This window comes from Tachypleus tridentatus, chromosome 2 (assembly GCF_004210375.1).
Source record: "Tachypleus tridentatus isolate NWPU-2018 chromosome 2, ASM421037v1, whole genome shotgun sequence".
NCBI lineage: Eukaryota > Metazoa > Arthropoda > Merostomata > Xiphosura > Limulidae > Tachypleus > Tachypleus tridentatus.
This window is the reverse complement of record NC_134826.1, coordinates 24,922,167-25,066,345: the sequence shown is the minus strand read 5'-3', so window position 1 is coordinate 25,066,345 and position 144,179 is coordinate 24,922,167. Positions and strand designations below refer to the sequence as shown.

The 144,179-nt window shown below is 33.1% G+C and overlaps 2 protein-coding genes across 8 annotated transcripts; one reads left to right on the top strand and one right to left on the bottom strand.

Annotated features, from left to right (window-relative positions):
• Positions 1 to 26,496: 26,496 nt before the first annotated feature.
• On the top strand, positions 26,497 to 91,136 carry cactin (cactin, spliceosome C complex subunit). The gene is given in 22 exon segments (XM_076481084.1): positions 26,497 to 26,530; positions 29,189 to 29,285; positions 32,923 to 33,027; positions 39,399 to 39,485; positions 42,736 to 42,805; positions 44,659 to 44,712; positions 48,321 to 48,467; positions 48,934 to 49,005; positions 53,283 to 53,345; positions 59,767 to 59,821; positions 65,039 to 65,127; positions 66,169 to 66,322; positions 73,250 to 73,399; positions 74,879 to 74,988; positions 75,164 to 75,357; positions 78,202 to 78,370; positions 79,081 to 79,242; positions 79,468 to 79,551; positions 90,312 to 90,362; positions 90,623 to 90,685; positions 90,935 to 90,994; positions 90,996 to 91,136. Coding segments are annotated over 21 exon segments (2,100 nt in total). The 5' UTR covers positions 26,497 to 26,530; positions 29,189 to 29,202; the 3' UTR covers positions 91,074 to 91,136.
• lin (protein lines homolog) lies at positions 90,356 to 138,019 on the bottom strand. Of its 7 annotated transcripts, XM_076481118.1 has the most exons (10): positions 129,574 to 129,712; positions 127,366 to 127,445; positions 125,629 to 125,842; positions 113,919 to 114,052; positions 112,339 to 112,636; positions 105,811 to 106,091; positions 95,648 to 95,799; positions 93,358 to 93,458; positions 92,710 to 92,902; positions 90,356 to 91,812 (listed from the first exon to the last, which is right to left on the bottom strand). In XM_076481118.1, the coding sequence occupies exons 3-10, from the start codon at positions 125,783 to 125,785 to the stop codon at positions 91,128 to 91,130; spliced, it is 2,001 nt and encodes a 666-aa protein (XP_076337233.1). In that variant the 5' UTR covers positions 125,786 to 125,842; positions 127,366 to 127,445; positions 129,574 to 129,712; the 3' UTR covers positions 90,356 to 91,127. The 7 variants fall into 7 exon arrangements, with proteins under 7 accessions (XP_076337233.1, XP_076337256.1, XP_076337264.1 ...); XM_076481141.1 differs by lacking the exons at positions 127,366 to 127,445; positions 129,574 to 129,712 and adding an exon at positions 137,882 to 138,019; XM_076481149.1 differs by lacking the exons at positions 127,366 to 127,445; positions 129,574 to 129,712 and adding an exon at positions 137,833 to 137,970.
• Between the last annotated feature and the right edge of the window lie 6,160 nt (positions 138,020 to 144,179).

Here is a 144,179-nt window from a genome sequence, read left to right as displayed (position 1 = left end):
ACACTAGAGGGAAGGTAGCTTGTCATCACCACCCACCGCCAACTCTTGGGCTACTCTTTTACCAACGAATAGTGGGATTGACCGTCACATTATAACGCCTCCACGGTTGAACGGGCGAGCATGTTTGGCGCGACGGGGGTGCGAACACGCGACCATCATATTACGAATCACACGCCTTAACCCACCTGGCCATGCCGGGCCCTGTCATTTGGTACATGGTTGTTTATCTTGTGCTTGAGATCAGCGACAGTCTTCCTTCTGTTCCAAAATCTGCAGATACTCAACATCAGTATCATTAAGTTTATGTGTTCTGCCTCTTTCTTTCCTATTTTCAAATTTACCTGTCTCAGTGTCCAGGTGTACTTGACAATGTTTGGGGAGCATTTCAAATCGGCAGCAATTTGTTGGAGAGTCCAACCAGCATAACGTAAAATTTTTATGTGAAGTGAAATCTCCACTGATAATTCTCTACGCATTTTGGGCCGTAGCACGAGAAAACGTAATGTAATGTTAAATACTCTGTTTTTTTCCATTGTTGAAATTTACATTCTGTAATGACATAAGATGGAAAGAATGACAAAATATTCCTTTGTTCTGAGACGTTTACGCAGCAATTATATTTTTTCATAATTAATTGAATAACTAAGTAAATATATGAAATGAAAATCACTCACGAAAACTGAGTGTTCTGTGTGAGATGCCACGCTTTACCGAAATAAAATTATTTGATTTTGTTTTACATCTTTTATTTACTGTTTGTGTGAAGTTTTGCTTAACTGATGGATATCTGTGCTCTGCTCACAACAGGTTTCAAACGTTGTAGGTCCGCAGACATGCTGCTGTGTCATCTGGGGAGGGGGACTTCAGTTATTACTCATGCACAAAGGAAAATAAATATACCTATAAGTGCTGTGAGTGTTATTATAATAAGCCTCAAGTTAAAATGAAATGAGGGATCACCTAGCCTAGATCCAAATGTATAAACTTCAAAGTACAAATATCGATTCAAATTTAAACTTTCCATTTCTGAATTAACCTATTTGTTCTTTAATCAATGTAAAATATAAATTGAGAATAAAATAATTTTAAGTTTTGTTGTCTATACATCATTTTATACTTTCAGTACCCAGACTGACAACAACATCAGGTTATATTTTTGTTGAGCAGCATGACACAAGTCATTGTTATGACTAGTGTCACCAGAACGCACTGGTTTTTCTTTATATTAGAAGTTGTTAATCTGACTTTTACCAATAATTACTTTATGAATACGCCACGAACTAATTTCACAAATGAAATTTTGATTGTCTCACAAAGGAATTTACCGACGTTTGACAATCTCAACTGACCGAACGCCCGGTTAGTAGGGAGGGGGGGGGGGTGACCACCTGGGAATACCGGATGATGATGACATTTTTAATGCGCTCGACTCGTAATCCGAGGGTCGCGGGTTCGCATCCTCGTTACACCAAACATGATCGCCCTTTCAGCCGTGGGGGCGTTATAATGTGACGATCAGTCCCACTATTCGTTGGTAAAAGAGTAGCCCAAGAGTTGGCGGTGGGTGGTGATGACTGGCTGCCTTCCCTCTAGTTTTGCATGCAAAATTAGGGATGGCTAGCGCAGATGGCCCTCGAGTAGCTTTGCACACAATTAAAGAAAAGCAAAAACATAGTTTGTTTGTTTGTTTCTTAATGTTTCTAAAAGCTCAAAAATAAGGCAAATTGCCCCGGGTAGATTTACGCTAAGTTCAAAACAAACTCAACAAAACAATCCCACAGAGTCGTTCAAATGACTAGAAACAGCTATCTTGTTGGTACCTCACCGAGTCTTATATTCATAATCTATTCTGTGAGTTTATTTGAGAATCAGACGTCAAAATCTTTAAATGTTTAGGTGTACATAAAACTTTTCGATCGTAATGTCAGTGTTTATACACACATGATATTAATTAAAAGAAATATACCTATGACAGGAAACGACTTTCCTCGAGAGGAAGGTTAAAATGGGCTTGAACGATGAATGTTAGTCAATGACTGAAAGTTTTGCTATTTCAGGAACTTGTTTTTTCTTGTGTTTTTATGGTAATAAATTGTTAGTAGCCTTATATAAAACTATTTGTAAACACGTGGGATCAATCAAGTTTCTCTATATTTTTTTAAATGTACTGAAAGTCAATTTTTGATTAACTGCATAAGTTGGCACAAGACAACTTGTGTCCAGTTGGAATGTCAGACAATGTCCTTCATTTTACTGCTTAAAGTTGTTGAAAGGTACAATTTTTATACCAGAGAATTACATGCCGTCACAGTCAAGAGTTTGCTTGTTTGTTTCTTGGAATTTCGCGCAAACCTATACGAGGGTTATCTGCGCTAGTCGTCCCTAATTTTGCAGTGTAAGACGAGAGGGAAGATAGCTAGTCATCACCACCTACCACAAACTCTTGGCTACTCTTTTAACAACGAATAGTGGGATTGAACGTCACATTATAACGCTCCTACGGCTGAAGGGCGAGTATGTTTGGTGCGGCGGGGATTCGAACTCGCGACCCACAGTCAAGAGAATTAAGACACCTAGGAACTGGAAAGCCAGTAAGTAGGGTTTAATTGCACTGGAGATAGTAAACAATGTATTCCGATACACAGGTGTAATGTCCTCTAACATGGAAAATTGGAACAATGGCCAATTATTATAGATTGCTTGTACTTTTTGAACAGGTATAACTATTTTTTCTATAGCATTGGCGAGTTTTAGTCGCGGAAAGATTTTTGTCTTGTTGCTCCAAGGCCTTTAAGTATTTTTAAGGTTGTTTGTAACTATCTCATTAAATAAATCTTTGTAAAAAAAAGGGAGAAATATATTTAATCACACGACCACCAGTTCCCATATAGAATGTATTTTACAGTACATTAGGAATATATCACAACTTCAAAAACATACTTACTACCCACTAATATTTTCAGTTATCACTCGACCACAAAGGTTTCACTCAAGTTGAGATAATTCTACCACTTTTTTCAACAAAGCGTTTAGGCATGAACTTCTCTGCACAAGTTTGTTTGTTTGTTTTGAATTTCGCACAAAGCTACTCGAGGGCTATCCTAATTTAGTAGTGTAAGACTAGAGGTGTGTTTGTGTTTTTCTTATAGCAAAGCCACATCGGGCTATCTGCTCAGCCCACCGAGGGAAATCGAACCCCTGATTTTAGGGTTGTAAATCCGGAAACATTCCGCTGTACTAGCGGGGAGCATAAGACTAGATGGAAGGCAGCTAGTCATCACCACCAACCGCCAACTCTTGGGCTACTCTTTTACCAACGAATAGTGGTAAAACATACTCGCCCTTTCAGCCGTGGGGGCGTTATAATGTGATGGTCAGTCCCATTATTCGTTGGTAAAAGAATAGCCCAAGAGTTGGTGGTGGGTGGTGATGACTAGCTGCCTTCCTCTAGTCTTACAATGCTAAATTAGGGACGGCTAGCGCAGACAGCCCTTGAGTAACTTTGTGGGAAATTCAAACAAACAATTTATTCTTGAGTAGCAATAACTAGTAAATTTATTAGACTTTAGTAAAGGCTGTACTTCCAATTTACTTTTAAAACTTGTGTTAGAAATACAACTGTTATTGCTGCAGTAAAAGAACTTGAGTAATTTTTGTTGCCTTTGAAAATATGTAGTGCATACTGAAAGGATTTTACACATTTTTTGAAGAAAGTTGAGAGAAAACGATCTTTACTCTCCAGATAAAATTAAAAATTATGTATTTTCATTTAAACCCACATTTCACCTTTGCGGCCTTTTCGGTGTTACTGTACATAACTTTTTGACATGAGAACATTCGTTAAATTATACACTAATTAATTGTCTATTAACCCTGAAAAAACGGCAAAGGTAAAACGTTGTTTTAAATAAAAATGTATTGTTTTATATTTATCTGGAGAGTAAAGGTCGTTTTCTCTTAACTAGAGTATTTCTTATTGTTTGACAGTTTTAGCAGATAGCCCTGAAGTAGCTTTGCGCGAAATTCAAAAACAAACAAATAAACAAACAAGCAATTACTAGTAGTTATTACAAATGACGGTTTATACACAACTGTTTTACAAACTTACACACAACACTGCGTTTTATATCCAGACAAGAATTAAATATTTTATTTACGATACAAGAACACACCAAGCAAATTCATTGTCAGTTGATATTGTTGCACTGAGCTAACAACATCTTTCTTGGATAGCCTCACACCAGGTAGAAGTTCACTTCTTATCAGAAGAAGATATTTAACGTCGTCGTAGAAACAATAATGTCCGATCTAATTCACTGAAGTTGAATGGTTTGTAATGTACCTGGTCAAATTCTGTAGTTTTCTGACTGACGGACGTTAATCACAGTAATAGCTTCCTAGACCTATAACACACTGACTGTAGCTGTCCAACAACATAACCACTTCCGTTTCTCCGCTGGTTGCTTTTTATACAAATCACGTGAAACTCTAGAACCTTCACCAAAACGGGATAATGTTGTCAATCACTAAAAGTATATACACGCATAGTGCATTATTAATCGTTACTCAAGAACGTTCTATAACTTTCGAGAATAAGCGGGACTTATGCAATACATAGTCAAGAATATACGTCACATACAAAAAAAAAGAAAACTATACAGAAACAACCATAGGTATTATAATAAATGTATAACGATAAATCCGTTACACTTGTCAGATTCTACTCTTACTCTTATTGTATGCTGTTGAAATTTACTGGGTAGAAATACCCAGGTTTGGTTTGTTTAAATTTTGCGCAAAGCTACACGAGGGCTGTCTGCGCTAGCCGTCCCTAATTTTACAGTGTAAGACTAGAGGGAACGCAGCTAGTCATCACCACCTACCGCCAACTCTTGGGCTAGTCTTTTACTAATGAATAGTGGGATTGATCGTTACATTATAACGCCCCCACGGCTGAAAGGGCGAGCATGTTTGGTGCGACGGGGATTCGAACCCGCGATCTTCAGATTACGAGTCGAATGCCTTAAACACCTGGCCATGCCGGGCCTGTGCGTCCCAGAAGCGTTAGAATCAAGAACTGACGTCAACGGTTTGCTTTTTTTCCTTGTTGTGCTTGACTGACAGACTTTTTTTTGTATTTTGCTAGAAGTCACTCTGTGGATACTCAGAAAAGATTCCATCCTTAGTTTCAAGGCACCTCTGCTCAGGCAGAGTGTCTCCAACAACACTGGTAGCTTCTCTATGTGGATGGTATCTGTAGGAGTGATGTTACGATTGAAAAACACATGATATTCCTTTACCACAGATCAATGGCTTCAGGGGCGGTTACTCTGTTATCTTCAACTTCATTATCCTCCCACTCGAGCCTAGCATGGATAAGGTCATGGTTGCGATCCTTGTCCCACCAAATGTGCTCGCCCTTTCGGCCATGGGGATATTATTATGTGATGGTCAATCCCACTAGTTGTTGAAAAAGGTAACCCAAGAATTGGCAATAATGGTGATGACTAGCTGCTTTCTCTCTAGTCTCACACCCCTAAATTAGGGACAACTAGTGCAAATATTCCTCATTTAACTGTCTAAAATTCACAACAAATCGCACCTCTAAAACCTGTGGTATTTCACCCCAACATATCTATAGAAAGTAGATATTCGTTCCAAGGCTACCAAGAGTTACTGGTGAAGGAGCGGTAGGATCAATCCTGTTATTCCAGATTTTTAATCAAGTTTATTTCTTGTGCCTAAGAAAATGTAAGACTGGCACCCGATCGTCGATTTTTCTCGTCTTAACCAATGTTTTGATCCCCCTAGGTTCACGATGGTATCTTTTTCTCAATCTACATGATCATTCACCACGTTTCATATTGTTGCCTTTGTATTGTGGGCCTATGCACTCTCCATTATGTGAATGACTGGGTACTTCTACTATCATCTTGTCAATCAGCAGAACAATATACCCAGATTTTTGGCTGACATTTGTATCAAAATCAAGAAGTATATTCTCTTGATGAATTAAAATATTATCTATTTACATCTTTCATTCAAAGTGATTTAAGCTGGACTCTCATTGAATTATATGGTTCTATTTTGGGGATATAAGTATCCATCAAATTGCTGATTCGTTCAGGATGACCACAAATGCAGTCTCTTTATTGGTCACTGTACAAACAATGGATTAAGAATTTCCATACATTGGATCAGTCGATCAGTGTCTTTTATCAGGAAGTCTCAAGTGGTGGTTAGATTGGATCAACGCTACCATCAGTATTCCTATACTGCACCCTTGTCTTGAGTTTCATCTTTTCACAGATGTCTTGCTTCAGGGACAGGGTACATACATTGAAAGTCAGAAATTTCGGGTTATACCAATGGAAGAGAAATTTTTCTTCCATATCAATAATTTCGAACACTTTGCTGTCCAATAAGCAATGGTTCAAGTCTAAATCTATTGTATAGGAGAATCACCATGATTCATTCCACGAATTGCACATTAGTCTCTTCAATTTTCTTTCATGAGGGCATACTTTGTTTTGACCTCATTTTTCAAACTCTTCATATTTCTTTAATGGGTTCATCCCCATCATATCAGTTTTCTAGCTTGCCATGTTACAGGGAAGAATATTTAAGTAGCAGACTATCTGTCTTGGCCTAATTAAATGGATGCTACTCAGAATTGTGGCTATGATTCGTTCCTATGCTTGATATTGGTAAGCCCAACTATGGTTTCCTCTTTTACAATATCTTCAGAACTGTCCACCTCTGCTTCTTTCACTATCCAAGGTAACCTTGATCCAACATTCTACATTCATACTTCCTCAAGTTTAAACTTCATGTATGGAATAATTTAACTTCTAATGTTACCCTGTATGTGTTTTAGTTTGTAAACCCACAATGGCCATTTTTCAACAAAAATGGCAAACTTATAGCCAATGACGTCTCACGAGAAGAATAAACTCACTTCACCAAAAGATGCCCACCTTAACAGTAGATTCATCTACTGTTGCTTTATATGCGGCAGTTTTATCCACTACTTGTTATTCTAAACATCAGGAAGTTTTGACTTCCTAATAATTATTAGTCTTCTTCAATCATCTAGTCCTTCTTCCCAAACAGCTTTCTCAATTACCTAACTGTGATATTAAAAATGTATTACTTTTAGCCTCATGTATCTTGTATCACCATTCCCTTAATGCTCTTTTGTCACTGTTGATACGTGGATGTCATAGATTGGAACTGTTTGCACTACAGGTGCACATGATAATTACTCCACTTCAGTCCTGCTATAACCTGATAGGTTCTTTCCTTTTCGGATTGGCAGGCAAGGAAGAGAATAAATCGTTTTTGGAAATTATTTTTCCAGCTACTCATCATTCCTATGTCTGATCATTTATGTCCTGTCAGAGCCCTGAAACATTATGCGGCTCACACTACCTCCTTTGAAGGTGATGAAACTACTATTTATTTATTAGGATCCTTCAGTTTCTTAAGAATTATCCCCAATTAATTACTATGACGTGGCTTTGCAAACATCTATAATTACTTATTCTGAACTTTCTCTACAGTCGAGAACTTCTAAGTCACATCTCACATTCGACAAATCTTTTGCTGCCAGTTTGAATTACCTGCTAAAAAACACTATACAGTCTTGTATGTGAACTTCTCCCAATACTTCTCTCGCATCCTTTACATTATCTGGCAGTTTCTTTTGCTAAAAGTTTTAGAGTACCTCCTATGGTTGTTTCCTAATTTGCTAGATTATAAACAGCAGTGAGTACTTTTGTCTCTTTACTTTCTAAGATCTCTTATTTTTTCACTCTATCCCTCTCTGTGGTACATGTTACCCATACAGTTGTTTGCTTTTTCAATTCGATTCTGCACTAGCAACCAACGTAATTACTATTACTATCAGTTACAATAGGCTCTGTAGAAATGTAGTGTTCCATAAGACCGTTTAGTATATCACCAAATGATATTTACCTTATTACTGGACTGCCACTCGTGGACTATTATGAGTAAAGCTAAAGGGCATCCTGACTGTCCCTGCCAATCACTAAATTGAATAAATTGATGTCATTTAGCTTTTAAAAGTTATGGAACTTTATTCGCTTATTGCAATATTTCTAGAGCACTGTTACCCAGGACTCCTTACCTTGCATCTCCCCCAAATTCTACTAGTAGAGCTATGGAGTTTTTACCACATCTAGTTTCCAATTATTGGGTTTGTAAAATGGCTCTTTCTTCAGATGGTTAGAATATTTTTATTCATTCTTGAAGATGGTTCATTGAAAGCCTTCTTATCCAGGTTTCTGGATGTTTTTACACAATGTTAGTAGAAGCACCACCAGTCTCCGTGGAAGCCTACTAATAATACCAATTCAAATTTGATGCTAAGCTATCCAGTTGAAGTGTGCAAGGCCCTTCGTTTTGACCAACATCAGTTTCGTATAATGTTCATGGAATGAGGTCCACTATCTCCTCGTAATTCCAAATAAGGAGTGGTTCCATCCTGGGCTTTTGATTGAACACTCATGTTCTCTCAATAATGTCAGGGACAATTGAAATGCTCCTTGCCCACTTGGATAAATATAAATATTTCCAAACCAGCTGAGTTCTGTTCCTTTGGTTGAATAAGGCATACTAAATCCCGTCATTCCAAGCTTTGGGTATTGGCTTTCAAACCTCTTTAAGTGTAAGAAAGTTTTCATTTCAGGTTGCTTGCTTTCTCGTCGTGATTTCATTGGTTTGGAACACATTACTGACTGAGATTCAATCAAAAGTATACCTATATATAACGTTGTGGTCCAATTTTTCAAGCCACCAACATGGAATATAAGGACCAAGACCCCTTAATTGCAACCCACAATTTTGGAAACCTTTGCTATACGATTGGAGCTGGCCTATAATAATTACTCATTTTCTATTTCACCTTGTACAGGAATTAATTTCAAGATGAAGAGCAGACTTGTTCTGAATATAGTGCAATTCACCCTCGTTGGTACCACTTATATTGGCACACTATACACCACTGACCTATGCAGACACTTTCTGTATGGATAATGCCTTCATTGACCTCTCCACCTCTTCAATGTGGGATTCTAACAATAAGTGTCACTAAATTATATGTACATTTTGGAAGTAACATTTTCAGTAATTGAAAATGTACTTCCAACAATACTTCACCCTTTCTCCACACTAAGAGTTGGTATCAGAGACTGAGATGGTTTCAGACATGAAAACGTGATAAAACTAGCTGAATGACGTGCTTATACACAGTACCAGGATAGAAGGCCCATTGACGTAGGTGGAGAGAATACTGCCAAAGAAAACTGAGTTGAGTTTAAAAGACTAAATTAAAGAAAGGGAAAAAATCAATCAGTGCATAGATGGGCAAAGAATACAATCCTGGAGGTCGAATGATAGCTACAAGTATCAATGGAGGTAATTGTTATTGTAAATGCATTTTCAGTTTAGGAAAAATGTTTACGTCAATATAATTTTCAAGGATCCAAACTGTACATACTTTCCCTTACCTTGATACCATCAGAACAACAAACAATCCTGTGACTAACTATAGAAATGAATAAATTGCCAAAACAATAAAACTAGTTAGATTAAAAAATATTAACACCACATGAAACTATTCGGCAATTCAGCACGTGATTTATATTCCAAAGAAAACCATTTACGTGTGGAATTATCAGATCCATATGTAAAGAATTTCAATTTGAATAAAGGAGATGTATGCTGTAATGGCGTTAACCTGAAGTAATATTTTCATGTAAGACATTTGTTACTAACTGCTCGGTGGGTAGCATGTCAAGAGATTCTGTCAATCTGAGTTTTGTTTTTCAGTTTAATGACGTTAGTGTGTAATAGTGTGTGTGTGTTAGTTTGCACTTTTGCAATTAAGTCAACATCATTTTCTGTTCTAGAAGTATTTACAATTAGATTTTTAGCATTATGGGTATTCTTAATGCCACTTATAATGGAATTTTACAACGCCCCATTTTTGGATTTATAAATAACTACCCCATTGAATAAATCTTTGTAAATAACAAAAAAAAAAAAAAAACTTTGATCGCAAAGTCCTCTATCTCTATTCCTAATATATCTTAGATTGCTCTCGGAATATACGGAGAGAGCATGAGGTTAGAATAATTTCCAAAAGTCACAATATCTCCCAAATTTACATACCCTCTTCAATACCATTACAACCACAAGCAATCCTGCGACCGTAGAAATGAATAAATTGGCAAAACAAAACTAGTTAAAGTAGAAAATTAAGATTATCAATACCACAATTAAACTCTACAACATCGGCAGTTCAGCAGTTGCTGTTGCCAAAGAAAATCATCAAAGTGTGGCATTATCAGAATTATATGTGAATAATCACAGTTCGAAATGAAAGCTAAATACGTTCCTACATCCCCATAGTTAACATATTTCAAGTGTATCAAATATTGATATTAGCAGAAACCTGTTAACCACTGCTAGAAAAAAGATAAAATCCAACATTCGTAGAAGCTGGGGGACAACAGCCTCATACTCTTGCTTTCTGTTTGTGAGACCTTTGGTTCAGATCGCACTAATATACTTTCTCACTATGCCACACCTGAAAACACCTGTTGATTAGCAGTAGAAACATAAGTTAAAATTAGATTAGTTAGAAAGTAATTGCAATAAATATTAATCTTGTTTGTTTTTGAATTTCACGCAAAGCTACACGAGGGCTATCTGTGCTAGCCGTCCCTAATATAGTAGTGTAAGACTAAAGGGAAGGCAGCTAGTCATCACCACCCACCGCTAACTCTTGGGCTACTCTTTTACCAACGAAAAATGGGATTAACCGTCACATTATAACGCCCCCACGACTGGGAGGGCGAGCATGTTTGGTGCGACCAGGATTCGAACCCGCAAGCCTAGGATTACGAGTCGAACGCCTTAACCCCCTGGCCATGCCGGGTCTAAATAATTTTGAAAAGAGGCTACTAGTATTTTGTTAATCGATTACAAACAAGTTACTGTTACCATCTTAAACTAGATTTAATTGGTACACTATATTTTATCTTCTTGTTTGAAAATATTAAACCTTGATACACTGGCCTTGTAAGAATGAGGTATGTTTCCAATTCAGAAACAAAGAAATTAATATAGTTAAATATATATATATATATTTATATATAATGTGAAACCTTCTTAACTCTAAATTGTCTTCTGGTGGTTTTGACTTACAGGATCAGAGAAATGATGTCCAGTTTTATAATAAAGTGAACTGTATGAGTATTAGACATAAAATTGACTTTAGTGCTTCTCCTTGGAGCTCAGCAGTAAGATTAAAATTAAAGCTGCAATCAGGAGTTTGATCCCTGCAGATGGCGCAGTAAACGTAACTCCTCGAGCACCTTTTTTTGCTGAACCAAAGAAACACAAACGTTAGTAGACTGAATGTACGAACCAAACAAAATTTTTTAAGCATAAGACTATCTGCTCTGCCATCACAGGAAATGGAATCTCGGAGCTGAGCGTTGTGGCTCGGTAAATTTGTAGTTGTCCCACAGCGGGACATATCTGAGTGGAAGTTGTGAATCATGTGTTGGCTTTCATTACATTAAACAGCAATTAGAGCGTGTATTGCGAACTCTGTTTTCTCAAACCAGATAAATTGAATTTCTAAAATATTACAATATATATTTTTAGTACTTTTACATATAACTACATCATTGAAATGTGCAGCACAAAGAATTCAGCTTATCAACTGTTAAGTCATATGGCATCCGGCAGGTCAAAAGTTCGATAACTAACACAGCAAAGCTTGTGCATACAGCAAGTACTGAGTACAAAAATGGATAGCGAAGAGTAGAGAGGAGCTTTTTTGTCGTATTAAGTTACTCAGTTTTGTTTCACAATGTGATACAAATATTTATTATATGTTGTATTTGGAACTGTGATTAATTGAAACATTTCCTTCTTGGAAACTTATTAAAACTAAAGTTATTGATCTACGCGTGCTTTTTTCCTTGAAGTGTTTTCACCACAACGTTTTGATCGATTACAATTGAAAACAGTTTTACAATCACTTTATACTGCTATTAAAATGACAAGTATGCATGCTTGTTTGTTTGTTTTTAATTTCGCGCAAAGCTACACAAGGGCTATCTGCACTAGTTGTACATAATTTAGCAGTGTAAGACTAGAGGGAAGGCAGCTAGTCATCACCACCCACCGCCAACTCTTGGGCTACTTTTTTACCAATGAATAGTGGGATTGACAGTAACATTATAACGCCTCCACGGCTGAAAGGGCGAACATGTTTGGTGCGACGAGGATTTGAACCCGCAACCCTCAGGTTACGAGTCGAATGCTTTAACCACCTGACCATGCGGGGCCTGCGCGCATGTGTACAGGCGTGTCATCTGTACGAATTTTGACATTCTTTCATCACACTAAATTATTGACTTTGTAGCTTACATCCGCTATATTTGCGAACTTTTCCCAAATCCATTGGTTTGAGAGAACTTGAAATAATTTGCCGGGTATTCGATAAAGTTTGATTCAAGTATATTTATTTTAGACAAGTCCAGCGTCACTGATTAGAAATATCAGTCGAAACTGACCTAACACCTGAGAAGCTGAAACAAATCTTGTTAAAATCTTTCAGCACATTTTACAGAACAAATAACAGGATAAGAAACCACAACAAACATTAACTTGTTTTGTTTTGAATTTCGCACAAAGCTACTCGAGGGCTATCCGCGCTACTCGTCCCTAATTTAGCAGTGGAAGACTAGAGGGAAGGCAGCTAGTCATCACCACCCACCGCCAACTCTTGGGCTACTTTTTTACCAACGAATAGTAGGATTGACCGTCACATTATAACACGCTCATGGCTGAAAGGACGAGCATGTTTGGTGCGACCGGGATTAGAACCCGCGACCCTCGTATTACGAGTCGAACGCCTGAGCACACTTGGTCATGCCGGGCTCAAACATTAGCAACAGATTTGTAGAAACTGCTTATAGCTATGAGGAAAGTACATTCAAATTATCGCTTGCAGAAATATACGTTTGACTTTAATCTTATAGAACCAGAACAGCCGTAATTATTCAAATGATAATTTTATTTCTATATTTGTTATTAATATCTTTTTTAAAACCTGACGAATAAAGATACGCCTTTCAAAAGCGCTCCGGTTACAGAGAATTTAGCGTTTCATATAAAGACTTATTTAACCTTCTTCTGTTTTTCTGTTTTGTTTGTTTGTTTTTTGGAATTTCGCACAAGGCTACTCGAGGGCTATCTGTGCTTGCCGTCCCTAATTTAGCAGTGTAAGACTAGACTAGTCATCACCACCCACCGCCAACTCTTGGGCTACTCTTTTACCAACGAATAGTGGGGATTGATGGTAACATTATACGCCCCCACGGCTGGGAGGGCGAGTATGTTTAGCGCGACGCGGGCGCGAACCCGCGACCCTCGGATTACGAGTCGCACGCCGCTTGGCCATGCCAGGCCCGCGTTTTTTTGACACCATTTGTGTTTTAGACACCATTAACTAGATTTCGCAACTTGCACAATTGTATATAAAGTATGATTGTCGCTACAAAGTATATAACACTTTGCATAGTTTATCACGTTATTATTGTGGATCTCACACTCATCAGGAATGCCAGACAAATTAATGTTTTGCCTGAATAATTTTATATTTAACATATTTTTGATGCTATATTTGGTCCCTAGAGGCTCAGCAGCAAGTCTGGAAGCTCACATCGTTAAAAACCGGTTTTCGATACTCGTGGTAGGCACAACACGGAAAGCGCATTATACAACTTTGTGTTTGAAACATTCCAAATTTTTAACGACAATTTAAAAGGAAGTTTTATCAATTCGAAAAATAGTTTTCCTAACAATATAGGAGCATTTATTTATTCGTTTTAAAAAGCAAACGATGTTTTTCTCTGTTACTGCTCTTGGATAGTTATGAAAACGTATTATAGCATTAAATGTAGGCTTACTGTTAGTGCTTTGTTTTGGGGAAGATACACGCATACAAAAATTCTAGAAAAATCATAAAATATAGCTTTTATTTAAGTTATTCTCAGTATACGAGAGAAAGAAGGTGAAAATATCATATTACTTGTATATACTCATAGGTGTGTGTGTGTGATAAATGAATTATTACCAAACTATATGCATTACACTTGAAGCAGAAATTCCAAATTATTGAACTCAGTGAGTTATTGGTTCCACACGCGATACATTAGTATATAACACGTTTGCTTGCTTGCTTTTACTATTGTAAAATTTAAGTTAGAAAGTCAGCACTAAGTTAACATCAGTAAGTTACAAATAAAGAAATTGGGGAAATTTGTGTCCGATTTTGTTATAAAATGTAATATACTTTATACAGAAATCAACGAACATTTTAGACACCGATTTAGTTGTATGGTAATATTTGTATGTCAATATTTATCTACGCACGAGCATATCATTTAATGGAAAGGTTTTGTCAAACCTTTAACAGGTAAAATAATATTTTTTTGAAATGAAATACTTTGAAACCTTACATTAGTTTATACATACCTTTTAAATTCCTCGGCCTGAGTTGAACTAATTACGAAGAGGGAAACGAAAACAACGTATTTAATGTCCATTTTCCCAGCAAGACGATTATTCCAGGCACTAATTATATTTTGTTGAAAAACCTTTAGGTTTACGTGTGTATTTCACTTCGGATACACCACCTACCCGGATGCATTCAAATAAAACATAGTAAGTAACAAATAAACATTGACTATCCTTCTTTTCAGAATCACAACTTCGCAAATAAGACTAGTACATGTAAATATACAGCTGTGTTGGAATTTTCAAGAACTCAGATGTTGTGTATCCTAGTGCACTTCAAGCCTAGTTACTCTAGCACGCCTGTTGGGATCAAATTTCAGTGAGTTGAATCAGTCATCTGGAAATCATCACTCACTTGCCCCGTCTCACAAAGTGTTCATGTGAACAAGACAGGCACACAAACGGGAAGTCCGTTGTATAGAAGGGCACGACCCTTGTTAAGGAAGTAAAGAGAATATATTTTAATATATTGGATCGTGGGAAACAACAAACCATGATTCGGTTTATCACAAACTGTTTTTATGTATATTTTAATAACCTGTTTGTTTATTATAAATTAATTATTTCATATTTAAAACAAAAAATTACTACACGTATGTACATAATATTAGATATGGTATTATCACTTATCGCACGAAATGGGTAAAGCACCAAAAGTTAATTTGCAAACGATAAAAAATGTTAAGCAACCTTGAATGACATCTTACGTACACGTATAGCATGAAGCAATCCTCCAGGCATGTAGACCAGACCAGTAAATCCGGAAGGTGACCATGAAGTATCCGTGGAGTTTGATTGTGTGGAATAAGTGCGATGACCCTCGAAACTTTCAGGTCCTCAGGCTTACATTAAAGGTCACATCTATCTATAAAGTAGAATTTCAAAAGCTTATAGTTTCATCCATTTGTCCTCCTTTAACACACATTACCATGAAGGTAAACGGTTTCAATTATTAATATAGTAAAAGGTTACGTAAAAAATTATTTTTAATAGCATAAAACCATTCACGAACGTTCTAACATTTTTTTTAAACACGAAATGATTATGAATAAAGTTCCCACTTTATAATATACGAAATATTCGAACAAAAATAATTTAGTTAGAATATATTATTTTTATTACAATTACATTGTTTGCACAGGGGGTAAATTATTTCTCTTTATCTGCACTTCTATGTATACCACATTTTCTTTTAACTTTTCCTTTATGACCCGGCATGGCCAGGTGGGTTAAGGCGTTTAACTCGTAATCCGAGGGTCGCAGGTTCGAATCCCCATCGCACCGAACATGCTCGCTCTTTCAGCCGTGGGGGCGTTATAATGTTACGATCAATCCCACTATTCGTTGGTAAAAGAGTAGCCCAATAGGTGGCGGTGGGTGGTGATGACTAGCTGCCTACCCTCTAGTCTTACACTGCAAAATTAGGGACGGCTAGCGCAGATAGCCCTCGTGTAGCTTTACCCGAAATTCAAAAACAAGCAAACTTTTTCTTACAGGCTTAGTAGTCGCGGTGACTTCACTTTTTCTGTCTGCGTGCATGTGTGTGTGTGTGTGTGTGAATGAGTGCATACTTATGAGTGTCAATAAAAGTAAACACTTTGAGTTTTCCCAGGTTAAAAAAGCTACATCACTTTTCATAAGGTAACACTAACTGTTCGTTTAACGCAAAAACTGGTTTTAATTCCTGTTGGCTATTGTGATTCATTTTCGGCGGAAGATGAACTAGTGTGATAATTGTTATCGAGTTAGAAAAAATTTCCAAATCACTTCCTACGATCAAATTAGTTCTGGGAAGCTGCCACCTCACGTCTTCTTTTCTGGATCACCTTTTTCCAAAAAAACCAACAAAAAAACAACTTTCTAGCATGAAGTTTTATAGCACTAATAATACATGGTTTCCTAGATAAAAACTAAATTTAGGATTTTTAAAAGTGGAAGGTGTGTCTCATCAAGCAAGATTTTAACCAGACAGTTTTTAGTGAAATGTACATGTGCTTTCCTACCTCTACAAGCTAGTTCAGATTTAAACATAATGTGTCCTGAAAAATAGTTTTTCGATTAACAAAGTGTCTGTAGTTGTGATTTTTTTCTTATATATAAGTACATACAATATACACTTCAGGGCTTTCAGAGTTCACAGCAGTTTCAGGCGCGTCGGTTGTTATCGAAAAGATCGTGGCCTTAGACTACACGAAACAGTTGCTGCTCAAAACGTTATTGTTACGTTATTTATTACTGTTTACATAAGATTGACGCAGAGCATTGTAGGATACATCTGGGCACGACTTCTTTGAGCCAACGCTCAGCGATTCCCATTGGTTAACATCAGTTTATTTAAATATGTTTGTGTTTTCTTATAGCAAAGTCACATCAGGCTATCTGCTGAGTCCACAGAGTGGAATCTAACCCCTGATTTTAATGATGCAAATCCGTAGACTTACCGCTGACCCAGCGGAGAGCATTTAATTATGATACTTTAAAAGTTGTTTGAAGGCCATGGCAGTCTATCCATCATATAGTTAAATCAGTTGTATTAAAAAACACACACAAATGATCAGGAATATCCTTACTGGCCAAAACTGAGAAACAATAAAAAATACTCTAGTTAAGAGAAAACGACCTTTACACTCCAGATAAATATAAAAATAAAAAATAATATATTTTCATTCAAATCAACATTTTACCTTTGCGGCCTTTTCGGTGTTACTGTACTTAAAAAGAAGGAATTACAATTAAGTGTTTCAAAGGGAATCAAGAGGGAAAAGTGTGATTTCAAGCAGGTAGTTGGGATTCTCTTTCACAACCAATACATCTGATTTACCTGTCACCTTCAATCCAGATTTTTGCTAGTTATGATTGAATTTTTTACCCTTCTGGCTATCTTGTTCTTCAAATAGCCGCTGCTTTAAATCTCATTTCAGCAAACCTGTCCCCCTGTTTTCAATGCACCATGAAGAAAGATGTATATAACAAGAACCAATATGATCAGGACTTTCTCTTTTGAAAGGTTCTGACTTATGCAACTGACTGTTGTGATGGTCTGATGTTAAACAATGTAGATAAATTTGATTAAGACAAATTACTAACCAATGTATCTGACGTTTAGGCCCTCGCTGAGTTCTTTTTTGGTTTAACTTTAAAGTCTCTTGGGGTTAAAAATAGAAGACTAGCTGGTAAATATAACCCTGTGTGTTCCAACAACAGCAGCTGCTACGCCTGTAGACCCAAAAACGGTAATGAAAATTGAGCTTTCAAGTAGCTCAAAGGCCAAAGATGCCTCCACATACATACCCCAAATTCAGTAAAGAAAGGTTCAAGATAATCTTCACAATAGGATTCATATAGTAAATGTTCCAGTAATTGGTACCTAACAGCCTTGAAGAGGCCTCATCAAATATACACTCAAGTTTGACAGAGCCATTGTATTCCAAACCCTTGAGAATGTTCCTGGACCTATAGTATTCTCAGTATTTTCTTTGACATCATGACAGTATTTCAAAACTAAGAGACAGAGACCAACGTACAGTCATGAAGTTTGTTTGTTTTTTATCACCACCAACATTACAAGTAGTGTGATGACTCACAGCACAAAAAATAGTAACGTACCACTAACCTACCCTGACATCAACATTGATAGTAACCAGCAAATTTTAGGTGAAGAAGGCAACCCCCACTTCAGTATCTGCTAGATCACTGCTCCTCAGAAAGTCCATTAACTATCACATTGGCAGCTGAGGGTCAATTCAACACGATTACACATACCACGATTATATAGCTCCCCTTAATGCGAAGTTGGACCATAGTGTGAGTCTTATACGACGATGAGGAGGATTAGTTGCACTGAGGAGACATCCCACCCTCCCGATTGGAACTTGTACAGATCAGAAAATCCTTGGCTGGGACAAAAATTTCATCTTTGTCACTGTCACAGACAGTCGTCGAATAACTACAATGGCGAGGAAATTTGGGCTTCGTGGTTGCTATGACGTAAATTTGCATATCTTTTATATGTTCTTTCTTTATACTTTGATTTGTAACTCTGCAGTTTACTTTTACTTTCTTCATTCTAAGAGAACCCGGCATGGCCAGGTGGTTAAGGCAATACACTCGTAATGCAAGAGGCGCGAGTTCGAATCCCCGTCACACCAAACAAGCTCGCCCTTTTAGCCGTGAGGACATTACAATGTCACGGTTTATCCCATTATTCGTTGGACAAAGAGTAGCCAACAGTTGGTGGGTGGGTGGTGATGACTAGCTGCTTTCCTTCTAGTTTTACACTGCGAAAGTAGGAATGACTAGCGCAAATAGCCCTCGTGTAGCTTTGCGCAAAATACACAAACAAAGAAACGATCACTCGAAGGGCGTTTTGCATTTATATATTATTATCACTGTACCTAAGTCAACCAGCGTACTTTCATTCTAAAAGTATTTCCCTTTTGCGTAAGTTTAAGTATGTTTACTTTGTTCTTGTATTAATGATTTATGTATCAGTTTCAGTAGTTTTCATTACGTTTAATTTTTCTGTAATATTCGTTTGAAAGGTATATTCAATTATATCTTAATTTTTTAAAGATTATTTTGTGTTCTTTATTAATGTAATTTCAAGATGTTTATTTTCTCATGTATTGTATGTAGATTTTAGTATGCTTAAGATAACGTTAATTTTCAGTTTAGTGTCATTAATATATTGTACATTTTAATTTAGTATGAAAAGAATTATTTTACTATTTCTATTTCGTATTCTGGCCCGGCATGGCCAAGTGTGTTAAGGCGTTCGATTCCTAATTCGAGGGGCGCGGGTTCGAATCCTGGTCGCACTAAACATGCTCATACTCTCAGCTGCAAGGGTGTTATAATGTTACAGTTAATCCCACTATTCGTTGGTAAAAGAGTAACCCAAGAGTTCGTGGTGGGTTGTGATGACTAGCTGTCTTCTTTCTAGTTTTACACTGCTAAATTAGGGATGGCTAGCGCAGATAGCCCTCGCGTAGCTTTGACGCGAAAATTCAAACCAAACAAACTATTTTGTATTAAGTTATAGTCTTACTTAGAGTATCTGTGTTAGATGGTTACATTTTGCAGTACATTGTGATTTCTCTGAAATGGTTCGTTTTATTTTCTGCTTTGTCAATTCATTTAATTTTGCATTGTAAAAACTGTTTCGTTGTTAAACTGTATGTTATTGTGAAAGGGTTTAGTATGTGTTGTATTTGTTGCATATAAGGCTTAACACGGCAGGAGAAAATTACAGTGCACTTTACCCAAGCCACCTGTACACATTTTAATGAAGTAACGAAGAGAAATAAAGTGAGATACGTAGACGTACGTTTCGTTTTCTACCTTGCTGTTTTAGAATATAACTGTTGAGCGTTTGCCAATTATCCTACATATGTGCAATAAGGATGTTATTAAGTTGTATTCATTCTATCTGCCTTTATCATTTGGTATCCCAAGGAACAGGCTGTGATAAGCCTATGCTCTGTGCGTGAACGAAGGAAAGTACCATGTAATGGTAACTCAGATGATGTTTGTGTGTGTGTTTTTTTCTTACAGCAAAGCCACATTGGCTGTCTGCTGAGCCCACCGAGGGGAATCGAACCCCTGATTTTAGTGTTGTAAATCTATAGACTTATCGCTGTACTAGCGAGGGGCAGATGATGTCAAAAACTACACAAAAGCAACACAATGGACCATCTGTGCTCTGCCTATCACAGGTATCGAAACCCGGATTTTAGCATTGTAAGTCCGCAGACATACCGCTGAGCCACTGGGGGGGGGCACTTATGTTTGAACAGTAGCGAATTCTCGCTGGTGGCTTTGGTTTATCGTGTATATATATATATTGTGTGTGTGTTTGTATATTCCCAACGCAATGTGGGTCCTACTTCTTCAGTCACCTCTAAATCTTAGGTTCATTTTATACCCCACATTATAGCTTGTACCATAGTTCTTAGTAATTTGTACAGCATTTTCTATTTATTATTTTTAAATTTATTTTTACTTCGGCTTGTTTTTAGGTTATAACAAACTAATATAATTAGTTAAAGGTTTGGATTTACCGTTTTTAACGAAGTCTTTCTCTTTTTAATTTTGTTTGCGTAATATTTAGTTGACAGCTAAAAATAAATTAAGGTCATTTATCATTTACTACCCTCCTTTGCCCCACACTCATGAACGATACACTTCGTGGCTACATCTCGAGTAAGTAACATCTTATTACTGCAGTAATAATACACATGTACTGGTAATTAATTAGGTTTAAACATTTTTACACTGACTAAAACACTATTTTTTAAAATTCTCCAAAGGCTGGTTTACCGCTGTTGAATGATCCTGGGGGGATGGGGGTATACATCCCCCTTCATTTTAGGTGGGGGTATGGTGCATACAATCATCCTCCCCTACAGTTTGGTCTGTTGAATTATTTTATTGCATCACAGACCTACAAATTGTGTGTTTGTTCTTGTGATTCTCGTGTTCTTACCAATCGAATTACATAATTAGGCCTAGATGTAGGCTTTTCAGTAGTCGAAATGTACATCTTTAATATAGGCGTGCTTCTAAGCTTTTCGATCTAAGCGATATTTCGTAAGTATCAGTCAGTGGGCCTAAGTATACATGCAAGTATCGTGGCAACAAGATTACTCTGTGACTGCATGTTTACAGCTTTCAGGTTCACGTAATTAGATATTACCAATTTGCAAATTAAACAGTCCACATAAGTGGTTGCAAAAATCATCCCCCCCCATCGGGTGTAAAAAATCTACGCCCCTGATGACCAGTCACAGTCAAGTGAGAAGAATTGAGTCATTCTGAGTAAATCTGTGATTAACTTAAGGTTTTATTGAGTATGGAATAGGATCTCAACCAAAGCGGTTTGAAGAAACTGTAGTTTTGATCCAGAAAGAAAAACTATCTGACCTATAAAGCACCTACGTACAGATACACTGTGTTTATGTTTGTAAATAGTATTGTATTTTTGGGTTTTGGGTTTACTCTCTTTATTTGAGTCACACAGAAAACTAAGTTCTTCTTTCAGAATATTTTGTTTAAATCTTCCATTATGCTGACTAGCAAAAACACAGTAATATTTCATATGTTAAACGTACTACCCTAGACTGAAAATATAAAACTTTTTAAGAATTTCAATTTTACATGAATAAAGATACAATCAATCTCAATATAGTTGCAATTAAAGTCGTGTTGTTATTGTAAGGAGATTACTTTTATTTAAAATCATTTTATTTTATAAAAAAATTATTGTTGCTCATTCCATAATTATTTTTCTAACTGGCTAAATTTTTAACACTCAAATTGTGGAATTCATTTCATGGATTTTTGTTTTTGTCACCATTCTACAGATGGCGAGATACATTTCATAAATCTGAATCACCACTTCTAGTATTGAAATACTGTTCTACTTCAGCACAACAGAAAGCATTATTGTATTTATTATTTCGGTCACATTAATAGATAGATATACGGATGGTCACCCTATTACTCCATTATAGTAAGACGACGTATTTTGCCCCTTTAAGAGAAATCAAATTGACTGAAAAACACCTTACCAATTCATTTTGCAGAACATTTGATTTGCAAACAGTTAACATTGGAAATATTACTTTGAGTTAAAATATACCCCAGTTTACACCTCCAGGTTCTACATATGTATTTTAAAGTGGCATAACAAATTTTAGTATCCATATCAGAATTTACTTGCTATTGGCAAACGAAGAAGCGTAATTATTTGCAATATATACATATATACTTTTACAAGGTAGAGTACGTTATGTTAAAACTATTTTGAATAGCCAAATTGACAAGCCACATGACTGTCCCAGATGATATAAAGTCGTGATGGAATGATAGGCATCAGAAATACGTTATGACAATGTTTATAATTTGGTGCTATCAAAAATTACTCACTCTAAGGAAAGGTGTGTAACAACCATTTTCACTACAAGATATTCACATACTTAAATCATAAAAATGTGTTCAGCTCAGTGATTTCAAATTACCAAGAGAGATTTGCTCTTTGTACTTAAAGGGATCAGATAATAAAGAAATATGGACAAACTTAAAACACTGCGAGAATCAAGAAAGAGACCTATATGAAGTCATACTCCAGCTGTGACAAACAAAGTGTGACATCTTGTAACAGGTGAGAACATGGAGGTCAGTGGCAAAAACTGTCCGCATGGCATAGAGAACATTATGCAACAGAATCAAGACAGTTTTAGATCTGGAAATAAAGCCAATAATACTTGTTTACAAAGATAAAGCTGGGATGAGTATTCATGCTATCACATGTAAATGCATACTGCTCAAATTTCTGAACAACACATTAACTTTATATTCGCGCAGATAGCCCTCGTGTAGCTTTGACGAAATTCCAAAAAACAAACCCTTTATATTCCCATATAATCAAACTGTTAAAACAGATAATGAGAAACAGTTGTCCTTATATAGTACATAGATTATGGAAAGCAATTTGTGAAAAGTGGTGTGCTTTGGTCTTATCAGCATCACAACAGTTTTTGTTTTTTGTTGTTGTTATAGAAATTACACTGCATTGCTACTGTTAAATGAACGGTCGTCAGAAAAACATGAGTGGATGTTGTCACATTGGTTGTAATGATGTGTTGAGGCTTGTAAATATTTTTACTATGATGTATTCAACAATAACATAATATTTACAATATATACAATCGTACAGTTGTTCAAAGCCATGGTTTCAATCACAACATATATTTTGACGTAAGTAAAATGTGACATAAAATTTATCATGTACTGTCCTTGTTCTCCAAGATAATTTATTCAAATTTTTCGAGGATGCTTGCTTAGTTATTTCAACTCTTCCAATATACTCCTGGAAGATTGTTTGTTTTGGAATTACGCTAACTAGATGGATTGGCCTCACAGCGCTGACTGTTACCAATGGTGATATTTAACGTCCTCGTAGAAATTCTGACATTCGAAGTAATTCACTGAAGTTGAAAGGTTTGTAATGTTCGAAACACGTAAACGTTCCTGGTTAAACTTTTCCGAAGTATTTTTCCGAATTATAGGCGTTATATGAACTGAGATTTGTTATAATCCAATAATGCATAATTATTTTTTATATACGTTTGGGCTGAGCCTTATTTTGTTCTGTAGTGACTTACCCATCGAACAGTGAAATTCAATGTTTGAATGATGTTTGAAAACGAGAGGAACAAGTTGATAACTTTAAGCCTGGTAATATTACCAGCAAATCTTTTAGCCGTTGGCTTGAACAGATACAAAAAATAACGAAAGCACTTTTAAGTGCTAGTCAAATATAACAAGTGTCACAGAACAACAAGGAATTTTTATTGTAGTTCATGATGAGTTATAGAAAGAGAAGGTATTACTCAAATCTATAATGTATTTGGCAACATAGTCACAGTGGTGACATCAACTTCCCCAATTGTTGTGGCTGGGTGTGAAAGTTAGCTTTCAATAGTTAAAGGAAGGTTAAGGTATTATCACTTGAAATTGAATTGTGATGACCCTTAGTTTCCAAGCTGTCTGTTGTAATTTCATGATCAAACACTTACATAGTTTTGTGCACTATTCAGTTTTATGTATAGAAATATTGCACTGCGATCGCTGTCTTGTAAGTAGCTAAAGGTAACAGGAATGCCTAGTACGTTATGTTCATTGTTTAATATGTAATTTTTACTATTTTTTGTTACTGAACATAACATGAACACTGTGGTATAGGCAATATTTCATGAAGATTTATGATTTTGCACAATAAGCACCTAAATGTGTTCTGAATAATTACACTGGCATTTGGTTGTGCTCATGCAATAAAGATGAGGTTGATGAAAGGTTTATTTTATAACGTTGAAGCTTCCATGAAAGAAAATGGCATAATATTAAAAATGTATATGTGTAGAGAAAGAATACTATAATATATTTTACATATTCCATGGTTATACTATGCATTAATTGTGATTTATTCCAGAAAGAAATAGAGAATGGTAGTAGATTTTTCAATTTCATCTTTTTGAAAATTACTAGCATGCTAAATAGTTAACTTTTACTTTTTATCAGTAGGTTTGATATTCATTTGTAGACCGTTAACTATATGATTCCAACTGTCTATTATTTTCCTTTTAGTGTCTTTTTTTTTCAGTCAGCTATAGTGGTTTGTGCATTTCTCAAAGCATTAAGCCAAAAGGGAAACTTGTGCTCAACCAGAACACATCAGGACACATGTCAATGGAATAGTTTTGGTTTATTATGGTATAGGCATCTGTTGAGACTGCTACTACAGAAAACAATTCTATTTACATAGTATGTGCTTGCACAATTTCATATTTGGCTTTATATTGATATTCTAAGAAAACATTAGTATATAATTAGGATAAAGATTTCACCAGTTAACATCCTATACTGAAGTCTGGTTGGCAGGTACTTACATTCCTGGTTTTTTAAATTTTCACTTAACATAGTACAACTGTTAAAAAGATTGCTCATACACTGACCAGTGTTCGATGTAGACATCTAAACTATTTTTTCGTTATAAATTGTTTAAAGATTTATTTCTCTTTGGAGGTGATATGAGCCTCGATATTAAACTACCATTGAAGTAAAAAAACATAAGAATTATTCCATTAACAATTTAAATTCATTGTTGCAGATGATATTTCGATTCCCATGTCAGCGGAAGTGACAACCCCCTTTTGGTCTTCATTTTCTGGTCAATTAGCACTTTTAGAGTCCAAATTTTGACTTTTTTTCAGTTTTGATAAGTAATGTAATCTTGGTGCGTTGCCTTTATACAAATCACGCGAGTTTCTCGACATTTCTTACTCTCAAAAACCTTCTACAACTTTCGAGAACAGGCTGGACTAGCGCAATGCACAATCAACAATATACGTCACAGGAAAAAGAAAACGACACTGAAACAAACGTAGGCACTAAAATGAATGTGCAAAGTAAATCTGTTACAATGGGCACAGTAATATGCTTTGCCTACTGAGCTGATATACACTAAATAATATAACTGAACAGCTCTACAAAAGAACAAAAGTTACAAGATGATGCTATTGACTGAGTAAAGAAAATGAGTTTATCAGTAGATTGGTTTGTTTAGTTTGTTTGAATTTCGCGCAAAGCTACTCGAGGGCTATCTGCGCTAACCGTCCCTAATTTAGCAGTGTAAGACTAGAGGGAAGGCAGCTAGTCATCACCACCCAAGGCCAACTCTTGGGCGACTCTTTTAACAACGAATAGTGGGAGTGACTGTCACATTATAACTCCCCTACAGCTGAAAGAGCGAGCATGTTTGGTGTGACACAGATTCAAACGCGCGACCTCGGATTACGAGTCAATCGCCTTAACTACCTGGCCATGCCAGGCCCATTATCAGTAGAACTCGGACACGAAGGTGTTGATAAGAAAATGAGTGGTATTCCATTCTAGTCCCACGTGGACTATACAGCGCCGTTGAGTGTAGGATGGCACAACACTCAGAATTAGCATTTTTAGAGGCCAAATTTTGACTTTTTTTTTCAGTTTAGATAGGTAATGTAACAAGTTCGTGAGGGTATTGCTAAGAAACCAAGTAACCAGTCACCATAGTTGCGCTTGGGTTATATAGAACTACGGCAGGGCTATCCACCGCCATAAACTGTAAAGTGTCGCAGCACAAAGACTTTGCACAATTAGAGACGAAAATTTGAGTTTAGGTGGATGGTGTAACACGTTTGCGAGGTTGATGATCTGCGGTTGCAGATATTATTCGTGTAGCTTTGCGAAAAATTTATAACTAACACACCAAATATCTTTTTATATCTGTCTGAAATAAAATTAATACTAAAATAATGTTTTTGTATATTCACACTAGATGTCTCAGCTGTAGCTTGGATTTTGTATGGTAAGTGGGTTATGTTATGTTGAAATAAACATTTTAATTTTAAACAAAACGTGAAGAAGTTAGATTAGTATCATTTATGAATCGCACCCTCGTGATTATTTTCTTTGTTATTGTCGTTAAAAAAGAATTTTTGCAGGCTATTCAATATGCTGTGAACAGCAGTATTAGTATTTCTAAAACTTAGTGCCAACCAAATTTTCAGGGCTCTGTTTAAAATAGAAAAACTATGACATAATGGGAATTAGTGAAATTTGACTTGATTTAGAGAAAATTTATAAAAGATATTACTTTAGACTAAATAACTGTGTGTTACATGTATAAATATTGACAGAAAAGGAGTCATCTTCAGCGAAGACCATGTTTCTAACAGTAACACTAATACATTGTTTAACTTTGAAACGAGTTCGACTTCAATCAGTTCAAGTGTGATGGATGTAGTAAATGTTTCACAGTTAATTCAGTGATAAGGACTGAGTGTGAGTTTTGCCTTTATATATTAACTTTATTATTATTTTCGAGTGTTGTTGGTTGTGAAGAGCAAGTTGCAACTTTACACAAGGATTTAGATTGGTTGGTGAGTTGAAGTAATAAGTATATATTCTGAACCTGTAAGATGTAAACAAGTCAATCTGCCAGGATTACCTTAAACCAGAACTGTCATAAAGAAACTACTTTATACTGGGACAAATTGTCAATGTAACTTCAACAGTCAGCTAGTTGAATTCATAATGTTATGTTTGTGACAAGTTATTACAGACCAAGCAGTAGACATCAGTAAAGCTAACTTTAGGAATTTAAAGTTCATGAACTAAAACATCTTCCTTTTTGTTAAGTAAACTTGATCTTGCATTATTTTTAAACAAAAGAAATACACCTCAACAAGAAAAATTGCTACAATATTTTTGAGTGCGTTTTTTGGGGGTGGTGGCAGATGCAACACATAATTTCAGTTATGACAAAATTTAAACTAAGAACAGATCTACTGGCTGGTTTTGTTTTTCTTGGGACACCTAAATGATTAAAATACTTATGTCTTTCCATAATTGTGGTCAGAAGAACTGCCGTTGTGTATGAAACACTTTGATATCCGTAAATCCTCACATCATGTATAATCTTAAGTATCTCTTGCTTGCATTTTTCAAAGTTTGAAGTACTTCTTGCTCTAAAACACTTTGGACCACTAGTTACATCACATGATGAACCACATATATGTGTTTAATGTATATGATTAGTTTATGCAGTGTTACACTTCACTCTTTCCTTCATCTCTGACAACATTAGCACAGATAACCCATTGTGTTGCTTTGTGCTTAACAAACCAACTGACAACACTACTCTGATTGTATTATCACTAACATTAGTGTCCAGAATGAATGGACAGTCTTGTTGAAGGTGAGCTAACACTGGAGTTTCAACCAAAGCACCTAAACAACTGAAATGCCTATTTACAGCTCTTTTTTTATGTGAGGTGTATACAAACATTAATCAAAGTATACTAATATCACTGCACTCTGTTATATTAATCTGTTCTTTGTCACCTAGTCTATTTCAACAAGGACAACACTACACGTATATTGTTCCAAAGAAGCCTACACTGAAGTTGTTTTATCATATGTGTAAACGCCATCTGGTTTTAGGTAACCTTATGACAAATTCTACCAGCAACTCATTGATATCATACTGACAGTTTGAATTCAGATTGTCTGCACAGTTCTCTGCCAGTTTATGATGACCTCAGAAGTTATGAAAGTCATGCACTTGTTTGTAGATGTTGTGCAGTTGAGATTGTACAAAAGAACATGAAACTTTTTCCTTCCTGAAGTTTAACTTAACTAGGACACATTTTTTTTATATTTGAACTTTATTATTCTTCACTAAATAATGATGAAAGTTTAAATCTTGTTAACTTCTTACATTAGATTGTTTGTTCTACAGTTGCCTAACTTTTACTCTAAATGTAATTACTATTACAGGTTTATGATTATTTTAATTATGCCAGTTTATTAAATGTTTGAAAATAAACATTTTTTGTTACTATAAGTGCAGTTTAGTGTTATCAAATTAACAGCAGTTGTCACCAAGTGATACAGTGACACATGCTACAGTTGATTAAAATGTGTCAAACATTTAAGCTGATACTTTCATGCTTCCTCTGTTTTAAAAATGACTATTTTTCTTAACTATCAAGACTAAAAAAAAAGGTTGGTAAAGGTATGTAAACACATTTAAAGTAGAAGAACATACACTGGGCAGTAAATCAATAATTATGGATGCTTGTTATTAGAAGTAGGTTTTGTGGCAAGCTTCTTTATTGTTATATGTTACTTGCTATATGGTTATTAGTAATTAGCATTTTTATTTTTAATTTGCAGTGCACAGTTATTGATTACATAGTCCAAGAAAATTTTTTTCAGTATTTGACATTTTTTGATGTAGCTTGTGACCATATGAGTTTGAGTCATTTGTTTTATTATCCCTACAAACACTGAGTAAATAATTAGAAAACATTATTTACTTCATGTTACTGTTTGGTTAAACCAGATTTTTAGAAACATGTAGCATATAATGGTAAACATATTTTGCATTTATACATTATATAGTTTGTAGTTTTTTACCCTGCAGTCATGTAGTAAAATGTGATTTCTTTTACATTTTTAGTCTATATAAACGTTATGGGGCACAAAAAACATAAAGAAAGATCACAGTCAAGAGAGAGAAGAAAGAAGATAAAAGAAAAACATTCTCGTAGAGAAAGGCAAGTTATAAAAAAATACTTGTACTTTATCTGCATTGCTAGGATAACAGAAATCTCTCCAAGACAATTTTCAACCAATTATAGATTTGTGTTAGGAATATGTTTTAAAACAGTTCATATATTTTTATAAAAAATATTTATGGTAAAACAAATGGTTAATTCAAAATGTACCACTTTAACTGAAAAATTAGAACATAAAATTCGTAAACCCAGGCTAGGCCTATATGGTTATAGGTATAAGATATAAACAAGACCTAGTAGCATTGAGATCCAGAAATGCTACTGAATGTTTTGCTTGAAAAAGAGCTATTTATTACCTTGAGTGCATTGTTGTGTAAATTTGTACACATGCTTTAAGCCTTTAACAAAACTACCCCCGTAGATATTGTTTACACACTTTTGTTTGTTGTCCACTCTTCCAGATGTGATTCATGTAGTTCCATATTCATCCTTCACTGCTTGCATTCCACAGGTGTCTTTTGTCTTTCTGTTACTCCAGTAATGTTTTGCTGAATTTTGGGCTTCCTTATTGCATGAATCTCCTTCAGTTGAGTCTTTCATTCAATTTAGGGATCTCTTCTTTCTCATTACATTTTATTTCTCTCAATCTACTTTCCTGGTTTGTTCATGTTTCACCTTCATAGGGTGTCTATCCATCATGACTCTGTTAGTTTTACTGGAACAACTCGCACACACCTGATTTCATTTTGATCTGTTTTTTCCTATTTTGCTTCAGTTATTTTTTGTATCTGGGGTGTATTTTTCAGGTTATCTTACTTTCTGACTTATTCAATCTCTTCTCCAGGACCTCTTTCTTGCACCTTTTCTTTATGACGGAGATTTTGGGGGGGAGTATTTTGTATACTTTTTTGAAATCTTGAAATAATGCTACTCTAGCAGTTATTTCTTTTCACTTTTGTTTCTTGTCCTTAGAATCAATGAATCCTATCAGCTTGTTCATTGTAAATGGTCTCTTAGAGTTTCTCCTTTTCTATTCCTTGTTCTCTTCTTACTCTCCATGGTCTCCCTTCTTTGGGGATCTGGCTGTAACAGGTCTTGGAGGTAATTAATTTGTAGAACCACCTCTTATCTCCAGTCCTGTGGGAGTTCTGCTTTCTCACTTTGTCCACTGGTGTGTTCCTGTTGAGTTTCTCAGTGTTTGTTCTGTAGTTTTACAGATATATATCATATATATCTTGTTTGTATAATGCCGGTTGTTCAACTCTATTCCAGGATTTTACTCTGGTTTTCTTATTTCCATGAACACAGGAGGTTGTTGACCAGTTATCATTCTGTCAGACTTAACTATAGTTTGATCTATCTTTAGTTCTGGGTGGAAAGGTTTCACACTCTCCAGTGAATATCTCACAGTAGTGGATGACCTGATGTGGAATATCAGACACTATCCATATTTTAATTTGCCTGCTCACCTTTCATTTCCTTCAATTTGTTAATAATAGTTAAACATTCTCATTCTTACCATTTGCATTGGCTGTGACTCCCATATTTTTTTTGCTGTATCTGTTGGGCTTTTACTCATAGATTACATTCTGAAGGTTTGTTGTTCCATTACTTTATTATTCTCTTAGCCTGTGGATACTGAAGGTTGGATGTGTTTGCCATTGACCTTTCATATACTTTTATTAACATACTTGACTGCCACCTGTGCAAATCATTTCTTTTCCTCAAAGACCTTGGCATCTTGGAAAGCTATTCCTCCTTTATATCCTTTGTCCATTTCTTCTATTACCCATCTATACCCTAGGCTGGATGCAGATAAGCTTCTGTGTCCAGTCCTCTGGCAATTCTTTTACCTTTATGATCTTTCAACTTCTAACTTTACCAGTTGGGTTTACATTTTGGAATGACTGGTCTGTTCCTTTTTGTAGTGATCCTCTCATTGGTTCTGACACCTTACTTTTTCCCTTGCTTCTCATCATGATTGTTTAGTAGAGGAGATTGTGTAATCTGGCACATGGACCATTCCCAGTACCTTCATCTCTTATCTTTATAATGTGATTTCTTCTCTGCTGAGGTTCTATCTAACATCTGTGGCCAATCTTCAGATAATGGTGTGACTCTTACTGGTAAAATTTTATTCATATTTCCTTTCATTCAGGGGCCTTTATCTACTTTTTATCACGTGGATCCTTTTCCATGGAGAGCAAGGCATGACCAGGTTTTCTTTAATGCTACATCTGCACTGTACAGCCATATTTCATTACACTTTTTCTTCTTTTGTTTCACAGTGCTCACTGTGGAGATAGGGTGTTCCACAAGATTGCTTGAAGGTGAATAACTTTGCTTTATTTTGTCTCATAAACATGCTCATCCTGGACCACCTATGTACTGCATGTGTAAATAGAAGGTGATTAATGACCAGTTCTGCCATGCCTAGAGAGAATAACCCAGTTTTTCTGGTCACTCATTGCACTGCCTCCAGTGGTAATGGTCTTTGTAACTCTCCAACACATTGTCACCCTCCTTCCTTTGAGTGGGAGTCTTTACCACCTTCCAGCTTCAAGCTGCTGAGATGGTTGAACATGGAGGCACCCTGCTGAACGAGTTTCACAGAATAACCACTCAGTTACAGAGTATGGTGGTGGTGTTCCGTAAATGCAGATTATACAATATCCTTCAATTTGTGGGAGATATCAGAATGGAGCTCACCCCTTTAATTGAGAGCCCTCATTCTATCATTGCATGGATATTGGTACCTTACTGGCAGGTTTTGGTTTTATAGTGAACCAACATACACAGGTTTTGTTGTGGCTTGTGGGTTACAGTGGGTGTACATTGAATTGTTCCAGTTCTATCCTTAGCTATCCTCATCATTTCTTTTTACGAGGATGCTATTGCCACTTAAATGGTCTCAGTTTCACAGTTAGGAGAGTTGATTGCATGTGATATACATTCTTTCAGTATCAGGTTTGAAGTTCTCAGATTGATAGCTCTGAGTTTATCTTTGTGTCATATAATTGAATGTAAGTGCTTCTAAATCCCTTGGTTCTTAAGTTTGAGGTGAAGAGGGTATGATAATCATTTTGTAATCAATACCCTGTGAGGAGGTTCTAGCTGTAATTGACTTACCAAGTGTGGTCTGTTGTGTCCTATCCACTCTAAACTTAAAGTTGCATCCGTGATTACCCACTTTTCTCATTGTAGGATTGAGTTACAATATCTTTCTGTGGTTAAGATCACTTTCTCACAAGATTCACTCCAACTTGGATGTAATTGTTGTACTTTCTTCTTGTATATCTTCTACATTTCACAATAGATCTGAATTTCTCCTTTCAGGGGTATTTTATGGACACTTTTTTGGGGGGTACTTCTGTTGTTGTTTTACACTGGTCCCTCATCCTTCTCAATGTGGGATTCTAGGGGGGAAGTGGAGGGTTTGTGGCATGCATAAAGAAAAAGTTCACAAATGTAGGGCAGCACTGACCAAGAATAGCTAATCTTTTGAAGACAGGCAAGCTCTTATTGTAAATACATTTTTAGTATGAGAAGATTATAACCTGTGTAACAAAGGGGATGTGTATAAAGTTACGGTAAAAAGTATTTTGAAAATTTATTCTTAATAAAAGTTATTTAAGATTCATAATTGATTGATAAGTAATTACTTTTTGAAATACAGCACGTCATCAGATTCTGATAATGAGGAGAAAAGGAAGAAAAGTATTTTATCTTCTGGTAGAAATACTTCAAAGTCTATCCCAGAAAAAAAGAACAGAAAACCAAGGTAAACACCTAAAGTTTTGAAATCTAGGAATATTTAACATCTGCCACATGAACCAACTGGGCATTTTTTAGTTTGTAGCCCATGGTGGTTAACAGGGTCATTCTTTAAACTGGCAATTTAGTGTTATTTCGATAGATCTCAGTCAGTGAAGCTTGACAATTTCTAAAATGAAAAACACCAACAAAAACAACTAAATAAAAGTATGACAGGATTACACTATGATGGTATCATACTGGGTACCATATACCTTCTTATATTTACTCTTTGTTGCAAAAAATGGCAATTTTGACTTGAGAATCATTAGTTAAATCAACTTGTAATGCATAGTGCATCTGTTTCAACTTCTACTCTGCATCTGTGGACTTTACTATGCCATTAGTTTGACATATTATTGAAAATAATGATTCCTTGTATATGATTTCAGTCCATCTTTTTGAAGATAATGATAGTATTGTGCCCCTTGTGTTATGTTTCTTGTCAATGCAATTAATAATTGATGAATCTTTGATTCAGCTGGTATTGTCAAATTGATTGAGGTATCTTAAAATAAGTTCTTTCTCTATCCTGCTGGACCCAATATGTAGCTTAATTGCTTCACTTAAATCAGTACATTCGAAACCACATTTAGAACATTTCAAGCTTGTTTCATTGCAACATCATTTTACTATACATGTTTACTTCTCCATGTTGGCTCTCATGGTTTTAGGTCAGGTAATTGGTCTGGTCCAGTGACCTAAACCACAAAAATAGTACTAAATGTCTTTGTTTTCATTCAACCAAAATGACTCTGGTTTCTTTGGTTCAGTTTGTATGTCAGGCATTAAAAATAGCTACAATGCATTTCAGGTGAGATTTTTTTGTTAATGTCCAAAAGAATTTCAACAACAGTACAAACATAATTTTTTGACAGTGGACTTGTTATGTAGGTCTACAAATAAATTTGCAGAATTTCTTTGATAGCACTCATACTTAAGTGTCACTACTAATACTGAACTGAACCACACATCGAATACACGATAATTTATTATTGATTACCTTTCTTGTTTTAGGCTCCGTTGATTTGACTAAGTTTGTGAGGAAATGATTGAAAGAGCTTACATACTGTAACTTCTTATATGTTTTATGTATCTTCATGAAATTTTTGCAAGGTTTCAGAAAACATTTTAAGTCTTTTGTAGACAAAAATTACGAATTTTTTAACCCTCTCCACATCAGAAGTCATAGGCTGTGTCATCATATTTGTTGATGTACATTCAAAACTTTATATGAACTACTGTTTTATGGATTTATTTCAGTAAGCTTGGGATCAAACTGTAGGTTATAATTCAAGTTTATTATTATACATTATTTAATTTCTTAATTTAAAAGTATGTATTAAAAAAACACCAAAACATTAGTATTTGTGTGTCTTTTGGTATGCTGAATGCAGCACTGGTTAAAATAGATATTCATGATGCCCAAGTACCATGTCTATAGTTTCTTACAAATTAGGAACCCAAATTACTGATTGATAAGATAGAATATACAATATACAATGGGTGTTTTAATTCTGCACTCTAACATTTGGTCTCGCATCTGTTATGTAGCCAAAGCCTTTGCCTATCATGTTTATTAATATTTACAATCTGGTAATACAGTTTCATTATTACATGGAAGACAGGATCTTTGCATTCCTTTCCATCAAGCTTCTTGCAACCACTCTCTTATTCTCTTTTAGGTAACTTGTTTTGGGGTGACTTGTCAAACATGAAAAGTCATGTTACTTCCACTTACGATCTTCTTTATCTGAGGATGCTTTTTATCTCCTACCTCAGCAGAGCCCAACCTTCTCCTCTATGTTTGATCAACTTGGAGCATTTGGTGTCTAAAGGCAAGATCCTTTTCCTATGCATGAGGTTTTTCTGTCTTTTGATGACCTTGGCTTTTATGGAATACCATTTCTCTTCCTTCTATCCTCGAAATTTACTTTTTCTGATGTATTGGTAGAGACAACACCTGATATTCCTCTTTCTCCTCCTTTTCCAAATCTTTATATCCTTACAGATGTATCTGATAGGATGTGAGCATATTAGGATTTTCAATCTTTAGCCAGTGGTCGAAACTACCTAACACATCAACCTTTTGGAATTTGAAACTGTTTATTGGAAATTGAATCATTTTCTTCCTGTGGTGTGGAGGCATCTGGTCGTGATCCATTCTAACAGTTTAATTATCATCTCTTTTGCCATAAATCAAGGGGACATTGGTCTTGTTCACTTTATTTTTTAATACTGGATTTCCTTTTTTGGTCTACTCTGTTTATTTTCCTTCTGTATTTCATTTCCACCCTCATCCCAATCCAGATAGATGTCTGTATCTGTTTCATACCCTTCGTTGTTGTATTACTCGCATGGCTTTCTTTCATGATACTTCTTCCTGGCTCTTTATCCTTCTGCAATCTTCTTCTGTACATCATCTTTCCCTTTTTGTTCTCATCATTTGGGTTTGATGTTTCATTCAGTTGGCTCACTCTTACTTGTCTTCTATATGTTGGAATATTTTCTGGGTGTCTTCTCATTAGATTTATGCTTCACCTTTTTTGTCATTTCTCATCTTTGTTAGTAATTGGAGGAAATCCGACTGTCAAGGTTAGTATTTGTACCGTATTGCAGTTTCTTCTTTATCGAGTTTTCATCTTCCACCTCTCTGTGTCCATTCTTGAAGTACAAAACCATTTTGGTGCAACTGTGACTGGGTAAGTTTGTATTCATAATTTCATTTTTTTTCAGGGACCCTTACTTCATTTATTATTTGCTCTGTTGTGAGTAATCTGAACTATACAGACATGTTGGCTCATACTTTAACTTCCATGCCTTTGCAGTGCTCATCATTGTGTTGTACTTGCTTCACAAATTTGCTAGTTCCATACTATACTAGTCATGGAGTGCTTTGGTAAAGCAGAAGGGTATAGTTGCCCATCTTTGCCATGCCTTGAATAAATCTGTATAGTCTGCTTTTCAAAAGAGGATTTCATGGTCACCCATTATGCTGTTTCAGGTGATGACATTCCTTCAGACTTTCCAGTGTGTTCTCACCCCCCTTTTTGTTCTTTTAGAGTGCAGATTTCTTACCACTTTCCAGTTCCAAGTTGTTGGGATGGTTGGCCACTGAGGCACTCCTCCTGAATGGGTTCCACACCAGGATGGCTATGATCAGTAAGTTTAGGATAGGGCATTAGTGTTCTGCAAGTGTAGATGACATATCCTCCAGTATGCACTATACAATAACAAAAGAGTGAGACATTAAATTGCAGTTCACACTTCATTTGGGAGTCCTGATCTTTCCTCTGTGTGGTTATTGGTACCCCACAACTGCATGTTATATTTTAAGTAGAACTAGTCAACATAAATCCTCACACATATTTATAATTGTCTGTCTACCTTCTATGATCATACTCCATCTGTATTGTTGATTACAGTAAAGTTAAGGAGGATTGTTCTGGTTCTGTTTGCCATCCTTCATTGAATCTTATGCCAATGATGCAGTGCAGATAGCTCTCGTGTAGCTTTGTGCAAAATTCAAAACAAATCAAACCAAAACCATGGATGCTATTGTGTTTCAGACAGTTCTGGTCAATTTTGTTGATGGGTAGTTTATTTTTATTATAAAGCCATCCTTTTGATACCATATTTCAGGTCCCTAGATTAATAGATCTAAGATATCATGTGTCATGATCAGGAATTGGGGGGGATGTCTTGTTTTCTTCCAGTCTCTTGATCTTTGGATCTGATTCTTTATCATTTCCAGAGGTAACCTTCAGGTAACTTGACTGGTCATGCCTCCTATTCAATGTGAGACTCTATCTAATCTTGTGAAAGAAGGTAAGTATCATATTGGAAATTATAATTTTCCTATACTCAAAATGTATTCCAGTATGTACCATACCTTTTCTCACCCTTTGTACCTACTTTCCTCTATGCTTACTTCTACCAAATGTTTATATTCCCAATCTGATCTTGATTGTGTTTTTTTTTGTTTCATGTGAGCTCTTACTTGTTTTCTATCAAGTTTGTTAGTGACATATATTGAGAGTTATGTGCATCATGCATGTCACACTGCTATTGGTGGAGAAGTGACACAGAGTGATTTGCGTGAGAGACATATTGGAATTATTTGATTATTCCAATAGGGTGAGTAGGAGGCTTGTGTTGTGTGCAAAGAAAAAAGTTTATATAAAGGGCAGCACAGTATGAGAATAACTAATATTGTGAGACTAGGTGCATACCTATCAGAAATACATTTTCAGTGTAAGTAAATTATAACTTTCCCACTTCTACTGTATCTTTTTTTCTCATTCTGTAACACCTGTTTCCTTCCTTTCACCAACTTCTTTGTCCTCATCTAGTTGGTCTACCAGGTTGGAATTTCAATTTTGTCCTTTATGGCTTTACCCTTTTCCCCTTTGAACATCTTGCTTTATGTTCAAGACTTATATTTTTACTTCTCTTTACGTGAGTATGTTGTTGGTCAAAGGTTTTTGCTATTGATATTTCCTATATTATTTTATCTTCATTCATGTGTTTTCTTTTATCTCAATAATATTTTTTCCCCTAAAACATCAGTGGTGCATGAAGGAGACAGCATGTTCACATTTGTGCATCTATATTCATAATATCATCTTGATTGGTTTCCTTGTTTCATGTGAGCTCTTACTTGTTTTAATGGCTTACGTTCCTGTCTTTATATCCTCAGGAACACATCCTCTATCCAGAATTTCTCACTTGGCTTTGTTAACTTATTCATCTGACTTGTGCATAATTAGCTGAATATACTCCTCATGTCTTCCAAGTATCCTCTCACCAAACCTGTCATCTTCCCCTTTCCTTGGCTGCTCACTTTGTTGTCCATTAGAAGAAATCATGTAGGCTAATATGTGGACTACACCTTCCATGTTCATTGTATATTACTTGCATCATGTGGCCATCTCTCCCTCATTGGGCTATTGCTTATCACCATCCTCTGTAACCCACTAAATTTCTGAATGGGTAAGTTCTTATTTCTTTATCTCTTACCTTTACTACTTAAAATGTCAGATGTATTACCACATGTTCCATGAGTTAGGAAAATTCTTAACTTTAGCATTTTCTATCTTCAGTATTATAATACCAGTTGTATAGATGTATGTCTAGACAGTAAGACATTTATTGAACATATTGACACAAAAATTTCAAAGTTCTCTTGATGTATGTAGTTGAAACAAATAATAAATTTGGTGATCCTCTGAGTGATGCCATGCCCATCTTCAATAGATATGTTTTAGCTTTGCAGCCTGAGTGTAGATATTACATATGCATGTATATAATCATTATAAAGAGCTCATTTTACACTGTAATCCAACAGTGGTCCTCATGTGTGATTGGTAAGGATGATACTGTTACTACAGACCAGATGAAAAATTCTTGACATTACTTGGTTTTGGACTGGAATTGATTGACCCACCATATATGCTGCTCAAATTAGTGATGCATATCATTACGATGATTGAAGAGTATATGCGATATTGGTGAGATACTATCACCCACAGGTGTGACACTATATATTGGGCTTTCACACTTCATGGGGCTCTCTTCAGGCACCTTCCAAAGAGTACACATGTATTTAGTGTTTGCAACAGGCCCTTTGCCATTTCAAAAGTATTTTTAATCTTAACACGAAAATCACTGTGCATCTGAGTAGTCAATACTTTGACTCTATATATTCATGAAAAAAGTTATTGTAAAAACACTTCATTAAAAATTTTAATCTTTTTGTCAACAAAAGAGTTGTAATGTTTACTGGAAGCTTGTAAAATTTCCTGAAGATATACAAACACAACATATTAATCCACAAAGTCAGTCAAATCAACTGAGCCAGAAAAAGATTTAAATTAGCAAAAGTCTTCTTTTAACCTCTTTTCTGTTATACTACCATAAACGTTTTGTTCACACAGCTTGAAATTCAAGTCAACTATAATAATACTTAATGACTGGGACTCTCTCCTACAGCTATGAACTTGTCACTTTTAATTGTACTTCACTCAACTTTTTTTTTCAACTTGTCAAGTTTAAATTACATGATATTACCTGAAAAAGTTTGAACATCCTGAACAATTTCACTTGATGAAAATCTGGGCTAATATCTCAAAACTTCATCTGAAATTCTCTAGATAGATTAAGTACACTAGCAATGCCTTTAAGTATACTGCCCTCTCTTTAAACCTTCTTTCAAGAAAACATGTTTCTGTTATTTTTAAAACCCATTTTATTGCTGGAATGTACATTTTAAGAACTTTGTTAATATATGACGTTAAAATTGTGTAAATTGAAGCAACATATTCTTATTTTCATCTGCAGTTCAAGTTCAAGTTCTTCTGAAGACGAAGGACTAGACCAAGTGAAAAAGTTGGAGCAACAACGTCTGAAGTTGAAAGAACAACGGAAGTAAGTTGATAGTTTTATCATTTGTAGTATGTCACATATAAAAAGGTGTAGGAAAATGTCTGCTTTATATATACATATATATATAACATCAAAAGCATGAAATTGTTTCTGGAAAACAATTGATTTTTGAATACTGTTCACCACTAAAATATTGAAAAGCATAGCATTCTTATCTTCATATACATTGTGTTTTAAAATACTGATTTTAGGAAACTTTAAACTTCCTACATGTTAGAATATTATAAAATAAAATACTTTATTCTTTCATTTTTAATGGTATTAATAAAAGACATTTTTATTTAAAAACTTTAAATATGTTACATTGGAAAAGTACTTATTTGAAATAAAATTTTCTTTATTATTTCAAGTAATTATTATTAAATTTCCGTAATATTTATTTACCAAGTTCTAATAAAACAAAAGTAATCTTCATAAGTGTAGTAAGACACAAAAAACCAACCTTACGGGTGAAACTATTTCAAAACAAGCTTTTCAAAGAATGTTATAGTAAGTTGATACAATGAGGATGGAGAATTATATTTCTATAGCATTTCATTCGTGGGTCTCTTAAGGACTGCATCATTTTTAAATGACAAAAACAGCTTTGAAATTACATGAAATTTTCAGTATTATTGAAATAAAGCATGATAATAAGAATGTTTTCAAATGATTGTTGCTTAGAAATTTTATAGCAGGTGTTTGTTTGTTGTTTGCTCATTTTTTTTTTATGCCTTGTACATATATGTATTTTTTATATCATTTGAAATAGAATCGTGATTTTTCTTTTTTATGCTTAAGTACTAAATGTTTGCAGGCATTTGAAAAATCTGCAGCTCTAAGATAAGGACTAACTCTTGACCTCTTTGGATTAATACAGCATAGTTCATTTTACACACACATAGAATGTGAAATATATTTAAAAGCATGTGCAAGAACATCAGGAACAGTGCACTTGTAATAGCAGAATTAGCATTATACTTATAAAAATATTGTGGTAATAACTGGTTATTGAAATTAATATTTAGGATGAAAAATATTACATTACTTTACGTTTACTACAGTTTCGTCTTGTTATTAATATAAAATTACTTTGATACAAAAAAAATCTTACTAGGGTAGTTTGAAATATTTTTTTCATTTTATATAAAAGAAATCACTGTAGTAGGTGTTATAATATACAAGTAGTTTTGTGAACCAAAATATGTGAGTTTTTAATTTTCTCAGTGTGCTGAGTCGAAGTGCCTATGTTGTGAGTTGTTACAGTCAAATTCAACTTATTCAAACAATTAAATTATTAATGTACATCAATAAACTTGGCAGCTAAAAACAGTTAATTCTTATATTATCCAGAATATAATTTCTTAATTTTGAAAGAAAGTATAAAAAAATTCTCAGTCTTCATTTCTCTGTTTCACATTTTTACCCTTTATTATATTTTTATCTTCAGTAATACACATTTTGGAGAGTCTAAACAATTAGAAACACAATCTATGAATAATTTCAAGTCAAAATATAAAATTTAAATTTCTTATCTCCTCTAGTTTGCTGAGATGTCAATACTTTTATCAAACCTACTAGAAAGGCCTCTTCCAGTCACCCCAGTCTTTCAAAACAAGAACATATAAGCATCATGTGCATGTATATTAGATACACATCTGAAAGACTTCTTAAGTTTAAAATTTTCTGTCTATTGTTGTTTATTTATAGATGTAAAAATTTTTAATATTTTGTGACAGTGAGGCTTAAACGAATACGTTTAGAATGAATGCTAGTCAACAGTATCAAATGAGGCAGTTTGCAATATTTTAGTGTTTAACAGTACAGCTCTGTTAATTATTTTAAACATTTATATGATTATACAAACTTCCTGTAGCTTTTTTCAAAATTTTAGACAATATTAATTGATCATTGTTTTTATATTGGGAACTTTTTTTGGTTTTTTTTTTTTTTTTTCAAAACCTTAATTCATAATCATATGCATTACTATGTTTAGTTTGGTAAAGTTTATTCTCTAATACCAGATATTTCAAAACAAAGTAAATTGTTTTCAAAAGTGGTTTCTTAACCCTTCAAGATTTCTGAAAGCTATTTTTGGGTGAAGATTTTATTTCCCCAGACTCCCTTATCAGGATTATTCCCTGGACCTGAAAGGGGTACTAGGCAGTCTTCTTACCCCCACCTCCATCATTTTAATCTCTGCAAACTTTACATGAGTCTCTTTATACTATTAAGGCTAAAAGAAGTATTTGCTGGATAAAAGCTTGGCTACAAAAAATTATGGTTCACTCATCTTCTCATGGATATGTTTATAATCAATTGAAAGAGCATGTTCTCCTCTATATATATATCTTATTACTCGTTCTTTTGACTTTTGTGTCTAGACCCATAATCCATGGAATTTTTTAGCTGTGCATGAGGCCTAGTTTGTATTATGAGTGTTTAAGGAATTTTTCTAACCTGTTTAAAATTTGTTTAGAAAGTCAAATGAATTATAGTAGTTATGTGGCATTCTCTTTTAGTGACTGTTGCATTTTTGTGTTCCAAAATTCCCATTTGAAATTATTGTTTGGACAATCAAATTAATGAGAAAAACATAACCTTACTGAAGTCACAGCTTCTGAAAGCAAAAGGCCACAAACAAGAACTTAGTGCTGGGTTTCTTTGGTTTTAAGATATTTTTAATTTATTGTTATACATAAGTCAGTCTTTAATACAAAAAATAGTTCAGACAATTAAATTACAACTGATTATCTGATAAAACAGATTATAAAGTAGTACTTACAAGGTCCTTAGGAAGATCAGTTACATCATCCAATTCTGGACTGTAAAACTTGAATTGTCTTTTAATAATATCTCTCAACATAATCATCTGTTTACAATGCCAAAATGGGAGGAAGCCAACGAGGGCTGAGGTTGATTTCACTGTTTATGAAAGAATTTTGTTGCAATGAAATTTGTGATGTGATCAATAGTTCCAAGTTATTGCCTTCAGATTTAACTTGGATGTTTGTAGTTGGTTTAAGGGCAGTGCAGAACCTACAGCATCTTTGTTAGTAACTGTGAATAACCATCGGTAAAGTTAGTTTGTTTAATAACTGAGGGTTGAAAAGGTAATCTAAGAATATTATTTATAGTAATGTACTTGTGCTCAATAACGTATTGTGCATCAACGGTGAGGAGGGTTGTTGTTTTTTACAGAAATGTTTTTCTTTTACAGCTAATTAAATATAAACTTTACACTTTACTATAGGTATGAAAAAGAACATATGAAAGCTTTAGAAACACCAGAACAGAAGAGGTTACGACGTCTTGCAAAAAAGGTATATGTCTCGTTAATACTTACACTTTTGAGTAATTAGTTTTATGATATTATGACAAAAATATATTTTAAAACAAGTATTTTGAATTGAAATATATATATATCAGGCTGTTGCATGTGAAATGTCAAATTTTCGTGTGCAAATTGGAAACTATTTCTAGTGACTGAAGAGAAGCATAATCATAAATTTATCTGAATAATATACTATATTGTCTGATTTATTTCAAGCTCAGATTATTTTTCTTATTACAGAAACTAAATCATCTTTCTATTGTTTTTTGCTACCATTGATAAAATCAATATTCATATAATTTTCTCTTGTGAGTCCAAGCTTGGTTACAGTTGGGGGACAAGCAGCTCATCAATTATGCATTTAGTGATGGTATAGTTGATGAGTGCATAGCAGAGCATTGGTTTGTAGATTTCTTTCTGGTGTCACAAGCCTTGAAAATGAGCCTCAGGGCCACCATCAGACAGCCATTAATGAGAACGAATTGAAGGACTGATTTGAATCAGGTATTTGCCAAACTGTGAGAAAACTTGCCAATAAACTTAATGTTCATTATTTGACAGTTTCCCGACATCTTGAAGCAATTGGTAAGGTAAAAAAGCTAAATAAATGGGTACCTTGTAAATTGACTGAAAACCATTAAATAAGACAAGTTGAATGAAAAATGGGTTCTTTGCAACAATCTAGAATGATCCAGACAGTGGTCTAACTATGAAGAAGCACTAATGCATACATTAAAACCAGCTTTTAACCCTAAGAAGCTTATTGTCAGTGTTTGGTGGTCATCAGCAGGTTGGATCCATTATTCATTCTTAAACCCAGGAGAGACAATCACAGCAGAGAAATAATGTTGTGAACTTGAAATTATGTATCATAAAAACATCCAAGAATAATCAGTCACAGTGGATCCATATTACTTCATGACAATGCTCAACCTCATGCCTCATGCACTACTGTCCAAAAACCAAACAAACTTCAGTATGAAACTTTACCTCATCCATCATATTCACTACATCTTTCCCCCTACAGATGATCATTTTTTTAAACATTTTGGACTTTTTTTTTTTTTAAAGGAAAAAATGTTTGGAAACCAAAGTCAATTGAAAATGCCTTTCAAAACTTCATTGCATCGAAGTGGGTGGAGGAGAAAGAGGTACAATGCATAAAAACTGTGAACAATTCTCCTACCCAGAGGCATGGAAGTTATTGTCCCCACTCCATCTCGGACATATGCTGCTGCACTTCATTCTGCTACAGTGGAAGTGCAGACAGATTTCTCCATGTCTCTGACAGAGTCATTTTCAAACCATTTGAAGTCTTTTGCCCTCCATGGTTAAGAAAGTTGATGATTCAGTGTCAACACCCATCTCTGTCCCTACCATTCCTTCAAGCAGATCCCCAGATCCACTTCTTTTAGTTCTGGGTTAGGGCATTTCTTTGGGTTCATCTTGTTCTCCAGTCCTAAGATAAAACAATCATTTATTCATGCCCTCAGTCGCTGGATCTTCTTCCAATAAGAAAGACCTGCCCACTTGATCCGGGGCAGGATGCATAGCAATGGTGATACTGTCCACCTTACAAACATCTTAACTTTTTAATGACCATTAGCCTTTTTAACTTTATTTACGTTTTTATCTGATATTGGATCACTGTTTATTTACTTTTAGGATTTATAATAATTTCACCATTATTTTAATTTTACCATTTGTTTGGTGCAGATAGCCTAGTTGCTTTATGCCATAAAATGCCAACCAACTGTTTGAAGTAGTAGTATTTATATATGTATTTTTTATTTTACTAAGTAATCTTTTTATTTTCTAATGAGACATTCCTAATATTTTCAGGAAGCTAAAGAAAGAAAAAGAAAAGAACAAATGGGCTGGGATGAAGAATATATGGTACGTTTGTTGTAAATGTTGTCTTTAATTAATTTTGAACATTTCTTAATGAAACACTTAAGAAGTATATGAATTTAAACTTTGATTTATAAAAGTATCTGTTGCATAAGATTCCTGGCACAGTGAAAATAATGTATTGACAATACTATTTGTTGTTCACCCGGCATGGCCAAGCGTGTTAAGGCTTGCGACTCATAATCTGAAGGTCGCGGGTTTGCATCCCCTTCACGCCAAACATGCTCACCCTCCCAGCCGTGGGGGCATTATAATGTGATGGTCAATCCCACTATTTGTTGGTGAAAGAGTAGCCCAAGAGTTGGCGGTGGGTAGTGATGACTAGTTGTCTTCCTACTAGTCTTACACTGCTAAATTAGGGAAGGCTAGCACAGATAGCCCTCGAGTAGCTTTGTGCGAAATTAAAAAAAACAAAACAAACAAGCTATTTGTTGTTATATGAAAGTAATAACTTAAAAATTGTTTCACTGTCACCTGCATCTCAAGTTGACATATATAGTTTGAAATAGAGATTTAAAACATTTGAAATCATGGATATTTTGGAAAATGTAAATGACTGTCTAGCCTTAGAATAGAAATACCAAAAAGCCTAAATGTTTGTTAAGTGTAGGTAACTGTACTTTTGAAACATTAGCAGTAGTAATTCTTTTGTGTCTGCTCAAGATTTATGAATAAAAGATACAAAGTGAAATATGAACTACATTATCACTTCACACTAATATTAAAGTTGGATTGTGTTCTTCATAATTTAATTGCAGTTACTCAGTTGTAATGTGGATTTTGGGAGAGGCATGATGACCCATGTTAAAAGACCTCCTATGGCAGGAGTTCCCAACCTTTTGGCACTCGCGACTTGAAAATGTAATTGATGGAATAAAATTAATGTTATCCCAAGCTACTTCTAACAATGCTATGTGACTCCCCTGCCAAGGCTTCGCGACTTCCCTGCCAAGGCTTTGCGACACCCCTGCCAAGGCTTCGCGACCCACAGGTTGGGAACCCCTGTCTATGGTATAACCGAGGAAATAGTTGTTTTATGCTGTGTAATGTATACAAACAACAATTTATAATTTTTAATTGCTTTAAGCAACTTATTCAGTTGAACAATTTCTTTAAAGTGTTCTAGAGTTTTATCCAACTTGTCTTAGAATGAAAGGAACCTTCCTTCTACTATCCATCTGTAGGTTGTACCATTTAGGGTACCCACTTCCCTTTTAATTTGTGATTTTGAAACCTGATTTTTTACTTCTTCTTAATTGTTAGTTTTCCCTTAATGGTGTATGAATTTACTTACATTTGTCATTATTCTTAAACAAAATCTAATATAATAATATGGAACAATTCTACATCTGTAAACCTCACACAGTACTCATGACACTAAGATGGCATTAAAGACTGAACTAGTGTAAGTTTCCTCACTGGGAGAGTCCAGTGTAGAATGTAGGTGGGGAAAAGATATGCAGTATAAGTGATTGCATTTTAACCATGGACAACTGTAATTATTTTTAGTAATTAAAGTTCATTAGCTAATATAAAGTTTAAGCACAATAAACAACCTTTTGGCTGATATAGTAGTTGAATTATATGTTAAATGTAACTCTTAAATAAGGACTGATTTTTGCCTTTTAAATTTTCATTTATTTTAGTAAATGTGACAGGCTGGATGATGTTATACAAGTTTTTATTTCTAAATTTCAAAAGAAAATATTTAATTGGGTTCCCAGTCACCCCTTATCTAACTACCAAAATGTTTATTTGGTTTGAATGGTCCTGTTTGTTATTTTTCTTCTTTTGTCATCTTTTTTTTATATTCTGTATTTATCTAAAATTACTTATTATAGTATAAAAATTACTAAGACTTAATCATATTTTTATAGCTTTTGTCCTTCTTAGTTTACATCGGTATGAATCACAAGATCAAATCCTCTTGCCACACCTTTGTATCACATTATTTTACAAATTGCCAATAATTCTCTCTGATGTTTGCTGTTACATCACTTATAACCAATATAAAGACAAAGCATTCTGTGGATGATATACAATGCTACCTTGTTTTGAGTAAATATTTTGATTATTTCTCCTATAGATAGACATTTATTATTGCTTAGTTAAAATTGAAAAAGAGTTATTTTAAGGCACTTATGCCTTAGTTAGAAAACCAGTTAAATTGTAATAGTTTTAGGACACTGTTTACTTTATGAATATTGTTATTTAGTATTTATAAGAGTACATTTGAAATGGATAAAAATTATCTGATGTACTAGTGCCATCATTACATAAAAAAGCTCATAGCAGAAAAGCAAGAAGTAAATACTGAATTTCTTATTTTCTATGTATATATTTATTTATTAAAAAATAACTAAAATATAAAAATTAGAAACTTGTTAGGTTAGAATATGTTAGATAATAAAAACAATTAATAACAAATTGCTCCGTGAGATATACTTACAAGTAGCGTGTGACTTACATCATGAAATACTGTAACTTGAGTTGTGCATTTTCATTGTGATTTACAAATTGTGTCACAGGATTATTAGCTAGACATGGTTCAAAGAGCAATAAAATAGTAATATTAGATACAAATAGATATAAATTTTGTGTGACTTGAGCTATGTAGATTAAGTAATTATTATTTTCTGTTGCAATCTGCAGTCATTCTAAAAAGAAAAATATGGTAATTTAAATTTTTTTCTCTGTTAATGATGGTAACAGTATCAGTCAAATCAATCATGATTATATTGTGTTATGGTAGAGAAAACAACAGATAAAATATAAATTTTCACAGGAAATTTTTTTTAATATTCATTTAAGAGGTTTTATAAGCTATATGAACTAAATCTGTAAACTGCAGATGAGTAACAGTATATTAAATCTTCACATAAAAATCTTCACTCAGACTGATTACAGTGTGAGACACACTCTAATTCTGTATATTCGTGAAGCCTTTAGTTAAAAACTCTTAATTAAAAAAACTGACATTTATAAAAATACTTTTTATGGTTACCTGGTTATTACAAGGTCAGTCAAAGGGACTCAGTCTGTATAGACAAAGTTAATCTTTCTGAAGTTTATTACGTACACCATATCTGAAGGTAACTGATTCCAAAGGCCAACTACACTATTAGAAATATGAAAATTCTTTTGCTGAAGATGACTTGTCCTACCATTCTTTCCATTAACTACCAAAAAAATTGTCTATACCATATTGTAATGTATTAAAAATTGGCAAATATATTTCAGTGTTAACACATTTTGAGTATAATTTAGTATATCAAAATAAATCTCATTATAGTTTAAAGGGAAAAGAAACTGCACTGTTAAATTAGAGAAAAGTTATAATTTTTCATAATAGCATAGTTTGAAATTTTTATGAAAGCTATATAAATATTGCATATTAACATTTTAAAGATTACAAAAGGAAAATTTTAAATGACAATTATAAACATGAAAGAAATGCATGATAGGTACAGTTTTTGTTTTTGCGATCATTTAAAACACAATTCATGTTGTCCTGTTAATTTATGATGCATTTTGATGTTTTTAAACTTTATTGAAATATTTCCAAAGTGAAATAATTATTGTGTCTTTCACAGGGCTATACAAACACAGATAATCCATTTGGTGATGCTACACTTCTTAAGACCTTTGTGTGGAATAAAAAGTTGGAAAAAGAAGGCTTAGTAAAGCTTACTCCTGAAGAGATTGAATTTAGAAACAAAATAAAGCTTGATGAAAGCAAGGTAAAACTTGTGATCATGAATTTAAGTGTTAAAAGTCACAAATAAAGCATATGTAAAGATGGTTTTACTTGTGGTATGTCAGATTTGAGTTTCCATAAAAAATTCAAATCATTACATGTGAATTGTTCAGGATGGAATCATTGAGCTTTACATTTAAGCTTTCATGGTTTATATTGATTTTCTAGTTCTTGATACCAACTATACCAGATTTTTTTTAATCATAATATCCAAGAGTGTGATCTTTCAATAAACTTAAAGATTAAATTAAACAAATTAAATAACCTTGCTTGTCAAATTATAACAAAAACTACAACTTTAATAAAAAAAATTATCCATATTTTAAAATTAAGTGTGGAATATATTTAATTATATTTATGTGTTTCAAGCTTTAAATTCTTTGGTTTGTATAAAAAATATGATATATACGTGTGCCTGTTTCTAATTCACGTTTAAAAAATTTTAATAGAGAGAGCTTGAAAAAGTGAAACAGAGGAGACTTGAAAGGGAACGTGAACGTGAAACCAGAGAAGATGAAATGGTGATGGGTGTATTACATTCTGAACCATATTGTTGTGAAATTCTTGTATCTGTTTATTTTAACTGCTTTTGAAGGTTTTGTTTTCAATATTTATATGTACATATAAGTTATATTAGCCTAGTTATTATGTTTGATGGTTAACAAATAGGTTTTTTATTGCTATGCTTATTGAATCTCAAAATGTTTTGGTAAGTATTTTTTATTGTGTAAATGTTTGAAATTTTAAGTTGTAGAGAATTATTAGTTTTAGCTTTACACAATAACAGAGAAATGAAGTTCCATTTCAATTAGATTATAACCATTCCTAATACAATTGCATTATGTTTTGTAAATATAAATTGTAGATATTTTTAGAGATGCAGAAATGAATCTTAGAATGTTGTGAAACATTTCTGCATGTCTTCTCTTCATTTCTCCATTGTGAATTCCTGTATGTGATTTAAAAGAAAAGTTATGCTATTGCAGCTTACTGTTAGATCCAAACACTTTCGTGTATGCTTTTCATACATGGTGACCCATGAAGGGCAGAAGAGGATTTTTGCAGTTGAGACACACCATTTTGGTTTTGCATTTCTACAAACAAGTGCCCCTGAGGTATAAATTATTACTGGTATTGATGTTTGGTGTTTTTGCATGGCTCTCAGTGTGTTGAGCTTTAGACAGTTCAGCATATTCTCTTTTAGGATTTGTGGCAAGTGGATCTTTTCCTTATAGATTTTGAAAAACGAAAACAACTGTAAAAACAAGGCAACTCTGCACTGATGATTCTGCAGTTGTGCAGTCACTATCTTCAGTACCAGTCCTTTGATTCTGATTCTCCATTCTTTATCAGAAACATGTCTTTCTAAAATGTTTCTTTTCTTAATTCAAGAAGCCTTGCATGGCCAGGTGGTAGTTTGAATCTCCATCCCACAAAGTATACTCACTCTTTCAGCCATGGGGATATTGTAAGGTGACAATCTCACTATTCATTGGTAAAATAGTTGCTCAAGTTGTGGTGGGTGGTGATGACTAGTTTCCTTCCCTCTAGTCTGTCACTGTTAAATTTGGGATGGCTAGCACAGATAGCCCTCCTGTAATTTTGCACAAAATTCATACCAAATTTTCATTCAAAACAGAACTTAGAGGGACTTGCCAGCTCTCCAAAGTTAATAAAAAAGTTAATATCTGGGGACTTGTTGGTCAAAACATGAAGACTGCTACACAATGGACTGTAGAGTGCAAAGACTGCCAGGAGAGTTCTTTGAAGCCCTCAAGAGTTGTAATAAGTGAGAGGAGTTACCTTAACATCTTAAACTCAGAGCATCAAATGACAGATCAAATGCAGTGCAAAGCTTAGCTTTTAGTGTTTTTTCATTATTTTAAAACTGGGTGTATTATTGTCCTATTCTTGATAGTTTATAGAGTCACTTCAGTTTCCAGTCTGGCAAGAAGAGAAAAGGTAATACAGTAAATTTTCAAAATTTTAATACAGTAAGTACATGCAATTGTTAAACTATTTTAAAATTTGAGATTGACATGTAAGATGAAATGTTGTAGACTGCTCAACTGGAAATGTATAATTACTTAACATGTACTCAACATACATCCATAAAATGGTAGTTCAATAAAATTTCTAAATGAGAGTCAACAAATGAGATACGAGATGTTCTTTGACCCATGACACGTTGTTATAGGGTTAGTAATCTTCAGTGATTTTCTAATACCGTTTAATCTTCCAACTTTCATGTTAATTCAATTACTTGCATCAGATGCAAAACATTTTAATTTTGTAAATGAAATACGTTCTTTATTAAAGGTAATAATAAATGAAAGATTTTATACATTTTTCCAACTTAATAGAATCCCAGACTGGCCTTCATCCACAAATTTCACATAAATTGTAATGTTTTTGTAAATTGAAACATTTATATTCTCATCAACCATAAAACCAGTTTCTGGACTACATTCAGTAAATTTTTGTATTTGCTCTTTACTTAAAACATCATTGTACCTTCTGTGTTTTAAAATGAACCAGAATACTTCAGTGCTCTTGTTTTCAGACTTTCCATCCATTTTCAGTCTGAAAGTAAAATGATAGTGAAAATTCTAAATTTATAGTAAAATTTGCTCTCAAAATTGCTTATAATTGCTCATGGTTGCTTGTAAAATGTAAATAAAATGTCTTGATTTGTAAGTAAAAATGAAAATAATATTAGATGCTTTTAAAAATACATTTTAAATAGTAATATATTCTAAGTGGATCAGTAAAGGAAATATACTACGGTAACTATAAGTATTCACTATTTTTCAATTACCGTCACTTATCTACAGATTATAAATAAAAAGAATAACTCTTATAAGTTCGTATCGCGAGACAGAAAGATGACATTGCAACAAATGGACTTGTTTATAAAATGCAAATTACCTGTAAATTAATCAGACTTTCAAACTTTCTCTTGGGGATCTCCTGGTCCACCATGGATTCAGAATTGTGATTGTTTAATCCAATAATATTTTCATAACTTTTACTTGTGTTTATTAAAACTGAAGTACAATAACATTGCCATTTTGACTTGATGTACAAATTTGTGCTGGAATCTCTTATTTTGCAATACTTTCTGCTTGATGATAAAAATGGTCATATCCTCCTCTTTTGCATGAAGTATTTTTAGTTGTTGGAAATCTCATTCTTAATGGCTGAAATAAATAAAACATTTGCATTTTGTACTTGAAAAAACTATTTGATCACAAGAAATTTATTGTGTAGTAAGATCTCTGTCACATGACTCTGTTGTCTTATAAGGACGTGCTTAAGATATGCATGTGTGCATTTTCAGTGGATTTTAACATTCCAAGATATGGAGTCTTTAATCTTTGTATTTTGCAGTAGCAAAAACAGTGAAATCTTTAAGTGTCACAGTGGTCTGCTCAGTGTTAAATACACTGGTTCCAGCCCTTATCTTCTCGATCATGTCCAGTTGTGACTGATATGCAGGACAAATTTGGTTGCAGCTTCTCTGTGACATCTTAATCATCTGGTGGAGGACTTGTTTTTTTAATCCTGGAGAGGTTGTTGGTTTGATTAAAATGGAAGGAGCAGTTGAGGATTGGTATCTTTGTATGGATCTCTTCAGCAGCCAGTCAGGGGTTAGCCATGTTGATCAAGTTGTGTTGTTGAGGTTTTTGTGGTGGCTTGGGTATAATTCAGGCAATTAATGGTTCATGTCATCTTATGTGTAACTCTTCGTGGTTGCTCAGCAGTTTTTACTGCTTGAAGAGAGCAGGTTCTATGGCTAAGTGACATTGCTGATTAACTGGTGTGCTTGCTTCATGAATTTAGCACTTGTATCTATGAAGGCTATTGATGTCCTTGTCTCAATTAGTTGTGCCATCATACTACGTTTTCTCAGCTTTTCTCTAGGATAACTTATCAGTTACAAGGGTCTTGTTGAGCATATATATATATATCTCTTGTTGTACAGAGATGCTTAGGTAAGAGCAGTCTACTCTGCAAGTTAAGGATGTTGGTGGAAGGAGTTGGTCTGTGGAATATTGCTCTCAGTTTCAACTTTTCTCTCTCTAATCCTCTGTTTGACCTACAGAATACCATGTGCAAATACATTGTTGAGATGTATGCAATCTCTCTTGCAATGTATTACACAGAGGCTATCAGAGTAGAGGTTATTTTAACAGGTTGTCACATTAGCCACAGTTTTGTAACACATTATTTTCTGTAAAGGAGCAACCTACTTATTATGTGGGAAGTATGATGTTTGAATTACAGTTTCTCAGATATTGCTTTTGTGATATTCCTTTGGAATCTGTGCCAGAGACAGTAGTGATGTTGTTTGGATTGATCATGTTTTCTATAGGTGTGGGTTTTTTGAACACTGTTTCATGTGTAAATAATTATAGAAATAACATCTTTTTACTTCTTAATAATTTATGCTATTCTATGAAAATACAATATAACCAATTTTGGGCAGATATCTTGGCTTTGCACCAAAATATCAAGAAAAAAAACAACTAATTTTTTTATTATAGTAGTTTGTGATATATTCTAAAATTTTCTGATTTTTTATTTTCTAAAATTTTTGTTGGTTTTCAGGTCCAAATCTATTAGACAGCACCTCCACAATAATTGCTGTGTAGTTAAATATTAAAGATGGAAGTAATGCTATAATGTCTGTACTTTAATAATTCATTTATGATAAAAACTTACAATATTAAATAGTTTTGAAATAGAAAAATGCTCTACTGTTTTGTAATTTCCTAAATATTTTGTTTACTTTCAGACGAAACTTCAAAGAGAGAAAGAAGCTGCTCAGTTTAAAGAATGGGAAAAACAAGAAGATATAGTAAGTTGTTATTAAGCTTTTAACGATCTCTTTATCTTATTTTGAAGAATGTCTTTATTGGAATTTATTTATCATAGGCTTTAGTGGCTAGCTTACTGTAGATTAATACACGTGTATTAAAATAAAACTGAAAAACCTACAACACTTATGAGTCTGAAAAATTTATATTAGGATGAGAAGAACATAAAGTTTCATTTACATTTTTCTCAAATGACAGCTCGACATAGATATTTTTCTAATGTCTTCATCACTTTTTGTTACTCATTTTGAAAACTGTGTAAAGGAAAGGTAAGTTTAAAATTGTAATTCCATCTTTCATAAATGATGAAAGAGAGATTTGTTTGAAGTGAGACTGTTGAAAACAAGTCATTATTGTTGTGGTTTGTAGTTTATGTAATTATAAAATTATTAAATAATTTATTTATTTTTATTAGTAAATATTAATTACTTCTTAGTAAATCTTACATCTTGACTAATAACCTACAGCTGTGTTTAAGGGGCTCCTAGGAAAGATTTTAAGTGATAAGGCAGAATATAATTTGGCCTAGCATCTTGTTTAAGAGGTTAGTTTACTGTGCATTTATATGAAATCTCATTTCACTCTTTCCAGGAACTGACCTTGTAACCATTTTGTACTTGTTTTAGTTTTTATTTTATAACTTTTAATACATTAAATGTCTCATCACAAAAATTGGCATATTATCATTAAATGTTATAGGGCTTTTGTTTGCAAAATAAAATACTTTTTTATATTAAGTTTTAAGATTATGTAATGTCTTCTTCATGCATCTTTTTCTTTTCAAATGTTGACTATCCAACATGCAGAGCAATTTTCATTTTAAGACTAAAAATACTTTCATGCATCACAATGTTTTTAAATTTTACATACAAAATAGTTTTAACTTTCAAATTGATAAATGTTTTATAAAAGCATGTTATTTTGTTATTTTCACTATTTCGTCTCTGTAGGTTTCATCAATTTGACCAACATTATACATCTACGAGGACTGTTCAAAAAATACGTGGACTGACGTCATAAAACAAAATGTACTTTATTTAGAAGTTACAGGTCTGGGACCCCTTCAAAGTACTCTCCTCCCCAACACACACACTTATCCCAACGGTGTTGCCACTTGTTGAAACAGTCCTGGTACGTTTCTTTTGTAAAGTCCTCCAGCTCCTTCGTCACATTTGCCTTAATCTCAGGAATCGTCTCAAATCTTTTTTCTTTCAAGGGTCTTTTGAGTTTGGGGAACAAGAAAAAATCGCAAGGAGCAAGGTCAGGTGAGTAGGAGGGTTGGGGAAGAACAGTGATTGAGTGTTTGGCCAAAAACTCACGAGTTCTGAGGGCTGAATTTCGCAGCAACGCGGTGCATCTTCAATTATTCGGTCAAAATCTCGTAACAAGATCCAACTGATATCCCACACTCTTCAGCAAACTCCCTGACAGTCAGACGCCGATTTGCCCGCATCAGGGTGTTGATTTTGTCGACGTGTGGGTCGTCAGTTGACGTGGAAGGACGTCCAGGACGCTCATCATCTTCAATGGACTGTCAACCATCCTTAAAACGTTCATTCCACTTGAAACATGCCATACGCTTCATAGCAACATCACTGTAAGCTGTGTTAAGCATAGCAAAAGTTTCAGTCGCAGATTTTCCAAGTTTAACACAAAATTTCACAGCAAGTCGTTGCTCCTTCAGGTCATTCATTCTGAAATCCGCCAAACGAAAATATCGCACTTCACTTAAAACCACGTAGCTAATACACAAATGAAGATATCTGAAATCGGGAAATGGCGTCGTAATCAGCTGATCTGTGCAAACCTAGCGACACCAAGCGGATTCCCCTGGAACCAACTGGAGCTGCGCAGTTCAAACAGTCCGTGTATTTTTTGAACAGACCTCGTACACATATTTATTATTTTTATTATATTGGTCTTTTAGCTGTGACTGACTAACATTACAGAAGTTGCAATAATGCAGCATGTGTCTCGTTACCATATCTAATAATGTTATGGCTGTGTTCTAATGGACCAGTATTTTATATCAGTTGCATTTCAGTTATAATATGTTACATATATGTATACATTATTACAATTTTCAAATAAGTTCTTAAATTTCTTTTATTATTAAAACATAGAACAGTAAATAAAGAAGTATATAAAACAATTATATCTTCTAGTTATGAACTTTGTACCAGTTGCTTATCCAAGTACACATAGAACAGTAAATAAAGAAGTATATAAAACAATTATATCTTCTAGTTATGAACTTTGTACCAGTTGCTTATCCAAGTACACATAGAACAGTAAATAAAGAAGTATATAAAACAATTATATCTTCTAGTTATGAACTTTGTACCAGTTGCTTATCCAAGTACACATAGAACAGTAAATAAAGAAGTATATAAAACAATTATATCTTCTAGTTATGAATTTTGTACCAGTTGCTTATCCAAGTACACAAGTGGAGGATGTACAAAAAAAATTTTCAGCTTTACATACACTCCAGTTCCAGTTACTTAGTCTGCTGTGGGTCTAAGCAATTAGTGGATGCATAGCTGATTGGCCATATTACCAGGTGTCACTGTATGGGGTCAACTCGGGAATCAGACTGAGGCCTCAAATAGCAGTGGTAAATTGAAATATGTGCACAGTGTGGCTGAGAAAGCAGAACTGTGTTTATTGCAAAATGGAGATAGAGGTGACAATCCTCTGTTCATTGCAAATTGGAGAGAAAGATGACAAAACTTGAATGTGTGAAAAAGCAAATAATTTGTTTACAAAAAGACCAAAAAACACTGAACTAAAAGTGTTACAAATGACAAAGTTTAAGGGAGAGTGAAAACACTGTTTGTTTAAGTAATTGTGTAATCATTAGTGCATTATGAGGTGTCAAGCATCATGTAGGATTAGTGTGCCATCAATAGGAAGCATGATGATCATCTGGTCTGTAACAAGTACAAGACTTCGCTACCATCAGTTGATGTACAGTACTGATCTCACTTTAACTGACAGGTCCCAACTGGATAGCAGGAGGTGAGAACCTGCTTGGGTGGCTCTAATACTAAGTTCAAAGAGACCACTTGGGACTGGGAAAAAGAGAATCGCAAGCCATGCTCACGACAATACAAATGCCCATAATAGTAGACATTTTACAAACATAAAATAGAAGGAAATATGTAGGACTGAGCCAGAATGGCTGAAATTAATTGTTGAGTGCTATATTGTATTGACTATACAGGTCTTAGATGAATACATTTTGAAATAACAAAAAAATCATAAATTACTATACTAGTACTACAGAATTTCACAATAATTTGCTAGGTTTAATAACAAATCTGTATTTGGGGCTAAAGAGAATATTTTTTGAGCTGCATCATGTCTTACCTTACATTTTGAATTCTACCATTAAAAAAAAAACAAGTAAATACTTCACAAAGGTTGAGAAAACCATGTAGAGGATACTCTGAGTTTTCAGTTGTTTATACTTAATTTAATCAATATTGGTAATAAAGTAATACTAGGATCAACAATTCAATAAGAGACTTTCCTGTATTAAAGGGGTTTTTCTTCAAGTGCTTGTGGCATGGTTTTGACCACTAGATATCTATATTGCCATGGTTATCATCTGATATGGTCACAAAGTCTAACTGTTAACCAGCTATTTTCTTTTAGTTTTCAAAATATTTATTACTAATTAGTTTATACCCAACATTTTGACAACCAATCTACTATTGTCTTCTTGGAAATTCTGAGAAAAAACATATATAATGGCAGAAGCCAGGATTCAATATTAAGTCAGCTTTCAAAGTTTGTAGCATATAATGGAATTATCCCTATAAACTCTGAAGAAGCCACAAAGACAAAACATTGGTTTAAATAACAGTATATTATTTTATATTTACCTGATATGTAAAGATCATTTTTATTAACTTTTATTAAACTGTGTCATCTTGAAGAAAACGCTGGTGTGCTATCCACCAGTTTGGTGTTTCCCTCATTAGCAGTTTAACTATCTGAATACTTGCAAAAACAGTATCTAGGTTGTGTTATCAGTTAGGTGGATTTAAAACGCTTCTTTTATCTTTCTTTCCTTATGTGTGGTTCATATCTATTAGTTTAGCATTCGTTTATTTAATATTATGGTCTTCTTTGATACAATGTGCTTTGTACACAGAGTGGTATTACAAGCTCTCCCTTTTATATTTAGGTAGTTTGGTATAGACATATACATAACTTCAGGAATGTTGTTCTGACTTCATGTTGCTTATATATCAGTACATGAGTCCTAACAACAAATGTCAGATTGTACTGAATCACTTCAAGAACAGTCTAAAATTAACTATAAAATAATGTACCTCTACTCATTTTAATCTTTTAATGAAAACTAACAAGAAAATGGCAAATATTTAAAACAATAAGTTAATGAAACAGAAGCTAAAATTAAAAACAATATTTAAAAAAATAGCTTGACTGAAGAACTATAGTCTCTTTTAAAGATGTTTATCAATATTTCATCTGCTGTTACTATCACAAAACTAATCAGCTCAAAAACTTTGCTGTAGATGTGTGCTACAAGGGTGAACATAATAATAAAACCAGCATGCTTCTGGTGTAACAGAGAACAAATCAGAAGTATACACAGTATTAATTTGCCATTTGCCTTGCAGAGAGAGTACTTAATGTTCCATTGTTTCATTCTCAGGCAGAAAAAAACAAACAAAAAAGAAAATATTTTTAGTTATTGTCAACAAAATTTCAAAAAAGTACTGAAACAGTGGTTTCTGTGCATGATGCCATAGTATGAGTTCATTTGTATCTTTTCAGTGACTTTTTTACATCAATAAAACATGGCTATATGTTTGTAACTTTCACCTAGTTGAAGGTGACCACTAAAGTTAAGTTTAACCCAGTAGACAACAAAGAAAATGATTAATGAACTCCTCAAAAAATAGTAAAACAAGTTTTGAACAGTAACAGCCAAGCAAATAATAGCACATTACAGTATCATCCCATACATCTGTGATCAACCTCAAACAACTAACCATGGCTACTCTCTCTCTGTCTAATACCTCACTGCAGATTATCCATGCCACCTCTCAGTTAGAGGCAACATTGCCATCAAATTGTAAAACATTTCACACATTAAGAGCTCAGTGCACTTTGTGTTATCAAACCATTCACAATAACTAGCCTCAGAAGAATGACTAATTCTTACATTTCCAATCTTTTATTAAAGATATACAAACATTGAAACACTACAGGTATTGTGCTAGCAGTTTGATAATTATAGCTTCTTAACACAGTAATAACAATTGAAACTTACTTATTAACATGACTTACTTCCAATACAAACATAAATAATAAGAAACAAAGTACTCAGAAACAATACGTGGAATATTTCAAAGATGATGCCATTGAAACACCCACTCTGAGATCACTGATTTGTCTGAGATAAGTTGAAAATAGATCTGTGAACTGTGTGCAGGGAATATTATTATATCCTGGCAAATAGGTTTTGAATGTTCAGTTTGTTTATAAACCAAGTGGGAAGTTAAAAAGGGTTAACTATGTCAGAACCTTCCCAATAGTATATTTGTGCAATTTGTAAAAATATTGGTTATGCTTTCCAAGCAAAATATAGTATATCCCAAAAGAGAAGATTCTCTCACCTTATTTAATACCAAGCACTTTGTTGTATAATGTTTAACTGTTGATGGAATGAATCAGTATGATCATATAACACATTACTTGAAAATGATTATTTAATAATTCAGTTTCTGTTTTACATCAGTTCCTGCATCAGAAGTTAATTTCACTTGATTTTATTTCACTTTAGCTTTTATTTGTTGTAAAACTAACTTGACCCATAGTAGTGAAACTCAAGAACTTTTATGATCTTATTACAAAATCATCAATGAAAAATTTCATAAGGCAATTTAGTTCTAATAAAATCACTAATTCATGAAGTGTATCAATCTCATGGAAGACAATGCTAATGTGAGTTAGTTAGGTTTTTAAATAAACAAAAACAGGTTATATAAAGAATTTCAGTGATTTTTTTTATATTGCTTAAACATTTTATTTGTATCTTGCTGTTTTTTTAATAGGTAGTATCCATTACTGAACACCAGTGTTTTTGCAGTGGTATTTCATTTCTTAAATTTGCAATAAAATATTATTTTATTTAAAATTTTACAATGGTCAGGTCTTTTTTTTTTTTAATTAAAAGTTACTTTCAGATTATGATCTTTTCAGACCAAAATTATATTTTCCTTTGAAATCTGTGTAAATTGTGTATAGATACAAGATAAAAGTATACAATGGAACCTTTTTGGTCAAGTTATGAATAGAAATACTTTTAGAATTACACTGATGGTTGCAATTAACATTTATTTTTCAATATCTTTCAAATAGTTCCATTTACAGCAAGCTAAACTACGTTCAAAGATTAGAATTCAGGATGGAAGAGGTAAGAAAATTTCTTTATAAAATGTTTGTAAATGTTGTCTGTTGAATGTATTTGTGTTTCGCAGTTTTGTGCAAAGTATTAACCATTACTTCATTAATTAAACTCAAGTGAGAAATTAATATTTAAAGTAAAATTTTGCAAGAAATGCCACTGAAAATCAAGAACTTCAACTAAGAAACTAAACATCTAATATATTTGAATGATGCTTTAAACCTTTTTATTTTCAGTTAACAAAAAATTTCTAAATGTACCTTTTACTTTCTTGTTACATTAATTTTCCTTTAGATTTTCATAACATTTAATATAATATCATTTTAGAAAAGTTTTACATTGTTATGAAAGAAAGAAATGTAGTAGACTTTATTTTTGTGAAGCATTACTCAAAAACTTTACTATGGGTGGGTGGATTCCACCCAGCCTGTACCCACAAAGTAACTATAAATCAGTTATACTGTAACCTTTGAGAATTTAATTTTATCTTTTTGTTAATTTTGCACATTATCAGTAATCATTACAAGGCTTTTTTAACACAAAATGTAGGTTTTAATTCATGAATTGCTTATGCATTTTTTAAAAAATCTTGAATATGGAACTTGCAGTGTAACTTTTATGTAGCAGAAAATTGTCATATTTCACATGTAAAGTTTCTATATTCTCCAGATAATTATTAAACTTTGTTTTTAGAAAACAAAATTATATTTGCTGTTTTGTCTATTATATATTTTTATTGGTTTGGTCAAATTGACCCACCTTGTGACCACTATACAAATAAAGAAATAGATATAAATTATGCTTTTCTCATTTTAGAATGACTAGAAGATTATAAAACAAAACACACATTTATTTTAAATAGCTTAAATCTCATAACATTATGCACTTACATGTATATGTATTTATTATTTTTATCTCATTGGCCTTTCAACTGTGTTACAGAAGTTTCAGTGAAGTAGCACAGTTGCACTCATATTATTGTGTCAAAGAATATAACTCTGGCCTTTACAGTGTCTTAACATTGCTGTGTAATGTTAATAAATAAATGTTTGTTTATTGTTATTATATATAAATAAATTCTTAAATTTTAGTTCTGATGATCTCTTCCAGTTATGAAGTTTGTACTTGATTGCTATATTTTGCTAAGCCTGGTCAAATTTTGGACATGGAGGATGTAAAACAAAATTATTGCTTCCATTTTTGTATATGTATTATATAATAAAAAATCAAATTACTGTATCAACACTACAGAATTCTACTATAATTAATCAGGCTTAGTGACTAAGCTGTACTTGAATCATGAAGAATATGATATTTCTGCTTCATTATTACTTACTTATCTGCTTTGATTCTACCATGAAAAGGAAGCTGTTCCTATATAAACACTTTGTAAAGGCTGAGAAAACCAATTAGGAACATTTTGAGCATGTGATTGGTTATAAAAACATCATAAAGTGAAGTAGGTGTATGTTGGTTAGTATTTCCAAAAATGGAAGATTTAGGTCAGTTCCCTAAATATAAAAAATATTTCTGAAAATTACTGATATTGATAAGCTCAAATATCAGTAATTCGAGTTTCCAATTAATAACAAACTATAGATTTTGTAATTGGACATAAGAAATGTCTAATTTGAACCAAAGCAGCATTCAGCATACCATGTGACATACAAAAATTGATATTAAGAAATTTTGTTACAATATTTCCTTGTTAATTAAGAAATTCACTGATGTATAATAATAAATTTTGAATTGCAAAGTTACTGACACATATTCATAAAATATAGTTCAGTAAACTTCTGAATATAATTATACAAACATGATCACATATCCTCTGACCCCTGCTCATAGCAAAAGGGGTTAAATAAAGTTTTGGAATATTTATAAAAAAAAGAAACATTTTGTCGGCTTATAACCATGTAACAGGTTTGTATTGAAGTAAAAGATTTTGAACTGTTTGTTTCTTTGTTTTTGAATTTACCACAAAGCTACACAAGGGCTATCTGCACTAGCCATTCCTAATTTAGCATTGTAAGATTAGAGGAAAGGCAGATAGTTATCACCACTCTTGGGCTACTCTTTTAACAACAAATATTGGGATTGATCATCACATTATAATGCCCCCATGGCTGAAATGGCGAGCATTTTTGATATGATGGGGATTCGAACCTGCAACCCTCAGATTACGAGTCGAACGCCTTAACCCACCTAGCCATGCTGGGCCTTTTTGAACTGTTTGAAAAGATATCAGAAGCTTTGAGTTAAATGAAATATTATTATATGATAAAATGTGAATTAAACATATTTTTATTATAATTATTAAAAACAACATTTCTAATACTCATATTCATGTGTCAAGTTCTTGAAAATAAGTGTCATCTTAGGTTTGTGCTGCACTTTAAGTTCTCTCTCACCACAGGCTTGTCCAAATTTACTGACCTTGTAACCATTTGTACTTTTTATAGTTTCCATACCATCACTTTTAATACAGTATGTGTACCTTCACAAAATTTTACAGACTTGTAGTAAATACAAGTCTTTTGTACACAAAAAGTTGGATTTTATAATGAAGTACTTTTTGTAGTTTTTTCTAGGACTATATGTACATAAATATAGTTTGTTTTACTAGTTCGAGTTCAAAGTGATTTCCACATTAAGATTAGTAGAAGTACTTCAACTGAAAAATTTCAGATTTCTCTAGTGTGATCTTTAAAACTTTTCATATAAATTTAAAACTTACTAGAAGTTTTAAATTAATAAGGACATGTTCACAAAATGTTGCAGCTTATGAGCAAACTTTACAAGCAGGATAAACATGAGAGTTTTAAAATATTGTTAATAGTTTTTATCATCCCTTTTTCCCTCTCATGTATTGACTATCCAACATACAAAGTAATTTTGGTTTTAAGATCAAAAATATTTTTATGCATCAAAATATTTTCATGTGAAAAATCTTTATAACTTTCAGATAATTATTAAACTTTTTTAAAGAGAAAACTTTATATTTTTTCTATTATTTTCAAATCTCTGTAAGTGTTTGGTAGATTTGATCAATCTTGTAACCACCATGAACAATTAGGGAATGAATATAAGTTATGCTTTTTTTTATTATGATTCTAGGGTGGCTACAAATTATAATATGAAAACACAAATGTTTGGTCTAAACAGCTTAAATCTTGTAACATTGTACATTTATATATATATATATGCTTATTATTTTTATTATATTTACCTTTCAGCCATGCCTGGTTAACATGACAGAAGTTATAATGACACAGTACACATTAATTCATACCACCATATCCAAGAATATAAATCTGACCTTTACAAAGTGACTTGGCTATGTTTTAGTGGACTAGTATTTTGTAAAATACAGTCACTTCAGTTATAATACATTATATATGTATATATATTATTACTCTTTACAAATAAATTATTATCTTATTCTTATTAAAACATAGAACAGTAAATAAAGAAGAGTAGTAAAGAATTATATTTTTAGTTATGAACTTTGTACACATTTGCTGGATGCTGTAGGTTGCTAAGTCTTATCAAAATTTGCCTGTGAAGGATGTGAAATGATATAATTTTTTTTTTTAAGTTTTATATACAAATTTTGAAGTAACCAAAAGTCATAAATTTCTGTATTAATACCTCAGAATTCCACTATAATTAACCAAACTTGTTATGCTGTACTTGTCTCTTTAACAAACATGAAATTTCAAAGTCACTAAAGCTTAGCCTTACCTTTTGGAATCTCAGCTCTAAGAGAATGAGTTTGGTGCCCAAATAATTCAGTTGTGCTACAAAAACCACTAGGGGGACATTTTGAGCTATCGATTGATTATTCACATACTGTAGAAAGAAGTAAATTTATAATTAGCACATTTTTCCAAAAATTCAAAGAGGTGGGTGGGGCCACTGTGTTTTATTCTAGCAATATCTCAGAAAGTAGTAAAGATAGGAGGTACTTATGTTATATTCTATCTTGTCAATATTGGTAATTTGAGTTTCTGATTTGTAAGAAAATATAGACTTTGCATTTGGACATCACAAATGTTAATTTGAACCAATACTGTGTTCAACATACTATATGACACACAAAAATTGATATATAAGGTTTCTTTTTTAATATTTACTTTTAAATTAAGAAATTAACAGTGTTTAATACTAAAATTTGAATAATAATCTACAGCTTTAAACCAATGTGTATGTAATGATATTAACTATAAATAAATTAAGAGATGTGTGGTCCAGTTGCTAAACCATAATTTTGTTCTCAACATTGTTTTGATGTATGGATAATGCTTCTTTGTAATTTTTACATAATTTGAGAGTGCAAAGTATTAATATGGGTTAAGAAATTGAACAATGTGTAATACTAAAATTTGCAGGGTAAAAAACTTAAATGTAGTGCACAAGAACAAAGCTGTTAAAGTATTAAAACATTTAAACTAGATAAAGGAATAGAGTATACTGTAGTTCATATGTACTCTTGATGTAAGGTCACGGTTGATGTTTTTGATATTTTTAAGAATCTTACACAAACACACACACAGCAATCTTCACACAGTTTTCAAATTCTTTTTATTTCTATAAATGACCCCCAATGGCACAGTGGTATGTCTTTAGACTTATACCTTGAAAATCCAGGTTTAGATACCCATGGTGGACAGACCACAGATAGCTCATTGTGTAGTTTTATGCTTAATTCTAAACACACATTTCTATAATGAAGCTTACTGTCCTCATTGGTGTTATGTGGAAATGTTGACAAAAGAAATGCCACTTTCTCTAAAATAACAATATATTGAGATTTGAGATCAACCTCTAAGTTAATATTGTTTCATCTGTTTCAAAATTATATCTCAGCACTATTTGTAGGCATTGTCGTTCGTCTGTTAACCATTGTGGACATTTCAACCACTCATGCTGCCTTATCATGCATACCTAATGTAGTAATTTATTTTCAGAACTTTTGCATGTAAACATATAGTAACAGTTTAGAAAAAAAAACTTTATCAGAAAAAAACAGTTTTAGTGCTTGTTGAGAAGGATATCTTATATGTTTGCTTTGTAAAATCTATGCAAGTTTGTTTTATAATTGTACAGATGTTTATTCTTCTGATAGTTTAAAAAGTAAACACACAAATGTAATCTATTCATTGCAGGAAATCTTTACATTTTAATAATTGTTTTGTTTGTTTAAAATACTCATCTCTTTTATAGCAAAACCAATTGATCTTCTAGCCAGATATATAAGTGCTGAAGAGGATGATTTTACTGTTGAAATGCATGAACCGTACGTGTATTTAAACGTATGTTAATTCCTTTGTATTGAGAATAATAGGTTAAAAATAATAATGCAGAATGCATTGAAGTGTGTGCTTTTCTTGTATATTATGAAGCAGTGGTTTATTGAAGGTTTATAAGGTAATTTAAATATCTAATTTTGGTTCTTAACAAAAAGTATGTACTTAATGTATTTATAATGCTTTGAATAATCGAAGAACATGATGGTTATTACATCACAGGTACCAAATAATAGAAGCAATTTTACAGTGTTTTTAGCAACATTTAGTATAACAAGTAAGTCAGATTTGAATTAGTAGCATTATGAAAATTTTGTTTTAATTGGACATTATAAATGCCAAATGACACTGATTTTCACTGCCGTGAATAGTTTCTGTTTTCCAAAACTAATTTGTGTATCAATATTTGTGTCTTACTTTAGCAAACCAGGGTAGCTACAAACCTAGAAAGGTCAGAGACTTTTTAAAAGGTCAATAATCAGGGGAAATTGGAGGACTTTTTTTTAATAATCTCAGAACGTGTATTGACATGACATTGATTGGTTATACCAATTATTGGCATATTCTTAAAAATAATCTTTGACAGTCACTCAGTGCTATTATTTGCTGGTAATAATTGTCTGATTTAGTTAATACATCAGGTGGAACATTCTTTTGTTGATAAAAATAATGTTTATATGTCGTGTCATCAAGTTACAATGTCCTGGTTTGAAGATCTTTGTTTATAGTATTCTGAAGCATGTATGTTCTGATGTATTCACTGTCCTAAATGACCAGATTATAAAGTGAGGTGATGTAATTTGGTAGAATCACAAGAAGAAGTTGAAAGATTAGTGTATCTTGTGGGGATGAGAAAGGTTAGGAAAATTCTGAATTTTAATGTGGACGGGTGACTTGAAAGAATGTGGTTACCCTGCATACTTACAGATAAAATCTGTGAACAAGTCAGTTTCTTATTTGTTAGTGTAAGATAGGAAGCTTTGAGATTTTACTCAGTGTTGTATACTTCTTCCACACCCATTAAATTATAGAACTTCATTGTTCTAGGGATTAAAACTAGGAGACTTAGAGGATCTCCAGGAAGACATAAAAGTTTACATGGAATTAGAAAATGGAAAAAATCTCGACTACTGGCGAGATCTACAAATTATTGTGGAAGAGGAGTTACATAACTTACGACGCATAACTTCTTCAAGACAAGGTATGTGATGTAATGGACTTGTAGATATTTGTATAATTGCTTTAATGCTAATTCTGATGCTGGTGTTATATTGTGAGTATTTTTAATATATGAATTAATGATCTTGTGGGATCTGAAAGATTTAAAATTTGAATATAATGCTAAAGACTGGAAAGAAATGATATGTGGGTGAGTTGAACCACAAAATAGGAGATTTGGAAATTTTATGTGTGAACATAATGGTAGTGACTCTAAATAAATTGGCACGTGTTGTCTAGTTGTTAAACCATAATTTTATTCTGAACATTGGTTTGATATATGGGTAATGTTTCTTTATGATTTTTACATAATTTTAGTGTGCTGAGTGTTAATATGGAGGGTGCAACCTCAGAATCATTGTTGATTTTGAGATATTTAAAATGCTGTCCAAAACAGCTGGCACTTTGGAAAATGGTAGTGTATCAGCTTTTATAAGTGATAGAGTAATAAATTTTATATTTAAACTTAGCTTTATAGGGCTTATGAACTTGAATTTTACATTAAAAAGTGCAACATAGTTTATAATGTAATTAAAAACTGATATTGTAACTATTGAATTGACAACTGAGTCATCTTGAATGTGTATATTCACATTAACTGTAGTATAAAGAGTTGCATGGATGTTTGTATGTATTAACTATGTCACAAAATACAAATATACATGTTCACTCAAACTAGTATAATATGCATAATGCAATAATAAACTATTTGTGTTATTAACAAAAATAAAATGGATAAATGTTTTCATACTTTGTTGCTCTGGACAAAACTGGTCAACATTCAAAGCAGTAATTTTTTATACTATACTATAGGTAAATAAATACCTAATGCTTTCTTATAATCTAAAGAAACTATCAGTATAACAAAAGTTTCTGTATTATAAGCAACATCATATCAGTCTGGTACACCATCAAATTAAAGTTAGTAATGCATGTGTGTTACAGAGAGGCTGATGTTATTGTGCAACAAATGGTGAATGTTACTAGTGATGTCTTATGATGGTGATGTGTTTTTTCTTCTCATTCACTTCTGTATAAGAAACAATCCCACGTGCATTCTAACAATAGAGGGAAAAAGTGCATGATGTATAAATGTACACATTGGGGTGACTGTAAAGAAACAATCCCAGAATGCTGCACTGCTTTTGGCAGCTCTTATGGTCTTTGGATGTGACACAACTACCTATAAGTAGAGTATAGGCAAAGTTACAGTAGTCAAGATACATCTGAAGGGAAATGCTGTGAAATCTACATGACCTGCATGCCAACATGCAAGTCATTTTGAAAGAAGCAACAGTTAAGACTGTCAGGTCAACAGCCAATATATATATATATCTGATGTATGTTGTGAAGTGTGACCAATGAAAACATTTAAGAAGAATGTCACTTCTAATCCAAGGTTACAATATCTGCAACTAACATAGAGGTATTTTGCAGAACATGTAGAAAGTGCTTATTTTCAGACCTCCATATGGAAGGCATCTCTTAAACAAGACTTCCCTGGCCTTGATCTAACTAAATATAGTCAGCTACATGGTAAATTCCCCCAGGTACTTGTACAAATGAGAATCTCAACAGAAAGACTAAAAGTGCCAGAGGAGATTCTGCGAGTGATTTGCTGTGAATGTGGCATAGATCAACCTTACTAACAGCCAGATGTGGATTAATAACAAGTTATCTGTCTTATCGCATGTGTCGTGAATGTCACATTAACTCTCTCGGCATGGGTTCAGTCCCTGGGATTAACCTTATAACCATTTTGTGCTTATTATAGTTTTCACACTATAACTTTTAAATTGACATGAAATTTGACAGTTTATCAGTAAACATTACTATGCTTTTATACACAAAATATGAGATTTTTGTATTAAGCCTGAAGGTTTGTTAAACTGTTTTCTTTTTCTCGTTTTGCCTGTCCAATATGCAAAGTAATTTTCATTTTAAGATTAAAAATAGTTTTTAAAAACAAAATTAGTCGCTTGAGATTCAATCTGTGCTGTGAAAATGTTGGCTAGAACTGGTGACACAGGATTACCCATACTTCAGCCTTACACCTACTACTATACTGGTACAGATATGTAGAAGATACAGTTGCTCGATTCACATCTACAGAACACACACTTAGTTTTTTTCAACCACGTTAACTCCATACATCCCAACATTACGTTCACCTGTGAACATGAGAAAGCTATCCAAATAGCAGTTTTCAACCTCAATATCACAAGAACCGACAAACAATTCAAAACAGAATTCCACCGAAAAATCACCCATAAAGGACTATATGTTCCTTGGAACTCAGCACATGAAATTAAACAAAACTGAGCATGTTAAAAAAACAATAAACACAGCCACAAAACTATGCTCACCCAATAAAATTAATAATAAAATTATGGAAAACTATACGCACAGACCTAGACCAACAACACAGTAAACAACAAACAAACAATAATAAATTGCAAAATACAACAAGCAATAAAATTTTATACTGTTGCATCCCGTATATTCCTGATATCAGAAAAAAACAAAAAACAACCAACATTTGGGTAAAACTTCTAACAAAACACAACATTCCAGTAAACATCACATTTATTCAAAAACAAGGTACAGAACTGAAGTCCATACTTTGTAAAAACTACACTGACAAGCACAACACCAACATTATTTATAAGATGCAATGTAACAACTGCCACAACTTTTATATTGGAGAAACAAGCAGAAAAATGGAAACCAGATTCAAAGAATACAAAATAAAAAATCACATTTTTAAACACTGCAAATCAAATAAGCACAACATAATCTTAGAAAACATCCAGATACTAAGTCAGGAAACAAATATTAACAAATGCAAGATAAAAGAAGCCCTACTTGTACAACAACTTGTACCCAAATTGAACCAATATTAAAGAACACCTTTATACCTATACTAATTATTAACCTAATATCTAACTGCAACACCCCTACAGTCCTGTATCCATTTACACTCGTATCCTTAAGACGTGCCCAGCAGTGGTCAGTTGCAAACTCTCTTTGTTATTCTGAAGAAGGTTGAAACATTGTTCTGTAGTTACTTTTACAGTGTTAATACCCATACCAGCTATCTTGAGAATATTTTGTTACTTAAGTGGGTTTTGTCATCTTGAATGTTTAGGTGTGTTTTTTTAACATTTCTTTTTAAAATTAAAAAAATTGAATATTGTATAATAAGAAATTTTGAATGTTAATCTTCAGTTTGTTACCCAACTTAATGTCGTAAATTCATAAAATAGTAGTTCAATAAAAGTTTGAGTGCAAGTCAATAAGTGTATTGTCATGACCTCTAACCTGTGACCCTTCTGGAAATGGGTAATGGGAATGATTGAGATTGAAAGTGATGAGGTCATTGAAGCATAAATGTGTGTGTGACAATTTGTTGTGAATGCTGTAAATTTAATAATATTAAAGGTTTTATAAGCAAATTTGTTATTGGTTTTGCTAGATTTAGCACCATTATTGGCAAATTAACTTTAAGTAGCCATTACATAATATTTAAGATACCAGTATGTAGTAGTCGTGATAATGTTTCTCTTATTTACAAACTATCTGATGTGAAAACCATTATATTTTATGATGTACCAGACTGGTATGATACTTTTTTATCATAGAGAGTTTTGTTCTTTTAAAAATTTCCTTAAATTATAAGATAGCATTAAGATACTTATTGGCCTACTGTATAAAATGAAAAAATTGTTATCATGAATGTTGACCACTTTTCTTCAGAGCAACAATACATGTGAAAATTTATCTCTTTTAATGTTTTTATAGTACATGCATAATTATAGTTTATCACAGTATATACATTATGCAAACTATATTATTTTGAATGAAGATACTTGTTTATCTTCTGTGGTGTAGTCATATTCAGACAAAGACATCCATGCATCTCTTCAACCTACAGTTTGTGTGGGTTGTACGAGGTCTGTTCAAAAAATACACGGACTGATGTCATAAAAAAACTTTATTTAGAAGTTACAGGTCGGGGACCCCTTCAAGTTACTCTCCTCCCCAACGCACACACTTATCCCAACGGTGTTTCCACTTGTTGAAACAGTCCTGGTACGCTTCTTTTGTAATGTCCTCCAGCTCTTTCATCGCATTTGCCTTAATCTCGGGAATTGTCTCAAATCTTCTTCCTTTCAAGGGTCTTTTGAGTTTGGGGAACAAGAAAAAATCGCAAGGAGCAAGGTCAGGTGAGTAGGGGGGTGGGGAAGAACAGTGATCGAGTGTTTGGCCAAAAACTCACGAGTTTTGAGGGCTGAATTTCGCAGCAACGTGGTGCATCTTCAATTTTTTGGTCAAAATCTCATAACAAGGTCCAACTGATATCCCACACTCTTCAGCAAGCTCCCTGACAGTCAGACGTCGATTTGCCCGCACCAGGGTGTTGATTTTGTCGACGTGTGGGTCGTCAGTTGACGTGGAAGGACGTCCAGGACGCTCATCATCTTCAATGGACTGTCGACCATCCTTAAAACGTTCATGCCACTTGAAACATGCCGTACGCTTCATAGCAACATCACTGTAAGCTGTGTTAAGCATAGCAAAAGTTTCAGTCGCAGATTTTCCAAGTTTAACACAAAATTTCACAGCAAGTCGTTGCTCCTTGAGGTCATTCATTCTGAAATTCGCCAAACGAGAAAATCGCACTTCACTTAAAACTGCGTAGCTAATACACAAATGAAGATATCTGCAATCGGAAATGGCGTCGTAATCAGCTGATCTGTGCTAACCTAGCGACACCAAGCGGATTCCCCTGGAACCAACTGGAGCCGCGCAATTCAAACAGTCCGCTGTATTTTTTAACAGCCCTCGTTATAGATTTAAGATTTCCTCAGTGAACACTGTAGTAGTTAAAATACAACTAAAATATAAATAATTGTACTTTTGATGTCAACTTTGTTATTTTATATTAAAACTGTTCCTCAGTGTATGTTATTTTAATATCTTTGTTACAGACTGATGTTATTCTGCATTATAATTAGTTTCTCAGTATTTTATCTTTCCACAATTACTTTATCAAACTTTTACCATATTTGTAATATCAGGTGGCCAGAATATTTTGCAACAGAATTTTTCTTTCAAAGACTGTTGATAGCTGTGAATTTTGTTAGTAGCTTTGTGTAGGACTTCAGTTTGTATTAAAAGTCTAAAGATATATTTAGTGTCATATTTAGCACTCATTTTGTCACTGAATCCAATAATAAAGTGTTTGTGGAAGTTACACACTGAAGTTACTATTGTTAGGGTTTGAAATAAGTCGTATCTATATATTTCAGTATGTAGTCTATGATAAAGGTTGAAAGCTGAGATAAATATATTAATCATTATACTATGTAATACTATGTTCCTGGATAGTATGTGTTATTTCTTAATTGCTTATGTTGTAAAAGTACAGAAAATGGCCATTATTCCTTTCAAATTTTGCTTTCGTGACCTGGATAATGAAATTTAGAGATTAACCTATTTTCTATGTAAAAACAGGCAAATTTGCACATTTTCATTTACATAAGGTCTGAATAAAACAACATATGAATCAAGATTTACATGTATTTATACTAAAGCTGTACAAAAATGTTTAGGAGTGAGTAGTTTTCGAGATTTGTGACTGTAATGTAAATCATGTTCACGTATCAGCCCCCAAATATAGTCAGTCTCCTATCATGTTTTTGTTATACACTCTTTGGTAGCAGCAAAGTCCAGTGTATCTTGGTGGAAGTTCTCGCCTTGCTCCTCTGAGTATGCTCCCATGTTCTTCTTGACTTTATCAAGATTAACGTCAAGGATATGGACTTTCAAGAACATCCCGCAGCCCATTTTGCTGTAGTTCTTCACCAGAGCTTCAAGTAGTTCCACATAATATTTGGCCTTGTAATTGCCCAAGAAGCCCTGAACCACTGCAACAAAGCTGCCCAAAGCTTTTCTTTTCTTCCTACTGAGCTTCTTGGGGAATTCTGTGCACTCCAGGATCTTCTTTATTTGTGATCCAACGAAGACACCAGCTTTGACATTTGCCTCAAACAGCTTAGGGAGAAAGTCTCGAAGGTACTTTAAGGCTGTAGACTTCTTATCAAGAGTTGGAACAAATTGTTTCATAAAATCCAATTTTATGTGCAGTGGTGGGATCAATATCTTCTGAAGGTTCACTAGTGGCTCACACTTGACATTGTGCCTCCCCACAGAGAAATCGGTCCGTTATGGCCAGTGCTTCCTGTTGTAATGTGCTGTGGTGTCACTACTGTCCCAAAGGCAAAGATAACAGGGAAAGTTGGTAAAGCCTCCATGGAGACCCATCAGGAATGCCACCATTTTGAAGTCTCTGATAACCTCCCAGCCATAGTCATCATACTTCAAGACTTCTAGCAAGGTCATGACGCTATTGTAGTTTTCTTTGAGGTGCACCGAATGAGCCAGGGGAAGAGATGAATACTTATTCTTGTTATGGAGCAGCACAGATTTGAGGGTTCTACAACATTATTGAAAGTTCAAGAAAATTCTCTATCAGCTACTCAACAATGAATCTACCTGTAATGTTCTGTAAAATGGGTAAATTTCAAAATTTCATAACCCAGGTCATAAAAGCAAAGTTTAAAGAGAAAAATAGGTCTTTTTCCATTTACTTCAGGCATAAGTAATTGCACCATAACACTTTCTGCCCAGGAACAAGAAAAAGTAAAAATTTTGTTTCATGGCATTATTATTTTAAAGAAGTTTATTCTTGAATATATGGTTTTTATAAACTAAACATTTTCATTTTTTGTTGCAGCAGTTTAGAATGTTTAACATTTTGCTGGAATATAAAAACTTATTGTTCCTATGTTAATAATACATTGCATCCTTTAATTAGATTATAAGAATTAAAGTCAAAATTTTTCAGATCAAATCAGGGAAAGGAGAGAAGGAATAAACACTGCAGTCAGCTCTGATGTTGTCAGTGTTTTCAAGGGAAAAACACCCAACCAACTACAAGCACTTTACAATCAAATTGAAAATAAAATTCGTAGTGGTGAAGAAGGGGTTGATATAGGTTAGTATTTGTGTTTTATTATAGCAAAACAAAAATTGTGCTTCACAGATATTTTATGACACGGGAAATGTCTCTTAAATTATTTGTAACTTTTCTCTTATTTTTGACTTCAAAAATCCAAAACTTTCTTTCTCTTCCATAATGTTTTATCATTATAGTTTATAGATAACTTAAACTTAATGGAGTTAAAAGTTTACAGTTTTAATTTCTTGGCAGTCTATACCTTACAGTATTTTAAGCTTATTTATTGTTTACCGTGAAATGCTACTATTGTGCAACTTTGGGTGATGTAGAACAGTAGCGACATTTTAGATGTGGCTTCATTATGAGAAAATTATACATAAATCTGAAATATATATTTATATATTTCAAAGTAAAACTGTAAATACATTCATGATGTCAGAAATACACGTAGGTTCAAGAAGTCTTGGCACAAATTGATGTAAACCGTATATCCTGAGTGCTTTCAAAAGGTAGACCTTTCTTTTTCATGGGCATATTGTTTAGCATTGAATTACTCCTATTGCTTATTGTTGTAAGACATGAACAAAATTACTAATGTTTCACAATTTAATATTTTAATTGTAGATTTTATGTACTATTACATCTACATATTGTGACAGGATTATGGTCTGTCTTTGTCAGGCACATATAGTAAATAATTTTTATTATGCAATATTAATTGTTATATCTTTAGCACTGAAAACCTACAAAATATTAAAAACCAATTGCTCTAAAATTGCTATAAAAACAAGTTATTCATGGGTACATTTGATATGTTATTTATTACACAATTCTTATTTATTCTGTTTTTATTTAATGCTCTAAAACTCCCAAATATGTATCTTCTCATTTATCTTGGAAACAGCAATATATTTATTGGAACTTTCAGTTTATTGCCTTACATTGTAAAGTTGATGGATTTCTGTTTTCCTTTTTATATTCAGTGTTAAACCACATTAAGTTTTCCTCAAACTTTTGAATATCCTAAATTACCTTAATTGAACTGCATGCCTTCATTATAATTAGTGAAAAGAAATGTTACACTTTCTTTAATCATTGGTAATTTTGTGGTGTTGACGAAATCTTCTCAGCAAATCATAGTATTTCTAATATCACCATACTCCTTCAAGTGTCCCCTAGTGGCACAGTGGTATGTCTGCATACTCGCACTGCTAGAAACTGGGTTTTGATAACCATGGTGGGCAGAACACAGATAGCTAGTTCACTGTGAAGATATGTGCTTAATTTCAAACCATCAAAAACGTCTTCAAGTGAAAGTTAATGTTATCACTGTAAGAACACTAAGGAATTATATGTTTTGAAATAACTATGAATGACAAAGATCTGGATATGTAAGGGTATTTTAACACTGTTTTGTCACAATTTAATGAGCAGTGTAATAGTATTACAAAAATGAATGCAGGTTTGTTTTTTTTCTCATATAAGTTTAACTTTTTTCTCTTTTTTTTTTTTAAGGATATTGGGAAACGCTGTTATCTCGACTAAAGGCTTTTATGGCTAGAGCAAGGTTAAGAGAACGCCATCAAGATAATCTCAGAAAAAAGCTTTTCCAACTGAAGCAGGAGGTAGAGATTTAACTTACAAAACTTCATACATAATAATCTTGTATAGTTTTATTCTTAACTGACATGTATGCTAATTACATTCACCACAGACATGTTAATAGGCTGATAGTTGTACAACACAATTGATGTATTTTTAATGAATATGTGAAAATTAAATACTTTTATTTTGATGTAGCAAGGGGTAGAGAGTGGGCCTCTCTTTCCGTGCATAGACGCAAACATTCCGAGTGAACCATCCACATCACAAGAACAACAACAACCTCAGCAGACCCTTCCTCAAGAATGTCCATCAAGTGGAGAAACACAAAATATAGTTATAGATGAAGAAAAAACTTCTGAAGCAGAACCAGCTGAGACTCAAACAGAGGAGTAGGTTTTCAGATAGTCTATTATTTATTCTGATTTATAAGTTCAATTATTCCTGCTAATTATCTGCCAGAGTATTAGATTGACAATCAATTTAACTGTTGCAGACTTAACATGATCTCTATTGGTATTTCATATTTAGCCTAAATGTTTATACAACACTAACTTTAAACAAGACTGTTCAAATAGAACTTTCAACTGCCTTCTGTAATATTTACATATAATCTAATTATTTGTAATATTTAAATACATCTATAACTGAAATTAATCTGTATAATATATAGTACATTTATAGATAACAAGAAAACCACACATCAACCTTAATTATTTGTTTGGATTAATTGCACTTCTCAGGAAAGTTAGAATGATATTCTAGGCTTGTTATTTTTTAGATTACATTTTCCATTGTTAGTGATGTTTAGTCTTACAGAGTATTGCCAGATGTTGCAATTTTTATTATCATGAGTTTTTGGTAAGAATATTGAAGGTGAATCTTAAAACACAAGCTTGATAGTTTTTCCAAAAACATTCCACTGATTATGGAACTCAGTTTCTAACACACACTAGGTTTAATAAATACAAGAAAGGCACAAAAGACTTTGGGGAAACTTTGGGAGACCCGACTTGTAAGTGAGATTACAATTTTCTTCGTTGTTTTTATCACAAAAACAGCTATGGTTTTCAAAAAAGTCTGTAAGAGCTCAAATGTTTGTTTGGTGAATTTTGTAGATTTAAATTATTTTTCTTAACAATCTTGGTATCATCACTAAAGTATGTATTTATCTTCATTGCAGTGTCTGTTTAGGTCTAAAGATTTGTATTTCATAAGCATAATGATAATTCTGCTGATGAAGGTGTTGCCTCTGGATTGGCTGAGGATGTGGTTTTGGAACTCATTCAGAGTTTAAACTTTGACAAAGAACAAAATTTCTGGTTAAAGTGTGAATTACAAAAGTATTAGAATGTGTCTACAACAAAGAAATTAGCAGTTGGTATTAGGAAAGTAAATGAAAACATGAAAAAGAAAATAAAAACAGAAACAAGTAATAATTTTTGTTGGAGTTTTTTTCATTAAAACTTTACATTTTATCTGCTGTATTCTCTACTTTAATACTGTAGGGACTCTTGATGATGAAAAACCCACTTCAAGTAAAATTGTATCTCAGAATGGCTGGTAGGGGTATTAACGCTTACTAATAAAGCAGAGAATAATGTTTTGACCTTTCTAGGTCATCTTCAGGTTAATAAATTTGTTAATCTCAAGATGACCTCAGAAAGTTGAAACATTCTCTGTTTTATTAGTAAAAGTGTTAATGCCAATACCAGCTGTTCGGAGATACTATATGGACTCTGTCCATTTGACCAGTCTTGTAACCACCACAACATTCAATGTGAATCAAGTGGCAAATCACTCAATTACATCAGAATATAACTATTTCAAAAACTTAGAAACTCATTGAGAAATGCTCAAAACATTATCAACATGCTAAGATGCTAATGCATACCATAAAAAAAATGAAACATGCCTCAATCTCTCTCATTTAAAGCATCAGTAACAACAGGAGCACATGAGCAGAACTTTTGCAGCAAATAGCAAAAGATCCTTCAAAATGCCTCCTTAGAACTCGTGAATATCACTACAACATTTTGTCAATATCCTGGATAAAGAAATTTCCCACTGTTATCACTTGTAAAATCCTTCACTAGGATTAAAAGGAGAACTGCTAAAATTTACAAAGAAAACTGATACATTCCTTCTCAAAAATAATAACGGAAATATGCTTCATACCAACAATATAAATTCAAAAAATGCTTCTAATAACACACTTTTTGTCAAAAACTACATACGTTAAGCAGAATCTATTAAAATCCTTTATCTCAGAATGAACAGTCTAAAAAAACATTAAAAAACAATGCACTTCATACTCTAATACACATAAGCCTTCTCAAACTAACAAATCTGTTGAAAATAACAACAACCTTATAAAACATACAGATAACAATGAACCCTTCCAACATTCTTAATTTTTCAGACATAGTTATCTCTGAAGCAGAACTCAGTCTCCTTAGTAAAGGTTTCAGCTTCACCCCAAATAACAGCTATATTGATAATCCAACCAATTGTAACTCATTCTTCACAATCCACGAGGACACTATAAAAGACCAACAACACCTTACACACACACACTGACCTGAAAACGAAAAGCAGAAGACTTTCGAAACATTGTTCTCTGTGCACTTGTGTCTCCACAATGGGCAGTTGCTGTCCATTCTACAAAGTTTCATCATGAATACTCTGCCTAAACAATTTACCATCTATATTAATAAGCCCAAACTTCTTTCTGACCTTCAATAAGGACTGGCATGGTCAGGTGGTTTAGGAGCTCGACTTGTAATCTGGGGTTCATGGGTTCAAATCCCTGTCACACCAAACACACTCACTCTTTCAGCTGTGTGGGCATTATAATGTGATGGTCAATCCCATTATTCCTTGATAAAAGAGTAGCCCAAGAGTTGGCAGTGGGTGGTGATGACAAGCTGCTTTCCCTCTAGTCTTACATTGCTAAATTAGGGATAACTAGTGCAGATAGCCCTCGAGTAGCTTTTCGCAAAATTCAAAACAAAACAAACCCTCTCCCATACACATAAGGTTAAATATATGTTTTTAAATTTTAATAGTGTAAAAATAATTCCATAAATTATGGCAAGTCAGTAAGTTTATATATTACAGGAAATGGATGACTCATTGGTGTTAGTATGCAGTTAAAATGTATAATTGGTTTAAGTTTCATTCACTATACTGACTGCATGGATAATCTTTATATTGATCTGTATCTTCACCATTAGAGTAGATCCAATAAAACAGAGTGTGGAAGATTACAGAACTGGGTGTTACAGTCCTCAGTACATCAGTCTCTCTAGTCTAGAACCTGGAACACTTCTAACAAATCCAGAAGAAGACATGACTCGTCTAGTTTTTGCTCGGCAGCAACTGATAGGAACAGGTTCATATGAGGTAATTGTTTAGAATGTATTACATCTAAATATGAACCTTTGATTTTCTGTAACACATTATTGAGGTTTTTGGAAGTTTACTGATAACTTAAGCACTTTAATGAAACTAACTACTGCAAAGAAGCTTGTGTCTACTCAAATTTTCTGAAAATATCTTTTGAACAGTTAAGTTAATTATGCATCAGAACTTAAGTGATTATAATACAGTTACAGAATTAAAGGCATGAGCTTTACAGCCATGTCCATTTGAATTTTGCAACCTTATTACTTATACACAAATTCTAGATTATGTAGAATATTGATCAACCAATAGGAAGCTTTCATTGAGTCTTCTACAACACTAGGTTTGTGTGAAAACTTCATCATATATAGTGGAACCCCTGTAATGATGCCATTTTGTCTTGGTCCTGAAGGTGGCTGCTTTAGAGGGGTTCCACTGTAGTTTCTTCAGGTCTATAAAGATATGCCTCACTTAGTGGTACAGTGATGTGTCTGTATACTTATACTGCTAGAAATTGGGTTTTGATACCCATAGTGGGAAGAGCACAGATAGCCTTTTGTGTAGTTTTGTGCAAGGAAAAAAAAACCAACAACAACAAAAACCATAAAACATATTAAGAAAAATGTCAATTTTCAGTATTTCGTAATTCACTATGAAATGAAAAGTAATCTGATTGTTGTTTTTATCAAGACAATTTTTATCTCACTTAGGATGTTCTGACTATTGAAGAAAAAGCTTTTGAAAGGGAAGCTAGGAAAGGAATGGATGGACAAGAAGCCGTATTCAGTGTGGAGTCTCCATTGGATAAAATATACCTATGGTCTGATAAATATCGACCACGTAAACCCCGCTATTTTAACAGGGTTCATACGGTAAGGGGTTCTTGTTGCACATGTTGGTTTGATTTTACTTCATATCATATATATGTGGTGTGTTTGTTTTTTTTATTCTGTATTAGCACAAATTAATGTTTTATTGTGTTATCAAATAGTTATCAGAAATGGTGATTTTAGTGAAGACATTTGTGAACTCTATGTATTTAACATCTGTACAATGTTAATAGTCAAATCTCTTGTGCTTTTTGTATATCTGAGCAGGGTTTTGAATGGAATAAATACAATCAAACTCACTATGATATGGACAACCCACCACCGAAAATTGTGCAAGGATACAAGTTCAATGTAAGTGACTTCTTGACTTATACTTGAGTTTTCAAAAACTGTTTCATAAGTCATTATTATAAAACAGAAAATATAGTGTCAAATTAATAACAGCTGACATTTTAGTTTCAACTAATTACATTTTTCTAAGCTTGTCATTGCTAACAAAGGGAGAAGTGTAGACTCTGATATTTATTTTGTTGTGTTTTAATATCCATATGTTTGATGTAATAACCTTGTTTACAAAAGATGGATGTATTATAAAATTTTTTACTTCTTGATCCTATTGGCTCTAAAACTTAGGATTATTACTAATTTTACAAACACGATGTTTAAAATTGTGCAACTCAATCATTATAACTCAACCTAAATTGGAGCCTTTAGAGAAGGACACTTCTTTATTATATGTATATGTATCAAATTCACTGTTTATGATAATGAAAATGATCACCTCCTAAAGAACCCAATGTTGAGCTTAAGTATTTATGCTAAAAATTGGGTTTTAGTTTCCACATCAGGAACAGTGAACATAACCTATTGTGTAAGTTTGTACTTTTAAACAAATATCCGAAGAATACAGAAGAATTAAAAGGTAGTTATGTTAATGTCAAACTGTTTCACACAAATCTAACAGTTATGTTAATGTCAAACTGTTTCACACAAATCTAACAGTTATGTTAATGTCAAACTGTTTCACACAAATCTAACAGTTATGCTAATGTCAAACTGTTTCACACAAATCTAACAGTTATGTTAATGTCAAACTGTTTCACACAAATCTAACAGTTATGTTAATGCCAAACTGTTTCACACAAATCTAACAGTTATGTTAATGTCAAACTGTTTCACACAAATCTAACAGTTATGTTAATGTCAAACTGTTTCACACAGATCTAATAGTTATGTTAATGCCAAACTGTTTCACACAAATCTAACAGTTATGCTAATGTCAAACTGTTTCACACAAATCTAACAGTTATGCTAATGTCAAACTGTTTCACACAAATCTAACAGTTATGTTAATGTCAAACTGTTTCACACAAATCTAACAGTTATGCTAATGTCAAACTGTTTCACACAAATCTAACAGTTATGCTAATGTCAAACTGTTTCACACAAATCTAACAGTTATGCTAATGTCAAACTGTTTCACACAAATCTAACAGTTATGCTAATGTCAAACTGTTTCACACAAATCTAATAGATGTGTTAATGTCAAACTGTTTCACACAAATCTAACAGATGCTTGCAAACTTCAAAGAGTATTGCAAACCAAAGAGAAGAATATTTAATTGCTATGTTTCAATCAGTATTTTATCCATAGCTAAATTACAGATCAATGTATGAAAAAATTGAAGCAAACTAAAGGAAGGATAAAAACAACAACAGTAAATACTGAGTGAGTGAAATACTTGGACCAATCAAGATAGGTTGTTTCTGACTCCACCAGAAAAATGTTAACTTAAGTAAATGATGGCAGTGTACAGTTAGCTCACTAAATTATTAAAGAGGAATATTTGACTTGGCAGTGAATAGTTTATATAAGTATTTAGAAATATTATTGCATAAGCAGGATTGTTTCCACTATTACAATAACACACAACACTTTGTTGTGCTATATTGTCAGTCAAAACCAAGTTATTTATGCAAAATTCAAAAACAAACAAAATGAAGTTTAGGTTTTTATAAGGCTGAATTCTTTACTGTAGGTGTATGTGACTTGTTGGCCAAAAATTTCAACATTAAACAGACAGCACACAATTCACTTGTTACATAATATATTCAAAAAAATCAACTATGTGTACGAATATAGTTTTTCTTACACTATTTATTATCACAGTTAAAGTCCACTAACTTACTTGCTCTCTGTATCTACATGTATCCAGCCTTCCAAGAATAACAGTATTAAACACAACAAGAAAAGTTGGAAGATTTTATTAAGATGACGTGAACAATGTTACAAAAACCTTGTACAACAGTTAAACTGCATACACAACATATTAGTCGTACAGTTACATAACAAAACTTATCACAACTATTGCTTTTAAAATAATAAACTTTTAACACTTTTGTTATGAAAGCTAAATAATCATTAAAAATTAAATCTCTAAATAAACTGAGTGATAACAACTGATCAGTCTTGTGTATCCAACAATGACCATTATAATATCTAATCAAAAACACCTTAGGACTGAAAAAAAGGATTCATTGTGGGTCCTAAAGGAATTAACTCAAAACTGGTAGCAACACTTATGACAGTGATAAGAGTTTTACTACAAATGTTCATTAGTTAGCCAGGCTCAGTTTTTGTTCTACTTGGAACATGATGGTTGGTAAAACAATGTATGAATCTAGCTAATTGGTGCATGAATATATCCTGTGAAATTTTATTAATGCTATAAGTGTAGTCACCAGTTTAGCTGCCAATTTTGATTTAATTACTTTGAAGTCGCACTGTCAATCCTTTTGTGGCCACACATTTTTTTCACACTTGAAGTGTTTTTGATTAGATATCATGACAAACAAACCGAGAAAGTTAGACTTGATAGCAACCCACATTAGCTTTAGAAAGACAACCCTGTTATTCAGAACAGATCTTTACAAAACCAGCCACATCCTTTAAAATATATGGTGGTACTTTTCCTCTCTGAAATAGTTAACTTCCTTTGTAGTAATGCCAAGGAATTTAGATTAACCGGTTCTTGGAATTAACCTCCATACATTTGTTGCAGATGTATCAACTAATATCATATGATGCTAAATGTTCTTTAATTGAATAATTTCATAAGATTTAGTAAATCGGTGTTGAAAAAGTGACAATGAATAATCAATAACTGGTGTATGATTATTTTGAAACTGAGATAGAAACTGATAATATAGTTTGTTTGACTTAAGCTTTACTTATGTATCTGCACATCCTTTCACCTTGCAGTTTTCAATTTAATATGAAAATTGAAAACAGTCTTTTTTTAAGTCTTAGGTGAAGCTGTATTAAAAATGTTTGACCAATAGTTCATATAACTTTTTGAATAGGCATGTAAAAAACTTTTCATGAATTTTGAGCAGTTGTTGTTAAATATCGTTGCACATGTGGCCTATATTTACACCAAATGAGACTCCTAATTGTACATTGAATACATCTATTACTGCACCAAATCTGAATAAAATCTATAAAAGTGTGTTTTATGTATCAAATAAAGTTTTTGTACTTTTGATACATAGAAGGAGAAAGTAATGAAACCCAATCAAAATTAGAGATGTTATACCTCAGATATTTCTTAATGGATTTCTTTGAAATTTGATATGTGAAGCGTGAGTCCAATAGAGCACTTCCATTGAAAATAAGCAGTAGTTTGGATTACCAAATCCCTTGATACAGAAGGTTAAAGACTGGTAAACTATCACTGCTGTTAATGACACACTACCATGTTTCTTGATTTTAAGAATATGTTACTGCTCATTCAAAGGTTAGCTGTTATAAGTTCTCTGTAAGTGAAAATAGAAGCAGATATATTTTAAATTTTTGATTGCCAAAGGGAGTACTGACCTCATATTCCTATCAACAAAAACTACATAAAAATCCAGGTGAAAGATATATTTTAACCAGCATAAATTTTTTGTTATGTGTCTTCATTATGAATTAATGTATGTGCAAAAGAAGTTGAAAACAAGATTGTGAAACAATTAAAAGATATAATGTATTATCAGGATAAAACACATTTCTGGATATAAATATCACACAATATATATATATATATATCTCAGCTCTGTTCTTTCATTAACAAATTATATATAGAGAGAGGTAATAATAAAATGGTAACTGTGTTACTTGAGAAAATATTGTAACAACAGCTGATGTCACAATAGTTATGCTCAACAAACTTAAGTAAGAACTCTTCTTGATAACGAGAAGCGCACTTCAAATAAAAATGTATCTCAGAACAGCTGGTATGGGTATTAGCACAAAACTGTGTTCTCTGCTTTATTAGTAAAAGTGTTAATATCCATACCAACTGTTCTGATATATATATTAGTAAGAACTCTGTGAATATAGTATAGTATAAATCTATCCAAAACCATCTACACCTTCCTTTATGGTTTAAATGTATACATTATAAAAATAGTAATTATAGAGCATTGACTCTTTTAAACTGTTTGAGTAAGTTAGCATATTATGCTACAGTAATAATAGGTAGGCAAACAATGATTTATAAGAATAAGTTAAAACTTTTATTGAAGTTGGAATATACAACATGTTTCAAAGGAACATTGGTCTATCTGTTTCAGGTGTGATCTATACTAAGCAATACAAGGTTTATATATCATTACACAGACAAAAGACACAAGAATTAAATGTGATGGAAGTGGTGTCAGCAGGTAACAGAATGTAGGTAAAAGTCAAGTACAAAGACTTTACAAAATACAACTGATGTTGCTGGTGCCATTACCATGGTTAAGTGACAGATCCTTTGCTTTGATGATTTCTATAGTTTCTGAACAGTCTCTTTCTTTTTTGTGATCTTTGTTCTATGTATTTTTTTCACATTCATTTGGAATACTATATATAGATATTTTTTATTCTTTAGTACACATTATTTCAGGTTAGATTATAAGTTGTTGATTTTACATGAAAGTTTGAATAGAGTTTTTACATCAATGCTCAACTTATTAAATAAGCTAGTGATTACATTACAAATTTTTGGTAGAAAAGGAAGTTCAACATAAAATATAGTATATTTGTTTTTGATAGGTAAAAGGTTAAAATAGTATAGTTTTTTAATCATTTTGAAATTTGATAGAAGCCCTATCTACGATGTTGGAATTAAAATCTTTAGATAGTTCTATTTTCTTGGGTTGTTCAATATAGTAAGTTATCTTTGTGTGTACATAGTTGTATGGCATGATTTACATAGGTGTAGTGAGAGGATATTTTCTCTGACATGTGGTGATTAGATCTTACTAGTGGCAGCATGTGACAGAATGGTGCTTCACCTGTTTACTGCAAGTAACTTTTTTCTTACATTAACTTCTAAGTAGGGGTGAGACAACTGTTAGATTTTATTTCTCATGTAAAAATTATGATATTGGGTCTTAATGTGTAAAGATATCATGTTGTTATATACTGAAGATATATCTTATCCAGATTTCAGGTTTCTTGGTGTGTGTGAATTCGCTTCCAAACAGTGCTTTTAGAACAGACACATAGAGGTTATTAAGTAGTGAGGAAAGGAGGGGGTCCTATTGCTATTCCATTATATTTTTTGTAAAACTAGCCTTCATGTTTAAAATAAGTGTCGTTTAAGCAATATTTTGCAAATATTTTATCATCAATATTTTTGATGAGGTAATCTATTACAGGATTGTCTTCTAGTTTTTCTTTTAGACAGTGTAAGACACATTCAACAGGTGCTGAGGTAATTGGAAAATTATGTTGAAAGATGCTAATATACTTTGTGTTTAGTTTGAAGTTTTTGATTCTATTGACAGAGTCAACTAATATAGCTACAAGATTAGTAATTTAAGTATAATACTGTACTGTGCAAAAGTGTTATGACAAGAGAGTATTTTTCAGTCTTTCCATTTTATGGGGCTAATTATTTCTTGCTGTTATAAAATGTAAATTTCAACACTATGGTAAAGTTTTGCTGATTCCCATTAACAAGTGAATGAGCCATTTTTCATTCTTTTGAATTCCCATATACTTGTACCAAGAGCATGTCATTAGGATTTTGCTTGAAGTAACATACTAATAAAATTTAGGGTCTGAAATAATCTCATGGTAACCCGTACAGTGTCTTAACTATATAGAAAGAAACTAACAAGGAGCTACAATATGGTACCTGTAGGTGCTAGAAGAAATCAATGTAATAGTATTTTACAAATAAATCTTGATAAAAAATGTGTTTAACACTATATATTAAGTTCTGTTGTCATGCCACAGCCCAAAAAGTGTTGTGAACTGTCAGCAGGGCAGATAGTTTGCATAAAAGCTTTACATGATGCTGGTTGGACTCTCTGACAAATTGCTGCAATGTTGAAATGCTCCCCAAACACTGTCAAGTACACCATAGATTGTGAGGTTGAGACAGGTAAATTTGAAAACAGGAAAGGAAGAGGCAGAACTCCTAAACTCAAATGATACAGATGTTAAGTATCTTCAAACATATCCAGGAAGGCTCGGAGCAGTAATTACACTGCCTCCCATCTCAGACACAGAACTTTGCAAATCTTTCAAAGTCACTATTGGCTTCACAGTGGCATCCCTAACCAGTTTCCTGTTTGCCAAGCTACTTAGTTTGGAAGGGTATCCTGATCTAGGTTGTGACTGGGTGGTACAAATTGCATTTAATTTATTAATGATGAACTTCACTGTACTCAAAGGAATAATCTTGAAATTTTCTTGTAACCTTCTCATGATCTGTGATTCTCTACCACTTTATCCCTGACTTGTTTAGAAAGCTTCTGTCTTCATGGTTGGTTTTTTATATCATTACATGAATTGTGGCTTGAACAGATGCATTTATTCTAAAGTCAAATTAAACCACTTTGATAACATACAGACAGGGACCATTACACTAATTTTGTGACCTTTTAAACTAATCTTTCACTGACTTAAGGTTGTTGTAGCAAAGGTGTTGAATACTTGTGCAATTGAGAATATTTTATTTTTATTTGAAAGTTTAACTTGCATAATGCTTGTGGTTTTAGCTCTCTTATTCTGAATATAAAGTCCCATTTAAAAGTTTCATGATTGCAAACTCAAATGATAACAAGTTATAGAAACTTTGCAGGGTGGTGAATACTTTTGTAAGGCACTGTTTTAGGATGATCAACAAATCTGGTATTGATCTTTCTACAGAACTCACCAGATTGGCTTACAACATGTAATTTCCAATGTAAATTGCCAAAATTTGTGGATTAGGAGATCACTGTATATGGTAACATATATAGTTTGAAAACTTGTAGGAAGCTAGAAATTGGTTACATTGGTGAAACAGGGAGATACATCATAATGTTTTATCAAATATGTCAAAGACATTCATAAACTGGTGGTTGAAGAAAGTGCTGTTACTAAACATTTTTTGAGTAGTGTGAAAATGGCTATGAACCTTGACTATAATAGGCTCTTGTAACACCTTGTTGTTCCATCTTTTGTGTACTGTACATCTGCAGGTGGTAGAGGCACTCAACTTGGAATCTCTGGGTCATGGGTTTGAATCTCCATCTCACCAAACCTGCTCGCCCTTTCAGCTGTGGGGGGTGTTGCAAGTTATGGTAAATCCCACTATTTATTGGTAAAAGAGTAGACCAAAAGTTAGCAGGGGTGCTGATGACTTGTGGTTTTGCACAAAATTCAAACCAAACCAATACCTGTATTTTGTAGGTTATTTGATGTCACTAAAAATTAATTACTTTTGAAAAAGGTGTGAAATGGACATTTCTGACAGAAAACAAGTTGTCAGAAGCAGCATCTATGGATTTGTGTGTGAACAAACTATGGAACAGGTTTTGAGAAACCATTATTCTCATACACTAGATGGATTATGAAAAGCATGCAGAGGAGCAGTAGTGTTCTTCTTACATAACTTTAACACTCCTACGAAAAGTGGGGCCCAATAGGCCCCAGAGCAACTTGAAAGGTTATTAATATTAGGCTAATAATTTTGTATTTAAATGAAATTGCCATTAACTGATCCTATCCCTTTATATTTTAAGGAGCAATAATATTTCGACTTTTCAGACATTTGCGAAATAATATTTAAAATTTTTTTTTAAAACATCCACTAAGGGTATTGTGGGGCCTAATAGGCCCCAGATCAAAAAAACATAAAAATGACTTTATTTATTTCCTGAATAATTCTAGAACAGGCCTGGGCAACCAAAAAAAGCAAATTATAGTAAAATATATTAATTTTACAACTTCTTTTCAAAAGATGGATATTTAGGATAATAACTCTACTCCAACAATAATTTTAGACGGTCCTGATTATTGCCTAGTTTGCCCACGCCTGTTCTAGAACATTCTAGAAACTTTACAGAAGTATTTAGAATAATCTAGAATATTCTAGAAGAATCCACAAATCCTATATATATAGAAGCTGAAATCTTCAAACCGTGTCAAAAATATCTCTTGATGAAGCTGTACATTTACTGACAAAACCATCCAACGATGAAAGTGAACATGATAATGTCGTAGACTACTCTGAAAGTTGTGATGATGATCCTTCTGAAGCCGAAAATGATGAACAAATTGCGCCGTACCCTTCTGAAAGTGAAGAAAGTAATCAAGAAGATCTTACTACGATGCCAGTGAACGAACTTTTGTCCAAAGATAAGAATTTTAGTTATTTAACAACACCTTCAAGGATCAACAGGAGAACCGCAGCTCTCAATATATGCAATGGGAACCCAGGCATTACAAGGCAAGCTGCTCCAAGAGTCTCTACACCATTCGAAACATTCAAAATTTTCATTTCTGATAATATGATGGAACAGATCATTCACTCAACAAACACCGTCATGAAAGAACCAATTTTTGAAGAAGACCTCTGGAAATGGATCGCAGCTAATCTTTTCCTTGGAATAAGCAAATCCAAAAATGCATCGATAGACGAAATGTTTTCAACCGAATTCGGTTTGCCATTTTTGCGAAAACTGATTACACAAGACAAATTAAAAAAAATGTGCTCAAAAATCAGATTTGACATCCACTCTCAAAGAAATAGAGAAATCAAAGATGCTGCCATCTCTTGAGTCTGGAATTTTTTCATTGAAAATTGCAAAAAACAGTTACAACCCAAGCGAATACCTGACAGTGGATGAACAACTATGTAACTTCAAAGGAAGAGTTGGCTTCAGAACATACATTCCGACAAAGCCAGGCAAATACGGAATAAAGATTTGGTGCCTAACAGATGCAAAGACAAGTTACCTCCTCAACGCTCAAATTTATACTGGAAAGGTTGGAAATACGACAGAAACAAATCAAGGAGAAGAACTGAGTCAGCCATTTCTTGGAAAAGGAAGGACAATAACGACAGATAATTTCTTCACAACAATGACACTTGCCAAGTACCTACGAATAAAAAGAACAGGACTTGTTGGAACCATACGGAAATCAAGAACCTTCCTGCTTCCTGAAATAAATCCAAAATCTAGAGAGTTATCACCAAAGTTTTTCTACCATGACGACATCACTCTTCTCAGGCACTCAGACAAACTAGGAAAATATGTGCTACTACTGAGTTCTCAGCATCAGTCTGGTGAAGTAGAAGAGAATGGAAAGCCCGCGAAATCGTTAATCTTTACAATGCAACGAAGGCAAGTGTCGACACTCTCGATCAACTGATGATATATTATACAACAAAGAGGCGATCAAAGCGCTGGTCAGTCTGCATATTCTTTTACATTCTAGATCTTGCTGCGTACAATGCTTTCGTTCTATACTCGACAAAACATCCAGAATTTCTTTGTCAACATAAATCAAGAGCCAGAAGAGAATTTATACGGCAATTGGTGCTTGAAATCAAAGAAGTTTACTGCAAAGATAATGACAAAACAACCTCATGTGAACCGCCTGCAAAGAGGGCAAAAAGAGAACGATGCCATTTGTGCAGCAGATCAAAAGATAGACAGTCGAAAATTGTTTGCTCAAATTGTAAAAAAAATGTTTGTCAGAGCCATTCTAAAGTTGTTTGTAATGAATGTTGCTAAATAACTGTGTTTCTATTGGAAAAATATATGGGGCCTGATAGGCCCCAAAATCACTTTAGTGGATGTAAATATTTTTTTTGTAGGAGTGTTAAAAGTCTTTTGTAATAGCAACTATGCTGCAGGGTTAGTATTAAGATAAATGGTCATGAGAGCATTAAATGGATGTGGTAAGGCTCTAAAATAATTTCATTGTAGCTAACTCAACCCCTGTATAATTTAAGTATGGACAAATGTAAGAACCTAATCACAATGATACTCTTTCCAAACTTTAAAACATTATCGGTCTTTCTGGTAAAGCATTAAAATATACTTTAAATTAATAAAGATTTAAGACCCATTAATTTATTACTCTTTGTAACCCTAAGTGCAGTGACCTATAACAGCGTAGCATTCAACAGTTCACAGTAGGTGCATGTTTTAAAGGATTTAGCAGGGATGTAAAAGCAATATGAAAATTGACCAATGGTCAAAAGTAGTTTTATTTTCTACAGAAATATCACCTTGCACTCTGATGTCAACAGTTCTTAAACATGTTTGAGCATAATGGACTAGTACATTTTATTACAGTTCACTGCATTCCTTCTACAGTACAGGGTCAGTCCAAGAGGCACGTGTACTTTATGAGACTATGTTGAAGTGTTTTGGTTTTCACTGCCACACGTTTGCATTCTTAATGTGGAAAAGCCTTCTGTTTTGCTTATCAGTAATAATATATTTGTAAATTATTTAAAAACCAAAATGATATTTTCTATATTCTGTAAATGATATACCTTAAAAAGAATCATTAACATGTAAAAATATTGAACATGTGGTGAATCATTGGGAAACATCAATTAATAGCAATAATGAACAACACTAGTAATTATTAATATAACAGCAAGGGGTAAATTGAAGAAGTTTTGAAAGACCCAATCAATGTTAAAGAGTTTTAAGTTTGAAAGGTAGGTGTTATCTACAATGTATTATCCATAAAGTGAATGAATTAGGCAGAAAAACTATCTAAAGCTACCTATAAAGGTAGCAAGAATTCAATTTAATTTTAAGGTTTTGGTTTTTCTCTCTCTTAGATATTTTATCCTGATTTGGTTGACAAGAATCATACACCAGAATATTTTGTGGTAAGTTTATTTTTAATTCATTTTCATCAGTATAACAAAGTAAAAATGATTTTATACACATCGGTTAATGTTCCAACTTCAATAGAGGCAGTAAACACTGATGTATTCAATGATAAAAACATAACGGTCTTCTCAGAGAATTAAAGATGTAATTAAAATTGTTTTCTAAAAGTTACTGCAATTGTAACATCTTTTAAACATATAGAGCAATGAAATTCTGTATCAAGTGTTAAAGTGCTTATTTTGTATATTTATTTCAGACACCATGTTCAGATAACAAAGACTTTGGAATCCTCCGGTTTCATGCAGGACCACCTTACGAGGTATGAAAAATTTTTCTTGCAAATTTCCCCGGTGTCTCACATTAAGTAGAGAACCTAATCCAAGTGGCAGACACAGAACAGCTTTGGGCTAAAATAAACTCAATATTTAAATCTGCCCAACTAGGTTATAGTTTTAAAATTGCCACAACACATCCAAGATTTTACTTGTCCTTTTAGTATTTTCATGTAATTCACTCATCTTGATTTTGTGAAACAGAAATTAAAATTTTTTACTACTTGTATTTTTAGGACATTGCATTCAAAATTGTCAACAGAGAATGGGAATACTCCTATAAGAGGGGATTTCGATGCCAGTTTCACAATAACATCTTCCAGCTGTGGTTTCACTTCAAACGCTATAGATACAGAAGGTGAAGGCCTAGTGTAAAAGTTGTGATTTTGTGTAAAGACTTGTATTTTGTATCATAATTAATAAATAGTTTTACCCAGATTCATATTTATTTTCACATTTTTGTAAGAGCTTAACAAGTGGTTTTGGATTATAAGGAAAAATATTTTTTACACAAAGTCTTTCTATACTTAGTCGAAGCCTGATTAGCACTGCAAAGATTAAGTCTAACTTGTTATTAGATACCTCAGTGCTGTCACTAACTTTATCTTCATTGTTATAATGCACAGCTTGTTTACTCTTTGTTTCAGTTTTCTCACTTTCTTGAGTAACTCCCCGAGTTTGCATGTTGTCGTTCTCAGTCAGACCTACAAACATTGTCTTAGGGTTTGATTGGGAAGGTATTTCATCTAGCACACTTGGTGGCATACTCGTTTGTGACACTGGGGCTTTGGTTACAGGAGTGATCAAATGCAAATTTCTTATGGCATCACATTTCTCAGGTAAATGTAACCTCTGGTTGTGAATAGGTTCCTTGTCCTCTGACCTATCACAACTTGTTTCCTCTTCCTGGCACATACATACAAAATACTCCCACTCTTGATTCATGACTTTCAAGTAAGTAACAATGTAAGTCAACATGCATGTTTCATTTGAGATTAAGAAATCAATCAGTGGTTTATGATCATAACCCAACATTCCCACAAACGTCAGAAATGTTCTGTGGGGATTCACGGCATTTAAGATATCATTTTTCTCTTTTCTTGGTGGTTGTAACCTAACAGAATACACAAAATAAATAATACATTTTCCATACAATATGTAATACCAATCTACGCAATGATGATGTCTGCTAAACATGAGTAAAAAGTGTTTTTAATGATTATGTAATCAAGTTGGTTAGAATACAGCAGAGCTCTTAGACATCATTTTTAAGTTATTTACATTGTTATGGAATCATAAAATTTATTTATTTATACTAAATGGTTTTGAGCAATAGCAAAATTATAATTCATTTTGAAAAATGTACAGCTAAATTATATATATGGTTGCATTAAAATTCAACCTTTTAATTTATAAGGATTTTGTAATGTATCTCTGCTAAATAACAGGATCCTACTTTGTAATATCTAATCTTTTTACCATGGGAGTAGCCATTATTTTTAAATAAAACCTAACAATTGGGAATTAATAGCAAAAACTAGTATATTAATATGTACTAAGTGTACATCAGTCTTTGTTTTCAAAATGAGGTTTTAAAGTATCTAAACAAAACCTGCTGAACATGACAACTTTGTTATTGGTTTGTCATACCTAGTTTTTTAAACATTTCTACAAACCTAATCCTGAGTCATTACCCCGGGTTCTTACCCATCATGAATCTGTTGAGTTTACAAGCACATAAAAGTGACAAAATGAAAGCTATGTTTCTTTCATCGTCTTCAGTTAGTTTGTTGGGATAAATTTTACCTAAATACATGAAGCCCTGGCTTTTCTATACATTTTTATCCATTGGTATTCAGCTGATTTGTTTCTTATCTTAAAAAAAAATATTTATTGTTCAGTATTCTTCCAAGTACCTCTCAGCATATAATACATCCTTGCTGAAAAACTGCATGTTAGTATCCATGGTTATTTTTAATACATGTAATCTTAATGAGAAAAACAAACTCACTTCTTTCCTTTGCAATTAATATATAACTTCAAGGACAACAACATGACTTCAAACAGTTGATCATCTTGGTCTAGAAACAGAGGAATCAACCATTCAGCAAGATTCATTCTTCCTGTGGAACTTGCAATAATCTCTTGACATTGCAATGCAGCCCACTTCTCAAGTGAAATAAACAGTTTCTCAGCTTGTTCTCCTGCAAGTCAACAGAATAAAGAATTAGTAGAGCATCTCCAACTAACACCTACTGACTGTGTAAAATACCTGACAAGAACCTATGGAATTTATGAGGAATATTTCCTGGCGAGAAAAAATTGTGTCAGAGAAATATTTTTGAAATCAATGACAGAAGTGTACAAACACATTAAATTAATTGTCCAGCTGCAGATTTCATTAAAAAATTAATTCAGCTGTTTTTTTGAGTAACTATTTTTCTTTTAAAATGCATGTCAAAAATTACAAGGCAAGGCTTGGGTTTCAATAAAACAAAATATTAAGCAATATGAACATAATTTGCAGCAAAGGTGATTTTAGGTGAGAAATAAAATTCATTGGTGAATGAAATTTGTCTATTTACAGTAAAATTCATATCAAAGCTAATTATCATACCGACTTAACAACAAGGCCTTACAAACGTGGCTATATACTTACTGGAGGTGTAAACAAGCAAACAGCAGCACTTCAAAACAAAGATGATGACTTTTCGTGTCAACACAGTTGATGCACCAGAAGGTTCAATTTCTCTGCCATCTCTACAAGAAAATTTTAACTTACTTCTCATGTAGGCACTATCTGGTAACAAGGAACATAGAAGTTCCAACTATTTGGAAAATGTAAACTTACAGAACTTGCATTATGTTAATCACAAATTCATAAGAAAAATATGCATTTTTGTAGAATTACATTTACAGAAGATCTTGAAAAGTCTTTTCTTCAGTTTTAATTGTTTAGTTATATTCCTATAATCTCTCAGTATTGTTAAAATTGAGATTAAATATCTACATATCCAAAAATGTTACAAAAATACACAGGCTTTCATAGGGTGTCCTAATTTTTTCACACGACTATAGATTGGTCAAAGTGCATGTCACAATCTTTTATAGAGTTGCATTCCAAATGTAATTAACCTGATTTGTTATCATTGCATATAAATAGACTTGGCATCAAAATGTAGTAGGTAAATCAAATTTTAAATTCTTCTCTAATTTATTTACCACACCTCCCTGATGTATGGATTTTAGCATAAATTACTCATTAAAATAGAAATAATACTATGGCAAAATCTAATTTTTATAGTCTTCAATCTTATTTGTTTACAGAGTCACAAACTAGAAAATTAGAACCATATATTCTCTTATGTTTCATACTATTTTATTTATAACCAACAGAAAGCCAAAATTTTAATCTATGAAATGACATATGATTTTTAGTAACATATACTATATATATTATTTCATATGCAGTTGGTAAGTTTCTCTTGTGGAGGTCAGATCAACAAACTTAAAGGAAAAAGGCCATGTCATCATGTTTATTGACTTGCATTCAAAATTTTATTTAACTACTATTTTATGAATTTATACCAATAAGTTTGGTATCATACTGTAGATTTAATTCAAATGTTAGTATTTTATGTAAATACATTGTTTTAGTTAATTTCTTAATTTAAAAGAAAATATTAGAAGACCTCACCTAAATACCATTTTTTGTGAGTCACATTATGTTGGATGTAGTACTGGTTCAAATTAGATATTTATGATACCAAAATACTAAGTCTATAGTTTCATATGAATTAGAGACTCAAATTATCAATACTGACAAGCTACAATATAAAATAAGAACTTTGTATCTTTTCTATAATATGAGATATTGCTTGTGTACTGAATCAAACACAGTTGTCCTGATCACCTCTTTCTATTTTTGGAAATGGTCTCACATATATATATATATATATATATATAAAGAACAAGAGGCAATTACTATACCTGTTTTTCATCTGTATTCTCTGTCATTAACAAACTTAAATGTATAAATTAGAACCTTATTGAGCTAGATGAAGTTAGATAAAGAGATATAATAATGATACAAGTTTTTCATGTGGTCTTTCAGCTTAGCTTGTGCATTATGTAATTTAATACAGGAACATTAGTTTCAAATCCATCCAGTGATTTACAACTTATGTATGGTAGGATTATTAGTTAGCTACAGTTCAAATGGCAATACAACAATAAAATTAAGTAAAAACAGATGTATACTCTTATGTGCTTTAAGATATTTAGGATAAACAAATTCAGTTTCCTGATATAACTTACATTCATTCTATTAAGAAAAAAAAGGTAATATAGAATTTGTTAATAGTGGTTATGATGTCTTCAGTTTCCTGATATAACTTACATTCATTATATTAAGAAAAAAAAGGTAATATGGAATTTGTTAATAGTGGTTATGATGTCGGTCAAATCAACCTAACATGTTTAAGAGTTAGGTTAGAGAAAATAACAGAAAAAATATGAAATTTAACTAAAAAAAACTTAAATATTTTATATTTATTTAAAAGATTTTAGAGACTATGCAAATAAAATTTGAAATTATTTGTAATCTTAATAAGAAAGTTACTTTACACTTGAAACATTCACCACTCTGACATATATTTACAGAAAAATCTTTAGTAAAATTACTTAATTAAAAAAATCAGATATTTGAAGCAATAAAAGACTTGTAATGTTTCATGAAAATTCATATACTAAATTAAAAGTTACAATATGGAAACTGATGGTTAATTTGTCATTACATTGTTGGTCACATTGAGTTGTCTGGTATGGAATGAAGCTGCTGTAGGAATAGGTTCAGGTCACAAAGTATTGCATATCTGATATAAACACATATTAAGTCTAGTTTTGTATGTGTGTGCTAACAATCCTTTACAGAATGAACATTACAGTACCTTGTTGGTTGGATCACTGTTCCTCCAAAACCTGTAAATTTTGGTGCTGGTGGTAATTTCTCTAACCAGTTACAAGTTGCCATTTCTGAAACAATTTCTTCCACAGATAAATTCTTGATAGAATCAGCCTGAATGCTCTCCATGGAAATAACCTAACATATTAAGTAATTTAAAAATTTTAACAACAAATATATTAACATCTCTTCTGTCATATACTGAAATGATTTACAAAAATAATAACATTTTCCAATATAATACATTATTTTCAATTATTGAAATAGTGGTTACTGATATATTTATTTAAAATTAAAGGCAACTGTAAAACATTTAGTATAAATATTTAGCTAACATAAGACATGTAATTTATTTTGGATAATCCAGTTATATTTAAACATTATTTAGCATAATCAATTGCACAATATTAATTCAAAATAACACTGAATGATTGTCATGATTTAGTTTTATGGATTTAATTTGCATTTCATTTTTAATACATATGATGTGACTGTGTATTCACTTACAGACATAAATACAGTGTTATTGTGTGTTAATTATTAATGTAGTATTTTAGTTACAGTTAGGGTTATTGTGAGTTGAGCTGTAAGTATAAACACAGAACTACCAGTTGATTAATTTCAGATTTGAAGTGAATTAGAGAATTAACTAAACTAAGTTACAAAGTATCAACTCTAAAACAGGAACTAACCTAACAGTAAGATCAGACTTAGTGTTAAACCACCTGGTGACTGACCACTTGGGTTCAACATTAGTGTGGATGTATGTCTGGAATATGGAATTAACAGCCAACAAAAGTAGAGAGGGCACTTTGTCACAGAGGGTAGAAACATCATAGAGAAACCTAATTTCCAGTAACAAGCAGGAATAAGTTGATGTAAAGTCCTATGCCAAGAGACATCTCAACAATGGAATGGTATATTTATGTCTTATTAGTCATTGTACATAACTCTCAATAATGACAGCCATATTCTAATAAGCTACTGACCAATCATCACTCACCTCTCTTGTTAGAACAGACAGGGCTAAAAATATGAGTTATAAACAGGAAATTGTTTATGTATTACTAAAAACAAGAATGTATTAAGATCTAGATTCAGATAAGCACCTCAAAGAGTATCAAATCTCATGCACTGAATAGGGGATTTGGACTGACCAGTAAGAAAATTAAACTTGAACACTGACCTAGTAAATGACACATAATGACAAGTTACTGCAATATTAGAGGGATCTGAGGAAACACATATTTCCTCAAGAACCTCTTTGAATTTTATGACATCATAATCCTTTGAGAGAATAAACTCTCAGATCTTCAGGAGTTCACTCCTCACTCTTACTGTGTTTAACTTTATATCACATGCTGGGACAGCCATTGCAGTCTGACATAATCAGCAACATCTGCTATGAACACTAAGACACCTCTTAGTGAAACAATCACCATTACATCCTACAATCCATGAAGACAGCTCACCAGAAGTCACCTAAAATATCTAAATCATTAGTATGTACATAAAAGGCAACACAGAACATGAAGCTGATGAGCAGAGATTCCAGTAGAACAACACTCTTGAACATCTAGCCATAAAATACTTCAACAGTAGACACCAACCTGGGATGCAGATGAAAATAGTAATAGAAAATAGTAGTGAATGTTTAAATTCTGCTCTCAACTGTACATACAACAAAAATCATTTCTAAACTCAGATGTACCAAGAATTTCTGAGCACCAAAGCAACAGACTCTCCTGTGTAAACCTTGGGCTTGCTAACTACACCCCAAGTATCATTTCTACATACCATAGGGGACATAATATCAACAGTAATCACCTCATGAATGACATGCATATGAATACAAAGTGATATAAAACAACCTACAAATATATATAGAAATGTCAAACTTCCTGGCAGTGCTTGTATCCTTAAGCATCTTTCCACCACAAAATGATGTCAAGACAACAACTTCTTCTACAAAAAGAGTACCCCATGCCAGTGAACTTGATAAAACTGAAGAGTATACAATCAATTCCAGGCAGAGATAATGCAGATATGGTATGACCTAGCCCAAGCAAGGACTATATAAAATAGAACCTATTCACTATACAGTTGATCAGCTTTCAACGTGCAATAGAAATATATGAAATAAAATGAACTGTTCATCAAAGCCAATCTCACAAGCACTTCCTTCTGCTCCTTCCATAAACTTATAGCTACGATAGGAACCAAACACATGGTGATTTTAGCCATTCACAAAAGCCATGGTACTCCACTCTGTACAGATGTATACCAAGGTATGGCTACAGTAATTTGTTAGTGTAAGTGATAAGTGCTAACAGTCTGTTAGATACAACAGATATAAGGAGTGGGTTTAATTTAAGTTAGCAGTGAAGTTATTCAATTTGTTTGTACAACCTGTAGGTTAGAGGAGAAACTGGAGACTTTTAAATAAGATAGATGTGATGAAAAAAAAGTATGAATTGCAGGAGGTGGGAAGCAGAATTTAGAGAGAAAATTGAGGTTTTGCATGCAAATAATACAGAGGTTAGTGATGATTTTTTCGAAATTGAGAGCAGTAATAATATAACTAATGGTATTAGGTTTAGTTATAAAGAGCAGATTCTGGTAACAAAGAGATTTCAGTCTTTGGGTTGTGCAGATGATTTAAATTTACTGATGACATAAAAATTTTGGGTGTTGTTGGCTGTGAGGAGGATGCTACTGCCTTAAAGATGGATTTAGTTATTTGGTAGTTGGGTGAATATATGGCACATGACTTTCAGTTATAATAGAAATGTAGTAAAATATGTGAGTTATCATAATTTCATTTATAAGTATAATTTTGATGGAAATAACCTTAACAGTATGATGGGAGAAAATTATCTTGGTGTGCTGGTTGATCAGTCTCTTATACATCCAAGCAATGTGCTGTTGCTAGTGGCAGGACCAGTAGGATTTTAGGTTGTATCAAAAATATTGAATACAGGTCTAAAGAGGAAATTAATGTCACTACATAAGTCATTGGTTATGCCACATTTGGAGTACTGTAGTCAGTTTTAGGATCCTTATTTCAGGTAGGGCATTGAGTTATTGGAAAGGATTCAGATGAGGGCTACTAGAATAATACCTTGGATGAAAATGTTATTATATGAGGGTAGGTTAAGATCACTGAACTTGTTTTCTCTTGAAGAAAGGAAAGTTAGAAGGAACCTGACTGAGGTCTTTAACCCTCCTGCTATGAACTCAGTTGATATGACCCCTAGATGATTACCATAAAAGCTTCCATACTATAACTTTAAATATGTTTGTGTACCTTCACAAAAGGTACAAACTTTCAATGAGCATAACAAATAATTTGTATAAGAAAGATCAGTTTTTAGCTACTTAAATTTACTAAAAATTTGTACACTGCTCCAAACACAAAGTGATTTTCATGTTAAGATCAAAATACATTTATCCACTTGAAAATTGTTGTTTTATTTGAGTAATCTCATAAACCTCCAAAATAAATTTGAAACATTTTTTCAGTACAACTTTTTATTTCTTTTTTCTATCCTCAATATACGCACATTTGGTCACCTTGACCAACCACATAACCTCCATAAAAAATATTAAATCTAATTTACCCTTCTTTCCTTCTACAATGACTACAAGTAATAACAAAAATTACAGTTTTCTCCTAAACAATGTAAAAGCTCATAACAATATACAATTATTTGTACTTAACAAAATGTCCCCTCACAGACTGCAGTAATAGTTCTTAAAGTTTCAGAAAAACCAAAGCACCCAGATATGTAGTCTATCACCACATTGAAATTTTGCTGTCCAGGAATATAGCATGAAAATTTTTTATTGATATCAGTGTTAGAATTATAACAGCTATGAGTATCAATAAATCCTAACACTTTTGTCTGTAGTACTTCACTTTTAGAAACAAATACTGTCATGTCTGATAGTGACAGATCAATACAGTTACCAAAATGCTACAACTTTCAGTTTTGTCCCACTATACAAAGAAAGATGCAATGTTCTTTGTGAAAATACTCAATGTATAGTTCTCCATAAAAGCCTTCACATTTGAACAATGTTTTTCAATTTATATGTGCAATTTTTCACCCATTTTGCACAGACAACTACTTTGTTACAAGTGGCACAACACTCCTTATAGATTCATTCTTGGTTTTCTCTGGTCTAACTATTTTCTATGAAACATACTTTCCATAATGAAAGAGAATACAGCATCAAAGCTGGCAATTCATAAAAACAGACTTAGATACAATAACATTTATAATTGGTTTTCCTTATTTGATATTGTCTTTACCCTGAAGAACTAATACTAAAAAAAATCACATTAGCAAAATGTTAGAATAAATTACATTTCTGTAAAACTATGCAAGATTTGAAGTACCACTCTCACATAGACAACTAATTCTTAGTGGCTGACTGACCAAACATTAGAATGACTTGTTTATATATATAGAACATAATGCTATTTTATGATAGAAATTTTAAAATACTGTTATTGAATAATTTTCAAGTGATTTTATTGAAATGCAAGGATTTTTTTTAAAATAATCACAAAACTTAAGAATTTCTCAGGCTTTGAGCAAACTCTGTAAAAGCCCTGTTACATTACACAAATCAGCATCACAGAGCACTAACAGTACTTATAATAAAATTATTCATCAATATCTTGTAGTATAAAGACCATGATGGACATTCACCCACCATAACAGCCACATATTGTTCCTACACCACAGACAGCAATAAGTGGTTGGGCATTCCTTAGTCTCAGGGCAACTCTTTCATTACAGGTATGCTTTTCTGCATACATCCCAACCTTCTTCACAGAGTTGCATTCAAAATTTAATTATAGAAATTTATCACTGTATATGAATAAACTTGATCAAAATGTAGTAAATCAAATTTTAATATTATGTAATTTAAAGTTCTTAATTTCATATGGAGATATTTATAAAATTCCTCAATCTACCATGGTATGAGAATTGTGAAATTTGCTCTTTAGGTTTTCTCTTTTTTTCTAAGTTTATTTATCACCTTACTTTAACTTCTCATTATAATATAGTTATTACTCAGGCAAACAAAAATTTGTTTATAGCTTTCAGAAATATTTATAGTATATTCTCATGATGGCTGGTATGGGTATTAAAACTTTTACAAAATAAAATACAGAACAATGTTTCAACCTTCTTAGGTCATCTTCAGGTTAATGTTAATCTGAAGACGACCTAAGAAGGTCAAACCATTGTTATGTACTTTATTTTGATTAAAGTTTTAATACCCACACTATACATCTTGAGAATACATTTTTATTTCACGTGGGTTTCTTGCCATCATGGAATGTTCACTGTCCTAAACTAGAAAATCAGACCCACTTGCCTGTTGCATCCTCTTTTCACAAATTGCTAGTAATTGTTTCTGACATTTAATACCAGGTTATTTATATCCAATAGAAAGCCAAAGTTTTGATCTACCAAATGGCGTATTATATTTTCTGAATTGTATACACAGAACTGTATATTTCACTTGGACAGTTCAAACTTTATTCCATGGGAAATACATCACAGAACGTAACTGAATTTTTAACAGCTCTTACTACACAGTTAGAAAGCCAGAAAAATTATAATAGGTACAAGATATTTTTCGCTTTTGACTCATTATTACTTTGTGTTTTTAAATGTATTACTTAGTGTAGTAGTAGTAGTACCATCAGTATATAAAAGTAGGCTTAAGTCTCATCGACAGCCAACAACAATGAAAAAAACACAGATAAGTAACTGTATTTCTTGTTCTCCATGTGTATTTTTTAATTTATTATTATAAAAATAATTAAAATATAAAAACTAGAAACTGATTAGGTTAAATTAGGTAAGATAATGCAAGAAAAAATTCCTTTTGTGGTATGCTTGCAAACAGCTCTTGCATAACATAATTTGACACAGTAATATGAAATGGCATTTACTGAATGATTTTCAAGTTGTGTGGTGGGATAATTAGTTCAACATATTTCAAATGTCAATAAAATTAGGTATAAATTGATGTAATCTGTTATAAGCTTCAAGCTATTTAACATAAACAATTGTCTTTTTTTTTGTTACAATTTACAATCATCCTACAAAGAAAAAAGTGTAATTTACATGTACTTCCAAATGTTTTATAGTGGTTATGTGAGAGGTCAAATTGACCAACCTCATACACAGAGAAAATAACCTATAAAGTAAATTAAATTATTCAAAATATGTTTTTAATGTTTATGTAAAAGGTTTTTGAGACTACACAAATTAAATTTCCTTATTCTATGATTTTCACATTTCATGACCTTTAAACTATGCTTTCATACACATGTAACTTTATTGAATAAAACTATAGGTAAACTAATGGTATTCATAATAGTATACAGAGAATTAAACAGTTTTAAGCATTCAGCATACAAGAGTTTTACAAGTTGAAAAAAAGAAACTCCCAAAAAAGAACAATAAATCTCTTACTAACGAAGAAATAGCTAAAAGAAGCTTGTAGTAGTCTATTAAATGAACCAAAGCTGTATAATTGTAAAGTAAAAGGAAAGTTGTAATAAAGGCAAACTCAGCTAAATATCTACAAGTGTCTGAATGCATGCTCACAAATTAATAAGCAAATGGTTTTGAACAAAACGTAAATGCACTTGATCTAAATAAGTAGAGACAGCCCTTAGAAATTGCATTTAGTGTAATTGTTTTTCTAAGGAAATTGCATGTGGGTCAAGTGTTGTTTGTGTGAAATAGTTTGCAAATAAAAAACCTGAATTTGAAATCAAAGCAAGTATGCAATATGGACTCCTCAGACAAAGACCTTAATGTGTAGCATTTCATATATCTGATATGAGATATATAGCATTTGATAGAGATATTTGCAAGAAAACTCCCAGACAGTCAAATGTATGCATATTATTTATAAAGATGCTTTTAATTTCAGCTAATTACTTGTATGTTGATTAAATCATTTCACATTACTTTGCACATTAATCAAATTTTATTTATTACGTAAAGCAAGAAATGAAGACACATATTTCTTAACAATGACACAAAATTAACTTAAACAAAAAATTGCTATGGAACATACAAACATAAATCCTATGAACAATTACATTTTGTAGTATGTTTACACACAAACCAGAATATGTTCCTGCATAAATTATAAGAAATAAAAAAGGATATTGGAATTAATATAAAAGAAAACCTTTATACCGATACTAATTAATAACCTAACATCCAACTCCAATGCCCCCTATAATCCAGTACCCATTTACACACTCTTCCCTAAGACATATGTCCAGCAGCAGTCAATTGCAAACTCTCTTTATTAACCTGAAGATGACATAGGAGGGTTGAAACATTGTTCTCTGCTTATAATTTAAAGTGTTAATACCCCTACCAGCCATTCTGAGATACATTTTTATTTCAAATGGGTTTATCGTCATCAAGAAGTAAATATATACTTTTCATCCATCAGCAGAGTCTTCTTCAAAAACAAAAGGTAATACTACATTAATACACAAAGGAACTGTGTCAGTATCAAATCCTGAATGTGTACATGACATAAAATCAACATTGAGCACAGTAAATGAAGGGAAGAAGGTTCTTGTTTGTTTTTTGATAATCAGATCAAATGATATGGACTATAATACACAAGAACTGAAGTTATTTAGCACAATCTTCTCATTAGTAACTATAAGCTGTGTTTTATCTTCGTTTCTGCTTCTCAAAGTCTTGCAAACAATAAATGTATTTCATAGTGTGATCAAATTTTGATTGGATAAAATTAATGGCACAAGTCAACCAAATAATATGCAAGGTATAACCTCAATAAATATTCTTATTGGAACTTATTGTTTCAAGTTGAAATGCTAAATAAATAAAAATATATTAATATGAACAAGTTCCCACTGAAAGCAACATTAATTTTCACTAGCCAGCACAATATTAAAAAAAACAACAACAATACATATAACACTCAATTTCTAGCAGTCCACTATCCAAATGTTTTCCTATACTATCTCCATTACTCAAAACTGCTAATTTTAGCTGACAGAAAATTGGGTTTGTTAAAATACAATATATGATTACAAAACTGCTTAACCTTTCACATTGCTGTAATCAGTCAGATGTTAAAGCAAACATTTTAAGTTATTCAGTGATGTTGAGAAAACCCACTTGTAGTGAAAAATATATATGTAAAAACAGCTCATTTGGGTTGTGAAAATACATAGCATGGGCATTCTCCAAATATGTAACATCAGCCAGCTCATTCATCAAAGACTTAATTTCAAGTCTAATCTAAATCAACTTAATCATAAAGCCTTAATGTCCAGTTTCAATGTTAAATACCTCTTTACAGAAGTTCCAACCACTGAAGCCTGCAAGATTGCCTTAGAACTCTATATCCGAGACCCTAACCCATCTATAGACATTCCCAGCAACCAATTAGCAACCCTCATAGAATTCACCACGATGAAGGCAAACTTCATGTTCAACAACCACAACAATATACAAACAAATGACCTAAGCATGGGCAACCCAGTATCACCAGTTCTAGCCAATATTTTATGACACAAATTGAAATGCAAGCAATTAACACAGCATTACATCCACCACTATACTGGTACAGATATGTAGATGACACGGTTGCGGGATTCAAATCTACAGAACACACCCTTAATTTTTTCAATCACATTAACTCTATACATCCCAACATTAACTTCACATGTGAACAGGAAGAAAGCAATCAAATATCATTTCTGAACCTCAAAATTACAAGAACCGATGCACAATTTAAAACAGAAATTCACCGAAAAATCACCCATACTGGACTATACATTCCTTGGGACTCAGCACATGAAACAAAACAAAAACTCAACATACTAAGAAACCAAATAAACACAGCCATAAAAATATGCTCACCAGATAAAACTAACGACAAATTAGACAAAATAAAACAATACTTCATCAACATCAATAAGTTTCCTCCACAAACGGTAGAATACATTATATGCACACACCAAGACAAAAAGCAAAATCAACTAACAGAAGTTAATGTACCCAACGATTTAAAAAATCACAAAACCATATACTGCTGCATATCATATATTCCCGACATCAGCAGAAAAATAACCAACATTTGGCAAAAACTAGTAACAAAATATGACATTCCAGTTAATACCAAATTTATTCAAATATCAGGCACAAAACTAAGGTATATACTGTGAAAAAACTACACTGAAAAACACCACACCAACATTATTTATAAAATACAATGTGATAATTGCCACGACTTCTATATTGGAGAAACAAGTAGAAAAATGGAAACCAGATTCAAAGAACATAAAAAGTCACCTTCAAATGTTTTTGAACACTGCAAATCAAATAACACAACATAACCATAGAAAACACTCAAATACTAAATAAAGAAACAAATATAAACAAACACAAGATTACAGAAACCTTACTTATACAACAACTCAAGCCCAAAATAAACCAATACAAAGGAAAACCTTTATACCTATATTAAAAAATATAACCCAACATCTAAGCATGCCCTCTACATTCCTACACTCAGTTACACAACCAATTTCAAACATGTGGTCAGCATCCAGTCAGTTACCTCTTTCTTTCTTTGTGAACCTGACGATGACCAAAGAAAGTCGAAACGTTGTTCGCTCCACTACGTAAAATATTTTCTCAACCCAAACGAACCATTTTTATATATATATTTTAAGTTATTAAAATTATAATTTTTTCAGATTAAAATTTTGTACATTTCATGCTCTAACCTGTTATCATGAATTAAATTTGATAACAACTCATTCTACATATACATAACCTACATATAATAACTCATCCTCTAATTGTCAAACATGTAAAGGTTGCATTGAACACAAAGTTAATTAACCTACATATACATGAATAGACTTGTTAAAACTATCTACATACAGGGTTTTGTGATATGTGATTAATTACTTTCATGACAATAATGGGAATGGGTAAAAATACCAATTTTCATGTGTAAATTAATGACAATGTTAGACTTCACATAAATGATAAAGGAAAAAATACCTACTAAAACTGGATGCAATGTAATGAAAACTATGTGCATTACCTCATTTAGAACATCTAGACACATTCTGCAGATAAGTGTAGTAGTCTGAGTTGTTGTAATTAACAGCAGACTTCTGACATCTGACATCAAAGGAAACTGTTTCAGAAATGACACAGAATTTCTGTCTTGCCTACATGTTTGTAATATGCACTGCCAAAGTTGTAAAAAAGTCTCAAGCAATTGTTCACAGCTTACTTTTCCGGAAAAGATAGAGTGGAGACACCTCGTTTTCAAAACACTCCAGTGTTCAGTTATTATAGTTAGGCACTCTCTTTTTAGTTCTGTAATAAATTCCACAAATTATATTTCATATTTTCAATATTAATGATGTAGTTTCTTTTAATTGTGTTCAATGCATAAAATATTCCATCAAGCAAATAATTTGTTTGCAATCATCTTACAATAACAGCTGTATGTGAAGAACAAAAACTCATAAATACACACCTGAAAAACATTTAAATAAATTTCATTTATATAAAGCTGCAGCAATACATTAAGAGAAACAACAGTAAATAAAAGTTTACATTTTTTTAACTAAAATGAATTTCAAAACAGGTATTGAAATTCTGAAAACACAGAACTTTAGGTTCTGAACATGCACAAAATTATCAGCACTCTCAACTCTTCCTCGGAGCTCTACTCTCCATCAGTGATACAGATTTCACAGTTGTTATCCTGACAGAAAAGGTGGGAGGGAATGTTTTTCAAAGACAAGTACATGTTTAAAATTCATTTTAATGTTTTTAGTTTAAATCAAGTAAACGCTGAAATACTATAGTCAGAATACCCACACTGAGATGACTGCAATAACTCGAAGGAGTCATTACAACCACTGGACTCATTGAAAGTAATAATCTAAACCATGACAAATCAAAGATACAAACAAACTGAGACTGACTACAATCCAGAGTAGAGTAAAAATCAATGAACTGGCTTTATGGGAAAATTAAGTGAAGCAGACCAAGTCTCTGAAAAAAAAAATTCTTCTTAGGAGGGTGTGAGGCTTTTTGGTGAAAAGTATATGAGCTATCTATGCCAAACAATCTGTTAATGTGGAAGGATGGATTAAAAGAGAAATATATGAAAAAACGTAGAAAATGAAAAGAATAGAATATAAACATGTTAGACTGTGAAAGAGAAAGGTTAGAAAATCACAAAAATAATAAAGGCCAGTGGCTTGTAAAAAACTAAACACACAATCAATCTGGAGAGTTTCATCGTTGCCAATGTCACTGTCAATGTCAAAGCCACGTCACAAAGGTTAAAAGGTGGGCTATTGCAACTGGAGAATCATAACAGAAGGTCACTCCATTGTAATAAGTAATGAAACTGTAGCTAATGCAGAGCTTAGATAGGACAACTACCAACATTTAATTCCTACAGATATTAGAGAATCAAACAACAACAGGTTTTTATCATTGCCCTGTAGGTTGTCGTCCACTCTAGTAAAAATAAACAGATCTATGGCAGTAAAAGAATGACTAGAGATGTGAAAATATCTGTATGATCTAGCAATGAACAAAGATTGTGATCCAAGGGAATACACTCCACAAAATGACGTCATTCATCAATACCAGCATCACCAAAGAATGGATTACATCCATCAGTCTCCATGTACCGTGTCAATGCAAGTTATGTAATCTTAGGTAAGCAAGACTGGAAGGTGAATATAATAAAAAATAATAAATATACATGTTCATGTATGACATTATGAGACTCAAGATACTTAGACTAATCATTTGTATTTTTGTTATAATGTGTAATCATTCTAGCATTAAAAAACATAATTTGTATTTATTTTCTCTTTTTTTTTTTATGAAGATTACAAGGCTGGTCAAGTTAAAAACCCCACATAGTTAGGGTGTAAAAAATAATGAAATATAGTCTTCCTGAAAACAAATGTTTGAGATGTATTTAGGTTTCACAATTTGACACAACCTGAAATTGAGTTAAATGATAATTTAAATGTAGAAGTTAATTGGATGTTGATTTATATCAAATTTATGATGCTTGCCAACAAGATTGATACACACAAGTTTTTTTTTCTTAATACAAATATATTTTAATATAGAAATAATAGTTATTCCTAATAATGATTTATGCACAAACGTTTCACAGAAGTACAAAGAACATTGAGTCTTCTATGTGATCCAGAGTTTCCTTGATATCTTATAAAGGGTTCCTGATGAGCAAATTAAGTTCTAGCTGATATACATACAATTCACTTAACATGGAGCTAGCTAACTCTCTGCTGATCACAGAAGTTTTACACAGCTGAAGTTATATAATGTCTTCATAAAAATACTAACATTTAATGTTAATCCTTTACAATTTAAATGGTTTGTAACATTCAAAATCTATAAATGTTCCTGGTCAAATATATGAAGCTCCTGATTAATACATGTTAATTACAGTTATAGCTTCTGAAGTTTATAGTACACCAACTGTAACGAACCAATAATACATACTGTCTCTTGATACATCATATTGGTTAATTTTTATAAGCATGAGGTGAGTTTCTAGAAATTTTAGCTTGCACAACTATAATAATAATACACTGGTGCTTTTGTACATATATATATTGTTGATTCCTACACTCAAGGATCTTCTACAATTTTAGTGAAAAAGCAAGAATTTTTCATAAAAAGTTAACAGTGTAAGTCAGTGTACACCTTTAAATATAAATGAAACTTAAATAAACATTGATATTAAAATGGATATAGGATAGTAAATATGCCACAACAGAAATTAAAAAAGATATGTCTAACGAGAGTGATAAATAGCTATGGAAAAGAATGAAAAGAATGAGTTGACATTCAACCAAAATGGGAAATTAAACAGACCCATCACACATAGGACTCGACAAGAGTGTCATGATATAAAAATCTGTTCAGAGATTATTGATCAAGTTATTTTGTGAGTGAATATTTCATGATTTTTTTTTGTTATAATAAGAGTTAAAAGCAGAGAATTGTTGGAAGTTGTATTTATAATTCATTAATACTGAGACTATCCACTATCACGTGCAATGCACTTACGCCAATAGTAGAGATTTCTAGAAGGCAGGTGGACAATTAAGTAATAAATATATCAATAGTGTGAAAACAACAGAAACAACAGACAGATAAGAACAAAAAAAGAGTAAAATTATGGCCAAGGAAATGTTTGGTGTAAAAAGAACTAGCAAAGAAATAATAAGTCTAACATTTAATAGATTAGAGTAAGAATAACAGTAGAAAATGGTATAAGAAGAATAACTTATTTCATTGAAGAATGGTTCTAAAGTAACTGAATCAGTCTGAGTGCACTCTCACAAAAGGAACAGAGAATTAAGCATGGTTCTAAAGTAACTGAATCAGTCTGAGTGCACTTTGACTAAAGGAACAGAGAATGAAGCATGGTTCTAAAGTAACTGAATCAGTCTGAGTGCACTTTGATAGAAGGAACAGAGAATTAAGCATGATTCTGAAATAACTGAATCAGTCTGAGTGCACTCTGACAAAAGGAACAGAGAATTAAGCATGGTTCTAAAGTAACTGAATCAGTATGAGTGCACTTTGACTAAAGGAACAGAGAATGAAGCATAGTTCTAAAGTAACTGAATCAGTATGAGTGCACTTTGACTAAAGGAACAGAGAATGAAGCATAGTTCTAAAGTAACTGAATCAGTCTGAGTGCACTCTGACAAAAGGAACAGAGAATTAAGCATGGTTCTAAAGTAACTGAATCAGTCTGAGTGCACTTTGACAAAAGGAACAGAGAATTAAGCATGATTCTGAAATAACTGAATCAGTCTGAGTGCACTTTGACAAAAGGAACAGAGAATGAAGCATAGTTCTAAAGTAACTGAATCAGTCTGAGTGCACTCTGACAAAAGGAACAGAGAATTAAGCATGGTTCTAAAGTAACTGAATCAGTCTGAGTGCACTTTGACTAAAGGAACAGAGAATGAAGCATAGTTCTAAAGTAACTGAATCAGTCTGAGTGCACTCTCACAAAAGGAACAGAGAATTAAGCATGGTTCTAAAGTAACTGAATCAGTCTGAGTGCACTTTGACTAAAGGAACAGAGAATGAAGCATGGTTCTAAAGTAACTGAATCAGTCTGAGTGCACTTTGATAGAAGGAACAGAGAATTAAGCATGATTCTGAAATAACTGAATCAGTCTGAGTGCACTCTGACAAAAGGAACAGAGAATTAAGCATGGTTCTAAAGTAACTGAATCAGTATGAGTGCACTTTGACTAAAGGAACAGAGAATGAAGCATAGTTCTAAAGTAACAGAATAAGTATGAGTGCACTTTGACTAAAGGAACAGAGAATGAAGCATAGTTCTAAAGTAACTGAATCAGTCTGAGTGCACTCTGACAAAAGGAACAGAGAATTAAGCATGGTTCTAAAGTAACTGAATCAGTCTGAGTGCACTTTGACAACAGAAACAGAGAATTAAGCATGATTCTGAAATAACTGAATCAGTCTGAGTGCACTTTGACAAAAGGAACAGAGAATGAAGCATGGTTCTAAAGTAACTGAATCAGTCTGAGTGCACTTTGACAAAAGGAACAGAGAATGAAGCATGGTTCTAAAGTAACTGAATCAGTCTGAGTGCACTTTGACAAAAGGAACAGAGAATGAAGCATGGTTCTAAAGTAACTGAATCAGTATGAGTGCACTTTGACAAAAGGAACAGAGAATATTTTGAGAAAAGAAGACAAAATGATTACTGGAATAGTAATATATGCCTGTGGTAACTTACACCACAATGTAAGTGAATCACAAACAAAATACTAGTGCAAGAGTAATAGAGAAAATAGTTTAGCTTGTCAACTGAAATTCTAAAGCATTTTAATAAACCAAAGTGGACTTTTCACAAGAAGAAGAAAACTATATATATAAATGTTATGAAAACCTATAATCTCTGCAGTGTGAAGAATTTGTTGCACATATGTTTAACTTGTTCCAAATATATATTCATGATTTTGAAAACAAGTGCATGCTCTCTATTTATCATTATATTTATCACCAACAAGTCACAGACACCTACTGTAAAAGAATCCTAAACCCAACAAGGAGACAGTATATGTTTATACTGCTAAGCATAAGTAAAAGCCTTTATTTTGAAAACTGGTGAAAATTATATCTAAATTTTGACACTGACTCTGCATTACGCATGTCAAATATTGTAGTGACAAAAATGGAGATGATCAAGATTGCTGTGGGATATCTCTCCCTAGTGGTAATTGGATTAGTTGACAGTGAGAAAGTTAATGAAGCAGGAGAAACTATGGTTGAGCTGACCAAAGTGGAGCAAAAATGAAAATCTGGCTCTTTGAGTAACTGGTTTGGCAAGTACCAGAGAAAGAAAAGCATGAGAAGTGTTTTTTCAAAACTGAGACAGGAAATTAATTGTCATAGAGTTTATGGATATGAAGCCCAAAAGAGTAGAAAAACTATATACAGAGGGCACCACTGAATGAGAATAGCTATTTATATGAGAGAATATCTGAAACAATATATATGTATGTATATTCTGAAAAATCTGTAGACACAAATTTTATAGGTTCTAGAGATTATGTAAATACCATATGTAAACTATACAATGGACAAAAGTATTTTTATTTTTTTTGTATGAACATAAACTTGCTCTCCAACTTATTAGAGTCTGAGTCAGACTAACATTTTCAATTGAGACATATCTTGCAACCAACCTGATTTTTTTTTTTCATACAACAGATATTTAAATCTTAAAATCTTGCCAATATTGTGTTGATAGACATAGTAAATTTGTAACCACAGTCAACATTCCTGATGGAAGTAGTTTGTATAAACCCTGTCTATAATCAGCATCTTCAGTCATGGTTTATATCTGTTGTACCAGTCAAAAGTGAGAATTTCTAATCTTCTGTTCATACTCCATCATACTGGTTAAACTATGTGAAATGATATTGAACTAGCTTTCATATCATACACTGTACAACTAAATTTATTTATCAAACTAAGCAAATGCATGGACATTTCTCATAATTCTTACAATATAATGAAGTTGGTAAATAACATGATATTTTATCAAAGAAAACAAGAAAATACAATAAAATGTAACGTATAAACTGACAAATATAAAGTAATATCAGTAACATTTTGTAATCAGCAGTCTTAGAAAATTAATCTTATTCATCATATTCAGGACTGATTGGTTTGTTTTAAATTTTGCACAAAGCTCCTCAAGAGCTGTCTGCACCAGCTGTTCCTAATTTAGCAGTGTAAGATTAGAGAGAAGGGAGCTAGTCATCACCACCCATCTCCAACTCTTGGGCTACTCTTTTACCAACAAATAATGGGATTGACCGTCACATTATAATGCCCCCACCGCTAAGATGGCAAGCATATTTGGTGTGACAGGGATACAAACCTGCAACCCTCATGTTACAAATCAAATGCCTTAAATACCTGGTAATGCTGGGCCTTCAGGATTGAAGCAACCTTCCTTGAAACAGTGATGTAAACAATTAGCTCAGTGGTCAATACTAACCTTGCTCCCAACTATTAGTAACAATGTCTATGACTTCTTTACACCAATTAGGATGAGAACCTTTCTTAAGACCACTATCTACAGTCATTACTGAATTGTACGAATTTGAGGAATACATCAAAATATCACAAAGGAGACTTAGTTGTTCTGGATCAGTATTCTCCAAAATTCTGTTTTTTAAACAGTTTAAACTGATACATAAATAATCCATGCTGGCAGGCAATAAACAAAAATATGTGGTTAATGTCTTCTTTGCAGCAAACTTGACAATTTTTTCTTCATTTTCTAGAAACATAATCTGAAAAAGAAAAAAACTATGGTATATAAAATATCCAAATTTCATTAACCACCTGTATTTAAAAATTAAAATTAAAACTATTTAAGCATATGACATACACAATAATAAAAAAAAACATTACCTGCTTCTACTAACAAAAATGAAATGTACCTTAGTATTATATTGACTGAAATATAAGATATGATATACGTAATGTTATACAATTTCAATATAATATATATTTATATTACATAAATTAAGCAGATAAACTGTTTGTATTAAAACAAATTGAAAGAAGTAACAGTTTCATTTTGGGTGTACTTACTGACAAAGAATTATTTCATTACAAACTACTACTTTTACAGTTAGAAAGATCCGTTTTTTAGAAGAGGTATGATGTTTCATTCTCAAGTAAAGTTTTAACAGTAAAGAAAGGCTTAGTATTTTATATACTAAATACTTTATCCTCAGGATGCTAACCTCCCAATAAAAAAAACGTGTCTAAGTACTTGACACTGTTTTTTGTTGTTATTTATAGATTTTATAGAAGTACAAATTGAAAACATTTCAGGAATCTTAAGAGAGACAAATTCACAACATAACTAGATGTCAAAACCATGACTGAACATACACTAGCACATTAGATCCAGTAAACTTTTTACAGTTAAAAACCAAAATGAATTATTTTTGAAACCAACAACAGTGGTAAGAAATATTATGTATCCTGCTGATACTTATCTTTTAATTCAATTACACTAGAACAAATATTCCACAACTGAGTTTTGAAAAATGCTACTCTGTCATGTAATACATAGATAAATAAACAGTCAAAACAAGGGTTACATTTTCAGAAATTAGGCAGATTTTAAGAGATATACTGTAACAATGAAAAAGTTTGCAAAATATTGGATAACATAATCAAATTTTAAAGTAAAATATCAACTGAATAATGTACAGAGAAGAAAATACATTTCGAATGATGTTTGTACAGTTTTCTAAAACACATCATAAGGCATCTGTATTTATAAATTATTTAATGTTATCAAAGTTGTATAATGCAACAAAATTTTGTTTGGGATTTGTATCCCCTTCTAGCAGTCAGTCGCATGCTGAAGTTTGACTTAAAATCCTAAGTTTTGGTTTACTACATTTTAAAATTAAACTATTATTAGTCTATAGAGTATTTTCCTAAAATTGGTAATCTAATCTTCCTTAAAATTATATATATAGGTCAGTTTCATTCAAAACTTAGAAACAAAGAACTTTTATCATTGTATTTTAGTATAAATACACAGATACATACCATTTTCTGGGGTATATCTGAGTGAATTAATTCCTCTTTGATGCCCCACAAACTTTTACAGACTTTCACAGAAAGTACAAAAACCTCTCCTAAAGTCCGTATTAGGCTTAAAGTGAGTAGCAGTTCACGACAATCTAGAAAAGTTAATAAAACTATAAACTTAAGTTTCTCCAATCAAGAGGTGTCAATTTCACTTTTCAAATTTGTGTTCCTTGAGAGAAAATAACTGTATTACAGAGTTCATTACACTTTACAAAATTGATTTGAATATTCTAATGTTGTGAGAGGTTGAATCAGATATACAAGATTCTACACTACAAGTTAGATGTCTAACACTTGTACATTTGGTTTGTAGTTGATCTTTCCCTCATTCAGTAATGCCATGTTACCAGGGTTATATTACAGCTGGAGGTAACTGTATATACAGTATACACAGGATAAATGATGGTATTGCTACATATTTCAGGACAGAACTTACAATATTGTCCATGAAAAAAAACAAAAAACACTATGATTGTCAACAGTAACACTTTCCAAAAACCACACTTTAATAGTTATATTCCCATAAAGAATTATACAGCCATAAGTCTAAACCCTCACAGATAAAAACTGTGATATTTTTAAATATTAGAAAAATAATAGTTCACTTCAGGATTCATTCTGCTTTTAATATCCAATCAATTTCTCTTTCATGTTTTATTTACAAATATTTCCTAAACTTACAAGCAAATATAATTTAACAAAATTCATTTCAGGCACAAAAATAATCTATAGAAAAAATTTTAAAAAGAAACTACAATATCTGTGGTTTGTTCTGAAGCATTATAAATTTCTAATTAGTTTCTAATCTGGGTCTTGAAACTTTCCCAGAAGACTATAAGATATTTTTTGAATAGTTTTTCTCCATACACTGAATGAATAGTTAATAATCTGTTCTATTAAACTGTATTCAAACATTACCTGCAGCTACTTTTGAAACTGTGCTTCATTAGTGATTGTTCAGACTGTGGCATTATAAAATGGGTGTGAATAAATGACATTACTAGTAAAACATTACTGACAGACAGAAAATCATATGAAATATAAGATGTAGCTATTTATACGAGGTCTGTTCAAAAAATACGCGGACTGTTTGAATTGTGCGGCTCCAGTTGGTTCCAGTGGAATCCGCTTGGTGTCGCTAGGTTCGCACAGATCAGCTGATTACGATGCCATTTCCCGATTGCAGATATCTTCGTTTGTGTATTAGCTACGCGGTTTTAAGTGAAGTGCGATTTTTTTGTTTGGCGGATTTCAGAATGAATGACCTGAAAGACCAACGACTTGCTGTGAAATTTTGTGTTAAACTTGGAAAATCTGCGACTGAAACTTTTGCTATGCTTAACACGGCTTACAGTGATGTTGCTATGAAGCGTACGGCATGTTTCAAGTGGCATGAACGTTTTAAGGATGGTCGACAGTCCATTGAAGATGATGAGCGTCCTGGACGTCCTTCCACGTCAACTGACAACCCACACGTCGACAAAATCAACACCTTGGTGCGGACAAATCGACGTCTGACTGTTAGGGAGCTTGCTGAAGAGTTTGGAATATCAGTTGGATCTTGTTACGAGATTTTGACCGAAAAATTGAAGATGCACCGCGTTGCTGCGAAATTTGTGCCTCAGAACTCGTGAGTTTTTGGCCAAACACTCGATCACTGTTCTTCCCCACCTCCCTACTCACCTGACCTTGCTCCTTGCGATGTTTTCTTGTTCCCCAAACTCAAAAGACCCTTGAAAGGAAGAAGATTTGAGACGATTCCCGAGATTAAGGCAAATGCGACGAAGGAGCTGGAGGACATTACAAAAGAAGCGTACCAGGATTGTTTCAACAAGTGGAAACACCGTTGGGATAAGTGTGTGCGTTGGGGAGGAGAGTAACTTGAAGGGGTCCCAGACCTGTAACTTCTAAATAAAGTACATTTTGTTTTATAACATCAGTCCACGTATTTTTTGAACAGCCCTCATATTGTTAATGTATGATAGTTTCTTGGTAAATATGTGGTTTAAAATAAACAGAAAATTAAAAATCTAAAATTTGAGCCTCTTACTTTATTAACTTGCTTAAATATAAATAAATTTGTAAAACTCAGAGAAGCTCCCTCATTTTCTATGAAGTTTAAGATTGTTTGCTAAACAGCCTCATATGTACTAACAGAAAGAGCACTCTAAATAAACCTTAAGTATAGTCAATGCTCCCACTGTAAACTATTAGAGAAATCACTTAGCTTATTCTGATCATATTTTACTATTCTGAATCCTTAAAGAACTTCTTTAACCAATTTATATATGTTCACTATATTTAGTTGACAGTTCTTGTTTGCATATTAATTAAATCAGTTTAACATTTTTAACTTACCAGAACCACCTTAAACACAGTACCATTCCCAGCATAAAAACATCGATGAGAAGCAAGCAAAGGAAGCCTAGCAATGACCAAGTGCATCCACCATGTGTCACAACACAGAGAAAAGCACAGAATAAAAACTGAGTAAGTGAGCAGGAATACTGTGAACATGTGTGTGCAGACTTATAATGACTGATTCAACTTGAAATTCAAAACTCAACTGCCAAGAACCAACATCCATGCAGGGAGTAGGATGAAGGCTCCCAATGACACATGTATGATAATATATGGTGACTGGTTTAGCCCAAAATCCAAAACTGCCAAGAACCAACATCCATGTGGGAGTAAGATGAAAGATTCCAATCACATTACACATGTGAGGATGTGATGTTGATCAGTTCAGCTCTAAATACAAAACTCAACTGTTGGGAACTAACACCCAAGCAGGGGTAAGATGAGGGATCTCAATAATCACAGTGTAACTGTGGTCAGTATGTTGATTGGTTCAGCTTAATTTCAAAACTTAAGCACTAGGAACCAATTTCCATGAGTAGAGTGAGAGATTCCAATCATGCCTATCCCAGCAGAACACTATCAACTTATCCTCAATAAATGGATGCATTACTTAAAATTTATATATTTCACATTTAGGAGCCCCCCATGGTGGAATCTGAAAAAATGTTCATGCTAGAGATAGTGCAATGGATGACCACAACACCCTACATCAAAATGCAGACCAAACCCGATTTATCCAATCTAAGAAATGGCAGGGATGTGCAGCTATCCTTATTTGCTATACCCATGTAGTTTATGGGTGAGTATGGTCCAAAAGAGCCATATTTATGAAGCAAATATATTGCAAAGAATAACCTACAAGTAATTATGGAACAGTGCACAATTAATGACTATGGAAGAAAAAAGAAAATACAATCAACATGGCCTTACATTGCAAACATGAGTACTAAACTAAGTAAGGTGAAGTATATCTGGCCAGACACCACTCATCACAAAAGCACGATCCAGATCAAGACATGGGATAGGCCCCTAAAAAAGATAAATAATGAAAAAGTTATTGTTTGAAGAATGGCAGTAACAGGTAGAAGCAGGTTGATGATAAAAAAACAGAAAGATGATATAGATAGTGAGAGAAGATAGTATGAGTAGTGGACCACATGACTGCTTGAAGAATTTCCTCTAAAAGATGATGCAGATGAGATACCAGAGAAAAAGTGGGGTGTCTAATGTGATGGGAAGACACCTGGAATAACTGAAGAAGAAACCAAGGAATAATAAGCCATTCAAATTAAGAGCCAAACCCAACTGGTAAGGGTGAAAGGAGAGAGATCACAAACAGGGAATAGCTGCCAAAGGGATGAATAGATGGGAATTGAATATCATCGAAGAAAGCTCTGCATGAGATATGACAATGAAAAGCATGAACAAGACAAAGTTATATATTTAAAAACAGCTGGTATGGGCTGAGAAAGAACTAGTAGAGGGGCCATTTTTAAGTATATAATTTTCTCTACAAGTTGGTTTTCTCATCATCAAGGACTTAAAGTCCATCCAGATCAGACCAGAAACAGAGGAGGGAAATGTAAGGAAGTGAAATTGGCAAGGAGCAATTACCCTCCCTAGCTGCCAAAATCTTAGGAAAGATCAATCTGGATAAAAGAAGACATAGGATGAATGATACAGAGTGCATGAAATGTCAATGACAAACAAGTCCAACAACAATGTCCACAAGCCAAAAGGAAGGGGAAATACACATAAGGGAATAAATGAAACATCAAAGAAAAAGACAAAAGCTCAAATAAAAGTAAAATAAGGCAATGAAGCACAATATTGATATCTCAATCTGAAGGAATTGCATGCTCGGGAGGGTGACTTATCCATAAAGAATGTAACAGGAGGGTCAAAGAATGAGAGGCAAAAACTTTATGGTATCAAGAGAAATGAAATTTATGGGGTAAAGCCACCCACATGCAATCAAGGATACTGAAGAACTTTGAACAAATAACTAAATGAGGAAATCCATAATAACAAGAGCAGTGGGAATAGCTGGGGAGATTCCCCGACTCAAAGATCAATGGCAGAAGATGTTCCTCTTACATTGATAAGAAGTTTGAATTGAACATGTCAACAATGAAGTTATTCAGCATGATAAACCAGATTTCCTCACCAAGGACTGGATAAAAATAGGTGTGAAAACAAAGGGCAGGAATAGTGGGATACTCTACCCTGAACTGAGACTGCTGAAGAAAAGATTTCTGGGTTTCCACTCTTTGCCCATCTAAGCATAAAAAATGCTTGCTCCAGTCTTTTATATCTCACTCAAAAGCCTTAGACAATTCCACCACCAACTTTAATGTACCCCTTATTTAGCTACTGTATATAAGCACTTCATTCCAATAATGTAATTATGTTTTCAAGACATGAACTGTCTTCTAGTGGGGAAATATGGTAGGAGAGTGTCAGTGAAGAAACGTATTGGATGCACATTTTCAGTTCACGAAAATATTAATTTCCAAAACATATTTACCATCTGCCAATGCTATAACTAGAATTCCATCTTTAGAAAACAGAGAAGCTGGTGTATGTATGATCCATGTAGAAAGCATCTGCATAGAACAGGAATGTACTAAGAGAAAAAATGATAAAAAGTGGAAGAACCACACTACATCCAGAACAGTTATGTTATTCACTTGGAACTTAGCTCCTATATCAATGGTGGAATAGAATAAGAATACTCAACAATATAAACTAGCCCCAACCAGATAGCCAAAGTTCCACAAAATTAAAATGTTGTGGTACATATATCCAATGTTGGTGGCTACGGCTATTGGACTATAACATTTTTATATATATAATATATGTAATTTGATTGAATCCCAACCTGCAACCATACTATGATGCATTTCATACCACTGTAATTACTGTGAACAAACTTTCTCCTCCACCTAAAGAATTCCAAAAGGTAACAACTCAGAATAAAACAATGGGATTGTGTATGTTGTACTCAATTAAAGGAATAAAACTCAATCTGGAATTATGAACATTCATCTTCACTCCCCAACCAAGTTGACAAGGAGTATTCTGTTTGCCCCTGGAATTATCGAGAGGATTTTGAACCTGTGCTCAAGGACCTAGAATGGAACTACTTTGCGTTTGGAATTATGAAGATATATAGTGGACCATCATCCAAGGGCTATGCACTCCTCATCCAGATAACTTTGTGTCAAATCTGAATGGAATTATGAGTAAAATCCTGTGAAGGCTGATGCCACTCTTACTGGCATCTTAAGAAAAACATCTAGGGACCTTAGTAGAAAGATCCCGACTCTGCCTTCTTCTTCAGAAGTGGAGAAACTCAATCAAACACTCTAGAAAAAAAGCCTCTGTTCACCACCACAGCAACTGGAAACTAGGGGTGGTAAGGACTCTTGAGCTCCATTAATATGGTTTGGGGAGGTAAATCACATTGATAAGCCCTGAAGAACAGTTCTCTATAAACTGTCCCACAGGTGAATCAAATTCCCTACCTTTTTAAAAGCAAACCAATCCTGATTAATTCACCTTGAAGATTGGCAGGATTACCTTTAGTATTATTCATAACACTCCATGAGTGTTTGTCCATAATAAGATAATACCATCTGCTTAGATGGTCTTATGTAACACCCCATTTTGACAGAGTCTGTTGCAACCTGTATTAATTATAGTGAAAATGGTTTCTAGTATGGAATTGACATGAGAAAGCATACCTGCCTGGGCAACACTTGCCACTGAGTGGGATCCAGTGAAAAATAAAGGGATCCTGTATATGATTGAGGAAAATACTCACCTCTAGTTAAAGTCTAACAGATGTGGTCAAAATAGATAAAAGGGGTAGTTAAAAACTCTCATAAGTGGATACTGCCAGCTCATGAAAGTAATGAGATGGGAAACTATCTGAAAGTGTCACATACCAGCCTGCACAATGTCTTCAAGAGGGAAATTGAATCAGGTGACAAATGACATATAGATATGATGAAGCTGGTGAGATGTGATACACAAAAGATTCCTTTCATTTAATAATCCATTATAGGCCATGTAAATCAATTTACAAAGCCACCTTGTGAGTGTAACAGAGATAAGTGGCAGGAAACTGAAGGATCCCAATGAATGATCAATTGGTTCCTGGTACCTTGAAATGAGTTAGTATGAGCCACATAACAGTTGAAGGCCATGACAGGACATAATAAACAATCAAGATTGGAGCAGTCATAAATATGAGAAGTGGCTGGCAAATAGTTCTGTGAGAAGAATATTTCTTCTTTCCTGGTTGATAGTGTCTTGAGAAGAAAAGAAATACTGGGGTTAAGCAGGGCAAATGTGAAATGATAAAGAGTTCTATATACAGGGATTGCAAACAACTCCAATGGATGACATCCACAAGCCAACAAGAAATACAGCTTAAGTAAAAGCAAAATAAAGAATACAAAGCTAAGGGTTCAAAAGGAGCATGAGCCAATGCTTGTTAAACAATTGTAAAACCCCAATTCAGTAATTCAAGAGGTAATTTTGGCCAATGAATATGAAAGGATTTTAGTAGACTTGAAAGAATTCAAGGCTCAAAAAATTCCAATATTTAGAATATCCATAAATAGTGGATAAGAACATCTTATACAAAGCTACCGTAGATGAAGCTAGTCCCTTCTCAAATACTCAAGTTACAATAAGGAGTATGACAGATATTTTTGGATGAAGAGGGTTTAACTTCCTTTGAATATACCACTGATGATAAATATTCCATCTCCATTGATAAATGTTTTTTGTTGGCCAACAGAAAGATTTAGTTAAGTACAGACAAACCTTAAAAGTTAAACCCTCATGTCAAGCAAAAAGCCACATAACATGAGTCAGCATGAAGTCTGAGTTTCCAAAAACATAGGTGGAGAATGTCTGATCATTACTGTCTCAACAAAGACTTCCAATGTGGGAAAGATAGAGGTGGACATTGTTGTAGAAACCATGCTTGAGCTTGCAAATAAGGTGCAACTAAGAGAACTTGACAGGGAGTTAAATGAACTATTGTCAGAAACCAGGGCAATAGCTGACTTGAGGAAAAAGCATACAGATGTAAACCTGTCCAATTCTCACTGAACACAACTACTGCCAATACTTGAGAATGAGATGGAGACCAAAACAATGGCAGCTGAGAATTATGAGTCACAAAGGCATCAATTATTATAGATCTGAACTGAGAGCAAATACACTGAAAAACCTTGAAATGTAATATCCATTCTGTTAAAAGAATCCAGATGGATCAAAACAAGTAATTAAGTTCATTACTCCTTAAACATAACACATGACATGCTAAATAACTGATACAATGTGAATGAGCCCAGTAGAGAAGATAGAAGATAAGAAAACAGCTCAAGAATGTGGGTTTTGTTGACAAAAAGTGTGAGATACTACTGTGGAATTGTCAGAATGTATCATAATATTTTTTCCATCAAAATAAATAGCCTTTAAACCACTGGCAGATGTAATGCAAGAAGATTGAGAACATTTATATGGAAGGTAGACTTGTCTTCATCTAAATACCCTGGAACTCCTGACCTTGAAGGTAAGCTCCTCATACCTGAAGAGATGCATCTGTGGACAGATGCATCTCAAGATGAGAGGGTGGAATGAGTACCCCAATAGTAGTGTTCCTCTGATCCAACCACCATTTGTAATTGACAATGTTGCTTCTAAGTAATGAGAAAGGATGACCCAAATGAATGGAATGAATGATCTACTGGTCATGCAGTGATCATTAAAAGGACCTCACATGTGCTTGTTCCAAAGGAATAAAAGGCTCGAGAAAGGCCCACATACCCATAAGATAGAGAACCAGCCACAAAGTAGTAGGAGATAGAAGTAAAAGCCTAATAGCTCTTTCCCTGGCTTGGAGCATGAGAATGGTTGGTTGAGTGCAACTTAAGTATTGAAAACACCCAGTGGATAACATATTGTGCCATTGACAAAACAGATTTCTCCAATCTGATAAGGAAGCTTCTGAAAGGAGAATGAGAGTGTTTCCTGCTAACTGATGGGATGGAGCCAGAAGGAGACAGTCATCCATACAATGAACACATCCATGTGCACATGCCCAATAAATGCATATGACAAGAAAAAGCTCGAACAACTGTACAGAAAATGTAAGGTGTTGATGCAAGACTAAAATGAAGGGTCTGGAACTGTAGTGCATGACCCTTGTGCACAAATCTGAGAAACCTTTGGGAACATTCTGTTATGGAAATATGAAGATAAGTGTCAGTAACAATGAATTTGGTCATCCAGAAACCTGGTGCAAAATGCTATCACAGAGTGAAGAAAGATTCCCTAGTGAAATGAGGAAGATCTAAGAATGGTTTGAGTTGAAATAGACTCATGATTGGACACCAATCTTCTGTCTTCAGGGGTATCATGAATAAAATGGAATAAACTTCCTGAAAAATGGGCCTGACCCTCTTTACTGCTTTTTTTTTACTGACAACTCTCTTATGGCCTGAGAACAGAGCTGCACATCTGTTGGAAGTGAAAAGGCAATATATTGAGCAGACAGTGGTGGAGGTTATGTAAACTGAATGACCAATTCTGAAACCAGAACACGGTATACCCATCGATCCATAGTGAAAGAGCTCTAAATTTCCACAAAGTGATGTAATGGTGCTCTCACTGCTCTCCCATCCCCAGGATAGTCACCAACACTACTGAAACTGGTCCACCTGAGCTAAACATCCTTGAGATTATGGATAAACATTATTATTGAAATGTAGTAGAAAGTTAGCAAACACTATGGGTCAATATTCCTCAATTACAGACAGAAAGATGAGAAACTAAAAATGATAAAGATGGATGTAAACAAATGGCATTTAAATGAGGTTCTAATGTTTCTGGAACTCCAGCAAATAATACAAGACAAAAAAAAAAAAGGTTTCCTGTAACTCTGAAGGCAGAAAACAATAAACAAACCCTTTCTAACAGGGCATCTCTACCCAAAAAATCCAAACACCAGTCCAACTAGAAAACAAAAGAAAGAACAAGAAAAGACAATCTGACTAAGGTAGGCATCAGCAAAATCTCCAACTCATCTCACTATCCAATCTGTACAGCCAATGGTCCAAAAGGGGTCCATCCATTAAGAATCTAAGCAAACCTCCTTCTGTAGGTGATAAGCCAAAGTATGCTGATCAGATAAGCATGGGGGACAAGACATAGCTATCCTCTCCTGTAAATGAGTGGCAAATCTCTCAGCATGAACAGAAGTATCAGAAGAATGAAAAAAAACATGTAGTCACATGTTCTTCTTTCTGCCCACAAGGAAGAAGTAGCATCAAATTCAATAGAAGAGACCCCCAAAACCTCACACACTTTTGTAACTAACTGAAGAAAAGGGGCTGGAAGTGGCTGCTCAAAATAAACCTCTATTGAGGCTGACCTAATGAAATAAGGAACTGGAAAAAGCAAGTCTAAATTCTTGCCATTCTTATCTGGGTCATCTTAGATCATGTCTTGGGCATCTTTGACTGAGAGTGACCCATCCCTGACTGTTGACAAACATCAGATAGTAGAAGTGGAAGAACAGAGGTCTAGTTGGTCTCAGCAGTAGAAACATTAACTTGGGAATTCGTATCCATCAGTAAGTTTGTGTTTGTTTTGTTAAATAATATAAAATTATAAAGGAAAAAAATAACTGAAGAAATGCTGACCATATTCAAATGCACAACATAAACAGTAAATACACACAGAACTTCTGTTGATAGAAAGCCATGGTATTATCAAGCCTTTAAAATGAGAGGTGTATTTTTTGTTGGGTTAGGCTACATTGGCATCTAACTCATAACATTCAGTAGCTAAAAATATTCTTCAGTCACAATGGATACTGTTTTACACATACCTTACTATTCATCTCAAATGGAAGGTGGCAAAGTTCCTTGATAAGACAAAGGGAGTGTAATCCCCTAAAGTAAAATTCCTAAGAAAACAAATACCAGAAACAACTAAGGATCTAAGCTAATTTGTTAACTGCTGAAGAAGAACTTAAGGCAAGCTGGGAGAATAAGTAGATGTGACCTTCTCCACTAAAGCTATCAGGTTACAATGCAGAGCCTCATAAAGAAAGTATAACAAGAGCAGATAGAGAAGTTGAATAATCACAAGACAAAGACAAGCAGATTGAGAGTGAAAGAATGTCAAAGAAGTAAATGAAAAGAGCCTAAGCTGAAAAAATGGCACCAATTGATTGGAGCCCTTAGCAAGGAGGAGGAAACCAACCACAGGCTTCAGAATACAGTTCAAGGTTGAAGAGGACATGACAACTGAGAATCAACACAAAGCTGATATAGCAAAAACAAAAACTACACAAATAGAAAATTTAAACTGGGGTAAAAAAGAGAAAAAAAGTAAGGTTTGGGATACATGCAATAAGCTCACCTGTTACCCACATACTTGAGTTCCTAAAGTGATGAACAAACATGTGATTACCTGATCATTGTCTGAAATACAAGAAGCAGATCTGAAGCACCAAAAAGAGCAGATCAAAAATGTCCAAATATACCAGACCCAGCAGAAGTTAAGTGATAATAGGGTCATGAACTCCGAGTCTGAGGCAAATAATGTAGGATAGAACCGACCAATTGATATAGAATGGCAATACCACTTCTCACCATCAGAGTACCTCCAGTTGCCATTGAAGTACAGCATGAGTCATCTTGAGAAGTGCCTGGACCCTAATAGTCTTCAGAAATGTGAATATAAAATTTGAATAATTTCATATTAAAGATTTTTTTTCCATTGAAGTAATAAAACCAATTTAGGAAAAATAAGTTTCATGAGATGGTTTAAATATTTCAGTTTTGAATACAGATACAGTGCAAAAGATTCAAACAAAAGACTGAGCTTTTGGTTACATAGTTTTCAAGCTGAGATCTGTGCAAAGAAGTAGTTTAATGTTATAGTACACATTACTAAGTGCAGGGTAAAGAGACTTAACATTTTAGCATGTGAAAAAAAAAACTTTTGGCAATAGTACAAGACACTAACAAACTGCTCTGTGGAGAATACATACTGTAATATGAATCAAGATCATTTTATTGTTAAGAATAATTTCCTCATAAATTTGTTCAGTTAAATCTGACAGCACTCTCCAAAATCCCTCATATTCTAACTTTTAGTGGTCTGTCAAAACATTTTTCTTTGTTAATATTTTATGGGGATCAAGAATTATATGCAAAATTTCAGATTATTTAGTCCAAATTCAAGAATTTCTACATAGCTAGCAAGAACTTCTTACCAGTATCTTGAATGTCATGATTGTTATGAAAACTTGCTATATCAATGATTTCTTGAAGTAATCTCACAGCATCTTGATAACTCAACTTCGAATTACAAAAACATCTGCTCCTTACACTAGAATAGATTTCTTTAATCTGTTGATGATGAGATTCCATCTTAGCTTTATAAAAGTCTGGATCATCCGAGTTTCCAAGCTTGTTTCACATCATAATCTGCAGATATTTTAGTTGTGCAATTAGTTCTCTAAAATGCACATATTACAATAATATGTACTAAATGTATATTTTTATTTACTAACAATCTCATAAGCAGGTGTACTTTCTCAGTATCTTCAGCCTAAACACACAGGAAAGAATAAAATGTACTTTGTACCATATCACCAGGGTTCCTGACTAAAATTAGATAATCTGTTTTAGTTTATTATAATAAAAAAACTATGTTAAGAGAAAGTTTAAGCAAACAGGATTGTACTTGATTGGAGAATTCTTCATCAAATTAAATTTTAAAAAACTAAAACCTTTATAAAGTTTTACAAAGAAATTTCCAACCACTTCACTCAACCCTACAGAAAAAAAACAAAGAAACTATATCCCTCTTGGTCCTCAGATAAAGCCATAACCATCACCATCCTTTATCCATCTGAAAATGAAGTTACCAACTTAATAGGAGAGTAAGCAGTTCAACAAAATGTACTTCACAAAGAACTTAAAAAACATGCTTATCAAAATAAAAAATCCTGAAGACAGAACACACAATTATTATCTAGGAGATTATGTGCTCCTGAAATAAAATCTGTACAGGGAAGACTATTAGTATAAATAATAATAAAAAAAAAATTATATCATGATAAACAATATGTATAACCGTGCATTTACTATAAACTAATAGCCACCTGCTATTTATTTATAGCCTCAAGTCATTTGCAAAACAGCATCAGTATTCTCACAGCCAGCAACAGCCAAAACCTTTACTCATGTCATTAATATAAATCAAAAGAACAAAGGTCCTAACATTTAGTCCTGAGGAACAACTGTTACAAAATTATTCCAGTTTGACAGAGCCTCCTATTATTTGTACATTTTCTTTTTCTTAATCCAACAAGCCAATTTATTCCACACATCTGTATAGATATAATTTTTAAACAAAAATGCCAAAGCTACACCTTTGCTGTCACCTACATAAGCAGTATTCTTTTCAAAAAATATCAAAAGATTAGTATAGAAAGATTTATCCCATTAATATCTGACAAAAGTTTAAACTTCTTCAAACAACTTTACAAAGCATCTCTTGTTAGACTTTCAAAGGCTTGTCCACCACTTATGTAAGACTGAGTACTGACTTTATCACCCTGTCAATAATGATTTAATGTCCCTTTTGTTTCATAATAGTCAACAAAATACATCATTGTTTAACAAAAAAAAACTATAACCTGTTTGTTCTTAGGTCACTTATGGTGTTTATGCTGAATGCTTAATAATCAAGTTGATTTTTTTTAACTTAGCTTAACTTAGGAGTTTTATAGCACTCAGTTTTTTTCATGCAGTGTATCAGTTAAGTCTTACGTTACATTTATGTACTAGACTACAAATAGGTTTACTATTACCATTATAAGTCCGTGTTTAGAACACTTTAAGTGGTGAATAAATGTTAACTAATAAATATTATTTTGCTATTTTAATAGATATATCATTTACTTTGCTTTAAAACATAAAGAAAAATAAATATTTATTACTACCAAATATCTTTTATTCTTTCTCAAGTCAGAAGGGTTGAAAATTTGTGTTGGAATGTCTACACTGTTTTCTAATTTCTAGCCTAGAATACAGTGAAATGGCTCTAAAGTGTTATTTATCTCTCTTTCTGAGAGCAAACATAATTTTATCCATGACAACATTTCTTTTTCTGTATATTTTTTTTTACCAAAAATGTGGTGATTAAATAATTACTTCAAGACTGATGAAATAAGGGAAAATTAGGTGCATTCTGAACATATAGAAAAATTAATTTTATTTAAATTCTGTAATTGTTATTCATCATTAAACAATGGTTTCCTTTCATTTTTGATGGCCTTTCATGCTAGTAGGCATATAATCACCTTGACAAGTTTTATCATTTCCACTGAAAAGAGGAGTAACATTAGCCAACTTTCAATTTGTTGGCACCTGCCCTCTATTTAAGGCTTTGTGAAACATATATTAACAAGTGACTCACACATCCAAACCTAAAACCTCTACAAAGCCCTTGGAAAAATATTACCTGCTCCAAGAGTCTTATCATTCTTTAACCACCCCAGTTTTTCTTTTTTCTTAAGCTCATAGTTAATGTGATCTTCTTGTTTAATCATGTTTCCAACAGGCAACTGTTTAGTATAAGAAACACTGCTGAACTCTTCATTAGTAAAAAAGTGAAAACAAAAAGCAGAATTTTGCAACCTAACCATCTCATAATCGTCATAAATGAGCCATCTCTTATCAACCCTCAAAGATTCCACTCCCACCCTAACATTTGTTTTCCTTTAACATATTCAAAGAAATCCCTGCTGTTAATTTCACATTTCAAGCCAACCTTTATTTATATACCCTTTTCAATTGTCTAGTGCCCTGTTCAACCAAGTAACTTGATCTTCTATTGTCCTCCAAATCTCCATCACTGCACTTAATTTCAATTTTTTTAAAATTTTAATGCTTTAATTTTAACTGTTATACCTTTGCAAGTCAACCTAGTATTTCACTTGCAACTTCCCTTCTTTTAATACAAAGAATATATTTACTTTGAATATTTAAAAAAGTTTCCACATATGATCAATAGTTCCAATTAGTTCAGTTGCTCAATTCAGAATACATAATTCTTGTTGCAGTCCTTCAACTTCAGCTTTTCTGAAACTTGTTACCAGAAGCTTATTATTTCTGATCTCCATATGGAGTGTAACTTCATTTGTAACTGATCAATGATCATTTGCATGTAGATGATCCCATAGCTCCATCCTCTCATCAACTTACATATTAGAAATTAAATACAATTTTAAAATAACCTTGTTCCTATTAGCATCAACTGATGAATAAAATCATTCTGAACAGTTCCTAAAAATGTGTATGCATCATTGTTTGATTGAAACATTTCCTAACCTATAGGTCTTAAATTCAAATTACTTTTAACTATGATTTTATTAACAAATTATATCTTAATATTACTGTAAAATTTCATTTATTTTATCTGTGGAAGACAGTAAAAAATTCCAACTAAAAGCTATTTTCTTCCATATCCATGAAAAACAAAAAAAGATTCATTCTCTTTGCTCTTATCTTTTATATTCTCAAGTTTAATGAAGACCTGATTGGTCTGTGTGGCCACTAAAAAAACTGCTCATGAAACTCTAAATTTAAGTGATTATTTCCCCTATAAGATAAATAATATTTTTTTTAATTTTTCAATCTTCCATATTTTACTTTAAAAAGCTCACACATTTCTGAGGTATTCAAGAACTTTTAACTTTAAATGGTGTTTTGTAACTAATCAGCTGCTGGCCAGTCAACCAGTTCAGGTGACTTTTATATCACTTTTGCTTTAGAGTAAACATAGAAATGGACAAGGCAATCTTAGACTGAGCCTATTACTAATAGTATTAGCACTAGTATTTTGTCTCTGGACACATTATTCTTAGCAAATTTGAGCAAATTACATGAATGGCCACCTTGACAAAAATGACAGCTTTACCATAATATTACCATTAAGTTAAGATAGTGTACACCTCAGATTTGGAATAGACAGGCTAAGCTCACAAACCGTGTGGTTTATAAAAGGAGAATTGATGATAAACTTAAAAATAAAGGGTGGATTGAAAATTTTACTTTTCTCAAAAGTGGATGTACGAAGAGAATGTCACTTTTCATTAGTATGGCGCTGTTTAATCTGCATACCATTATATACGCCTAATATTAAGTACCTGTACGTCTTAGTGGTGTAAGTTAATGCATTATACGAAAAAGGAAAGGCCATATATACTTGTGGAATTTAACATTTAAACTCTTGGGTACGCGATTTCTAACAGTTTACGGCATAGAACTGCGCTCACTTCTCTCTTTCGGATCTCGACTCTTGATTTAAACAGACGACATATTATGATACTAACACCAGCTCCCCCAAGCATTGGAAACTAAATATTATAAGTGAATCTTAATTATAACACAAAGGACAATTAATTAACGTTAGACTTGAGTTTTTATTTTTCTAAATTGTCCAGATAATTTACTCTTATCCAGATCTATTGTTAATAGATCAGACATAATACAGATGAAGTTAGATTTTGCCTTAGACTTAACAGTTAATTCTCCTCTAGAAGTTTGTTTGTTTGTTTTTGAATTTCGCGCAAAGCTACTCGAGGGCTATCTGCAGTGTAAGACTAGAGGGATTGATATCACATTATAACGCCCCAACGGCTAAAAGAGCGACCCTCGGATTACGAGTCGCAAGTCTTAACTCACCCGGCCACTATACAAGTATATATATATCAGATTGTGACTAAAAGAGATTAGCAAAATACAATGGTTCAACAAGGTGACAAAACCAGCAAAGTTCCAGTGGTTATTTTTGACCTCCCCCCAGTCCCCAGTTACTGAAAAACATCTTTACCTCGTTCAACTTAATGATTGACTCAAATTGATTTTCATATTTTGAAGTTCCTGTTTATATCTTTCATAGAAAATAAAACTGAAATCACACTTTGAAGAACTATACCAAAACGGTTTAATAACCACAAATCTTCAAACAAAATGAAGAAAGAACTTCTCTTCGCAAATCATATTAACATGCCTGATCGCCCTCTTGAAGACATTAAACTAACAGGAATAAAGATACATTTTACATCAAATAGAAACATGAAAATTAAAGAAGTTTACTGGATAGCATTAATACTGTAACTTTAAATAGCACCAATTTCGATTCCCAGATTCTTGACCTTCGTTATTTTGTTTGTAGTTAAGCGCAAAGCTACACAAAGAGCTATCTCTGCTCTGCCCACCACGGGTATTGAAACCCGATTTCGAGTTGTGCCAATTGCAGACATAACGCCTTCGGAATCTCAAAAAAATCCAAAAAAAATTGTAATTAAATTTATTTCTGATCTTTTACTGTTAGCATTATCCATATTTTTATTTATGCTTTTTCTAGTTTTTTTACATTGGAATTATTTTCAACACATATTTATTTACAGTATAATTTTCTTTAATTTTCATCCTCTTTCGTTTTTATTTAATTTTTAATCTCATATTTAACATATTTTTAACTATTATCACTTTTACGTTTTTCTTATAATGTGCACATTTCTTTTGTACGAACAAACCTTAACACCAATATTTCCAGTTATGATTGGCTAATCTTCAAGCTCAACTCATTTGGAATGTCTTGCTTACGTGATGTCGACTTCTGTACCTATATATTATAATAGGCTTAATAATAATCATCCTTTATTATCCTGAAGAACTGTAAACTATTCAAAAGCATTTGAATATCTGGTTGTTTGTTGTTTTTTTATTCATTGTAACTTTTGTGTGTGATTCTCTGTGCTAACTCTTTTAAGAAAATTGAATTTCACAGGATTATGAATAGAGTTTCGAAAATATTGCTCCCATGATTTTAAGGGATAATAGAAACACAAAATCAGATACCAAATTCAAACTCAACAATCATGCAAATCTACTTTTAGAATCCCCATCGTACCTGGGTGACCCTTTGATACATTAAGTCAATAATAACAGGGCTATGCCATATAGATAGACACCCAGGTTATCCAAAGTCTATCTGTAAAGTTTGGTCCTGCTAGGTTGAAAACTGTGGAAAAAGGTTAGAGAGAACCGAACACACAATATGAATTGATATATGGATTATTATCCTAATAATATTTGATCGGTTATACAATCCATCATTTTAAGTTCAACGATACAACCATTGTTTTAACTTTAAGACATTATGATTTGTTTCTTTTTGAATTTCGTGTAAAGCCACACGAATGCTATCTGCACCTTCCGTCCTTAATTTAGCAGTGTAAGACTAGAGAGAAGGCGGCTAGTCATCACCAACCAACTCTTGAGCTATTCTTTTACCAACTAATAATAGTTGACCATCACATTATGGCGTCCCTGTTGCTGAAAAGGCAAGTATGTTTGCTGTGACGGAGATTAGAACCCACTACCCACAGCTCACGAGTCGAGCGCTCTAATGTTTCATTATACAATATATATTATGTGCTTATATCATAACTACGGAAATCAACTTTCAGTGAAAACTAATCAACTTCACATACTTTCAGAGTGTATCTGTCTAGGTTTTGGGGCAATATATCCAGCCGATTTCTAGGCTTGAGAAAGAAAAATATACATAATAATATATACGACTAAATTACACACTCACAATTTCAATAAAGTGTGAAAATCGGTAGCATAAATCACCACTCGCAAGAGTAGATAAATTTACGATATTCATCGCCCACTGTTAGAAAACTCACTGAAATAGTTCCAAACAACCACGTAGAGACAAAGTAAACAGTGAACTCGAGAAATTTATCTAGTTCGACCTATGAAGGTCGAAACGTTGTTCTCTGCTTTATTAGAGAAAGTATCAATGCCAGCCATTCTGTGATACATTTTTATTTCCAATGTGTTTCTTGTCATCAAGAACTCGAGAAATGAATCTTCGACTGACAATTTGTAATTAAGGGAGTATAATTGTACAAATTATTTTCCAACTAATGTGCATTAGTAAAATGAAAAATAAATTTTTCAATAGTGGAAAATGAAAGACTTGATTAATTCTTAAATGCGAAAAACAAAGTCGCTTTAATTAATTTTGAAAACTACCATATGATATATTCAGTACTGCATTCATTATTATTGTCGAGGTTTCATAAAATATTCGTAGCATTGTTTGGATGCTGTAAAACTATAATTAATAATTAAATAAGGCTTCAGGCCCTGGTATATGTACACACATTGTTTACTCTAACAAATCTTTTCTGACTAGTATAAAATGGAACATTTCCAACTAGTATAATTGTACTTAAATGGCTTCTACATTTCTATGATACTTTATGGGTTTGGAGAAGCTTACGTTGATAACAATATATATATATATAAATTATTAGGGGTGGAAATCTCAACTTTCAAGAATTAATAGCTCTACAATTTTAAGAAGTTTTTTTTAGTAATTGTGCACAGATTTTGACACAGTATACCTAGTCCAGCTGTAGGCTTTGATAACTGAATTGTTTCAAAGACAAACTTGGCCAATAACAATGAAAAAACTGAAAATATCTTCTCTTTTAAGAATCATCATAAAAATAGTCCTATAACCTGCACAGAAGTTTTCTAGTGGATTTGCCCAAGTTTAAATACACTAATGGTTTTTCTCTTGGCTTGTGAAAAATATGTATAATAATATGATAAAACAAATGGATGAATTCTGAATTTCTTTAACAACTGAAAAATAACCTTTTTTGCTGTCAACAATATTTTACCAGCTGTGGTAGCCATTGAGATAGAAGGTCTTGAATGTTTTGAGAATAAGTCTGCATTTGAAGATGTTTTTTGCCCATATGTTCTCTTAGAATGTTTGTGAAATTCGCTAATATGAACAACTCGTGGTTATAACAAAAATGATAGATAATGTATGATAAAATCCTTTCAGGAGAGATAATAATTGTAAAGTAAATAAATTATTGTCTAATGGATAAATTAAAACAGTATGCACTATTAAAACTAACATACTGGTACTTCTTTAAACAATTTTTAAGAGGTGAAGAATAAATGGACTTCTATATGGTTATAAAATAAAATTAAAAAATATATTTATATGTATAAAAGGTGTGAAGTCAAGTTTGTATTTAACTAGATAGATAGAAATGTACAATAACATTACAAGCTCAAAGAGTGCATGAAATATATGAATTCAAATTAATGAGTAACTGTTTGAATTGTTTTATAGCTTGTAAATATATAAAACTGTAAAAACTAAATTGGTCTGGTTGTTTTGTGTTGTATTTCTTATGTCCATCTTTTAATTAACTCAATTACATAAATTTCAAACAAAGAAACCTGAGAAATGCATCTAGATTCTGATTAGTATAAAATGGAACATTTCCAACTTGTATAACTGTGCTTAAATGGCTTCCACATTTCTGTGATACTTTAATGGCTGGGAGAAATTTATGTTGGTGACAACAACAAAAAAAAAACTTACCTTACAACTAATTGTGTGGTTGCCATTTTGGCTGTGGTGTTTTGGTGCACAGAACAAATAAATAAGGAGGGAAAATTTATGGTTACACCCAAGTGCAAAGACTGTTTTATTGATATTTTACAATGTCAATTTATTATGTTGCCACCATCTAGAATTGTGATTGAAGCTGTGAATAAATGTGAGGAAGCTATTATTTTTTTGAGTGTCAGCTTTCTGCTTGCACTGGTTTACATTTATGGATGGACAGTTATTTAGCTTCCAACTGGAATGTTGACCTGTCAAGTGGATCATATAGAAATGTCTGGGGATATCTTATTAGCTAGTAGTATTGCTTCAATTGCACCACATCCAACAAAAATCATACACTGATGTTTCTGATAAAATATTATGCATAGATTATGAATGCAGATGAGTGGGATTTCCAATATGTTTGTAAATTATTGAATGTGTAGAATAAGTCACTTATACTCAAGGAGACACAGGTAATACCAGTCCAATAAAACAGCCATGTATAGGCTTCCTTGGAATATGTAGATCCTTACTAGTCTAACATAAAGGTTTAAAATGATGGAGAAACATACATTTGTGTGTACTTTGTTTTCTCTTGTAATAATTATGAAACAAGAGTATACCAAGATTCTAAGTAAACTTTGGGTGAATTAAAGTGACTGCATCAATATATTTTTCCTGTCATAAAGAGAGACTGTATGGAAATGTATCACCCACTGAGCTTATTACATGTATTTCTTATAACATGAACAGTTGCTGTGGTTTGTAATGATTTAAATGAATTCTAATACATTTATAAACCTATGCAATCATTGCTTTCTGAATATTTTGGTGGAATTTCATGTTGAATATTAACAAATGTTGGTTATATTGTAAAACTACTGGTGGTTTCTTATATGTGTGCATTTTACACAGTGTCACAATTTTGTCTCAGAAGGAGAGGTAACCCATTTACAAGGTGCAAAATGAGGAAACAGACTTGAACAATATGAAAAATGACATGGACTTTGATAAGTTATAGGAAAAAATCCTTATACTATTTGATTAGGTCAAAGTATTCTTCCACTATAGTGACAAGTGAGAGTTTCCCACAACCCATTATACTAATGCAGTACCAGATAATTTTTATATATTTCTATACATTTTATTATTACAGTATATTTGTTCCAATTTACACATATAAATTACAAATATTAGTTTATTTAAGAAAATGTAATGCATTTACAGATTTTACTTATTATGAATAGTTAAAAAGCCTTATGTTAATTAAGAACATTGCACCAACACATGTTTTTAGCAATCAATAAAGACTAATCTCTTAAGAAAAAAGTTGTCTAATGCACAAAATAATGGATATCAATTGTGTTAGTATATGAAGAATTATTTTAAAATTAATTTTTTTCAAGATGACAAGGTTATTGATTAATGTCAGGGTTAAAAATAGAATTTTAACATGTTAACTGTTCACAAATTCATGAACTTATATTCTGATTTGTTTTGTTTATTTTACAAGTAGCACATGTTTTCTACCAACATCATGTTATTCCTTATATATTACTTGCTGCAAACCAACTGTCTATTTGCCTCTTACATCTTGCACTTAGAGTTACAGAAATTAACTATAATAAGTCTTAACACATCAAATATGTAAAGCAAGATTTTAGGCATGACCTAGAATATACACATTTACTTCAAAATATATATATTATTGAAAATTCATATCTATTATGGACACCTAAAGCTATTAAATATATTCAAAGCTGTGATAAAACTATTTTACAAGTCAGGTATGTGGTAAAACTGTATGCAAAAATAAGAATACAGTGGTTAGGATGGAAAGTGATGGACATATAGATTTGTATGATGGTGGTAGTGATGAAGAACAGTGTGGCTGTAATTGTGCAGGACTGACTATGATGAGGAAAACAATGAAAATCAAGTAAAATTGAAACCATTAAAAATGATCTGTTTATCATGCAGTATTCATTGGACATGTGAAGAGCCAAGCACAAATTATTATTACGTGATACTGAATAATTAAAAATAGTTCTTTGAGTCATGAAGATGATGCCAAATAATCTTTGATATTTCAATGACTTTGTTGGAAAATGAAATTCCAAGCACTTTCCATCCCAGAATGTTCTTTTTCAGAAAAAAGGCAAATATAAAAAAAAAAACAGTAAGTCTAGAAAGACACTGATAACATTCTTTCAGATGAGAAAGCAAAAATATCAGCACTGGAAAAGTAAAACTCCAGAATATGAACAGTTACATCTCATTAATTAACAGCTACAGAGATATACCACCACAGATCATGTTATCTGTATTATATACAAGTTTGATCTACATGTAGTGTGGATAGAAAATTTGAGGATATGGATGCTGTGTAAGTAACACCAGAAAAATATATATATGCAAGATTGTTTGGTCAAAGGTTTTGATCACAGAAAACTATGTATATAATTTGTTGATACCTTTCACATCACCACAGATAAAAAAAGGTGGGATTCTTATGTTTCCTGATAACATATTAACTCAACAGCTAGTTAGGATAATCTTGAGATGACATAATCAAGTAATAAGGAGAATAATTTTATGCCTCAGAAAACGGTCTTTCATTTGAGGATATTCATCAATAATCACAAAGTCGAAACACCATGGTCTCCAATTCTGCCATATTTACAAGTTTCTTCATATTCTGTTCTTTGATAACCAACTAGTTTATGTCTAAAAGAAATAAGAAACTGACTGAGTCAATTGGTCAAAATATTTGCTTTGGGCAAATAGAAAATTCCCAAGCACCTTCTCCTATCATATGCTTTTCAAAAAATAACAAGCTTTGTATATCATGTGAAATATGACAAACCGTCTTGATTATGGAGTATCTTATTTCCAAATAAAACAAACTGACACTACTTTATGCCTAAACAAATGAGTCTCTCAGAGTAACAATGTGGTGACTTTAACCAAAATCTTACAACCATATTTTACCACCACTTTTGGATGGGACAGCATAAATCGTTTGGTGAGAAATACTGAATAGTGAATAAATTACACTGCAGCCCAGTGTAAAGTGTTTGAACCACTAGATAAATGTACAAGCTCCACAAGATGTCTTGCAACTCTTATGTTATAAAGGCCCAAACAAGCAACAAAAATGTATTTATATAAACCAACTCAAAATAGATAAACAGTTATTCTGCTAACACCTCCATAGATAATTCTGATGACCAATGGAGCTAAAAGGGGTGCTGATAAGGCTGTTCTTATCTTTGGTACTGCAAAATGGTTACTGATTTATACTAGCTAAATGAAGCAGCAAAACAGATTGTATAAATTATTGTATTTGACATTACGTAGTGCATACGTAGAAGACAAGGGTGTAAAATAGGTGCTCTTAAAGTTTGTTTCGTTAATCTGAATATTCAGATAGTGTTCATGTTTTGTGAGATACTAATTTTGTTTAAAATATATAAATCATGCTATTTAATATGCAAAGTTTGGTAGCATTTATAGAACATGTTGACATGATATTGAAAATTACTAAGTGACTACACTGTTACGTATAGTATGTTAAACTTAAGATTCGTATTATCCAGAAAATTGCAGAAAATATGTGGAAATACCTGTTAATAAAATATAGAAAATTGGAATTTTTAAATATGAAACTTTCACCTTGAACAAATTAACCTTGACCAAAAATGCAAATTACATAAATTTAATTATCTTTTATTCATAGAAATTAATTTTCATAAACATTGTTTTTGTCAAACCTGTATCAGCATCACAAAAGAATATTCACATATGTTGTACTTCTTTGAGCATTTCCTATACCCACTATAAATACAGACTGGATTAATGTAAGAGCTTTAATAGATATAAAAATTGTTTATATTAATGATTAGAAGTTTTACTTTTCAAAACATTTGTAATGATAGAAACTTTAATAAGTAGTCTGACTTACGATAATTCTTAGCTTTCAAAGTGTAAAAAATGAATTTCCTGGAACTGACCTTGAATGTATCTAGTGACTTTGCATAGTCACGATCATGCTAGCTCATACCCGAATACCGTATGTGGTAAATTATTCGAAACATACGTCAACAAATTCTATGTGTTCACTATATAATTAGCACTATAAATTTTCACACACCACACTGGCTGTATAATAAGAAACAAAGAGCTGAGGTCAATTGGTCAAGTGATAAAAGTAAATAAATAATATTTGTGTTTTTTCAATATTTCTCATTGTCTAATAAAATTGTCAATTGTAATCTCGTGATGTTATAATATTTCCAATTCTTATTAAATATTGCATTTTTTTACATATATGTGTTTTTCCTTACGTATTTCCTTCCGCTAGTACGGTGGTATGTCTCCGGATTTACAACGCTAAAATCAGGGGGTCAATTCCCCTTGGTAGGCTCAGCAGATAGTCCGATGTGGTTTTGTTATAAAAAAGCACAAACACACCTCCTTACGTATTAAATGCTAGCGGCCCATTTCCCCCCGAAAAGTTTATCGAAAGGTAAGTTATATGTCTTTTTATAATATTTTATACACTAATTTAAAATTAAAGATCGATCTAAAAATGAGCATTCGATTAACTGTTATTTCGAAAAAATGTTTTTTGAAGATTTATCTTCGAGGAAGTTTCCGTAAACTACCACAAAACATGTAAAGCAGTACTTTGAATTACTTTATATCTTCTCTAGCTGCTAAAAGAAAGATCTATTAAGCTTTTTGTCAGTGTTATAAAATTCTATATGGATGTTTCCATACGAGGTCTGTTCAAAAAATACGCGAACTGTTTGAATTGCGCGACTCCAGTTGGTTCCAGGGGAATCCAATTGGTGTCGCTAGGTTCGCACAGATCAGCTGATTATGACGCTGTTTCCCGATTGTAGATATCTTCATTTGTGTATTAGCTACGCGGTTTGAAGTGAAGTGCGATTTTTTCGTTTGGCGGATTTCAGAATGAATGACCTGAGGGAGCAACGACTTGCTGTGTAATTTTGTGTTAAATTTGGACAATCTGCGACTGAAACTTTTGCTATGCTTAACACGGCTTACGGTGATGTTGCTATGAAGCGTACGGCATGTTTCAAGTGGCATGAACGTTTTAAGGATGGTCGACAGTCCATTGAAGATGATGAGCGTCCTGGACGTCCTTCCACGTCAACTGACGACCCACACGTCGACAAAATCAACACCCTGGTGCGAGCAAATCGACGTCTGACTGTCAGGGAGCTTGCTGAAGAGTGTGGGATATCAGTTGGATCTTGTTACGGGATTTTGACCGAAAAATTGAAGATGCACCGCGTTGCTGCGAAATTTGTGCCTCAGAACTCGTGAGGTTTTGGCCAAACACTCGATCACTGTTCTTCCCCACCCCCCTACTCACCTGACCTTGCTCCTTGCGATTTTGTCTTGTTCCTCAAACTCAAAAGACCCTTGAAAGGAAGAAGATTTGAGACGATTCCCGAGATTAAGGCAAATGCGACGAAGGAGCTGGAGGACAAAAGAAGCGTACCAGGACTGTTTCAACAAGTGGAAACACCATTGGGATAAGTGTGTGCGTTGGTGAGGAGAGTACTTTGAAGGGGTCCCAGACCTGTAACTTTTAAATAAAGTACATTTTGTTTTATGACGTCAGTCCGCGTATTTTTTGAACAGCCCTCGTATAAACACTAACCTGTAAAAGAATACCAATTGACAGTGCTGATGTTTCATAAAACATAGGTTCTGAGCTTTTCAAAAACCTAAGATAGCCTTTGGCCCTCTGAGTGGTAATGAGTGACCTTTTTGGCTCGGAACATACACACAAACACATACATACATTTCACACTCATTCATTCGTTATAGGCTGTGTCCGCTCAGTGCAAGGCGTAGTACTCTATCAGCAACATTTCATTTGTTTACCCGCTGCTTTCCTCAGCCAAGTGACGCCCTCTTTCTCTGTGATGTCATCATGCCATCTTCTATGTAGTATATCTTTTGATCTTTTCTCTTTTATGATAGAAACTGGAACAAATTTACATTTCTTTTCCTTCTGATGTAACCTCCCCTTGTCATTTTCAATAGCGTTTTCTACTTTCTCATAGGATTGATCTATTTTTTGATCATCATATGTATCTCAAGACGGTTGGTATGGGTATTAAAACTTTTATCAAAACAAATGGCTTAAGAAGGTCAAAACGTTGTTCTCTTCTTTATTTTAATACAAGTTTTAATGCTAATACCAGTAGTCTTGGGATACATTTTTACTTCAAGTGAGTTTCTCGTCATCACGAAGTTGGTACATACATCTGTATTAGCTCTCCGCTAGTACAACGGTAAGTCTACAGATTTGCTACACTACAATCAGGGGTTCGATTCCCCTCGGTGGGCTCAGCAGATAGCCCGATGTGGCTTTGCTATAAGAAACACACACAGACCTGTATTATCCGGAGTGATGTATCTCCCTGAAGTTTTAGTTTGCAGGAAATAACTTTGAGCCTGTTTCAAAATTTTCAAGGCAGTTCTCTAGTCTTGGATGTATTGTAAATGCTATGCCTTTTCCAATTGCATTCTCTTCTGTTTTCCTGATATCATAGATCCATATATTTCCAATTAGTTCACTGTGTCCTTTTCTTTTGCGTTTCATTTAACTCAGTCTGAAAATATCTTAAGAAATGTTTCTTAGCTCCTCTGTAAATATTTTTAAGTAGTATTCATTTCTTATTATTCTTGTATTGCATGTACATAAGATAATTTTTGGCATTACTATACTCGTTCGGCCTCAAGGCTCTCTTCAGCGTCATTAAGAAATCTTTTCTGACCTACAAGTTGTCTGTGCCTTTTGCTCTTTAGTATCTCGAACGTTACGGCCTTCCTTTTGTTTCCTTTTCCTTTTCATTTAGTTCATTGACGACAAATTGGTCTACTATCAACGGACTGGCCAGGCGTATTTTTAATGAGTTTTTCGTAGAAATGTCTTTTATGTGGCCTTATGACTTCTTTGTCTCACCCATAAGGTACCTTTTCTTTACATGTGAGGTATTTGATCAGGATATCTGCAACACCAGAATGATCCACCTTGCCCTCTGCGATCTTGCAACACTTGGTCCACGGTTGATTATTCGGGCAAGCCATTATTTGCAATTAACCTTTTAAGAGGTCGTCCCACTATCCCCTACTTTGTGGATGCACAGGGTAGGAGATATCACACCCTCAGCACACATATATATATACTAACCATAAATGCAACGGAAATAAAACTTGTATTTAAGGTTCTACATTAGTGAGTACCAAGAAGAAATATACAATGACATTGATATAATAAAGCAAATCATTTTTAATTAAAACTTAGAGTAATATTTTAGATTATTATCAGATAATCACAAAACAGCTTCTACTACACAGATAAGACTGTATTATCCAAATGCAATAACTAATGTAATATTTTAAAAGGTGCACAGAAAGATTGTGCCTACCAGGTCAATGATTTTCCCAAGAAATGCTCAGAACTGCACAGATATCCAAACATACTTCTATTCCCATACTTACTGCCATAATTTAAAATTATTGGATTTAATTTGAAAATCTGTATTCCACATCGATTTCTTTCTGTTTTGTGGACCAAGTTATAGTAGTGGCATAGCCAGGAACAATAAAAACCATGAAAGCAAGTGAGAACAGTATAGAGTAGATTGAGGTGAATCCATCAATATTTGTGCTTTCTTTACTTTTTGTTATAAAGCTGACCATTATTTTAGCCTAGGTGTTTTTACTTTTGTTTGAACTGTCGTATAGTTTTAGTGTAACATAACATAAATAGAAAAACCAGTTTAATAACGTTTGGTTTGATTGCATCAAATGTTTACTTTCTGCAAGTGCTATTTCGATTTTCAACAGCTTTTCGAGCACTCTGTTATTTATAATATTAAGTAAATGTGTGTATTTTTGTTTGTAACACTTCGAAAATGTTATCCATATATCAATATATATGCAGCCATTTTCAAGGAAAGTTCAGTTTTTATCGCGAAATCTTTTATCTTTCCTCAATACCTTCATAAAAGTTTTTGATAATACAAACTACTATTTACCACTGAATCCAAACTGATGGACATGAAAAGTTTAGTGGTATAGACCATTTGGAGTTGTCATAAAGTGTGACCTGTATGAAAGTAAAGGCTAGAAAAGAAAGTTTATTTTTAGAGTTTTTCTTGAAAAATGAGTGCATTGTTGTGAAAAATGTGGCATGCTTAAATATAGGAAACAAATTTTCTTATAACTTGGAATATTGATTCCACAGCATCATGAAGAAGAACAGATCTTCAACTCCAGGTTTCAGTGGCTTTTTGTATGCTGATAATTCACCCAAAATAATGTTTTCTCACACATGAAGTGCCACTGCCCAAGTACTGGGAAACCGGATCATGCATCTTGAATGGACATAGCCTGTACCATATAGTACAACTTATCTACTTTTGCATGTTCTCAAGATCTAACTTGTAAACCTGCAGTATCATCAGAGCAGAAGTCCTTGAGTGGCAGTTCTATGTTCCATATCTATATAAATAAAAGGTGTGTGTCTTGCTCAAAACATTCCGAAACTGTCACGCTGTTTACTAGAAATTTCAAGCTTGCAACTGCCCAAGAAAGTAATATAATTTTTCACGAGGTCTTAGTATGATAATATTAAAATTGCTTAATATAAAGAGGCCCTGAAGACATTCTGGTTGATTTCTACAAGTTAAATAGGTAGATGGAGATATTAGTGTTAAAATAGAAATAAAGTTTGTTTGTTTTGTTTTTTGGAATTTCGCACAAAGCTACTCGAGGGCTATCTGTCCTAGCCGTCCCTAATTTAGCAGTGTAAGACTAGAGGGAAGGCAGCTAGTCATCACCACCCATCGACAACTCTTGGGCTACTCTTTTACCAACGAATAGTGGGATTGACCGTCACATTATAACGCCCCCACGGCTGGGAGGGCGAGCATGTTTGGCGCGACCGGGATGCGAACCCGCGATCCTCAGATTACGAGTCGCACGCCTTAACACGCTTGGCCATGCTGGGTAGAAATAAAACACTAAGTAAAAAGGGCGGGCTGTTTTGTGATGCGAATCTACAAAGGTGTTAACAAACTTACCTTGCCTACACATTCATTTTCCAAGTCGTGATGTTGCAAATGCTTTCCAAATGAATGTTGATGGATTAAATAATATTGATGTCAATGAACTTTAGTACATCACTTCATAAAACCACCGAGAGTTTCTGGAATGTACTGTTCAGTGTGTGACGATCAAGATGTTCAAACAGACTCTGACACTATCTCTTCACTGTGGTGACAGCACTGTAAGACCCAACTCGACAAAATCTATGTAATTGCGAATGTAGTGACAAAGACAGGCGAGTAAAAGCAGTATTTTCTCGGCGCTGAAGACCACCAAGAGTGAGATGCAGTACCGGTGTAGAGTTGGTGTGCATAAACATAAGAATGCATGAAAATCTTAACCCGTATGTCTTCACTTGTCACAGACAGAGTAAGTACCAAGACTAAAGAGAAGAATAGCTTATGGACTATAATGTAGACACATAACTCACGTGAAGAACTAATATTCTGTGTATAGGTTCATTCTGGCTTAGCGGTGAATGAGTGAATTAATATTCTGTGTATAGGTTCATTCTGGCTTAGCGGTGAGTGAGTGAACTAATATTCTGTGTGTAGGTTCATTCTGGCTTAGCGGTGAGTGAGTGAACTAATATTCTGTGTATAGGTTCATTCTGGCTTAGTAGTGAATGAGTGAACTAATATTCTGTGTATCGGTTTATTCTGGCTTAGCGGTGAGTGAGTGAACTAATATTCTGTGTATAGGTTCATTCTGGCTTAGCGGTGAATGATTGATTCAGGTAGTCAAGTTTTCCGACAGTTGACTTGGGTGGATTCTTTTCTTCAGAAGTCAAGACTCCATTCTCATGAATTATGAATCTACCAAAGGTTTTTGTAATGAGAATGAAGTGTCTAACAATTATAAAACCCTTTAGCATTTTGAAATAAAGATCTCAAACTTACATGCAGTTAATTACTCTGATTTGGATACATAAACACTTTTGGCTGGAGTTTGATGAGCTATGAACATGAATTACAGCGAAGAAGTCTGCGGAAAGCCTTTCGAAATTTAGGGCACTCACTTGCTCAACATGAACACTACACGATAGTAAAACCACTCCCGTTCTTGCAGCTAAGCCATACAGTTCAGACATCAAGTGCTTGACCAGTTAAAGCAAAATCCTTAAGATTCCACATAGCTCAACTATGTATTTGT

Coding starts and splice junctions, on each gene's coding strand:
- lin (XM_076481141.1), bottom strand. CDS start 125,785: ATGGAATCTCATCATCAACAGATTAAAGAAATCTATTCTAGTGTAAGG. Junction 112,637..113,918: donor CAGATATACCCCAGAAAATG/GTATGTATCTGT, acceptor TTTCTTTTTCAG/ATTATGTTTCTAGAAAATGA. Junction 92,903..93,357: donor TTTGCTTGTTTACACCTCCA/GTAAGTATATAG, acceptor GTTGACTTGCAG/GAGAACAAGCTGAGAAACTG.